Source organism: Acipenser ruthenus, chromosome 40 (genome assembly GCF_902713425.1).
Source record: "Acipenser ruthenus chromosome 40, fAciRut3.2 maternal haplotype, whole genome shotgun sequence".
NCBI classification, from domain to species: Eukaryota; Metazoa; Chordata; class Actinopteri; order Acipenseriformes; family Acipenseridae; genus Acipenser; species Acipenser ruthenus.
This window is the reverse complement of record NC_081228.1, coordinates 5,164,148-5,278,869: the sequence shown is the minus strand read 5'-3', so window position 1 is coordinate 5,278,869 and position 114,722 is coordinate 5,164,148. Positions and strand designations below refer to the sequence as shown.

The 114,722-nt window shown below is 41.6% G+C and overlaps 5 protein-coding genes across 9 annotated transcripts; 1 reads left to right on the top strand and 4 right to left on the bottom strand.

Moving 5' to 3' along the window:
• Positions 1-6,939: 6,939 nt before the first annotated feature.
• LOC117397241 (dolichyl-diphosphooligosaccharide--protein glycosyltransferase subunit STT3A) lies at positions 6,940-16,737 on the bottom strand. Of its 2 annotated transcripts, none has more exons than XM_034913228.2 (18): positions 16,633-16,737; positions 15,142-15,263; positions 14,698-14,758; positions 14,219-14,340; positions 13,694-13,839; positions 13,462-13,552; positions 13,238-13,344; positions 12,461-12,625; positions 11,687-11,867; positions 11,455-11,610; positions 10,999-11,090; positions 10,630-10,785; positions 10,218-10,406; positions 9,433-9,549; positions 8,860-8,962; positions 8,279-8,467; positions 7,677-7,792; positions 6,940-7,308 (listed from the first exon to the last, which is right to left on the bottom strand). In XM_034913228.2, the coding sequence occupies exons 2-18, from the start codon at positions 15,227-15,229 to the stop codon at positions 7,270-7,272; spliced, it is 2,118 nt and encodes a 705-aa protein (XP_034769119.1). In that variant the 5' UTR covers positions 15,230-15,263; positions 16,633-16,737; the 3' UTR covers positions 6,940-7,269. The 2 variants fall into 2 exon arrangements, with proteins under 2 accessions (XP_034769119.1, XP_058866123.1); XM_059010140.1 differs by having other exon boundaries at positions 16,653-16,674.
• Positions 16,738-17,460: 723 nt separating this feature from the next.
• Positions 17,461-26,002, bottom strand: LOC131708082 (etoposide-induced protein 2.4 homolog). 2 transcript variants are annotated; one of them, XM_059010163.1, is made up of 11 exons: positions 25,849-26,002; positions 23,925-24,058; positions 23,138-23,283; positions 22,500-22,560; positions 22,138-22,204; positions 21,759-21,883; positions 21,546-21,665; positions 20,982-21,093; positions 20,605-20,716; positions 20,328-20,402; positions 17,461-19,499 (listed from the first exon to the last, which is right to left on the bottom strand). In XM_059010163.1, exons 2-11 carry the CDS (start codon positions 23,964-23,966, stop codon positions 19,346-19,348), a joined length of 1,014 nt encoding a protein of 337 aa, XP_058866146.1. In that variant the 5' UTR covers positions 23,967-24,058; positions 25,849-26,002; the 3' UTR covers positions 17,461-19,345. The 2 variants fall into 2 exon arrangements, with proteins under 2 accessions (XP_058866146.1, XP_058866147.1); XM_059010164.1 differs by lacking the exon at positions 25,849-26,002 and adding an exon at positions 25,387-25,522.
• A 594-nt stretch (positions 26,003-26,596) lies between these two features.
• On the bottom strand, positions 26,597-35,237 carry LOC131708084 (2-hydroxyacyl-CoA lyase 2-like). The gene is made up of 15 exons (XM_059010174.1): positions 34,619-35,237; positions 33,125-33,326; positions 32,876-33,003; positions 32,613-32,751; positions 32,338-32,449; positions 32,043-32,142; positions 31,690-31,787; positions 30,995-31,131; positions 30,639-30,773; positions 30,357-30,471; positions 29,965-30,134; positions 29,743-29,813; positions 29,149-29,220; positions 28,884-28,989; positions 26,597-28,742 (listed from the first exon to the last, which is right to left on the bottom strand). Exons 1-15 carry the CDS (start codon positions 34,721-34,723, stop codon positions 28,564-28,566), a joined length of 1,869 nt encoding a protein of 622 aa, XP_058866157.1. The 5' UTR covers positions 34,724-35,237; the 3' UTR covers positions 26,597-28,563.
• A 403-nt stretch (positions 35,238-35,640) lies between these two features.
• LOC117966551 (beta-galactosidase-1-like protein 2) lies at positions 35,641-52,880 on the top strand. The gene is made up of 20 exons (XM_059010104.1): positions 35,641-35,909; positions 36,507-36,618; positions 37,917-38,114; positions 38,330-38,398; positions 39,660-39,755; positions 40,704-40,812; positions 41,417-41,509; positions 42,757-42,838; positions 43,482-43,546; positions 44,826-44,910; positions 45,081-45,218; positions 45,653-45,733; positions 47,036-47,142; positions 47,640-47,786; positions 47,920-47,991; positions 48,396-48,474; positions 48,699-48,786; positions 48,885-48,996; positions 50,567-50,683; positions 51,025-52,880. Exons 2-20 carry the CDS (start codon positions 36,533-36,535, stop codon positions 51,109-51,111), a joined length of 1,911 nt encoding a protein of 636 aa, XP_058866087.1. The 5' UTR covers positions 35,641-35,909; positions 36,507-36,532; the 3' UTR covers positions 51,112-52,880.
• Positions 52,881-56,156: 3,276 nt separating this feature from the next.
• On the bottom strand, positions 56,157-110,572 carry LOC117397461 (galactosylgalactosylxylosylprotein 3-beta-glucuronosyltransferase 1). Of its 3 annotated transcripts, XM_059010225.1 has the most exons (9): positions 110,144-110,572; positions 88,000-88,179; positions 74,136-74,216; positions 71,505-71,688; positions 70,637-70,779; positions 68,934-69,442; positions 59,882-60,178; positions 56,927-57,030; positions 56,157-56,286 (listed from the first exon to the last, which is right to left on the bottom strand). In XM_059010225.1, the coding sequence occupies exons 5-8, from the start codon at positions 70,746-70,748 to the stop codon at positions 56,944-56,946; spliced, it is 1,005 nt and encodes a 334-aa protein (XP_058866208.1). In that variant the 5' UTR covers positions 70,749-70,779; positions 71,505-71,688; positions 74,136-74,216; positions 88,000-88,179; positions 110,144-110,572; the 3' UTR covers positions 56,157-56,286; positions 56,927-56,943. The 3 variants fall into 3 exon arrangements, with proteins under 3 accessions (XP_058866208.1, XP_058866207.1, XP_058866209.1); XM_059010224.1 differs by lacking the exon at positions 74,136-74,216; XM_059010226.1 differs by lacking the exons at positions 74,136-74,216; positions 88,000-88,179; positions 110,144-110,572 and adding an exon at positions 82,118-82,249.
• Between the last annotated feature and the right edge of the window lie 4,150 nt (positions 110,573-114,722).

The window sequence follows — 114,722 nt, the reverse complement described above, 5'->3', positions numbered from 1 at the left end:
ATACATTTGTTAAATTAAGCTGAAACTTTTTTTTGCAGGCACAGCAGTGGAAAAATAAGCGCTCCCTAGCATCCGAACTGTGTCACATTATACAAGCAGCAAGAAAGTCTCTTTACAACAGAGCATACCTCCGTGACGCAGGGCAACTCGATTAATACTCTCAGAATTCAACAGAATCCTTTCACAATGTTACAAATGCGGACGGGGTTACAACTCAAAAGGCTGTTTTTATTTCATATATTTTATATGTAATGTATTTTAATATTTCATCATCTTAATGTTAAATATAACAATGATAATTTATTTCAGAAAGTTTCGGACAAAAAGCCCTTCTTTAGCTGTGTGGAGTAAATTTGTGTGTGTGTGATAATAAGCACATTTAGGTAGTAAACAGAATATTGGGAGACAGGTGTCGCGCTTTCAGTTGCTATGGTTTCCACTCTTTTGTTTCGGCTGTATAGGACAGGTGTCCTTGTAACTGAAAACAAAGGTCAGGTCCAGCAGTAGCAGGACATCCTACTTCTTGAAATCAGCGCCAGTGCATTTAATGCTACTTTAGATACGGGAGGTGAGTGCTGATCGGGGAACCAGCCGACTGTGTTCCAAGAAGGTGCGTATTTGTAGGGAAAAGGAAACAGCGCGGTTTCACCCTTTCCTACTCCGCGTGCATTTATTTTGCCAAGAAGACTGCTATAAAACAAACAGGCTTTGAAATGCATATCATGAATCACGTTCCTTTAATAAAAAAAAAAAAAAAAAAAAAAAAAAAAAAAAAACATCCCATACTCTGATCATTTAGAGACACCACACACGTCGCATTTTAATGCTGAAATATGATTCAAGTTATCTTGCAACTGCGTAATCTAATTGTGAACAAACTCAATTATTTTCTTAAATGTTCTGCATGCCCGGTTAATGAAAATAAAATTACACAAAACTCTTGATAGGGTTTTTATTATTATTTATTTGTTATTATTACAACAATCTGTATACATTATAGAAATGGTTTGTAAATCATTATTGAAACACACATACACGCTCCTCGTTAATTCGGTCCTGGCAAGCCCAGCTACAGATATCCACTCCTAGAGCAAAAAATAAAAATAACACGAGTAATTCTGTAATACTAAAGGGCTTGATTCCCGGCCAACTCAAGTGTTTCCCATCCTTCGGATGAGACGTAAAACCGAGGTCCTGTTGTAAATGACTCTGCAACAGCAGTCGTGATGCATACATAGCTCCCTAGTCTCTGTACATCGCTTTGAGCGTCTGCTAAATGACCAGATCATAATGATAATGCCTTGGCTCAACTGCAAGAAGCCGCGTAGCCTAATAAAAGAGCCCTCAGTGTTGGGGTTTCATTTACCTGACTTATTCACGAGTGTGCCGGCTTGAACTTCGCTTTTTAAACACAAGGTAAATCTGTCTGCGTAGCAAGTCTCTTTCAGCTTGTAGTTTCTAAAGGAATATTATATAAATATATATAAATAACACTGCGTTTACTTTTCTTTCTATACAGCTGAAGAAGAGCTTTTGTTCGAAACCTCATTTTGTGTACAACATTCAAAACAACCTTTTCATTTGATTATTTTTTTCATACTTCAGTTATACCTCCTTTCAAACTGTCACACATTGGTCTGTTTTTGTAACTCGTTTAGAAAAGGGCCCCACATTTTAAGGAAGTCATTTCATTTTGCTCTATCTGTCTGCTAGAGCCTCTCCAGCTCTCATACATTTAGCATTAGATGCTTCCACTCTGTGAACGTTAGGATTCCTCACCTTGCTTCTCATCAGCACACCTTCTAGATGTTTCATCAGCTCCTCTTTGTATTTCTGTTTCTGTGGCACAATTCAAAAGACAAACCAGCCGTAAAGAGCTGGAAACAGCATCTCTCATAACTGGTTCTGTAAATGTGTTGCAGTGCCAGAGACAGCTAGTATACCTCTGCAATGATCTTCTCCTTTTCCAATACAGCTTTGGATGTCTGCATCATCTTCCGCTGCAAACAGAAAGGAACAAAACCAGTTACTGCCTGACAAACTTTCGATGGGCACAATTCAAATGGTTCAGAAAGCTATGGTTTAATTTCCATGTGATTCTGGGTTATGTATCACTGTCAGCCAGCACTGAACACAGCAACCATCCCCACTCCATTAAAACCATGTGTCTATATCGATGTAGAGTAGGTGGGGCTGGTCACATGATCGGCACGGAATGAGGGACACTTAGAATCCACTTCGAATTCTCTTCACACGCTCAGCTCTTCAGAAGTAAAGCTGCCGCAGCCACTGTCGAATGCTTACCTGGGTGTACCTCATTGTGTTAATAATCTGGCTCCTGATTTTATCCACATACTTCTTCCTGGCTTTCAGCTGCTTTAGCTAACCAGCGAAACAGAAAAGCAACAAAGGCGAACATCAAAGTCTTTATCTGGCACGACCAGCAAAGCTTTCAATGAATCCCAAGGCAAACGACGTTCAGCTCCACAATGATCTGGAGAGCCTTTTAAATGGGATTGCCTTCAAGGACCCAGCTTCACCAAAAATCCCCACTAACACCACCGCCCCAAATCAGAATGAGTTCAAATAGCAACTTCACAGCAGCTCAATTCAAATGCACATATGCTTGTTGTTTGTCCTTAAGGGGTCTAACCCAGTTGCAATACTGAAGCTAACGCTAAATACACACACACACACACCTTTTCTTCTTTCTCAACAATATCTCTGTTTAATTCATCTCCCCTGTTCATCTGTAAAAAGAAAACAAACAAGGTCATACTACAAGTAGAGTACAGCCACTAAGTAAATATCTCACACACTCACTGTAACAAAAGTGATAATTATGTCTTCACATTTTATTGAAATAATTAAATAATGGTTTCCACATTTTAACAAAGCCGTTCATCTCTCTTCAGTCCTCTTTTAGTTGTTTTTAGTATGTTAATCATCTCCTTTTCCATTTTAAAATGGAGAGTACCTCAATATATGTATTATCCTGGTCCATTTCAATAGCTTCTTGTGTAATCTACTGACCAGCTTCTGATGGTAGTTGAGCAGAATTTCATAGGTATCCTCCCAGCTCCTCCCGGATGACTCAACAGACTTACAGAACTCCTTTTCAGTGAGACGCACAGAGACCTGAAACCTGAACAGAAATAAAGAAAAGGGAGAGGCGAGGAGAAAGTACATTTAGTTATGAAGACCCCAGATTGCAGAATGCGTTGCCCATTTCTATTAGAGACACTGCTTCGGTGGATATTTTAAAGTCACGATATAAAAATTGTTACTTACTCGCTATCTGAGTCCTCATCGCTGTCCTCGCTGCCACTGTGAATGCTGAAGACCACTAAAAGAAGGGAGTGAACAGCATGAGATATATTGCAACCATGGAGAGCAGCTGCACCAATACAACACAGACATGCTTTCAAGGAGGTTCAAAGTTTCCAAACAGCAAACAAACAAACAAGTACTGCAAGGCCTTTCTAATGTGTAACCACTGAGCTCCCCCCTTCCCAAAGGTACTGAATATGAACTCTCTCTCACCTGGCTCAAAGCTGACTGTTCCTTCAACACTGAGCATTCTGGTAACTGCAGAGAAATCGGGAGACACATCGATGTACTTATTTGCCTGTTTTATGTTTTCATGTTGTTTCTTGGGATTTTTATTTTTACATAGCAAACAGTGACGCCTGGTGGCTATACATGATAATACTGCATTTGATACAGATTCTGTACACCAAGTTACAAGGCTAATCAAAGGATGCAATCTGAATTTCCTGCAACATTATAAATCTAGTTAGTTTTAATAGTGTATTTACACAACTGCTAACAACCGTATTATTATTATTATTATTATTATTATTATTATTATTATTATTATTATTATTATTATTATTATTATTATTATACTACACAACATAACGTGCTATTTTTAAACACAATGGTATCAGGAAACCCTTATGTTTTCCGAGTAATTTTTACCAATTTAATACCACATCCTATTTCATACTAGCAGAGACAATGTGTGCGTTAAGTAAGTGAGCCGCTCAGAAAGCACACTCAGCAGATTTAAATGACTTAACGCTCTGCTCCACGAGAGCGCTGAGCGACTTTTAAAAATGGTGAATAATAATGATTTGCTTGTTTGTGTTTCTGAGGTGATGGTAGATGAAATGGACCCCTGTGAAGTTACTGTCCCCTGCTGTACCTCGCTGAGTTCGGCGATCTGTTTGGACTGAACCTCATATCTGGCTGTGTTTAATACCGGCAATACCGACGTTAATAATGAAAATTATGAATAATATTAATACTACAAGCCTAATAATAATACATTAATAACTATAAAACAGCTCTACATTAAAAAAAATGAAATTAAATGATACAAATTCGAAAACAACAATTTTTAGACTCTTATTTAGCCAATTAATACATAACTTCATAAGTCGAAACCAGTTCATCGTTCTTGACAAACGTATTTGTCAATCCTGCCTGTGATCTCCACTTGTTTCCTGCAGGTGTCCGTTCCGTCCTCTCACTCTGATCACTGATGTGAAATGCTCAGGAGCGCTCTGAGCGGCTCAGCGGGAGCGGACCTCAGCAAGGTGTGAAGTTGATTCTTTTACTGAGCCGCTCACTTACTTAACGCACCCAATGACAATTTTGTTAACAAGAAGATGACGTTGCAGGACGCACCTGGCACTTCAGCGCTGTCTGTGACATCATACCTGATGATCTCATAATAGGTAACCAAGCCACTTTAAAAAATGCACTTATCGTTTGGGAAATTCTAATACAGAAAACGATCGATTAAAAACGATTTCTTAAATATTTATACATGAAATTGATTACTTTGAAAGCTCTCTCTCTCTCTCAAAATATTTCATATTATAATTATAAAATAGCTGATAGCAGACTATCAAATCGAAACATGTTAACTTACCAGTCTTCGATATTTCTCACATATATTTGTTTAAGTTGTATTATTTTCAATAACAATGAATTATGTTTGATCAATAAAATGGTGACATGAATCACGAATCCAACAAACGTCTGTTCAAACCGTTCAGTCTCCAGTTCAACTCCAAGGTTTAATGAGAAAATATCGGGACCGATGTCATAATGCCTCGGATCTGACGTGCAGAATATGTAGCATTGATGTCACTCTTTATATTTTTACATAAATAAATAAATAAATAAATAAATAAATAAATAAATAAAAGCACAATATTCACATCCCAGTAAATACTGAATATCTTAAAAAATACATATATGTTTTAATAACAATATTTTTTTACTACATTAAAATAAGAATCGAAGCCTATAAGGTTAATTCAGCAATTACTTCACCGTAACTATAGGATCCCGACGATCATCAGGTTGTTTTCTTGAAAAAGGAGATTTCTCTATTGTGTTTCAAACAATACAAAGCACAGAGCGCGTACAGTTTATTTACCATCTAGCCTGTGCACTGACTTGACTCAGGAAACTCCAGCCGACCTCTTTCGCACTGCACTGCTCCAGCCTGAACGACAGAGCGAACTGATGCACTCCGCAACCGGGGTCACCCAAGTTCGTGTCCTCACTTCACCGCCGCTGCGCCGAGGCTTCTCCCTGAACCTCGCTGAGCACAAAGGGTGAGCCGGGTTCATCTCGGTGCACGACAGTGCGGAGAGAGGGCGACAGAGTTCGTTCAGTGCAGCGGCAGTTCAGAGGGAACCGAGGAGGAGAGAGAACCGGGAAGTAGCGGGATTGATTCGGTGCACAGCGAAGCCTGTGTGTGTTTGCCAAAACCTAAGCGCCATGTTCATTCAATAAACGCATTAAAGCTAAACGTCGTTTTAACTGTCAATGCTGTTTGTTGCAAAGCTACATACATGCACAGTAGAGGGCGGAAACCGAGACGCAGTAGCGAATTATTACAGCTGTGAATGATCTGTTAATCGATCGTTATTATTTTTTTGTTCTAATGATCGAAGACCAGGTTTTTGTTTCACATTTTTCCCATGCATATAGGCGCGTTTGCAATTTTTATAATCACTCCATATAAATCTATATTCTCCGTGGGTCCTTGTGAAAAAAAAACAACAAAAAAACAACGATTGCATAAAAAGCATTACAATGGTCTTTAAAAACAGTTCAACACTATCTTCCTGTGTGCGTATGGCTTACTGAGCACATACTGGAAAGAGAGTTGCAAATTATATCACTAGAAATTACACGTTTTTTTTTTTTTTTTTTCAAAATGTCATTTTAATAATTTAGGCCAAATTAATCACAGTCCAAAATTCTCTTAAGAGGGAGGGTGATATCCTAACCCCAGCACTTCACTTGGTGAAACTTGATACCATGTGCTCAACCTACCATGCTGTAATACGAATAATTCTTGTATTCACGTGAACCAGTGATGATCTATGGTTTCACATTCCAGTCAGTGTAGAGTTCACAACTTCTGTACAAGGCTCTGTTTGACTACACAATGCAAAAGGCATACCAGCTTCAGCTGCTGTTACTGTGAGGGTAGGAGAGAATGCAATGGCAAGTTTGAAGGGAAAGACAGATTTACCCATAAAACAAAACAATGTCTGGAATCAGAGGACTCTTCAGTCTGTAGTTTTAGAGCAATACCAAAAGCTTGGATTCACGCTGAGACTAAACTACTCCCTCACCCTGGCAACAAAACAGGCTCTTTCCTCGCTGTCGTGTACAACTTGTGGGAAGCAGGGCACTGTCTGCAAGTGCTGTTTCTGTTCTGGGGATAAACACATGCGCTGCATAATTCTCACAAATACAGTATTTACACTCCTACTAACCAACTCAATGCAATTACAAGCTTACCAGTTCCATGTCAGCCCCTATCGAATATGAAACAGTTTGTACCTGGTCTCTCTGTAGTAGCAAAGGGATTCAAATGTTCATTTATACAAACAGAAAAAAAGACAGTTTCCCCCATTTTCTCCTTTTATTTTGATCGATGTAAAAGCTTAAGCCACAAGAACTGTCGATTTGGTCACTCAGGCAGTGATTCACACCAGATTGGACACTTTGCACTTTTCTGTTGCCCCTTTCTCTCTCCCCCCCCCCCCCCCACCTCCCTTCATTCATTTCCGCGATTCCACAGTAAACAAAAAAAAATCAAATCTCTTCCTGCAATTACAAACTTAAGTATATATAAAAAAAGAAACACATTGGTCTGGATTTGTGTGTGTCACAGGTGAAGGGCTTCAGTGCTGTGTGCTGCGGGTGTGAGTAGTAAAGGAGCAGCAGGCAGGTTTATGTCCGGGACAGGCCACGATTGTCTAGGTCCTTCACCTACAGAGAGAGGAGAGAACCGTCAGAAACATACAACACTCACTTCTGAGAAAGGGTTGGCCTGGATTCTGCCTTCCCCCGAATTACGAAACATTGCCCCCCACAACATGAACTCTAATGCTAGTGTACGAAGCAGAGTTGGACGTTTCTACCTGCGTCGCCATACGAGTGTTTGGAAAAGCACGAAGTGCTTTTGCGATACAATTTGTACTTGACATTCGATCCAAATGAAACATCTTAACTCTACTACAGTCAGGCTCGTGGGCAGGTTCATATGGATGGAGTTTCTGCGAGGCAGACGTATCGTCTCCTTGGATCCTGAACAGAACAGACTCGTGAAGGCTGGTGTGTCACGCGCTCTCTCCCACCTTGTATATCCTGACCAGCCAGTGCTCTGTGGTGTACGCCTCTTCCAGCACGTCCAGCTCAAAATCCTTGTTCCCGATCTCGGCATTCCGCACCCTGTCATAGCCGGGGGGGCGCTCTGTGGGAGGGGGGGGGGGGGGGGGGGGGGGGGGGCGTGAGAGGCACAGCAAATCAGCTCCAAGAACGAGAGCTTGTATCTTCATACACAGAAACACTAGGAAATCCACACATAACCTTCCGAGGGTCAATTAGCACATTGCATTCTGTATTGGAACAAGGCACATTATAGGACAGACAACTTCACTACAGCAAGTTTTCTGGACCAGTAGCACAGATACCCCCCCCCCCCCCCAAATTAGTTTAGTTTGCAACAGATGTCAGGCGATTTCATTTCACATAGCTAACTGTGCTGTGTTAACTATCCAGAACGTGTCTTACACAAATTATTGCGCATTCAAACGTAGGATTATTAAGCAAAGCACCAAGCAGGGCTGCACCCAAACACTTCTGGGCTGTGGAACAGACCGAAACTTTATAACCAGCAGTGTTCAGGTAGACGACACTAGAGTCGCAGTATAAAGAGCTGATTAAACTGGACACTCACTGGCCTCTGTGTAGACCTGTCCGAACCGGTAGTAACACATCTTGTACATCAGGCAGTTGAGCAGGACGGGGGAGCCCTCCCTGTCGACTCGGAACTCCCCAGTGGGGGTGTAGTAGTCATGCTCCTTGATGTGCCGCCCCGTGTCCGTGCTGCCCCCAATCCGCACCATCCACAGGAACTTGTTAATGTCTAGCAGAGGAGAGAACACAAACAGACAGGCAGTCATGGGAGAAGCAGCACAGACATGGCAATGGAGCCACCTCGAAATTAATCAAGAAAATCTGTCGGTTTGTCTTCTCTTAAAACCTGGTGTTGCATAGTTTCTGAAGAATTAAAAATCGAAATTAAAAGCAAAGGGAATCCCTCTCCCACTTTGAATCGCTACAAGCTCAGACCTTTTTGTCCATCCCTGTATATCTTAAGGAAATGATTGCGAGCGTTGATGGGTTGAATAAAATATCATTTGATCATCATGAACTGGTTTTGTCTGCGTCATTCTGTCAGGAAAGCCATCGGTCATACATTACAGCATGAATGAAGGAGTACCTAAAATCGGATGAAAATGAAATGAATCAGTTTACCATCGGAAGAGTATCCGGTCAGTCCCCCAAAGATGACCAACACATAGCTCACATCCAGCTCCCTCATGATCTCGTAAGCCTTCTCCTCCGTCGATGCCATAGCCTGCATGAACAAAGATTTCCTTTATGGAGGTTTTGTATTTCACAGAAAGCTACCAAGGTAAGACATTAACAAAAAGTTCAAGTTCAAAAACAGACTACATATCAGCCATATGATTAGGTTTTGTATTCCATAAAGCGTGAATTAGTAAACAGTAGGCCAGCAATGTACCAGGAATGTTTTAAACATAAGTTACAAACTGTTGAATTGGGCCAAATCTCAACATCACCAGATATAATGGTGATGTTCATGCCAGGAATGGAAATAAGACTCCCATTGTATTGGTGTTTGATCCATTCCTGGTTTTACTTGGAGTTTAATAAGACACACCTGGAGTTTGTTACCTATACACTGTGGCTGAACAAGCTTGTATTAAAACCTGGAGTAGGTGAACTGCTACGCAATAGGAGTCTTATTTCCATCCCTGCATTCCCATTCTGATAATAAAACTACTGAATGAGTGAGTGACACACCTGTCCCACTCTAGATATGTGTGTGTTATTCCACGTGTTGTTGTCCACCAGGATCGTTCGATTGGCCATGGCTGTGATCTGATAACCATAATCCCACCACGACATCACCTTTGCATCCTGAAAGAAAACAGCACACACAGAGCCTGCATGAGGGGTGCATCGATACAGTAATGTCACGGTTCAATAAGCATCAGGAGAAGCAGATCACGATACACGTGATGCTTCTGGGGTGCTACTTGTAGGATACAGAAGAACAAAGGGATCATTTAATCCTGTTCAAAGACAAAACACGTAGGGGTTAGGGAGAGTATGTATCAATACCAACTACAGTATAACACACATTTATTCTTCATTCAAGAACCACAACGAGCTATGCTGTGCTTGTGGGCTTGTGTCATGGTACCTCTACTATGACACCATGCACCATGAAAGAAAATGTCACCATTCAATCGATACACAATCAAGGCTGGGGTCAATTCCAATTCCTTTTTAAAATGAATTGCCATTTCCTATTTCCTTTTAATCAATTCCAACACATCACTGATCAGAATTACAAATCAGCAGTATTCTGTTAAAATGAGCTTCTCACAGTGGCAACAATTTACTTAAATTTAAGTCACTGTCAATTAAACTGGCTTCAAACGAAAGCAGTTGAACAATTATCAATGTCTCTAAAATATAAACTCCAAGTCCTTCAAAAGAAACGGATTTGAAAAAGGCATTGGAATTGAAACTCAGGAACAGACCCCACCCCCCGTCCCCTGAAACACACAACGGATCCTGACCTCTGGGGTGTTGTGCCTCAGCCAGTAATAAGCCTCCCTGAAATCATCGAAGATGATGCGGCTGCCGTCGCCCCCGCGGGCCGACAGGACGATGGAGGGGGAGGAGTAGGCCTCACTGGTCACCCATGTGGAGTGGAAGGTGTAGGTGATGAGGAAGAACGTCATGACCAAGATCATGCCACTGGCTACCTGCGCACACACACACACACACAAACACGCTTAGTGCACAGATTCAAAACACCATGCAACACCTGGGGTAGGCACACAGGCTGAGCACAGTAACTGACCCCAGCATTGCTTCCGTTTTAAGCAGGAACACAATATGTTTTAAATCTGCGTTGTTTTTCAGGGTGCATAAAAAAATGTTTTAACAAAATGGTACACTTTTATAAGGGGAGGATTTTCAGCTCACCTCGTTCTTGATTGGGTAGGTGGAGTCTTGCTGCTTCTTCGCCTTCTTGTCAGGCCGGCTGATGTCCAAGTTCTTCATGTAGGTGGTGAGAACCTGCGAGACACCAATCCCGGAGAGGATACACATGACAGGGGCCAGAACCAGCATCAGACGCACCTGTGGGGAGACAGAGGGTTACACTACGCAGTGACAGGAGCTAACCGTGCCTCGACTTCGCTTCTATTCTTGTACTTTGCAACGTGCCACAAAACGCAGATTCTGGATCTGGGACTCACGTGGTTAAATGCCACTAAACTGCACAGCTGACTGCAAGATATCTACAAGCATCTAAAAATAATGTCTAGGATTTAGATCCGAATGATCACTTACCATGACAGCTGAGAAATACATGCTGGTGACTCCATACATGATGATGAATATCCTGGCATCAGAGAGGTTATTGAAGCAGTAATACAGACCCACTGTGACGACGACAAAAAAAGAACAGGATTAAGAATTTCAAGAACGTACATCAGTGACGACCTCATTGTGTTTTTGTGTTACTGGGATTACTACCAAGTACTGTCTATATTTATACTGTGTATCTATACCAGGGATGAAAATAAGACTTCTTTTGCATACTTGCGTCACCTATTCCAGGTTTTAATACGAGCTTGATTAGCCACAGCATATTGGCAACAAGGTGTGTTTTATTAGCGAAACCAGGATCGGATCAAGCTGTTAAATAAACGGGAGCCTAGTTTCCATTACAGTGGCTGGCTAGTCCACACACTTTAAAGGAGGCTCCGGCGAGGTGGCAGGGGGGAGACAGTTCCAGCTGTGTACCTGGGAACATGAAGACAAGCAGCTGCAGGTCGAAGTAGTAGGAGGACCAGGTGGTGGGCTGATGCTCAGAGACAGAGGCGATGATGGGGATGTTGTTCTTGGCATAAGAGGGATCCAGAAGAGAGTAGAAACGGCCAGTCCAGGGAGAGATTTTACCTGCAAAAAAAAAATCAGAAATCAACAATCCGCTCCACAGTGGCTACCCATGCAAGCGAACCAGGGCTCCCCTTACCTGTCAACATGAGAACAGTGCCCACGGACAGCAGGACGAAGCCCACCAGGGAGATGATGCTCTTGAACAGGACCTCGAACTGCTGGGGGTTCAGCTTGCTGCGCAGGTAATCCACAAAGGCATGGATCTGACACAGCCCAAACACGCCGAAAGCAGCCATGTGTTCGGAGGATAACACCGGCTGGGGGAAACAGGAGAGGAAGAGAGAGAGTGACGCTACTGAAGGTCCATCAATCTTACTGGGAAGAAAATAAAACTCCCCTTGCATAGCAGTTTGATCCATTCCTGGGTTTAGTAAGACACAGCTGAGCTTGTTAACTGTACACTGTGGCTAATCTAACTCTTAGCAAAACCTGGAATGGCTGAAACTGCCATGCAATAGGAGTCTTACTTCCATCCCTGGCCTTACCAAGACTGGGTAAAGAACAGGACATTTGAGATCCCAACTCAAATCAATATCAAAGGCTCAAAAAGGTTAACACGCCTGCTACAAAGCCCCATCTTGGACAGCGAGAGGTAGTAGGAAGGCTGTGTGGTCCAGTGGTTAAAGAAAATGGCTTGCAACCAGGAGGTCCCCGGTTCAAATCCCACCTCAGCCACTGACTCATTGTGTGACCCTGAGCAAGTCACTTAACCTCCTTGTGCTCTGTCTTTCGGGTGAGACGTAATTGTAAGTGACTCTGCAGCTGATGCATAGTTCACACACCCTGGTCTCTGTAAGTCGCCTTGGATAAAAGCGTCTGCTAAATAAACAAAATAATAATAGGAAGGTACCTGAAAACCGACGAAGGAGATCTGCATGGACAGGACGGTGCCCAGGCAGTACACAGTGCAGTAGGACACGTAGATTCGGTGGGAGAATCGTCCTGTCAGCATCAGCACCAGCACGTGCAAGGGGATCAGATTGATGAGAAACACGTAGCCTCCCCAGGACGACACCTGTAGAGTACAGCAAGGCACATGGTGAAACCGCTTACTCCAATGAATAAATCAGACGCTGTGGGGGTCAGACTGGGAGAACACTGTACTCAAGCTCAGCTGCAAGGTTTTTTTTCTACAACCCAAGACACAGAGGAACAAGGAATTGATAAAGTGGAGTACATTTGACCTTGTGTAGAAACCTATGTTCGGTGTCTGGAAAAAACATTGTAACTCGCACCATGACATCGATAGTGTTTAGACATTGTTAGGAAAGCAGAGTTCACAAAGTTCAGCTTCACACACACACACAGTTAGGCAAGATATTTAAGACAGGCACTAGGTGCTAGTGAGAAAAGCTACCTGAATCCTCTCCTAACCACCATCGCTGTACCTGAGCTTTCTCCCCGAACATTAGGCAACTGATCAGTATCTGATTTATGTTTATAACTAGGTGCTCCATTGTTGTGTCTAATGATAACGTTTGGGCTATGTGTAACTTTGAATATTGCAATCAATGAATGGAAACTTACGAACATAGCAATTTGTATTGGGCACACTCATTTCCAGACATCAGAATTGGTTTCATTACAACGCGATGACAGGTTAGAAACTTAATAACCGTTGACTTACCATGTAGAAATATGCCAGTGCGCACAGAGAAGACCAGCAGATGGAGCCAGTCTTCACAGCTTTGATCCACATGTAGTAGGTGAGCAGCATACAGAATATCGCAATACCTGTGTGTGTTAAATAATATGAAACATTAGCCACGCCCACTGGCCTTGACAGTTTTAGTCTGTAGGCATTTTTGATGCGTAGGAAAAGTACTGAGACGTTTCATAATAAAAACACACCTTCGTTGTCATAGGATCCGGCGACAGATCGAGATATGTAGCCAGGTACCACGGCGATCATGGCCCCTGCTAGGAGCCCAGCTCCTGCATCCTTAAGGGAAGAGAAAAAAAAAAATGCATACAAGGGCAGCTGTTAAGGTTCTCTTAGGTTTGGATGCAGTGAAGTGGACTACAAGCTGTGCATTGTAGTAGTCTAAGTGTTATACTCTTAATACGCTGCCATTCTCCTTACCTTAAGCTCCTTGGTGAGATGGTAGGTGACGATGACAGTAAAGGAGGAGAAGAGAGGAGCGAGGAACACGCACACGTTGCGGATATCGATGGTGATGTGGAAGTAGTGCAGAACGTGGTACAAAGCTGCGGACGTGACCATCAACCCTGCAGGAAAGAAAGAAAACGATGCGTCTCGCGCCAGGGTTTTAAACTTAACACGCTCAGAATCGGTGTGTGTTTCTGATCACTTTGAACTGACCTCAGTTTACGCAGCATACCAGGGATGGACACAAGACTCCTATTGCATTGCAACTTCACCCAGTCCAGGTTTCACTATGAGCTTGATTAGTCACAGTGTACAGGTAACAAGCTCAGGTGTTTCTTATTAAACTCATAGTAAAACCAGGACTGGATCAAACTGCTAAGCAACAGGAGTCTTACTTCCATCTTTGTATATGCACCTTGTGCCGTTACTGGCTAGCTGTCTAATGTTATATAAGCTCTACAGTGAGCATGTCCGATCACCCTGACAGTCCTTGCACACCTGGGTAGATGGTTCCCCCGATGATCCTCCCCAGTGGGTACCAGGCCCTGTCATCAAACCAGTTGTGGAACTTGTAGAAACCCTCCTCAGTCAGGAAGCGGGTGGTGCGGTAGTTGAAGTACCTGGGAAGACACACCTGTGATTTACCTGTGTATCACACAGCATCTCTTGGGCAACATATTTGCATGAACAAAGGATTAAATCAGGGGTGGCCAACCACGGTCCTGGAGAGACGCAGGGTCTTCTGGTTTTCAGTTACTTGAACCGATTATTTTCTTAATTGATCAACATTAACGTGTTTTCCAGGTCTTTAGCCATTGATGATTTAAAGATACCCAGAAAACCTGCAGGATTGTGGGTCTCCAGGACCAGGGTTGCCCACCCCTGGAATAAATTAACATAAGTTTTGCTGTTGTGAAACACTGAGCTCTCTATTTTCCTTATTAAATTGTTGGTGACAAAAAAAAAGGTGTACTCACGGGTCAAATTCATGGATAACACTCTCAAACCTCAGTACAGAGAACAGACGGGTGGAGAACGCTGTCAAAAGACAGGGAGTTGAGGACATTAATAACTAGCACAGCAATAATACAGATACAACACAAATGTATTTTTATATTGTACACCTTCATGCCATCCCAGAGCGCTATACAAAGTTAAAAACAAAACAAGAGAGCTGATGTGTACAACACACTCCAGCGACAACCAGTTATATAAAAGCACATTCGAAAAAGCATGTTTTCAAATTTAGACTTAAAAGAATCCAATGTTTCAACCTGCCTGATGTCAACCGGAATTCCACAAACGAGGAGCACGACAGCAAGAAGCTGCGGCTCCAGTTGATGGAAACTATTTTTTGGAAGAACTGAGAGTTGTGCATTTTGTGCTGTGCAGGTAGAGGTGTGTTTGTGCAGGATACTCACACAGCACTGCTGCCATGGATAAGATGAGCAGCTTGAGGAGTGTGTCCTGCTTCTCGTAGGACAACCGGAGGAACCCCAACTTCATCATCTTGAGATGGGGAGGGGCAACTAAACCTAAACACCTGGGAGGAAGAAACAGTCAGAGCTGCAGAGGCAGGAATTAACAAAGCAGACCTTTCTTCAACCTGTCCAATTTAACCCATTCAGTACCACATTAATTTTGCTTTGAAAAAAAAAGCACAACACAAGCTGCATTTATGTAATCTGACACATGTAGACTTTTGTGTTTAATAAAATTAGAGCAAGTTATCATAGCATTGTTAAAGAGAAAATGTCAACAGGTAGTTAAAAATGCAAAATTGTTTTACAAAAGTAGCCTGTCCTCATATGAGGACAATGGCACTTAATGGGTTAAGCTCAGCGGTAAAGTAAAACTAGGTTTTTATAAACGGTTTTCAACAAGATCAGAGTGGCGCTCTTATCCATAATGGACCGAGTGAATAACAAAAGCAAAGACCAATGTGAAGGACTTGCTGTATACTTTATTTTTTCAATGTGAAGAAAACACATTTGACATGAAACGTTTAAGTGCACAATGCTAAGAGGTGCAGTGAAAAAGGTTTCTGACAATTGACGTTAATGGTAAAACCTTCACTATACTTTTTAAAAGACAAGAGTAAGCCTCTCATTTGAGTCTGGAAAATGCATGAATAAGCATACGTACATGCATATTGTTATATAGTTTAATAATATCGACTTTAAAAAGTACAGTACTAGAATAAAAATAATCAGTGGCATTTTTAAATGACACGTATAATAATAGTTTATGACCAGTAGGCGCCAAGACTGGACCGTGTTACACTTGTGGGCTTATATATAAAGGTGGGAGACGCACGTTTGTAATTATAGGGTATGAAATCACTGCTGAGATTTAAGGACACGTTTACACCCATTTCAAAGAGAGATACACAACGCACAAAAAAAACTGTTACTGTAACGGCTCTGCCATAAAGCGAAGCTACCTTGCAACTGGGACGGTGACGTCTAGTAAATCTACACATATTTCAGTAATGTGAGTGTCTGTCTAGTTGAAAGCATTTCACAATTGTGTGTCTAGTTGCGGCATTATCAGAATTGTATCCCAATGATTATCCAGAGCAAAAAAGTTTACCGTGTCAGTGTTTAACCAAACACCACACTCAATACTTTCATTATAAAACTGCGCGGCGATTTTAAATCAATTCCCCCGAATACAGCTAACACAGTAAACACTGACAGGAGACTCATTTCAATGGAAAATATTGAAATGTAAATAAACAGCAATTGCAAACTAACAAGAAAACGATAATAAACCGTGCAAAGAAACGTAAACACACAGGACTCCAAATCACTGCGAATATTTAAACTGCAAATAATGTTGCGACATGCTGAATACTGACGTCTCTATCGTTTCCTTCTGTAAATATTAATTAGTTGTATTAATTAGACTACCTTCAATAAAATCCACTCACTCCTCCGCGGCTCCAGCTACACACGCACACTTCCGCGCATCCTAACCTTCGCTACGGCCACGTCCTGCCCACTCAATCCGGAGCTGCAGTCCATTGGCTATCAGTCTCCCACCGGGACGCTAGACATTCCGTGATTTGTCAATGCGTCTGTCCATTATACACAAAGGAGGCGGGCTGGTGAGTGCTATCACGTTTCTCTGCCGCTCCAGCAGTGACGTGTCCCATTCTGAGCAACAGCGGAAGGATCAGCATCCGGGTCCGAGGGTTTTGTGGCGACACCCACAGGCTGGATGACGAATTACACCCCGTGACGACATAAGTACAGCACGGCTCAGAATAGAGATACACTGCATAAGCATTGACAAATATGGTTTTGTTTGTAAATCTTTGTTTTGTTTTCTACACGGCTATAGTTTAGCCTACTTTGTGCTTTGCTTTGTAGAACACTGTTGTGTTGATAGTCCAGTTCATTTTATTCAACACAGGTGTGTTTATGTGATCATAAAATTAAAAGAAATAATTAAACTTTGACCAGTGTCAAACATCACCATCTCACAAGTGATACAAGGGGCTACTGCCATCTTCAATACACTAAAATTGACAAACCCTACTGGTACTACTGGTAACGATACAATCATTTAAAAAAGGGCTACATTCATTTTTATCTAGTCTTTAAAACTGTTTGCATCATTTAAATTGGTAGCAGCCAGATAATTTTGGTCAACTGAATGCTTCTATGGCAAATGATACTGCACTGTTTTAGGTCTGCTTGCAAATTCTGCACACAGATAATTAGTCACTTAAACACTTTTGTGTGTGTGTGCTGATAGTTTATTGAAAGAAATGCATAATACTTTTACAAAACTTCACAATGATCAACTAGCATACCTGTCTCTGTATGCATCTTTCACAATCAGTAAATACATTTATCAAATACACCCCGTTTACAAGGGCCAAACTGTCTGAGGTATCACCCTTCAACACATACAGCCTGTTACTAAACATATATAAGGATATACAACGTACAGAATCAAACTCACTTCTTAGTCCCTCAGTATGGCTTGGGGCAGAAGGACAGGGCTGCTTGGCTTGGTCTCACAGGGGGAATATCTCCCATCTTAATTTCAGGAGCTATGGAGCACAGTGTTCCCACGTTCACAACCCTCTATAGCCATGTAGTTAAGAGGCTGCGCTTCAGTATACAGTGTGTGTGATCCACTGCAAGTCAATCGCTATTGTAGGAACCACTGCCTTATAACTAGCTCTGTACCATAAAGAGTTGCATTGTAATGAAGGCACGTGTATAAAAACCGGTTCTTTTTCCTACCCAAACGGGAATTTAAAAACCACGTTTGCTATCACCAGCCACACAGTCCTCCTTAAATGCAAAACTCACACCAGGTCTAGGAATCGATCACTGATCTTATACTCCCTTCAACCGTGGTGCCATTTGATTTTACACCACCGTCTTAACAGCCAAGCAGCCCAGAACTCGTGCTTACATATTGCACGCAGGCAGCTCACCCATCTGAGAATGTTTATTATCATGAGCCCTTTCTGATTGGGCAGGCAGTGCTTCAAAGCACACTGTCATCTCTAGTCTGCATTTCAGTGCAGTGCAGAAGGCTGATCCAGGCTCTCATGCTTCTAGAGTACCACTGAAGCTATTTTAGCAGGACTGTAAATGATCACCCCAAGTCATAACCACAAATAAATCAGTTTACCCTTTGTTAATTTAATAGGACTGTTTGAGGCTACAGCATCAGACTTCAAAACACAATGGTTGATGCTGTTTGAGAATGTGCCTGTTTACTATCCTGGATACACTGTCTACATGAAACAGCTGTCAGACCCCCGCCCCCAAAATTCAGATCGCCTCTCCAGCTACACAGAAATAGACTCCTTCAGATTCCTTCACAGTAGGTCTCACTCCCCTTTATATTTCAGTTTATAGAAGCAGGTTTGTCCTTTGGAATTACAGTCCACACTGTTTTAAAAACTTTCCATCATGAACAAGAAACTGTCCTGGTAATCTCAAAGGAAAGACCTGCTTCTGTGTTTGCCCTCCGCGTCTCTCCCCTAGGCAGTGACTCATAATGCTTTAGCCCGTGTGTGTACATCTTTGTCTATGTTTTATCACAATCAGGCTTAACAGCAATAGTGGTGTGTCCATCTTCAATAAATGTACGTTCCTCTGATGAACGTAACTGAGGACACGCCAAACTAAACTCTGCTGAACCTGTTTGGAGCATGAAAATGAAAAAAAGCATGCATTGTCTTTTAAATCTGCAAATGGCACAGTATGTGTACAAACAAACAAACAAACAATACAGGTCTCAGGCACAGGGCAGTCACAAATGCTATAAAACATGGTTCACATACAAAGTATGATAGATTTTTTATATATATATATATATATATATATATATATAAATAAAAATCACATAGGACCATATAAAATGTACCCAAAAAACTTGGGTACACCCCAATCCCCCCCAAATCCAAAAAATAAAATACAACTAAATCCATGTATAAACCCTTGACAGGTTTGAACCCGTTTGCTGCCAGGTTCTGTATAATGTCTTTGGGCGACACACAGCCGCCAGGACCCCCCCCCACCCCCTGTCAGGGTTGTCGGGGCGAGGGCAGGGGGGGTCACGTCAGTCTGGAAGAGCAGCTCAGTCTGGGCAGGCTCACTGGGGGCGCTGTCTAGCAGGAGAGGCGTGGGGGGAGGGTAGTCTCTCGCTGGACACAGAGGCAGTGAGGGAGGACTGCAGGTGCATAGTCTTGTGGAACAGCTTGTTACTGATCAGCACAACCACAGAGAAGAGACGCAGCTGAAAGTGGCTGAGGAGGAAACAGAGAGACGTTCACACTGAATAAGTCTTTTTAAATGTTATTTTTAAACATACAGGCAATCTTATAATACAAACATATTCTCAAATATGTAATGACAATTCACACATGTAAAATCTAAACCCACAACCCAACCTACACCTTCAGTGATAACTATTACATAAAATAGCATAATAGTATGATAACAAAGCATTGTTTAAAAGTCACTGTAGTAAGCCGACAGTAATGTATATCATAGGTCTAGTTTTGTAATTCATTTAGAAACTTTTTAAGGCAGTAATTTAATTGTGCTTTACATATAGCATTAGATGTTGTTTGCAGAAATTGCAATTACAATGCTATAGTGTTCAAATAAAATTAGTTACACTAATTCCAATTATAAATTCCAATTACATTAAACTCCACACTAACATGTTTACTCTGTGTATTCTAAATAAGCGAGCAATAATCACAGGTACAAATACAGAAATGTGACCAATGGGGTCACCAAACGTGGTTGAAAATGCAAGAATGATGATCGAATGAGAAATAAATGCGGAATTGAACTGTAACGAATCAGTGATATGGTAGAATCACAATTGCACAGGTGTGTCACGATTCAATTACAATTACACTGTAATTGCAATGAATTACGAACTGCACGATTACAATTGTGACTGACCCCAGGTCCGCATCCACATGAGATGATGTTCTGTGAATTAGTTGCAGAACTTTTCATCTATTACTTTGCTCCATGGAACTAGGCAGCCTTGAGCAGAACTAAAACAGAAAAGTGGGGCTGACAGGCACAGAAGAAAGAACAGGCACTGCGATACTCACTAGAGTTTAACAGGAGTCTTAGCCTCGTTCGCACTGATGATGAAGAGTGGGAATAGGATTGAGAACAGGCAGCCACTGGGGAGAGAAAGCACAGCGGGGTTTATTATTAAAACTAGAAAAAAAAAGGAAAGGTTTGTCCTTGCTGCGCGGTTATCTGAAGCAGAATAAAAAGGCATTTCAGAAAACCATACATCTTTCAGAACTGTAACGAGGGATGCAACCTTGCTGTATTGAAGGACTACAGGACCCCCCCCCCCCCGATTCCTCGCAGACATACCTGATGATGTAGGAGGAGGGCAGAGCAGTCAGCAGAGCCATGGGCAGCCCGAAGCCAAAGTAATAGGGCCAGTTTCGCTCAATATTAGAGAGTCGCTGGTGCATCTCAACACCTGCGCAGCAGCAGGGGGAAGGCAAGATTGCACTGAGTATGCATTCCATTCACATTACAATACAGAACACCACCCTGACACTCTCTCCACCCAGGAACCGTGTCACTGTAGTATGCATTCTTTTTCATCCACACAAAGACAAGCCTACTGTACAGAGGTCTCCTTATACAAAAGGGCCCCCAAAAATCAATTATCGTATCCCCAGCTTCCACTGTGTGATATCTGGACAGTGTATAATTCGACCGGATTAACAGGAAGCACATACCATGGTTGAACCAGCGGTACTCAAAGCAGTAGAGGGAATAGAGAAGCGACATGTGGAGCAGGCTGATCATCTGACCAATGACATCGATGGGGAAAAGGCTGACGATCATACCCTGTAAGGAAAAAAAAACAACCAAAGGCAAGGGTTTGGAGCACTGAGCTGCGAGTAGTGTTACAGTCTCCTGGAGATCAATACAAAACCAGACATTTGCTACAATTCAAAGGGTGGAAATAAGACTCCCATTACACAGATGTTCGATCCATTCCTGGTTTTACTGTGTTTAATCAGACACACGTGAGCTTGTTACCTATACACTGTGGCTAATCAAGCTAGTAGTAAAACCTGGAATGGGTGAAACTGCAACACAAAAGGAGTCTTATTTCCATCCCTGGTATTAGTCATTCAAGAGCTTCCAGAAATGTGACTACAGTATCTCATGCGTTTGTGTCACACATGCTTTTGGTGTTCACTCGTTGCTAGACGATGTTGCATCCTGTGACACACGACGCAGTCTCAGCAGGCACAGGTAAGCACAGCCTGCGAAACAACGGCCCGAGCAGTTACCTGAATGAGGAAGAGAGCTTGCAGCAGCAGGTTAAACAGCATGTCAGCGATGATCTTACTGACACTGGGGAAGGGCTGAGCCTTTCTCCCTGAAACTTCAAACACAAGGTCTGCAATGTCCTGGAACAGAAAGAGAGAGGACAGGGTGCTCAGGGACCCCCCAGTTCAGCTTCCTCAGCAACATGCCGAAGCTCTCCCAGCCTCTTACCTTACCTGGAACCAAATGGCATTGACGATTTTACTGAGAACAAAGAGGGGCAAGACCCAGAGAGCGCTGAACACAGAGGTCAAGATGAACTCCAGCCAGGACCACACATCGCCATGCAGAGAGGGGTCACCTGCAGAGGCATTGGACAAACACGGCATTAACGCGAGACACATTACAGTCAAGCATGCAATACATCTCTACTGCTGGGGTACATGGCTTTAAAGAGGAAGTAATGGGGTACAGCGTTACACATCCCCACGTGTTGCTACAACTGTGCAAATCACGTGCTTGTCACTTCTCTTATCATTGTTAACATCCCGACAACTTTTTACACTTAGAACTTTACAGTCAGTTTCAAAATGCCAGTGTTTGACTTCCACTTACCAATAATTCTAGCTGTGAGAGTCTGAAGCAGTGGGATAAACACGCGATAGAAGAGGAACAGACTGAGCTGCAAGAGAAAAAAAATGGGCTGATCTAAAGCAGAACACTTTCATTTGTAGAGCCCCATACAGTTTTTAAATATGATACTTTTACAAAGCCAGTTGCCTTTTAAGCCCATGAAAATATCTGTATTGCAAAAACACTTGGCTGGCATTTATAAGGAAAGGCATGTTTGTACTTGCTGCTAGAACCCTAGAACAATAGCTCAGAATGCCCTCATCTTTTAGGTATTCCTCTCTGACCCCAGGGACAATACTTTTCCACTCAGCTCAAGTCTGTGCTGTATATAAATATGACATTACCCAGAACACGCCTCCGTTCCATGCACAGCATTGTACGATTCGGCTTGCCAGCTTTGGTTCACTGCAACAGATACCAAAAACATTATATCCTTAACTGAAGCAACCACAGGTATTACATCTCCACTCATACAAAACAAGGAATTTATAATTGCATATGCTTACACTTTACTTGAAAACGGTAGACAAATCAGTGACAAAGTGACACATGCAAAGCAGGGATGGAAATAAGACTCGTATTGCATATCAGTTTCACCCATTCCAGGTTTTAATACAGCCTTGATTAGCTGCAATGTGTATAGGTAACAAACTCAGGTGTGTCTTACTAAACAGTAAAACCAGGAATGGATCAAACTGCTATACAATGGGAGTCTTATTGCCAACCACAAGTATTACATTTCCATTGGTACTTGAAAGAAAAAACAAACAAGGAATTCATAATGGCATGTGCTTCTGCCTTACTATAAATGTAAATCAGTGACACAGCTGAAGTGACACATGCAAAGCGTTATGTCCTATTGCCCTACAATCCAAGGAGCAGATACTGTATGACTCGTATTAGAGAAGACATTTCATGTTGTAGGCCCTCCAGGCTGAGATGGCACAGTGCTGATGCCAGGCCTGGGTACAATCTCACCCACCTCTCCTGCTTGCGGTCCTCGCTCTGTGCCCGCCGCTGTGCCAGAGCCCCGCTCGCCCGCCTTCGCTTCTGTTCTTCCCTTTTCTGCTGAATCCGAGCATCTAGCTTGGAGATCGTTCTAATCCCTAAAATAGAGTCCTTTATACCCTGGAGAGTGAGACAGAGAGGGAGAGATAGATCCTGTTAGTGCTGAGAGACACAACAAAGTTACAGTCGCCTATCCAAAATAATATAATTCAATGTTACTCAGTAGCTATTGATATATAAAATGTTAGACTGAACTGCAGGGGCAGATGGTTCCTCTGTTTAAAGGGATACTTTATACTACCTGTTTAATTTCAAACCTGTTTAATAAGCAATCAGGTGGGTTCTGCATGAGTCCCTAGTGTTGCTTCTGCTCCATGCTTACTAACAATTCCAGCAAAAACTGTTTCTGAAAAGAATCTTCAAGGACGACTGTGGGGAAGTATGTTTGTGTTGCGTGGGCTTCTGCACTTAGGGGCTTCAGTGCACAGCACAACAACACTAGAAGTGTCTCTAAGGACAGTGCATTGACTAGTGGAGCTCTGACCCTCACATTTGAACCCATCACTGGGATGGAAATAAGACTCCTATTGCACAGCATTTCACCCATTCCAGGTTTTGCTACGAACTTGATAATCATATAGGTAAGAAGCTCAGGTGTGTCTATAAACTGAGAATGGATCCAACTGCTATGCAACAGGAGTCTTATTGCCATCCCTGCATTACTTTAAAAGCTTCCAGAACAACACTCTACCGGTACTGACCGTCGCCACATCGTGGAGGAAGGTTCTGACACTGTCTGCCATTTCCAGCACAGCCCTGAAGTCATCAGCAACAGAAGGAAGGGGAGCCGAGGGTCCAGGAATCTCTCATGTTGGCTGGAAGCAAGCCACAGAACCTGGGGGAGATGGAGAGGGCACAAACAGTTTAGGATACCTGCCAGTCCATTCGCAATACAGAGCAAATCTGCTAGGTGCAACAACTGTTCATCCCTATATTCCCTTGAACCTGACTATTTTCCTTACTTTTGAAGCCAGTCTAGTCTGCTTGCCACCACACTGTAGATTCACTCCCTGTGCAGCTTTTACGGGTAGCTCTGTAGGTCAGCGAATGAGGTTTGTAGCTCACCGAACAAGCATGTAAATGAGTGGAGTGGAAGTTCATGGGGTGAAAAAAGTGCAAGCAAAGTGGCAGATATCACTGCGAAGCAGAGAAGTGAAAAATATCCAAAAGGGGAACTGCATGAAAGTGGTGGCATGATGTTTTGTACAAATTAAAAGCGCTTCACATAGTAGAATTATGATCCCGCTTGAGGCTCCCTACAGTGCAGGGCATCAAGGGGAGTGCAAAGTGTGTTATTTTATTTGTGTACATACAGTATGTTATGTGTTGGGTGTAAGGTTATAGGACAAAAAATAAAATAAACAGTGCAGTACTGTAAAAATAAATAAATAAATACAAACTCGTGAAACCAAAATAGAAAACCACAATCGAGGGCTCAGAAACAGAGGGGCTTAAGTGACATTTTTGTCAAAATGGCACATTATATATCAAATGAAAGATCCTGGAGACATCTTTCTAGTGCCAAAATGCATTAAATAAAGTGAGAAAGTAATAAAGACACAACTGCAAAATCTAGGTAAACTTAGTGCCAGGAGGGCAGAACTAGCACACTGAGTGTTGCATTGTGGGATGGCTGAGTGACAGCAGGAGTCAAAATGGCTGAAAAAAGCTGTAAAATAAAGCTGTGTAAAACATTATCTAACTTTTGTAGATATTTTACACAATTAAATTGAGGATTCATGCAATTAATCCACTACAGAATAAGAACCAGACCATGCCAACTGTAGAAAATCTTGCAAATTATATTTCACAGTAGTATTTAAATAATTTAATAAACATGACTGTATATGAACATTTATATTTTAAAGACACATATTGATTTATTAATTGTTATTAAATTGAAGAAAAACAAGTCTGGGATAGAACTAGTGAAGCAAACCACACTTAACTGCAATGGGTATTCATTTCAGTGTGTTAGGGAAAATCCAACTTTTAAGCAAAATTTCTGGCGCTATTCTTAGTTTCAAATTCAAAAATATTTTACACTCTTTAATGTTCTTAAAATTAAATTGATACTGTGCATGCACTGATAAATGAAAACTGAACACAAACAATCGAAATCTTATTTTTGCTCTCGTGTAAAATTATGAAAATGTCACTTACGCCAATCTGGTTCTAAGCCCTCGAAGTATTGTTACAGTCAGGTGTGACACGGTACAGACTCAGCATACAAAATTACAATACAGAACCACTAGTCCTATACAGTGGTGTTATGTGCAGTACTAGCGAATCGTTCACCTGGTCGGATTCAATAACACGTACTGCACGTCATCGTCATCATCATCATCAAAGCTTCCCAGTCCATTTACCCCCGGTGCAAAAGCCCCAGTCAATCCCATTACCGCTATAACTACCCTAGTTCTCCCAAGTCAATGTACCCCTCATCTGCTTTCTGTCTCAGTCTAGTTGCATCTCAACGCGGGGCACAGTAATCAGCTGTATATCGTTGTGGTAAACAGCAAGCCCCGCCACTCCTTAGCCCTTAGCTTTCTGATTCTGTGAAAAACACAAGACCAGAAAGCACAAACGAAACACTAAAGTATGTGATTGTCGCCCCTTCCTTACCTCGTGTAACCCCGTCTCTGTGCCCCTGACTTTGTCTCGTTTATTCTTATTTTTCGCTCCTTTATTCTCGCACTTAAACTTGCCCAGCCCTCACCGGTTCCCAGGCCCGCTACAATACTGTAATGCGCATGCCCCGCTCCTGACAGTGAGGGTTTTTGGGATGTGTAGTTCTATGCAGCGTTACGACAGTGAAACGCAGTGAAGCTCGGGACTACAAGTCCCGTCAAACACAGATCCGCGCTGGTCACAGACACTCGTTGCAGGAAGGTGTCTGGGAAATGTATTAAAAAAAATACGAGTTTCTTTTTTTGTGTTTTAAATAATATATAGTATTATATTTTTATTGTTATAATTACAATGTGGAAATAATTACCAGCTTGTCAATGGAACCCGTCATTGGTTCCTAATTTCAGAAGTGTTTTGAAGCGTTTCTTTTAGGTTAATATGTGTTCACCTCAGTCAGTCACGTAGCCTGTTTGTAAACTAACTGAGAAAACTAAATATTAGAGGGACAGCTAAATATGAGAGAAGCCTAATTAGAAATATTAAGGAGGGGGACAAATAGTGAGAGAAAACGTATAAATAGACAAACGGGTGGCCAGCTTTACAACACAGAAACAAAATGCTTTTGTGTTCTTGCAACCTTGAATGCCCCCCAGCCTCAAAACCCTTGCGATAACACTGAACCACATGCAGATTCAGTACTCACACTCTTCTCAATACAAATGAAAAAGTTTCAGACACTACCTTCAATCACTCATCTTTATTGCAACAACAACATTTTTGAAGTTCCATTATCACTCAGTAATGAACGTTGCTTTTGTAATTCAGCGCTGGGCATCAGACCATGAACTCATTCTCAGGGAATGCTTTTTTCCGGAAACAGCTGTGCTATTGAGTCCCAAAACATGCCCTGTGGCCAACTCACTCTCTTGTAGTAACACAGATGGAAATAAGACTCATATTGCACAACAGTTTCACCCAGTCCAGGTTTTACTAAGAGCAGGGTTACCATATGACTCCATGTAATGTACACTAGGACAGTCTGGGACAGTTCAGGATTCTCAACTCACACCCCAATGCATTCTGGTAAGTGTAGTCCTGTTCACACCTCAATGCATTCTGATTAGTGTAGTCCTGCTGTGAATGGTACCTTATTAAACTCCTAGTAAAACCAGGAATGGATCAAACTGCTATGCAATGGGAGCCTTATTTCTATCCCTGCTGTAATGGGAGTTAAGTCTCCACCAGCGTATGAAACACCTAATAGATGTAAATCAGTTTTGTACCCTACTGATGAATTTATATATAAAAAAGGTGTACTTGAAAGCATAAAATCCAAAACGTCCTGGAGCGAGCACAGAAGAAAAAGCACAAAAGAGTTTTTCACTAGCTGTTTGAGCACTAAAAAAAAAAGACTTTCCCATTTAAACTCCACAATGAACTCTTTCAATTCTACAGTGAACAGGGGACTAGAGAAAACAAATGCATGGCAGACACGTTGGATTTTAAAATACAAGCAAGCACACCTTTACCTGCAGCAGTGCAGTGAAAGGCCACATACAGTATATCTTGTTAAAGGCTGTTTAGTAATTTAAGAATTCTTCACTAGCTACTGCAGACTTTTTTAAAGCTGTCATTTAGAAGGGCACCTTGGTAAACAGAAGAACTAAAATGAAACTTAGTAATGCAATGATGTCTTTTGAGTTGACAAAGACGTGTATACTTGCATTACTAAAGTTCCATTCTGTAATGCTGTATATGTTAAAGCTTGCACTTTCATGATTACAAATGATTGAAAATTATATATATATATAGACTTAACTTTTACATTCAACAATTAAAAGCAGACAAACTTAAAAATAAAACAATACATTTAAAAAAAGGTCCATTATTATGCTTGAAAATAATTGTAATTTGTAACTGTTTTTTCATCATTCGATCAGCACATTATTTTTTCATTTGCGTTCAAATAACCCTCCATAATCAGTTTACAATACATTCTTATCTTTGAAACAGGATCGTACAACTGTATCGCTTTGAGTCCTGTAGTGTCAGCCACCTGGCCTTCACTTCCAGCAAAGCAGGGTGATCTCAATGGTGGCTAATTTAAGTGCTGCTATTGGTTCAATTATTATAATAGGACACCCCGGAGCTTTACATATGTCGTTTTGCATATTATTACAGACACAAATGCTTTTTTTTTTTTTTTATAACCGAAGCCTTGAATGATCTATCCAGTGGCAGTGTTTAGATCAATTAAAGAGATTAGTGAAGTTAATTATAAAAGGCGCGCTCATAGGTGTGGGACCGATCTGGAGGAGAGTGGCATTCTATGGTGCTGCACAGTTCAACTGCACAACGATGAGGGGAGCAGTGAAAACGGTACAGCAGCTAACGCATGGCAGGGTAAATGCGTTTTAAAACCTTGGAGACGGCAGCTTTAGCGTGCAGGGGGGGTACATATTACAGAAAATAAAGCTGGAGTCTGATCTACAGCAGATGCCAACCTTACTCTGTCTGGAAAAGGAATACTAGGAGTGACCCACGGCGTGTCGATCTGCGCTTGTGAAGAAGGCGGCATTCCAAACCACACGGGGGCCAGACACACCTGCGCACCCCGCGCACTACCGCAGCAGAACGGCCATTTCGAAAGCCTGAACACACCGAAACCAAACCCAAGCAGAACGAGAGCAGCCGTGCTGCGGAGCGCTGTCAGACGGAGATGGAGCCCTCTCTGAAGTTCGTTTTTCCAATCAGGACATTGAGCAGAGTGGCCCGGCCCTGACGGCTCTGCTCCTGAGCGCTCTGAAGGATCTCGTCCAGCTTCTCTCCGTCCTCACGGCCGATCAGGTAGCCCTTCCCTCCGTACCCGTCTGCTACGACGTGGTAATCTAAAAGCACAAGCAGAAGGATTATTATACCCTGTCAGCAACCTCTGCATACAATACAGACCGCAGCACAGCAGGGAGAGGAGACTTTCTATTAAGAGAATGAGAATTAGAATTGGAAATGTTGTAGCCAATCATTCTGACCTGTGAATGCCAGCCCACAGGCCACGTTGCTGCCCAGCATGGGGACCTGCTCTCTTGAGATCTGGCTCCAGCAGGCATCGTTACCCACCAGGGCAATCACTGGCGTCTGTGAAGGGCAATGAAGAAAATCAATGAAGACGCCCTTCAAAACAGCACGGTGAACAAAAAAAAAAAAGCAAAGAAAAAACAGAAGACGTGTACACTTAGAACTCATGCTGTGGATCTGAGAGACACTTCATTCCTCTGAAAGCAGGCAGACCTGTACCTTGTGGCGTGTAAAGGTGTCAAATTCAGCCACGCTGTATCCAAGAGACCCATCCCCGTAGATAATCCACACCTGAAAGAGACAAACTAGTTGACGCGCTTGTAAAGTACACTTGTGTGAAGATCGGCTTTCTAACTGACTGGCCACTCACAATCTGTTCAGAAGGACTGTCCAAGTCAGTTACACTGGGCCTGAAAAGTTCTATATTGAGGAATGAAAGGACGGCTTCTATTTTACACACCCCGTGGAACTGCACTGCTTCAGGTAAAGCATAGGTTCCTTTCAGAAAACTCTGAATAAGGCTTCAGTGACAAGTGATGGTGGTCTAGCCTAGGAGAGGCCAACCCTGGTCCTGGAGAGCCTGCGGGTTTGCTGGGTATCTTTAAATCATCAATGACTAAAGACCCGGAAAAAAATGGTAGTGTTGACCAATTCAGAAAATAAAGTAAATTGAGAACTCAGGTGGAACAAAAACCAGAAGACCCTGTGGCTCTCCAGGTCCAGGGTTGGACAGCAGGCCATATCAAAACCAGAACTGAAAACCGCTCCCAATCACAATCTAAATCAAATTTCACTCGGAACGAGACACTGTACCTCGGACTCAGGTCGGCAGAGTTTTGCTCCCAATGCAAATCCCCCTCCGACTCCAAGGGTCCCGAACGCACCTGCCACAAAGAGGTATGCAGTGTAAGCAGACAAGAAGGATTCATACATTAGAAACTGAAGAGAACTGCAGAACACTGCAGCTGAAGCAGAGGTAAGGGTTCACCGCTGGGAATGCTACAGAGGGGCTGGTGCGAGGTGCAGCGCTGTTACCTGGGTCCAGCCAGCGCAGCGGACCCCGTGGTTTCAAGATGTAGGCAGCACTGCCCACAAAGTCACCGCCATCCGCCACAATGATGCTGTCCTCGGACATGATCTCCTCCACGCAGTGAAGAACGCGAAGGGGGTTCAGGTGTCTCTCTGTCTTCTCAGCAGCCTTCTCTCTGCAGGGGCATTCGGGAAAACAACAGGCTGTGATAAACATGGCTTGTACTGCACAAGAATGTGCATAATCAGTCTGAGCAGGGAGCCTGTCTGTTTCAAAGAGGAGGGTCAGGGGGGAGTTCAATGTTAAGGGATAAAAGAAAAACTATTTAAAAACAGATTGAAAATGCGGTCCTGGGAACCCCTCAGATCAGCATGGTTTCTCGTGAACAGAACCGTACGTGTTTGCCTTCTCCTTGGCTTTGTCCCCTTCTTTGAGGCTCTCGGGCCAGTCCTGGGGACAGCGATACCCCTTCAGTCCCTCAGAGAGGCGCAAGAGGAAGGAGCCGGCATCACCTGGCAGGAGAACAAGGAAGGTGAGAAATGATGGAGAAATGCAATGCTGTTTGTCTTAATCATAGATATCTTTAAAAGGGAAACGTTAATGCACAATGCGAGGCTAGTAAAGCTAATGCAGAAAATGCATCTGCGGCAGATTTTGCGTTTCATTTTCATGCCCGTACCCTGAACGGCGACGGTGGGTTTCCAGAACATGTCGGAGTTCTTCATGAGCTGGGAGCGATCCCGGTTCACAGCGATCACCTTGCTGCGACGGCTCAGGACCTGGCCGTATCCCAGTCGGAAATCACACACCGTACCTGCGCCAAGGCAAAACACCCCGATCAATACACACAGACAGCATGAACTAATAATCAACGCTGTCGATATCCCAAAACGAAACTAACAAGCAATTAGCATCCAGCATTACAGCCTGCTATCTGTGCCCACGTGCGTAGTTGCAGATCCAGTTCTACTAAATTGTCAGGGCAATGGATTTTAAAGGTGCTGCCCTACAGTGCAGAACGGACCAGAACCCCACCTGCCAGGATTACCAGATCCGCCTCCTTCAGCGCCTCTCTCCGGTTCTGTCGGATGTGCAGTGCGCTCTCCCTACCCAGCATTCCACGGGCCATCCCGCCCAGGAAACAGGGGATCCCCAGAGACTCCAGCGCCGCCCTGAGACAGAAGAGAGACACCAGGGACGGAAATAAGACTCTGATTGTCATGCTGCTGTATTGTTTGTAGTGTGTCATAGGTTGCGAAATCATCTAACAACGAGTGAAGAATAAAAACAGGTGTGACAGAAACACATGCCATGCTGTGGTCACATTTCTGGAAACTCTTGAATGACTAGTACCAAAGCAAGCAAGCAAACTCAGGGGTGGAAATAAGACTCCTTTTGCATGGAAGTTTCACCCATACCAGGTTATACTACAAGATTGATTGTATAGGTAACAAGCTCATGTGTGTCATTCAACTCCTCGTAAAACAAGGAAGTGACGTGTTTTGAGGCGTGTCTTTGATGTGTGTCAAGGGTGTTAGCCTTGCTTCTTATTGGTCAGTTTCATTCTCGCTGCTGGTGTGGATACTCCCATTTGATTTCTAATTTATTCGCTCGCGTCCAGTGTGGGTACGGCTTTCGAAACCTACCTTCCATATAAGGTTTACATAACATCCGTCACAGAGAGAAGTTTGTTGCAGTTTGTGGGAATGCAGTGGTCCCTGCGTGCTCACCTGGTTTTATCCACTGGCGTCGGGGGCAGGGTGGCCTGGCTGCCCAGCAGAATGACCGGCTTCTTCGCTCTGCTGACCAGCTCCACACACTGCTGGACCTGAAGAAGAGAAAACAGGGGATCCATCGGCTGCCTAATAAACAGCAAAAACGAGTCGCATTTTAGAGTAAAGCACCCAATAGCAGCCTGAATTTGCTTCAGTTGAGGATGAATTGAAACGGTCATTCTTAATAGTAGCCTGTGATACAATAAATACACACATGCTACATACACCACGACCATGCTTGTAACCAGGACTGCCTGGTGGGGGCTGTCCCGTTTGGAGTGAGCATACCTCAAGGTGTTCATGCATACCTGCTGCTGGGTGGCTAGAGGAATCTGCACAGGGAGTGGTGACAGCTCCCTCGGCTCCCAGGCTCCGGCAAAAATGTTGCGTAAATGATTCTGAAGGTACCTGCGGAGGAAAGCGCAGGGCACCCACGATCAGCTGTTTACTCTTCCCCCGAGCTCTAACCAGCAGGGCGTACCGCCTGTCTCCTAGTCTGCAGCATCGACCATTTAGCCACACTACCTCTCCGTCCCTCTACCTTTCGGTTCCTCACAAGAAAAGGGATCTTTGACAGGAGGGCAGCAAGTAAACTAAGCTCACCAGTTTATAACTTTCGCCATCAGTCCCTTGGGAGCAGTTTTGGGGGCCACCTCTTTCTCCACTATGTGGTATGGATAGAGCGTGTCGATAGGGAACTCCACGAACACAGGACCTTCAAGAGACAAGGGGATAGAAGTAGTAATGATTAACTATAGTGCGTGGAAATTCATGACCAAATACAAACGGCTCAGTAAAACGTATTGTAAGAGCACAGGAGCCATCGCTGGGCTATAAAGTGTTAATGACGATATACGGAGTGACACCGAAGTGGGTACCTGGGGTCCCGGACTGAGCAGCCGCTAGGGCTTTCCGCAGCACGGGGACGATCTCTCGTACCGTTCGCACTGAGGCACAGAACTTGCACAGTGGTTTGAACAGGGACATCTGGTCAATGTCCTGCAGTGCACCCCGACCCTAAACACACAAACACATGGGCTTGAAAACCTCACTGGACACTTCGGTTCTAAAAACCTGCTGTGGAAAATGTCTGCTTTAAAAAAGGTATCCGGCAGACGTTAAAGACTGAAAAACTCCGCACCTGAAGCAAGGTAGCTGCAGCGCCCCCTATCAGCAGCAAAGGGGACTCCGCCATCTGAGCGTTCTTGACAGCCGTGACGGTGTTGGTTAGACCGGGCCCTGCTGTCACCGCAGCAACGCCAACTGTACCTGGAGCGGACAAGAGAAACTCGTTATCCACAGCACAATCCACAGCCATTTACAAAATGATTACGGCGCTATGCCGTTTGAACTACTTCCCAGTATCTGCTGCCCTGCCACTCATTACTACCTGACAGCCTGGCGACAGCATCAGCAGCAAAGACGGCCGTGGCCTCGTGGCGCGTGTCCACGATGCGGATCCCCAGCTTCTCGCAGGCCACCAGGATGGGCGAGATGTGACCCCCGACCAGTGTGAAGACATACTTGACCCCGTGAGCGAGCAGCACTTCCGCCACATTCTCCCCGCCATGCCGGGGGCTCTTTGACTCTGCCTAAGACACACGCAGATGACCGGTAATGTCTCACCGATGTTTAACACCATTCTGCCATAAAGAACTGACCATACTGCAGGTCAGTAATCATTCGATTTCTGGCTCCTGTACAGGGTGTCAAATCCCGTTTTTAAAATTCCAGTTCCATTTCCAATTCCTTTTTAGAATCAATTTCCAATTCCTGTTCCCTTTTAATCAGTTCCAACACACCGCTGATCTAAGTCGCAATTAGCAGCATTCTGTTACACGGAGCTTCTCACAAATTAAAGTCACTGCTAGTCAATTAAACTGGCCTCAAATGAAAGCAGCTGAACAATCACAACAATGATGTCTCTAAAATATCAATGTCAATTCCTTCTAAGGAACTGGAATTGCGAACTGATTTTAAAATGGAATTGGAATTGAAAATCAGGAATAGACCCCAACCCTGCTCTCCTGAATACAGTAAACACAGTTTTTCACACATTTCTCAAACAGCAACACACCAAAAAGATTCACGGTTTGACTCTGAGTAGGACTTGGACTATCGGATGGATACGCATCTAAGGTAGCATTTCATAGTCCAAGATCAGTGGTGTGAAACCAGCATGGAGATCGCAGTTTACGTTCGGGTTTCTGCAATCTAAACTAGGAACCTGATTACAAAGGGCTAATGGGCTGATGCTGCTCAGCACTGTGGACTCAATCCAATGGGTCACTGTGTTATCTGTGGAATCTAACTTCCAAGCATGACGTGGCAGGCTTCCAAACAATGGAAAAGGAAAGGACTCATGCTTGCATTCTGTGCGGTCATCCATATACTGTACTGTAATCAAGACCTTCCCAGTGTCAAACGGGGGCCGATAATGAAGGGCTGTGAATCAAGTAAGTCAAACTGATTTGTAAAAACACTGGTTTCTTAAAAGATGGCAAGCTCCTTATTGAGATTAAATTTGCTCAGGCCATTTTCGTTATCACAAACCACTGTTGGTTGATAAGGACATTCTTTAGGCGGAAGTTATTATATCTTAACTTGGCTGACTGTCCCTCTGCTTATATGCCCCATTTACGTTTTTACATAGACGAGAACCGCTTGACCAATTGCTATGAAACTTGCGAAGTACCATTGGGGAATGTAAACAAACTGGACAGTCATCACAGTCTCTCTCACGAAAGGCTAAAATTAAAACATTTAGAAGTAAAGTGACATCAATCCATTCCACTTAGCGTCAAACCAAATAAGACTGTGAGATGCTGTAGCTTTTTAAAAACAATGTCCAGGCATAGTGTCGTAACTGTAAGCGGAGTCTTACCTTGTGAAATGTCTGGTAGATCAAGCCAAGTCTGTAGGCGGCGAAGAGAACGACTGCGCTGAGAACCGCAGAAACAGTCATAAAACTAGTGCAACAGCACTCCATGACTACACAACAATACGACGAGTCCGGAAATGACAGTTATATAGCAACAATAACAACAAACTAAATTAAACTAAAAAAAACTTATTTGGATGCATGCAAGAATTGCGTTAGTGTGTGTATGTTAACCGACGCAATAAAAATCCTAATGTGAAGTGGTTCTGTTGCAAGACCTATTCTCTGCAGCCAGGTCCATAGTCCAAGTTCAACTAATTATTTCCATGCTATTTCGCTTTGACAGCTAAGGCAGTCATTTCGTATTGTATAAACATTACTCCTACCCAACCCGCCGCAACTATGGGAAAAAAGTCTAAACTTCTTATTTTTCTTTAAAAAAATAAAAATTAAAAAATTAACAAGTGTCAATTATACCCTTGACCGACTTGTAATGACTTGTGCTGTTTTTTTGGTCGGACTGGCTTATGAGAGTTGCGTTATTTTCGTAAATGTCTCTATCGCAGATACGTCTAGGGCAAGTGAAGTTCGTACGTAGGTGTTGTGAATCAAACCCGCAGCGGAATCGGGTTTGATTGAAGTGGGATTGGACGAATGGGATGTAGTTTGTCTGCTCATCATCCAACCAGCACGTCAGGAAGGCGGGTCCTCTGATTTCACCCTTTTCCTGATTCCTCCTTCGGTTTGAAGCCGAAATACACCGTCACGTGTGAGGGTAGTAGCTGTGGTCATGTGATCGGTACTACTCAGTAGCACTTACGGTTCAAATCTCTCTGCTATAAGATGAAAAAATACAAGTGTGTTCATTGAAAACTTTAATTATTCTTGCCTGATGGTAAAAACGAATCCCTGGGAAATATATTAGGGGTAAAAACAGAAGTAAAGGTATCATAAAGCAGTTATATTAAACATAAAAGTAGGATGAAATCACAGTAAAGTCGGCGCCGCCTAATCGGGGATTGCATGGGATGCAACTCTGGGAGACGGTTCTTCCCAATGCTATTATGTCGTGTAATTGTGGAGTAATTGCGTTCAATTTGGGATACAGTATTTTCAAATGATCAGCAGAGATCGCTTTTAAGAGCAAGGAGGTGGCGGTCAGTACGTGAGCACGTGATTATGTTGTGGCATTCGTAAATTGCGTCATTGTCGTTGAACGCCTGAAGGAGCTGGAGTCTCTTGTGATTCTCAGGCTGCTGTTGCAAATATTAAAGCTGTCGTGCCAGCATCGCAGGTGCCTCGCCTTGAGATAAGATGGGATTTAATTATTTTTCATTCCACGTAGAAATAAAAAAGCAATTAATTTTGTTTAGGAATAATAATAATAATAATAATAATAATAATAATAATAATAATAATAAATCTAGTATTATACAAATTTAATAATAATGCGTTGTGATTTAATTATTATTATTTTTTATTTACAAACCAAATAGTGTGACTATAAGTTCGCCTCCAATGCCTCTCGTTTAATTGGGACGACCTCTTATTCGAGATATTTTTACTTCTCCCGAGGCGTCCCGATAAGCAGCGAGTCCCGACTTGCACTACCATGCATTGCACAGTATACGGGTTTATTATACGTATACGAGATTGCATTTGTTAGCATTGTCTCAAAAAAGGTGCGTGAACCTAAAACACACTCCTATTTACGTCACCACAGAAATGCATATCCTCGCTCTTCCTCAGTATAATCTCTTCCAAGTACTCAAGGTTTTGGGGCGGGGCAATTCTCTTGCAACTAAATACTGTCCAACAACAGTACAGCGCCTATGTTGTGTGTTACAGCAGTGTGTGGCTTTTTAAACGGCATCATTTTTTTTGTCACCAGATTTAGGGGAAAAAAGCTGTTTATCGATGTTAATTCTCAGTCTAAGGAGCGCACACCGAAGGAGACTTGCCGTTGGTGGTCTGATCTTGTTGGCAGTAATATTATACAGAAGGTAAGGAGAACAACCCAAACATTACCGCTGCTGATGTTATAACAGAGACTACAGTCCTAGCTTCTCGAATTGCATGAGGTCTTATTGCTTATAGAAGTTCTGTATAGTTCAACGCGAGTGTGTGACTTCAACGGAGACGCAAATACGTCTAAGATATTTATAATCTTTTTCCTGATAATTTAAACGCCCATAACTGACACCTTTTTTAAGCCTTAGTTGTAATAGTGTTGTTGTGGCATAATTTCCCCCCTAAAGTTTACTACGTATGCGCGATACATTGTGCTGTTTTTTTTTTAAATATTGGAGTGAAATGCAATGGCAAATTAAACTATGTGATTTACTGACACTAACGTTTTGCAACTATTGCCAGAGCAGCTTTGTGAGCTAATGCGAGTGCAGCATTCCATCCTAGGCTTTGTATGAGTTGGTGTTTCACTCACAGTAACAGCCGGCTTAGGACAGTAAACACCCGCTGTACAGTAACACTCGCTGCCTGCGATCCTACAGCCCCACCTGTACCGCAGCGTCGCTCACCTTACATTAGTTAACATTTGCGGTGAAACCGACCTGTGGTATTGGTAAGTGACACCAGCCCTGTGCAAACTGAAGGACCTCCCTTATGTACGGCAAGCTGTTTTGGACTGATATAGTCGCCAGTGGTGTGCTACTCTCGCACTGTACAGTAGCAGAGAGATCCACTCCATATTGTATGGTGAGCCACACTGCAATGATAAAGAGAAGAATTTTGGAGTGCAATGAACCTCATAAAGGTGCCCAAATGCTCTGTACTGCACTGTGTGTAGGCTGGATGGGTACAGTTGGTGACCCGTGTATATGTGTGCTGTGTATTGCAATAGAACAGGTGCAAGTCAGCATTTTTTTTTGTCTTGTGATGTAACAGTAAACAATAAATGCTAAGGCACTCTTTGTGCCATTAAATGCCTGCTCAGTACATAAAAGCATGCTGTTGCAACTGAAAGATCACACAGAGCAAGCACAGTTATTCAGCACTGGGGCTTGTACTAAATGCTTGAAGACAGGCTGTACTAAGTGTGCTTACAAGACTAGCTTTAGTGATTCTTAAACAATCCCAGTCTAGAGGTTTCTGATTCGCAGTGTATTTGTTTAACCACTGAGCGTGCCCAGGCTGCATTCGTAAGACATCCTTCCACCAGGAACCTGGTAAGGAGTAAGAAGAGAGACCGAAGTAATATTTAATAAGCCATGTGCTGACTACGCCGCTGTCTAGCCAAGCTTCGATACGCCCGTGCTTTAAAACGCCTGTCTGTGGGACCCAGGTTTAACTGGCATGACATGGAGCCCAGCACCCTGAGGAGCAGGATGGTGGGGCTGCAGGCTGACTCCCCCGAGTTTCAGCTGGGAGGAGAAGTGTTCAGAATCCTGGGGGGATCCATTCACTACTTCCGGGTGCCGCGGGAATACTGGAGGGACCGCCTGCTGAAGATGAAGGCTTGTGGACTCAACACACTGACCACGTAAGTGTAACTGTTTTTTAAAACGGAAATATCCATTTAAGGTCGTTCCTCTTTACAGTTTCTTCTGTTGTCGTTATTGTTATAACTACTAGCTAGTCTCCTGTCTGCTCAATGTGTCTGGAATGCGTTTTAGACCTGGAGGGTGTAGCACGCTATAGATTCTCCTCCGTGAAGCTACAGACACACTTCAGAATAACCTGTTATTTGATTTGTAGGTATGTGCCGTGGAATCTGCATGAACCAGAAAGGGGAACCTTCAATTTCAAAGGCAACCTGGATTTAGAGTGAGTATGACCCCCAACACAGGATTGTACACAATATACAATGAGCAACACCTCGTTACTGCACTTCATGGAAACCAATTGCTCCTTTTAGTTGATGCACTCAGTAAACGTTTCAGTTAAGTTAGCTGCTAGAAAAATGAAAGAATTCCAGAAAAAAAGGGTCTTATGAGGTTATCCTTTTTAAGATCCAAGTTTGATCAGGAGCACCGTACACATTGGATTTAATGTTGTTGAAAGTCAGATCATACACCGTGCACAACCAGCACATTTTCTGTTTATCCTATTGAAAGATCTGTACCCGTATTTTTAAAAGGGAGCTGTACATGAGCCAGCATGCTTCACAGAGTGCCAACGCTGCTGGATCTAAACAGTTGCTGTTAGGGTTTCAAAAGCAAAACACAGGAAAGGGTTCTACTATTTTCCAGGACGTGTTCTCTTGTTTTTCCAATGTGATTTGCATAACCTCCTGGGACCCTGCAGCTAGCCATTCTGCACCTCTTAGGAGCTGTATCTAGGTGACAGAATCCCTCGCTAGACAACACAAGCAAGACTACCCAGTCTTAATGGACCAGGGGGACTATCCAGTCGTCAGCATGCCTCTGTATCTCAGTCATTGCAGTAAAAGTGATAATCTGGTCAATCTTAAATTTCATTGGTAAATACCAACCAAATCTGGTGGTAAATATCTGACATTATGAAGAAAAATGATTGCTTTTCAGACATTTACTCCTGCATGTAAATGGTCAATTAACAAAATAATCATTAATGTCGAACAATATATGTATTTCTGCAGACACATTTTCCATTGGCAAAATAATCATTAATGAGCTTGCAGTGATGCACAATTGAGAGGTTTTGTTGCACATACATCGTTTGAACCCTTGCCCACCAGAAAGCAGCTGGTAGAAACAATTCCTGTGTCTTGTTGACTACAGAAATGCGCGACAGCGATGAGAAAAACATTTGGTCATTAGCCAAAGCCACTTAGTTATTCTTGAGATTTACCGGTAAATGTCAAAAGTTGTTTTTTTTTTTTGGACATTTACCGGTTGACTTGGTAAATGTCGACATTTACCAGTAAATCTTAATATTGGCCAATATTTTGACTTTTACAGTAATATATATATTGAAAAAATGAAAAGTTTTTTTGGGATGCAATGATTCAAAAATCATTTATTTCAAGACATTTCAGACAAACGCCCTTCTTTAGCTGTGTAGAAAGTGAACGTCTTGTGTATGTGTCTGTGTTTTCGTACCGCAGGGCCTATATTAAGCTGGCTGGTGAGCTGGGTCTGTGGGTGATTCTTCGGCCAGGACCCTACATTTGTGCAGAATGGGACCTGGGTGGGCTGCCCAGGTAGGGTTGCACTTTTTGAAATTGCTGGTCACTTTGCCCTGAATTGTTCCTTCCCTTCAGTTGATACTTTCTTCAGTGGTATTATAGTATCTCTACTGTATCAGTAAGCAAACCCAGCTGAGTTCCTTAACTGTTAACTAAGAGATATAAGGAGCAGGAGATTTCAAATGTTACCTTTGACTATGAAACACTCAACAGTGCTGAAAGAAACGTAATAAACTCAATGGCCAGCGTTTCGACTAGATGTCTTACTCAGTATCTTCAAACACATCTAGATTTAACGTAACAATACAACAGAAGTTAGTACAAATGTAAGTTGCAAACTTCTTTATGACAGGGAATATAATATTAATGTTGCCAAAATAGAAAACATAAATAAATAAAAAAAGTTTGTCAAACCTGTTTTTAGTTGTGTTTCATTTAGATCCCCAAAGACCTTGATTAATCTGGCCTGCAGTTCTGAATTGCTTTTGTAATACCAATGTTAATTGTTGAGTTTCGCACCTTGTTAGTTCACAAGCTTCCATGCGTTTCATATTATTTTTTCAGGCTAGGATTCCAGTAGGAGAAAGAGCACAGTGTTGTTGGAAGCAATGCTGTCCCCGTCTTCCGCATGTGCTCCTGCATTCCAAGCAAAATCAAATCTTCAACAAGAGAGACTTAAGTGTGCTATCGGAATGCAGAGCACCCATACAAACTGGGACACAAACGCCTCTTTCTGTTTAGAAAAAAACCAAAAAACTAAAAAGGCTTCCAAGTAGATCACCCAGTAAAGCGAGTGATTTTAAAAAGAATGTAGTGATTGATCTTGTCTACCTGAGTGTGGTGTCTAGAAATGGTGCGAGAAACAGTTATCACTTATAATCTTGTCTTTCAGTAGTAGTTAGTAGTTTCTTTGAGTATTTCTGCACCTCCTAACCCTGGGACTCTTCCTGCTCTGTGCTGTAGCTGGCTGTACCGAGATCCGGCCATGCAGCTGAGGTCTACCTACAAGGGGTTTACCCAGGCTGTGGATGCTTTCTTCAGCCAGCTTCTCCCAAGAGTCGTCCCTCTACAGGTAAGCACTGAGGAGCACAGCGTGCAGTACCGCTGCTCTCTCATTATTTGATACCTGTCACTTTGTGCCAGCTTCCTATACTGTGCTCACCACAGATTGATTATAATGACTATAAAGGACTTGCAGTAATTTACTACCTGCTTTATCCCATAGCATAAACAAGGGTGGCAGTTTCTATAATTGTGAGAGATCGCTACGGAGAGGCATATTGTGAGGGTACACCAGCATGATGTAAACCCATGTAAACAAAGGTAGCACCTGATGCAGGTACAGGTGTTGTGTTTTCATGCAAAAAAGCCATTAGAAGTCATGTTTTTTTTTGTTGTTCTGGTCAAGTGCAGTCAGTCAGTGGTAGGCACCTGGTATGAATACATTGGTTGTAGATTTTAATTAGTTTTTCCAGTTATTCCATGTGGTTAAGCTTCCACACCTGAGATGAATATTTGTACTGTCTCCTTCTGGGTTAGGCAAATTCTGTTTTGTGTCAGTGCAAATACTGAGGTTAGTTAGTGCATCTTAGACACTGGATTAAAATAACTCATAGCTGTACACTGACACACAAATGAACTGTTGTGCAATCTAACAAGTTCTTCTTTTCTCCCAGTATAAGAAAGGCGGTCCAATCATAGCAGTGCAAGTGGAGAATGAATACGGTTCCTTTGCTGTGGACACAGAGTACATGCCCTACATGAAAGAGGTATTTACTGGATTACTTCTTTCTGTTCCCAGTTACATGGGAGGATCACCTAGAGCCCAATTCAAGGGACTTTGAACAGCGAAGACTGCTTGCTGGATTTCAGCGTGCAACATGACTCTTCTGTTTGACTAGCAGGTTGAAGCAGTCCTTTGTCGTAATTACATTGTACAGAGTGCGGTACAGCAGGGGGGCATGTTTCCAAACCATTTCCTTCAGCCTTTAATCACCTTTGTTATTTGATAGGAGACAATTCAGTCTTTGTCTTGCTCAGTCGCAGTCACACAGTCTCATTATATAATGACTCACCCAGATGAGACCTGTCCAAGTGAAACACTGCAAAGGAGTCTCTACAGACAGGGCTGCAACCACTCTGGGGGAAGAGCCATGGTTGAGAGAGAGAGAGAGAGAGAGATGAGAGAGAGAGAGAGAGAGAGAGAGAGAGAGAGAGAGAGAGAGAGAGAGAGAGAGAGAGAGAGAGAGAGGAGAGAGAGAGAGAGAGAGAGGAGAGAGAGAGAGAGAGAGAGAGAGAGAGAGAGAGAGAGAGAGAGAGAGAGAGAGAGAGAGAGAGAGAGAGAGAGAGAGAGAGAGAGAGAATTATTTCAATAACATAAATTAGGATGAGACTCTCTCTCTGCTGTCCTGCAGAGAGAGAGTTCATTATAAAAAGAGAGAGCCCCCCCAAGTATTTATTTTACATTGAAAGTATTTATGTCAATAAACCCTATTCCTTGTATGATCTGGCCTGCAACCCACACAACAGGTTCCCCCTATTTATCTCAGATTGCCTAATGCTAATATTATACATTCATCCAACATTACTGAAGATAAGGTTCCCTGGGCCCAGTTTACCCTTGCTCTGTAATTAAAAGGCAGGACTCGTTTAATTTAGTAAGGTCACATTATGCTATTAACAGCTACACCTGTTTTTGACAATCTTAACTAACTTTGTTCCGCACTGCGTGTCCCTTATACTGAGATATATAACTATAGCATTTTCCAAACAACTTAGCCAGGGTGGTGGAAGATCCAGGCCAGTAACACTGTGTTCTATTGCATGTCCACGTGAGTCTGAAGGGAAGGCACTACAAAGGGTTGTCAAGGTATTGCATCATCATGATAAAGCAGCGGGCAGGCCAGGGTTACGAAGCTGTGTTCAGCAATGCTTCCTTCAGAGCCTCGACTCTGCTCTAGTAGAATCAGGTGTGTGAATAGATGACTCTGTGACTGTGTGTGATCCTTCCACACAGGCCCTGCTGTCCAGAGGGATAGAGGAGCTACTGATGACCTCGGACAACGTGGACGGCTTGAAGAAAGGGAACGTCGAAGGAGGTACTGGACACACCCCAAATCATTTTCAACTACAGTTATCTGGTGACCCTTCCCTTGTAAAAGTTTCCCACAGTAAAAGCATAGCACAGTGTAACAAAGCACAGTGAAAGCAAGGTAAGGCATAGCGAGGTATGGTAAAGCAGATTAATAAATATGGCAAACCAGGCTAAATGGATTGCATGAGTTAGATCTGTTTAGTGCCAGAGGACAGTAGTTTATGGTGTTCTGGTTGATGTGATACTGTTTCAGGCAGAACAAAACATAGCCCCCAGGAAGTAATGAAGAGCTAAAGACCTGACACAGAGGTCAGTACTGGAATCCTCCGTGCTCTCCTACCAGCTGTGAAAAAACAATCATAGGACAGAGGAGCAGAGATCAGGCCAACATTAGATACCCACCACAATATGTACAATTTCATTACACAGCATATATGAATCTATGCTCAATACTAGAAGTGCAGTACACGGTATTAGCTGTAGCAGTCAAGGCAGTCTCTGTACAGGTTTTTGTTTTTCGGTGTCGCCACACCTGTTTTTCAAGTCAGATAATGGATTGTATACAAATAATGAATGTGGAAACAAACCCAGTGGGCGAGATGCTGCTTCTTGCTCCACTGCTAACAATCCTGTGGCTTCTTTCCTAGCCCTGGCAACCATCAACCTGCAGAAACTGAGGGATCTCCATCTCAGCCACCTGGACTCCTCACAGGTAAAGCACAACCACGCAGGAGAGCAAACCGCACTCGCAGGACGTGCACAGCAGTGTCTGGTGTGCGATTGCTGTGGTCATTGGGAACTGGCCTCTGTTATTTAACTCTGTAATGCCCAACCCTTTTTCAAATGAGAAAAGCTACTTTTATTTATATATCTAGATTCCGTTTCTTGTACAATATAATTTTTTTTTTTTTTTTTTTTTTTCCCTATCTGGCAACATATAATGTACTGCATATGAAAAATGTTGGCTTTGAGCAGTGGCGTGCCGTCAGGACCTTCAAGGTATTCTCTGCTGACCAGACAGTGCCAAGTAAACCGTCAGTCAAATGACATTACGGTGCCTCACTCGCTTACAGGGTTTACTAGAGGTTTTTTTAAGAGTCTAGGGGTTTCCTGAAGGGGATGTGATCAGCCACTAAGAGATCTGCATTTCCGCCGCATAAGTCTAAAACAATGACCACAAGCTAGAAAAACAACAGTTGAGGTTATTCTCCGTTTCACTTGAAGGTCTTGAGTGAGTTTAACCAATAGGCGAAGAATGTCCTTTTTTTTTTTTTTTTTTTTTTTAAGACAGGCGACCAATCAGGAGTGAGCAGAGGTGGGCCATAAATCTCCCAGGGTATTCTCTGCCTCACTTGAAGGCCCTGCTTTAGCAACCAATGGGAAAGTCAAAGCACTGACAGCTGACCAATCATTAGTGAGCAACCCAAAAACATGAATATTCCTTGGTTAGCACTGCAGTTAGGAGGATCGCTGGATTTGCACAACATTGCTTTTAAATATAACTCTGGCTTTGAGTGATAATATAGAGGGTTGACTAAGCATTGTGTCATACGCAATACAGAAATGGGCATTACAGGGTTAAGATATACACAAATGAAACAGCTTAATGAAGGAATGAATGTATGAGTGACAATGGTTCTTTCATCTGCATTGGGTAAGCACTTGATACACTACGAGCAAACATGTTTTCCTACTGAACACTGATTACAATTTTACATGTGTATAACTAATAAGAAACAACTTGAGCTGTACAGGGTTGTGAACTGTACGTCTGGCTAGTTTATTTCTAGAGAAAACTGTGCTGCGGTTTTGTGTAAAAACCTTTTTACTCTTGAGTTTAGGGTGCCATCCAGTGGTATAAATGTATATAGCAAGCAAGTTTTATATTTGATCACACTGGGCTCAATTCCAGTGTGTGAGAGCCTGGCTGTTCTATCATGATGTCCAGCTACGTCGGTAATGATGTGACCTTTACTGTGGCTGTTTTTTAGCCCCAGAAACCCAAGATGGTTATGGAGTTTTGGAGCGGATGGTTTGATACTTGGGGTGACCTTCATCACGTCTTCACCGCGGAAGGTTAATGTTTAAAAGCAGTCAGGAATGTATGTAATCTCATTCCTTTCAGAAGAAGATAAGAGCTCTCCAATCAGCTCTGTGTCTGAGTTCCGATCTCGGTGTTCAGTAAAACCCCTTGCCGATCTCACACACACACACACACACACAGAGCTCTCCCTTCTACCCCACAGACATGGCGAGCGTTGTCATGGAGATTCTCCAGAAGGGGCTGTCTATCAACCTCTATATGTTCCACGGGGGCACCAACTTCGGTTTCATGAACGGGGCGTTGGAAATGCATTCCTACAAAGCTGACGTCACCAGCTATGGCAAGTAGCCTCTTTTTTTTGCTGCACTTGTGAACAACATGCTGAAGCACATAGAACAGCCCTTTATGATAAATGTACATAATATAGAGTAGGCTTTGATACTGATGTGATATGGCCGTTTTACATTTCTCTGGGTTGGATACTTTGTTTTAGATGGCTTGCATTAAAATGACCTATAATGTATAATTATTCTTATTTAACTACATGTTGTAAAAACTACGGCACACTGTGCTGTGAAAGGCACAAGCTGACCAGACTTGGCCATTTCCCGTCTGCTGAACCTGCTGTTTGAACCTGTCCCCTGAATCTGCACTCAGCGTCGGATTATGAAGACTGGGTTTGGGCCCCACCTCCTGGACCCAGACTGAGCAGCATGTCTGCTTCGTGTGGGATGTGCGGCTCTCTCTTACTGTCAGGGTGTTTTTATCCTGCAGATTACGACGCCCCCTTATCAGAATCCGGGGATTATACTGCAAAGTACCTCCTTCTCAGGGAGGTTTTCAGCAAGTACCACGGTAAGCGTCGGCTTTCTCCACGTGATCCGACACCGTGAATACATTATTCAGAGGGTTTTATTTTCAGAGAAGCGAAGTTCTGCAGCAACGCAAACGCGTCGGGTGGTTAGCGAGCCAGACTGTGTAGTTGATGAACGGTTTTGTGTAAATCTAAGCAGATGATCGTACACGTTGTCTCTGTACTCTGTGCTGGTGGACAGATAAGCCAGCTGAGGCTGTGTTGTTGGGAGAATATAAGCCAGTACAGTATGGCACTTTTACAACCTTCTAGGCAATAGCTGTCACTGTGATATAATACTCCAGTCAATATTAAACCTGTGATGTCAGAGGGCATTAGTTATTTGACTATTACTGAGTGATGTCAGAGGGCAGTAGCTATTTGACTATTACTGAGTGATGTCAGAGGGCAGTAGCTATTTGACTATTACTGAGTGATGTCAGAGGGCAGTAGCTATTTGACTATTACTGAGTGATGTCAGAGGGCAATAGTTCTTTCATTATTGACCGAGTGACTGTTGGCTGGTTTTGTGGTCATGGGAGGCACTGCCTTAGCCAATAGGTTTGCTGATACAGTCTGAGGTTTTTAAAATATTTATGCAATCAATTAAACCTTTTTAAAGGTGTCTTGAGGCCCAGAGATAAATGAAACCCATATTTCACTGGCAGCGTTTTTAATTCACTCCCTGTATCATTAGGCTGTGGTTAAGTATACATCAAACCTGGTGTTTCTTTTGTTTTAAATCCCTCAGACAAAATAATTATCTAATTTCTTCACTTAATGCGCTTAGTGTGCCCTGAAGCAGAGAGGAGGGATTGCAAACACTAGAGGGTGAAGTTTTACATACAAACTGTTAAGATATGAAACACTCTGAGGCATATCCACTAAATAGAAGCCCTTCATTGTTCAGTCTTTAATTGCACGTATTTTAATTTCAATCTTTAAACCAAAAAAAAAGAGATGATCTTGTTACAAAATAGAAAACAGTAGATTTGAAGCAAGCAATTATGCACAAAACGCATACAAAAACTGCATTTGTCTTGGGGGTGGAATTGTATGAAATTTGATTAGATCTGTAGTAAATGACATCACAAGCAAATGAATAGACTTAAATAGAAATAAGCGAGTGTGGTTACCATGGCTTCAAAAGCCTAGAAGTACCTCCACTGTTTGTCAAAGGTATGTTAAACATACCGAAACGTGGGGAAGTTGGCTCTTTTGATATATATATTCTGAATTGTGCAGTATAGCTAGTTACTAGCATAACATGTTCTATTCGCTCTAAATAAATACATTTCTTTCAGGTGAAAGTCTTCCTGATGTGCCTGCCTTATTTCCAAAGATGTCCTATGATGCCTCCACTGTGTATCAGTACATGCCCCTGTGGGAGGCTCTGCAGTTGGCTGGCGAGGTAGGGAAAGACATTCTGTGCGGGAATCCGAGATCACGTCTCATAATTGGATGCTGACGTGTCTTCTTATATTATGCGAATATTCAACGACTTACCTGTTTAATATTCTGTGACGTGTGGTGTGTGATTCTCTGCTGTCGTTTCTGCCAAGATCAGTATTTACCATGCTTGCAGTAAATTACATAAGAAATGAAATATCAGTACAGTGTTGATTTAGTTCAAATGATCCCTTTTTAAGTGCATAACATTTCTCAGATGCCTGTTCCCTAACTCAGCTTCAGCACCTGTGCGTGTGGACACCTCCGGGACCAGGCAAATAAACCCAGTCTTGAGTTTCTGTATGGATTCTATGCCCTGTCCCACAGGGAGAAATCAGTGTGGTTCAGAATTCCTTTTTCATATACCGCAGAGGCGTTTACTGTTAGGTGTTTGGTTTGCATAACCCTGCTACACAAAGACCATGGCGTTTAGATGAGAGTCTTCTCTGTCTGCCCTAGCCATTCAAGTCGGAGAGCCCCGTTAACATGGAGAACCTGCCTGTCAATAACGGTAACGGGCAGTCGTATGGGTACACTCTGTATGAGACCACCATCCCCAGCGGAGGCACGCTTCACTCCAATGACAAGGTTCGCGACAGAGCCCTGGTAAGCTACCCAAGCCATTGCTTGCTTCCCTCATGTAATTCACCATGCAGATGTGGTCATTTTTCTTCAACAAGCAGGGACGTGCTTTCTTAAATAAGTCCACTGGCTTTACCCGGCTGTTCATTTGTTCCAGGTGTTTGTCGATTCAAGCTTTATTGGGGTTTTGAAGTATAAGCATCTGGAGCTGGCTGTGCCGGAGGGAAAGGTGAGGTCCTGCTCACTGCTCTCTTGGAAAGCCCAGAATGTCACCCTGGGCGCCCCATCTTTGGATTGAGATCCAGTGTGGTTTTTAAAATCGCCTCAAACCTCTCAAGCCTTTTCAATCCAGTCATTTACTCTGCTTCTTCTATCTTTTCAAAATATCGAAGCAAACAACTCACTACTAAACCAACTATTAAACACTCCATAATATACCATGGGTATATTTATAAACAGTAGTTTGTTACATTGGGCCCTATTTATAACTGTTTATTGAATGGTTTGTTTTTAAGTCTGTTTACATGAATAATGCAGTAATGTCAACAACAGTTGGCAATAGTTTCATGAATGTATAATAACTGGAATAAAAACGACATAGTCTTTATAAAGGTATTAATTATTTTCTTGCAGGGTAACCGAAAGCTGAGTTTGCTTGTAGAAAACTGTGGGAGAGTGAACTATGGAAAGACACTGAACAACCAGCGGAAAGGTTAGGCAGGGCCGGACAAAACAACTCCTTTCCACAAGCATTTCATACGCTGTTTCTAAAGTGTCCTGCTCAGAATGCTTGCTTGTCTATTGGGGAGAATTAATGACAATTGAGATGCAATTTTACTGATACTTGTAAAGGGATTTGTGTTGTTTCCTTTAGGGGGTTGGAATTATGCAACAATCTGACATAAAAAATTCTTTCTGGTTTTCTGTTTGTTTTAGGTCTAGTTGGTGACATTCTCCTCAACGGAACTCCTTTAAAAAACTTTATTATATACAGCTTGGATATGAAACCACGCTTTATGGAGCGGTGAGACTTCTCAAACTTCCCTTTCAGTTTGGATCTCTGTTTTTGTGTGGAGACAGCCGTTGTGGCGATCGCTAATCAAGTCTGCTTCCGTGTTTTAGACTGAAATACTCCCGCTGGAAGGAGGTCCCGGACAAGCCCGCTGTCCCAGGGTTCTTTCGAGGAATGCTGTTCGTGGATGGTTATCCTGGAGACACGTTTGTAAAACTGCCGGTGAGGAAGCTCTTTGATTTAAATCTCTAAATCATTTTGTGTCGTCTTGAATGTCGGAAGTGTTTCAAAAAGTGTCTCGTCTCAGTAGTGGTTTGCCTTTGTTATTTCTGTACAGTATATGTGCAGTTTGACCACGCTTTTCCCATGGCTTTACTATGCATTTCCCATAGTTTACCCTGGTTTGCCATGCTTATTAATATGTTTTACCATACCTTGCTTGCCTATGCTTTCACTGTGCTTTATTACACTTTGCTATGCTGTTACTATGGGAAACTTTTACCTCGGCTTTAAGACAAAGGAGCAAAGAAATGGAATAATAATGATATCGCTTTGTCTTGCTGTTCTAGGTGACTGTTGGTGCGTGTGATGGGGTGCAGCCTATTTTGTGGTGGTTTTGTGTTTTTTGTATTGTTTAGAGTGAGTTTGGGGTGTGGTTCAGTGAGTTTGTGTGAGGAATGTGTGGAATGTGCGGAATGTGCCTGGGCAATGAGGTGCGAATTGCCCAATTAGCCCAGGCACCTGATAAAAGGGAGTGGTTGGGTATGTTAGTTGGTGAGTGAGTGAGTGAGTGAGTGAGTGAGTGAGTGAGTGAGTGAGTGAGTGAGTGAGTGAGTGAGTGAGTGAGTGAGTGAGTGAGTGAGTGAGTGAGTGAGTGAGTGAGTGAGTGAGTGAGTGAGTGAGTGAGTGAGTGAGTGAGTGAGTGGTTATTTTTGGTATAGTTTGTTTAGAGCCTGTTTTTGTGTTTGTCTTTTTGGTTGGCCATCGTGCCATTTGTTTTGTGTATTTTGTTTATTTAAAAGTCTTTTATTTTCCCTGCACATCCTGACTCTGAGTCTCCTTACCCCGATCAGCCTGTCACAGTGCAGTATTCCAGTTTTTATTCCTCGTTCGAGTTCAGAACCTTTGTCAGTTACAGTAACACCTGTCTAATCCGACATTGACTGGCATACCCAGTAATTCAAGGATTGTATTCATTTCAGTGCACTTTTTCCACACAACATACTTAAGAGAAAAACCATGTGACTTCACAGTCGGATTTCCATTTATTTTAAGCAGACAAGACTTGCGAATCACACGAGTTCCAGAATAGAGAGGCTGCGGATTGTAGGGGAGCACACCATTCATTTCAATAGGGATTGTCGAGGGGAGCACACCATTCATTTCAATAGGGATTGTCGAGGGGAGCACACCATTCATTTCAATAGGGATTGTAGAGGGGAGCACACCATTCATTTCAATAGGGATTGTCGAGGGGAGCACACCATTCATTTCAATAGGGATTGTCGAGGGGAGCACACCATTCATTTCAATAGGGATTGTAGAGGGGAGCACACCATTCATTTCAATAGGGATTGTAGAGGGGAGCACACCATTCATTTCAATAGGGATTGTCGAGGGGAGCACACCATTCATTTCAATAGGGATTGTAGAGGGGAGCACACCATTCATTTCAATAGGGATTGTAGAGGGGAGCAAATGCTGCTGAATTCTACAGAATGCCAGTTTCTTGAAGGGCTGGATCTGACAGATTGTATTGTACACTAACGTCCCTTGTTGCTACTGCTTGCAGGGTTGGTCAAAAGGCGTGGTGTTCATAAATGGGCAGAATCTTGGAAGATACTGGTCCATCGGTCCACAGCAAACCCTCTATCTGCCAGCGCCCTGGCTTCACACTGGCATCAATGAGGTACGGCAGACACACTGCTTTCATATCTATCCATCCATGGAAACGCCTGCCCAAATGTACATCCTTAACCAGCACAGTGTTCATTAAAACACAGTGTTCCACGTTGGTGTTTAATTTACAGTTCCCTGGTCTGCGTTTACTTCTGTTCTTGCATAACTTTTCAAATGGTGTTTTTGTTTTGCTGATACAAATGATTACATGAAGTCCCTACACCTGATACAGTATAGAAAAGCTACAAATATGTAATAACATGTATTTAAAAAAACAATACAGAGTTTAAAATAAGCCTGTATGTATGCACATTGTAACACAGTATGAAGGTGAATATTCTTTTTGTTTAGGTTATTGTCTTTGAAGAACAAGAAGCAGAGAAAACGATTCATTTTGTAAACGCTCCTGATCTGGGCATGGCCGTCGATGTGGAGTGAAGAGGAGTCGTTTCAATTCCACGTCGGGTCTTTGTTGTACTTTACTGATTGGAAACACCAGCCTACGCTCACGCGAAGCGATTTTAGAAATGCCTAAAATGAGAGAGAACATTAATGAGGTATCTGACCCTGTGAAGACAGACCCTTAAACTGCTATTCATTTATAAAAATCACCCTGACTTTGTATGTCACTGTAAAGTGGCAGGAACCATAAATGGGGAGCATGAAGGCCTTTTATAAGAAATGCACTAACTCCTCCTGCACCGTAACATTACAGAAGGACGGCACTAGGAGAACTAATTGAACAGTTCGTGTACTCTAATGAAAAGGACAAAAGAATGGACTGAGATCGACCGCGATGGCCATTTTGCATCACCCCATATTATTAACATAAAGTCGAAATGAAACCCGCTGAATAATGTTACCTTAACATATTGAAATACATGCTGCTTTGTAGTTTTCCATATACTTAACGAAAAACTGACAGCAGTTGAAAAATGACATTTCGAAATCCAGCATGAAATACTGTACTACTATTATGGCTTCCGGTAGACTCTTGCGATATCATTTTGTAGTTTCTTTGATTACACAATGCTAAATCAAAGATCTAAATTATGTTCATGCAGTTTATTTTAATTTTTTTATTATGTCCCAATCCTAAAATTTTCGGCAAAGCAAAACTTTTGGCCAGAGCTGTAGAGCCTGCAGTGTTGAAAAAGTTAAAAACTAGAGTTAACCCTGCAAGCATTTTAATAAATGGAGCTTTTGAGTTAGCTGTACAAGTACAGAGTACTAAACCACTTGTATAGTAGTGATGACCAAACGAGCCCCAGGTTAGAAGCTGTCACTTTGTTGGAGTCCAATTAAAGAATGAATTGAGATTCAAATCTGTTTAAAATAATTTCAACATGTTATTTATTTGAAGAAAAAAAAATGTTATAGGAGTTAAAATGGAGGGAAAAAAACATGAAAATGTGTTCTTTATTTATCTTTGTGCTACCATTAAAAATCTTTTTTTTTTTTTTAAATCTAAAGGCTTTCTTTATTTTTTTACTTCTAATCGTAAAACCTACAAGAAACTAAGTGAAGCAGACAAATGCCCGCGGTTTTGCCCATCTGTTATTTGATATTAATTCATGAAATGATTACATTCTGACCTGTGTGTTACTGCCAAGCTGCTCCGGGCCTTTGACGTTAACAAAAGTTCTTGTTTCTATGAATTTCCATACACAATTACCCTTAGTACAGAAACGTTTTGCTGTGCCATTGAGAATCGCGTGTCCAGTTGTTATAGAAAGTGCTGAGTGTGTTTATCACGTTTTTGTGGCTGTCAGAATTTGGTTCTGCAGTTTTAAGCTTGCTTTAAAATGAGTTCAGAAGACAACTCGGTTTGTAACAACAAAGAGATTTTTTTTTTAATTCCAGTATTTCAATTCTTTACTAAAATGGAGCCATGAAGGAGAATCTTTTGTGTAATAGCATGCAGAAAGTGCTGTTTCCAGTGAGACAGAGGTGACAATTCAACTGCAGAGGAGCAAACATGTGCAGGACTCCGGGATACACAAAAATATATATAGAATCGGATGCAATGTAATGAAATTGAACCACTGCTTTCAGTTCTTTTGATTGTAAAATAAACTCATCATCGGAATGCTGGTACAATAGCACCCTCTGTTGTTTCAGTTCCAGAACTGCATGTAAAGTATACAGGAAAAGAGGGGAGATCAACTTAAGTCACTTACGTATTAAGTGGGGGGGGGGGGGGGGGGGGGGGGGAATAAAAAAAACTCCCCTTTTAAATAACGCACCCAAATCCAAATGTAACCTTGTACTTGTGTAATGAGACACAGAACGCTAGGTCGCTATTTTGTGCAAGTTTACATTTCCCTCTATCTCTTATACAAGCTCACCGCTGTATTTTTGCCCAGTATTTTTGCATGCGTTTACCATGCTTTTCCTTCCTTTGCTTAACTACACGTTTCACAAAGTTGACCCTGGTTTGCCATGTTTAATAATGTGCTCTACCGTACCACACTATTCGCTACAATGCTTACTTATGCGTCACCATGTTTTCACTGTGCTTTATTACACTTTGCTATGCCTTCACTGTGGGAAACAGTGTTGGGAATATGCCCTGGACCACCGTGGAGCAGATCAGATTGTATTAAGGGGTGATGTGCGGCGTCTGGACACGGTGTTAATTTACAGGTAAAGTAAGCAGCTGACTGATTAGTGAGCAGTCAGTCGGGTTACACTGTACTTTGAAAAGGGAGATGCTGGCTTTTCAGCAGGCCTCTGCAGCCTAATAGAGCTTGAACTCAATCAATTCCCCAGTCTGCTGCTAGGGGGCAGCACTGATACATGTAGCCGCGGAGATGGAAACTCACGGCTAAGGCAAAACAATTCCCATTCAGTCATTTGGTTTTAACACCCAGAGAGGCATTAAAATATGTCCTTGCTGTACAGTAGAATCATTGTCTAGTTCTAAGTGCAATCTAGTTACTAAATGCACTGATGTAAGTTAATGGTGTGCGTCCTATATTAGGGACGCACCATCTGCTGTTAATACTGTGGAAAAGGTAATAATACTGAGTGTTTAACAATGGGTACTTGGCCACAGCGGCAATTTCGATCACCTCCCTTTGAAGTTAAGCCAGTGTAAGACAAACGACTGCCTCTTCCTGTTCATATTCAGGTGAGTCCTCACTGTAACACAACGTTCTGTTCCATTGACCTCCATACACAGACACTGCACTGCTAAAGTAAGTACAGTTAAGTAATACAATCAAATCAATGCAACAAGATTAAAATGAAAGGTGGCCTTGGGGAAAGGGGGGGGGGGGGGGGGGAGATTTCAAGCCAAAACATATTTTAATGTGCTGCTCAGGTTAATACAATCAGTTATTTTCTTAAAATTGTGCTTCTTTTTTTTTCAAGTTTAGTTGGAATCTCTCTTAAAGTCATGAAGTGTGTAACAGAGTCCAGTAACGGACAGGAATACAACACAATGTTAATCTACCCAGGTGTTCAGCAGTGTCTCCACATTGAAGACCCCTTAGCTGGCATCTCTTTCATACTTCACAGCGTTAAACACTTGATTATTAGTGCCTGCCTTGGGGATCAAACCAGTGGAGAAAGATCAGCAGTCTCAAATGAACAAAAGACACGGAGACAACAGTCTGTGAATGAAGAAATGTTCCATTCAATTGAAACCATACGTCCATGATCACACCTTTCTGAAACCTTGTAAACACATTTGAAGCTGCTGTTGTTTTGGGACTGTAATGGGAGATACCTATTTCAGATGGTGAAATGTGTATTTCACGATTTTAACATAACAACTCTAGGTTCAACAGGTAAAATGAGATCACGAGCGACTTCAGGGTCTGGATGGCGGTTTAATTGGTTCAGTGAAACAATTTAGAACAGGGTTGGAACAAAGACCAGGACTGGAGGAAACAACGTTGGCCACCTGTGGTTTATGAAAAAGGTTGACTCTTTAGAGCTGGGGTGGGCAATTCCAGTCCTGGAGGTCTGGGGTCCCTCCTGGCTTTTGTTCCAACTTGGTCCCAAATTACTTAATTGGACCAATTATTGGACTAATTAAGTCATTTAGAGCACAGTTGGAACAAAAGTCAGGAGGGACACCGGCCCTGCTTTAGAGTTTAAACTTTAGACCTTGGTCAAGGGTGGCCAAAGTTGTGTCTTCCACTCCTGGTCTTTGTTCCAACCTTATTCTGAATTGTTTAATCGAACCAATTAAGCCTCCATCCAGACCTGAAGCAGTTCATGATCTCCTTTTATCTGTTAAACCTGGAGTGGAATGGCAGTCACAAGGTTTCAGCATGTGTTAGCCATGCATTATTGAGCTGCTGCAGTGTGGCTAGGATTATTGGGGCTGGTCCATTGTATAACGTGAATTCCCACTCTATGATCTTAGCTGGAATGAATGGATTTAATGTCAGACAGTTACATAAAAATGAAACACCTCTGTAGTTAAACCCACAGTGTGGAAATTGTGTTGGTCAAAGTGATAAGCGAAACATTTTGCATCCTGAAAAAAAGAAAATGCTACTCCGAACATCTTGAAATAATACATACTCTTTGTCTATATACAATTTAAATAGTTATCGGATTAAAATATTAGCTTGAATGCCACAAAATAGGATATTGTTTCCCACTTTCTAATTATTTACAGACTAACCTATTAGAGGTAAATGCTGGCAGGTTTAATAACACTGCTTTGATGTATAAGTAGCTTGTAAGTGCTTTCACAGGATTTCAGGATTACAAAATGCCTGCGATTGGGCTACTCTTTGAGAAAGGAGAGGTAACCAGCGCTACACACTTCATGACATTTCCTAAAGTGATTGTGAATCTCCAGTGAACACAGGGGGCACAGTCAGTAGCAGTAGTAGTAGTAGTAGTCGTAGTAATATGCATGTAAACATTAAACAAATCAAAAGCAGGCATAATGCAAAAAGAGGTATGTAAAACTCAGATAATCCTTCCCTTTTATATCCATTTGTAGAAACGAGAGGCTTTTGGTTGCCCTTCCCGTTCAGTTTGTTTTCCTCTGGGGGGGGGATGGGGTGGGGTGTCTTTGCTGCTTTGCTTTGTTTCTGTCTGGGTGTTACTTTTGAGCCCTTTTAAATGCTCCTATCCTCTTTTGGACGGTAGAATCACACAGGATCATCCTTTCGCTCCCAGGTGGTTTGCACCTGTTTCCTATTGGCCCTCTGCAGCCTCGTCTCCTGATTGGAATGCCAGCCTCCCATTCCTTCGCAGTTTCTGCATCATCTCCTTGCATTAGGCTGCATGGTGGCCTCTGCTTCCTGTCGCATGCCATGCAGGTGCAGAAAGGACAGTCCTCTCCTTCTCTCTTTCTCTCGCTCTTTGATTTACTGTACTTGATTTCATCTTGAGGTTATTATTATTATTATATGATTATTATTTATTATCCAATACCAGAAGCAATCAAATATTGCCATACCGTACTATCTGTGCTTTTTTTATATTATATGTATTTAGTCCGTGGTTTTTTAAAGTTTATTTTAATGTATTGTTTTTTGCAATGCAGGGCCCATTTCCAGGTAGATTAATACAGTGCCAAAAGATTCCAGCGAATTGAGTGGGTCAGGTTCAGAAATCTTCGATCTTCTGGAAGGCAATTGTCTGCAAAAAAAGTACAAACAGAAGGTGTTAATACAGCGCTGTGCTGGACGTTCACTGCATTCTACCTTAATATCTTGAAGTCTGTTTTAATCTAAACACTGGCATATCTTAATACAGCCACTCTAAAATATATAAACCAGATTTTTAATATCAAATCGCCTTCATGTCCCAGCACCACTCCAGACTGATAAAATGATTTAATTAGCAAACACATACACGAATATGTGTTGTGGGTTATTTAAATCATCTCAGTTTGGGCTAACTACGCTCTCTCTCTCTCTCTCTCTCTCTCTCTCTCTCTCTCTCTCTCTCTCTCTCTCTCTCTCTCTCTCTCTCTCTCTCTCTCTCTCTCTCTCTCTCTCTCTCTCTCTCTCTCTCTCTCTCTCTCTCTCTCTCTCTCTCTCTCTCTCTCTCTCTCTCTCTCTCTCTCAATATGAAGAAGCCCCGGGACTGACAGAACAGATAGCCTCTGGAGAACACACGCCTGCAGTGGCCACAAGGGGGCACTGTTGCTCCTTGCAACTGCGGGTATGCTTCTGTTTTCTTTCACAGCGGGTTAAAGGGTTGCATTCGTCATTCTGTTTGTGAGTTTGCTTTTCGCGGCTTCACTTCCCAGCATGCAGTTCGGTTGATGTCATACCTGTGACATCCGCAGCTTCAGATTTCAATATTTGGGTCTGTGAATCCTTTCTTTCCCTCGTTTACTAAAACTGGCTTCTCTGTTCTGGTGTGCCAGACAAGTATCTGAAAAATAAAAAATAAAAACAAGACTCCATAGGGTGTACAAATACATTACTACAATACAATTATATCCCCTCTGCGTCTTTGGGACCACTAATAGCAGCCCCTACAAACGGTCCCCAGGTATATTACGGACAGTAAGGACAGTTCAGTGTGAGATGGAAATTGTTTGAGCAGCCGCTTTTGTTGAGTCAGCCCTTCAGCCATTCTCAGCGTTTACTGTAAAACCATGGCAAGGTTCAATGCTCTAGTCTAGACTTTTTACAAAACTATAACCTAGCAACCAATCAATAATCAATGCAAGGTCTTTCGTACTCTCAAGTGTTTCTCCGAATAAACAATATTTCTCCAGTATTGAATTCTTTTGGAAGGTTTCTAGTGTTCTTACCGTTAAACTTCACCCGGTAAACTAGTTAATGAATGTATACTCTCAGTGTAAAAATGGGCTCCTGATAATCTGTATAGGAATGTTTGTAATAAGGGTGTGGGAGAGAGAGAGGTACCTGGGTTTATTTACAGTATTTGTCAGGTGTTATTGCAAGTAGGAGACACTAGGGTACTTAGTGGTGTTACCTGGGACGGTAGAGCATACATATTTTAGACTTTTAGTCTTGTTCCCCTTTCTTAACAGAGGTATTCTTACTGCAACACATCCTTTAAGTCCTGATTTCAAGAGTGACCTTCATACTGTTGATTTGATGGACAACGACATCTGTGCCTTCTGCCAGTTCTTTTGTCAATTCAATGTTTGTCTTCTTTCTATTCCTTAAGGATATTATCTTCAAGTATTGCTCATCCTTGTTAGACAGCTTCCAGTCCTGGGTTTGTCAATTACAGATGATGTTTCTCTGTAATTGTTGATTATGCTTCGGATACCACACCTTGAAAATCGAGTGATGCGAGTTATTTCACTCAATGTTTTTCCATCTTAATGCAAGTCAAGGTTGTTATAATAATAGAAAACACTAGTGAAGGCTTTGAGTAAATTGCTGATGCTCATAATGCATCAGAGTAAAAAAATGCAACATGTCTAAGACTTTTGCACAGCAGTGTATATGTATATATAAATATATATTTTAATAATAATAATGCTAACCGAGTAGTGTAAAGCATTTTTATAACTATGAACAAAGTATGGATTAATTCACAAGAGGACTTTATCAGAACTCCTGCACAAGTAAAAACTCTGCATGGCTGAAGGCTGGTTCATACTTCAATGGCATGGCAGGTGCTGAGGGTGATTTTGAATCTGTCTCAAGTCATGCTCTGTTTCTCAACCCTAGCTGTCTGCGTCGCACGACCATTCCCCAGTGGTCACAAGACTGAAGCATGAGCAAGCCTTCAGAATACAAATGAAGATGGATCAGCAGGTGTACTCATGTCCTAACCTTTTACCTCTTGAGAACTGAGACCAAAAACCGCTATTTTAATTGTGATTGTTTTTAAGAGACTTGCTGAGCTCTATACTTGTTGATTGAACACACAATCTAAACTTGTATTTAGTGTTTAAAATCCAGTTTTGCAGCCCTTGTGAGATCAACACCTATTGGGAGAAGGCTCCCCAAACAAGACCAAAATGAAGCTGCTTGCATAGGCAGACAAGGACAGGAGTCAGTTTCTGATTCTATATTCCTTTGTGATAGCAATGCTTTTTGATTGTTGATGCTTTGCTTTTTGCTTTTTGCTCAATGTTTTTTGCTTACTGATTGTGAGCAGGGTCTTGTTACTGCTTCAAAGAGCAAAACAAGAATACATTTGACTAAAATTCCCTTTTGAAAGGTCCCACGTTGCAATTGAGAAGAACTGTACCACTCAGACTGATGCCCTCTGTTACTAGGAGAGCCAATTCTTAATATATTTCCCTTGAAAAAAAAAAAAGCTCTGTAATTTATTTTCTCCTGTTCATCCTTCTAAAGCAGCGTTGTGATCACCTCTTTCATCTCACCCACCGCCATGAATTATGCATCGCCACGTTTGAAATCCGCGGAGCAGTCTCTTGTAGATAGACGGGTGTAGAGGAGGTTAATAGTCACACTTTCAGCTGAAGAGGGAGATTACGAAGATGAGAACTGTCACAGCATGCCCTTAGCTCCTCAACTCCGGGTGCTAGACCATTGTGGCACTCCAATTTATATCTTATACAATGTCAGGCTTTTGACAAGCAAGCATTGGTAAGCATTTCAAATGTGAAGTTTTAAAGAGAGATTCATCTTAAAGAAATCCCTTGATTCAAGGCGACGTCCCCTTTCATACAGCTCAAGTGTGCAGAAATCATTTTTGGGGGTTATATAACGTACACAAAATATCCACGGGTATTTACCGGTATCTAACATTTATGTATATTTAATATTCTATTATGTCATCTTTTTTAAAGCAAATGTATTTCTTTTCCTTCTGCTCTCAGATCATTGAAATATTGAAATACAACATGGCTCATTCAAACAGACCGTCTACCTTTTCCTTGATGTCCTTCTGATTTGAATCCGGCACTAACTTTCTACCGAAGGTGGAGTGGGAATCAATATAGCGCTTGTTGTTGTTTGGGGTCTGCCCTACTATGCCTGGAAGATGGATATAACCACGCCCTAGAAGGTGGCAACAATGTGGGTCTATTATTATCATGACAAAATAAACGCTGATAGACATAACCTGTCCAGCTTACCTTGTGAGTAAATAAAACATCACATATTTCCACTGGACCCACAAGTCCACAGTACAACTCTTAACACATTTTCACATTCAAAACTGTTACAAAAGGATGGATTCCTTGTCCATAGAAACAGCAACTGAGTCCCACTGTAGTGCACTGTTCCTTCAAATGAACGATGCCTAACTTCCAACCCTCTTACAGTACCTTAGTGCAATTGGCAGCTTTGGGCTCGAGGTCGTTGAGTGTCACCAGCTCTCTCAGAAGGCTGCTCTCTTGGTAGCCCCCCTTGACGCCACGCAGCTTGAAGTAGGCCTGTGGCTTGAACAGGATGAGTCTGAGGTTGACAGCGAAGCCCGCCATGTCGATGGCGAACGGGCGGTGGGGGTCGAAGACCGTCTTCCAGCCGTAGACCTTCCCAGCAGCGTTCACCTTGGGGGACTCGTAGCGCAAGCCCCCCACGAATGCCACGGGCCACACTGACACCTTCCGCGTCGACCGCATCTGTAGAGTCAGGGGCGGGGAGATAAACAGGTTACAGGCTTGACTCGAAGAAGTATTAAACTAGTCATACTTCTCATTCTTAAAATCTCAAATGCTCCAATTCGTCCTGCTGAAACCTGTTCCTTGATTTCTTTCTTTCTTTTTCTAAGGCATGATGAATTATTACAGGGATTTTGTATATATGATCAAACTATGATGGGAGCGTTTAAAATCAGTTTTAGTGAAGTTTAAATGAAACAGGAGTGGTGTGTTAGAGTTATGTGAGAGTCACAATTCTGCCTGTCTAATTGCATGCTACGCTAAAACAAGCATACATGCCCTCACACTCATAGAAGTCTAAGTTATCTTACAAGCAACATGCCTCCATGCTGCATGTGCTCAGTGGTGCTTCGCAGTGCTGTTCGTGGGCTAAAGATCGCGCATGTGTCGTTGGTTTGTGTGAGCGAGTGAGAGAGATGTATAATGACAGCCATGGCACTCTCTTCCCCTACATCCATGAGATGAAGCAGCTGTGTAGATAATCATGTGGCTTCCAGTGGAAGACTGCTGACAATGACATTGTCATGGCCTCTTAACAGCGATCTTCTGCTTTGCTTGTAATATTTTGTGTTCTTTTTCGGTATCATGTGTAGTCGATTTGCAGAGGATTTGTGGATGATGATATGCCTGTCTTCTATCTAAACCAGCTGCTGTAATATCGACTAAGGGGTTCATTTACTGAATACTTTACAGCTGGATTTAAAAAAAAAGCACATTACAGTACTGGGGAATCCCCATGGATAACATCAATTACTTATTTTTAGTCCAGGGTTAAATGATGTAAAAAAAAAATAAAATCCAACTGTGGCTTATTAACACCTTGGCTCCTTGATAAGACTAAATGAGCTGTTTCCACGTCAGCCAGGCTCAAGTGGCCTCATGTTACCAGTCATACAGAGAGCAGTTGGGTTATAAGCTACTGTACGTTTGTATGACTGAGCAAACGGAGGAGGAGGAGGAGGAGGGATCAGACCCAGAAGACAATCTTGAAATGATACCTGTTCACACAATCTATTTTACTGATCCAAACAGTGGTGGTGCTTGAAACCTTATTTCATTCTACATGATCATTCTAATAGGTGGGTCAATAAATGGGTGAAAAAAACCCAGCTGGATTCAAATTTATTTAAAGAGTGGAGATATTAAGATACAGCACTGTTTAGATCATTAATAAAAATACCCAAAGAAGGAATGTGTAACTGACACCGTTATTTGGTGGCAACTTCCTTCAATTGTTTTGTAGATGAAGTCACAGAGCTAGCAGCTGAAGATCAAGATTTGTATTCTAGAAACTCTGTGGGCGCCACAGGGAGGATTCAAGGAAACCTGAAAGAACAAACTACCCTCATTTAAATACCAGCAACCTAACAAACAGGCATCTCAGGAAAACAAGTGTTGGAACCGGGCAGCCCTCAAGGAAGTGCAGATGTAAAATGTACAGCAGCTCGTTAGTTTGCCCCGTGATTTCCATTACACGAGAGTAGATGTTAAAACTTCATGCTGATTTGAACTCGGCTCTCGCCAAGATAAGCACCAACTAAGACGTAGCTTTACAGTAAACTAATGTGATCCATATGTGTCTCCATCCATTTACGTTTCCTTCCATATGATGATGTAGATATCCTTCTGTCTGGTGTTAATGGCTGAAGTGTAATGCTGGCTCCAGGGATCAGCTTATTTTGCCTCCCTGGCGCATCAGCACACACAACGGCTGCGATGCTGGCTCCGGGGATCAACCAAAGTGCGGCCTCCCCAGCGCATCAGCATGACAACCGTCTGGATTGAGCTAAGTAGGGTACATCTCTGGGGTTTTCAAGTGGGCACCTTCCATCCTCAGTGTTTCGTCGACTAGCCCACGACACCTCAAGAGGGCTCGACGGTGATTCTGGCGTCCCAGCATCACCCCCCTCCGTCCCCCACTCAACTCAGCCCAGCTTACTTACCTGTCCCCAGCCAGAATCTTTCCGTCTCAACCACAGCCAGTTGCTGCTCCTCTCTGCTGCTTCAGATAAGTTCTTCACTGTGCGACGCAACTCTTGGCCACTGAATCCGACGTCTCTGAGAAACCGGGTTGTAGAGTGTGCCACAAATCCTCGACAACCCACTTCCACTGGGTAAACCCGAACTCTCCATCCTCGCTGTTCCGCTTCAGTGGCTAGTTGAGCATACCGCAGTTTCTTCCTCTCATACGCCTCATCTACAGCATCCTCCCATGGCACTGTTAACTCTACCAGGTGAACAAGGCGTGCTGATCCAGACCACAAGACAATATCTGGTCGAAGGTTAGTGGTGGCAATCTCAGGTGGAAAAATAAGCCGTTGACCAACATCTGCCAGCATATTCCAGTCTCTAGCAGCTTCCAGTTGTCCTGGGCGAGGATTGGTTTTAACACCTTTTCTTGGTGGTTGCTCTCCTGGGCGGAGGAATGTTGTCTTTTGTGTGTAATGTTTTGATGGAACAGGTGGCAACTTATTGGTCATGTTACGCTTGTCTTCCAATGCTAAGGCCAAACATCGCAGCACCTGGTCATGGCGCCAAGTAAACCGTCCTTGGCTAAGAGCCACCTTACATCCTGTCAAAATGTGCCTTAATGTTGCAGGTGTTGAACACAAAGGACATGAGGGATCCTCTCCTACCCAGAGGTTTAGGTTCTGTGGTGATGGGAGAACATCATATGTTGACCTGATGAGGAAACTGATCCTGCTCTGTTCCATTGACCATAGGTCTTGCCAGCCAATCTTGCGTTGTTCCACACTCTCCCATCTCATCCATTCTCCCTGTTTGGCCTGGGAAATGGCCTTTATACACCTCATCCTCTCCTCCTGCTTTTGCACCTCATTGACTACCAGCTTCCTCCTTTGAGCTGGGGCCGCCTTGTGCCATGTAGGAGGAGTTGAACTGAAACCAAGACCCCCTCTTCCATGCTGAACTTGCCCCATGATATCACCAATTCGAAGGGCAGCCTTTGCATCTTCCACAGCTTTCTTTGCCGCCCACTTTCTTCCAGTTTTCAACACAGGTGCTGCCTCCCTTACGCATTTATCGCGTGACTCTACTAATGTCATTTCCAGTCTGACCTTGGCGCACTTAAACTCCTCGGTTAGAGCAGAGACTGGTAGCTGCAGTATTCCTTTACCATAAAGTCCCACTCTGCTGAGGCAGCGTGGAACTCCCAACCATTTCCTGATGTATGAACTGATTAAAGCTTCCAGCTTCTCTACTGTTGTCAAAGAAACCTCGTACACAGTCAGTGGCCACAGCAACCTCGGCAGTAGACCAAACTGAAAGCACCAGAGTTTTAGTTTACCTGGTAGAGCGCAGCTGTCTATGCTCTTCAACCCTTCCACTGCTTGTTGTCTAACTTCTCCCACACGAACTGTGTCCTTTAGATCCCCGTCGTACCATCTCCCAAGACTCTTCACTGGCTTCTCAGACACTGTTGGTATTGCCTCACCATTAATGAAGAATGTTTTATCTACTACTTTGCCTTTAATTATAGAGATGCTCCTTGATTTAGTGGGCTTGAATTGCATTCGTGCCCATTCAATGTTATTGGTTAATTTGCCCAATAATCGATTAGTGCAGGCTACTGTTGTAGTCATGGTTGTCATGTCATCCATGTATGCTCGAATTGGTGGTAGTCGCATTCCAGAAGCCAAGCGCTCTCCTCCTACTACCCATTTTGATGCCCTAATGATTACTTCCATTGCCATGGTAAAAGCCAGTGGAGAAATGGTGCATCCTGCCATTATTCCAACCTCTAGGCATTGCCATGTAGTGCTGAATTCTGAAGTTGAAAAACTGAATTGTAAATCTCCAAAATAGGCTTTCACTAAATTTGTTATTGTCATCGGTACACTGAAAAAATCAAATGCTGCCCAAAGTAGTTCATGTGGCACTGAACCATATGCATTAGCCAAATCCAGGAATGTCACATGGAGCTCCTTCCTCTCCTTTTTAGCTGATTGAATTTGTTGCCAGATCACATTGATGTGTTCTAAGCAACCTGGGAAACCTGGAATGCCCGCTTTTTGTATTGAAGTGTCAATGAAGCAGTTCTTTAATAGGTAAGCTGACAATCTCTGAGCAATAATGCTGAAGAAAATCTTGCCTTCTACGTTTAATAGGGAAATGGGACGAAACTGACTGATGCTTGTAGAATCTTTTTCTTTAGGTATAAAGACTCCACCTGCTCGGCGCCATGCTCTTGGTACAACCTGTTTTTCCCATGCCACTTTCATCAATTTCCACAGAATTCGTAGAACTCCTGAAGCACTCTTGTACACTCTGTACGGAACTCCATTAGGCCCTGGAGATGATGAAGCCCTTGCTTTTTTCACAGCTTGCTCTATTTCTTTCCACTTAGGTGCACAGTCCTCCATTTGGTATTCTGGTGGATTGATAGGTGGGATGTCTGACGGAATTGACATAGGCTCCTGCCTTTTTGAATCTGTATGTGTTTCCTCCAAATATCTCTCCAGCTCAACCTTAGATGCTTTTAGTGTGCCATTCTTCTCACTGGTGAATAACTTCTTTACAAATTTGAATGGGTCTTTATAAAAGTTAGCTCTCGCACGCTCCTTCTTTTTGTAGCGTTTCCGTAGGCGCTCAGCTCTGCGCAATGTTGCAAGCTTATCTTTTATGACCCTTTGTAAGAGATTGAGTCCCTCCTTCTGACTTTGTTCTGCTCTTCTCCATTGGTTCCTCAGCTGTCTCCTTTCTCTAACTAAGCGTTCAATCTCCTGCTGCCGTCTAGACTTTCCAGGAATAGTTTGTACTTTTTCCTTCCTTTTTTCAACTCCAAACCTCTCACTTCCATATGCGTAGATGATGTCCCCAAATTTATCCAGCTTCTTTTCAACTGTTCCACTTAATCTTTCCAATGCAACGCAGAGATCTGTGTTTACTGTGTCCCATGCAGTTTTCTCACAAGCTCTTGGCCATTTAACTCCAGGCTTGTGCCCGTTGAGGTTCTTTTCTCTCTTATGCTGGTTTGTCTGACCGGGTTCACAAGGATCATTAGGTTCATCACTAACTGTGTCCATGCAAGTCCTCCTCACATCTATGACAGGGGTGCTGATATCCTGCGAACTGTGGTTTGCTTCCTGTCGCTGGATTTCATTCGACTGACTTGACTGACTTCGTAAGAAGTATTGATCAATGCGAGGCCCTTGTCCCTTCTCCCTCAAGCATTTCATTCTCCCTTGATGAATCTTCAAACCCCTGACCGTTGTCGCCTTGCTCCAGCCGCAGACACAAACCTGGAGTTCCATGTCTTTGTTAACTGCAGATCTTGAACTAGTCTTTTGTGAAGTACTCTCCATACTCATATCCGTTTCCGTTCCTAAGTCGTTAACCGTGTTGTCCAACGTTGAGTCATCTTCCGCCCCCGCTCTCGCAGACTCTAGGGGTATTTTTCTCTTTAATTTCTTAGAAGCCTTGGGCGGGTGTCTCCAGCATCCTGTAAACACAGAGCTGGATACTGCCGACAAGGGTAGCTAACCCTTACCAGCCCCAATGGGGTCTCTTTTCTCCTGTCAGCTGTCTCTCCAGGCTGTCACAAGGTCTTTCCCTTGTTGCCAGCTGCACTATTCACAGCAGTCACTGGACGTATCCAGATCTTCATGATTTCCATTACACGAGAGTAGATGTTAAAACTTCATGCTGATTTGAACTCGGCTCTCGCCAAGATAAGCACCAACTAAGACGTAGCTTTACAGTAAACTAATGTGATCCATATGTGTCTCCATCCATTTACGTTTCCTTCCATATGATGATGTAGATATCCTTCTGTCTGGTGTTAATGGCTGAAGTGTAATGCTGGCTCCAGGGATCAGCTTATTTTGCCTCCCTGGCGCATCAGCACACACAACGGCTGCGATGCTGGCTCCGGGGATCAACCAAAGTGCGGCCTCCCCAGCGCATCAGCATGACAACCGTCTGGATTGAGCTAAGTAGCGTTAAAAGGGTTGACACATTTTCCACTTCCCCGTCGTACTATAAAATAAAACGAAGCACACTAAACAAATTGCATTGAAGCCCACGATTTAATAAGGACGGAGCAACAAGCTGACAGGAAGTCAATAATCTCACTGTTTTCATTGGCAACATAAGCATTTTTTAAAAACACAATTTGAATAATTGATCAGTTCAGCTCTGTGGTGTACAGTTCTAAACAGAAAAATATGCATATTTGATGTGCCATTTTGATTTGTTCCTTTCAGAATGGAGGGGGTCTTATTAAAAATGATAGGACCAAACATCGTTTAGGATATAATTTGGACATAAGGGCCTTTTTATTCTGTGTCTGTGGTCTGAGCGACGCATGTGCTCTGAATAACACCGAGCTCACGCTGTTCCAGGCTACGAGGGCACAGATCCAAAGACAATTCTTGTTATATGGCTCTTAATAAAACATGGTGTAAGGCTGGCATACAGAGCATGCATTTTGTATTTGAACTGTTCCCTGATATACTTGACAGGCTGCTCATTAAACCCTTAACAATAGAAAGTGCTGAGTGTACACCATGGGGATCTGCAATAGCTTACTTCTCAGTTTGTGTTATCACTGAGAGGTGTCCAGAGTAGACACATAAGGCAAACGATTGTTCACTTTATCTGTGGCTAATTCAGGTTCCACTGGTAATAAAGCAGAGCTCCCTGATCACACAGTTGCAATCTAAGCTATGGCCAAAAGTTTTGCATCACCTAGAATTTTAGGATTGAGACATAATTTAAAAAAATCAAATAAATAAATAACTATATGAACATAATTTAGATCTCATATTTAACATTCTGTAATCAAATAAACTACAAAATGATATCACAAAAGTCTACCGGAAGCCATAATAGTAGTACAGCATTTCATGTCACATTTTTCAATTTTTGTCAGTTTTTCCTTAAGTATATGGAAAACTACAAAACGATGTGTAATTCAATATGTTAACATAACATTGTTCAGCAGGTTTCACTCGACTTTATGAAGCAAAATGAATTCATTCTATAGGGTGATGCTAAACTTTTGTGCCTTCGCTGTAGGCTTGTAGGTTTGCCGAACCTGCTGTTTTTCTTATGATAGGCTGCATCAATACATAGTAATTAAAATCCTGATTGATTCTGTTCACGTGAGCAGTTGTGTGGTTGCTTTACCCATGGGGTGAGATGGGGAGCGAGAGGGGTGACGTTTTCCAATACAGCCCCGTGGCTGCAGACACGGCTATCGATGGACTGATGTTATTAACACTGAATGGCTCCAGTTTGCTCCTGAGAGATCAGCTAACATGAGCCGCATTTTCAGATTGCAAAGTGGCTGTCATTAGTCTGTACCATTAAGATAAGTTGCATGCATGCGAATGTGCTAGTTACGTCAATGCGAGTTCAAAGCTGGCTAATGCTAGTTAAGAGTATCACGTTTAGCGTTCAGAAATCTGATGGACACGTCTTTCCTCATCTACTGATAGAATCCACTTTACCGGCCAATAAAACCTGGTGGAAGGTTAGGTAAAGAAAACGCAAGAGTGACCTTTTCTTAATGATTGCAGTGGAAGGGTAACGACAGCACCATAAACATGAAGAATGACATTATTATTTATTGGTTCTTTTACTTTAATGAGCACCATGTCTCAAAAGCACTAAAACCCACCCCTGTCCATATGGTGATAAAGGTGAAATTATAGATGGTTTTTAAATGGTGATTATAGGCCACGCGACCTTGTAAGTGTGCTTTTTCATGACTCCCTGGCTACTGTCTGTAATTGAGGTAAAGTAATAATTATGGATTCCAGGGCTTTCTGAAATTGGCAGCTCAGCTCTATTTGGCTTCTTTGACACATCATGCTGACTACCCGCCCACGGGGAAATGCAGATTCAAATAATCTGTTCCCTGCATCAGCTGAGACGCATCGGACCCTGTTACCCTCCTAATCTGAGATACTTAATAAGGGGGGAGCAGAAAATTCAGTCCGCTGGATTTATAGATTTGTATTCATGTCATTTAAATGCCTTACTTGCTCAATTTTTAACTGCAGTATACGCCTTTTAAGATGACTTTTTAACATTTTACACCATGTACGAGAAATCAATTAGGAATCACTGTTAAGGGTTTGACAAGATTTGGTTCAGTAACACTTTATATTAAGTGTCTCTAATTACCGTGTATTTACATAGTAGTTACTTAGTAAATACATGTGTGTTACACATAATTGCAATGTTATTATGCACAATCACAATGTAGTTAATGTGTAAATCTTTTTGCATGATATATGTAAGTACACAGTTGTATCAGAAAGGGGTTAAATTGTGCAAAAAACAATTACACATTAAGTCCATTGTAACTATGCATAATAACATTGTAATTATTGTAACATGTATCTACTAAGTAACTACTATGTATTAGAGACACAATGCGAAGTGTTTCCCAAGATTCCAGTTTCACCTTGTGTATAGATGTCATCTGGTGCATTGAATATAGAACATAATTCCTATAAAGGTAAAACAACAGCACTTACTTGTTTTTAAATAGTAATCCCTGAGTACAACCTTTGTTGTAGGGGGGGGTTTATAAAACATTATTATGGCATGTGTAATGTACTAGGGTATCTTATTATAGCAGACATCATTCCACGGTCCCCTTTCTCAAATGACACGTCATTACATCTCTTGTTGTATTTAAGTACCATACAGCTATAGAGCTTTGTGTCTGAAACTGGAGACCCACCTCCTCAAACACCTCCAGGCTGTACGTATTGTCATCATCTGCAAAGTAGACGATCGCGGGTAGGGACTGGTTGGCGTTGCAGGTCTCTCGTAGCCAACGCAAGGCCAGGTTCCTCTGCATGGTGCCGCGGGGAATGCGAGGGTCCCTCATGTCGCCCCTCAGCTTGTAGTTCCTGGGCGTCTCCACGTTCAAGTGCGTGTAGTTGAGGCCCGTCTCGTGGAGCAGCCGGGTCACAAGCGCTGTCCTCCTCTGGGAATCCTCCACCAGGATCCAGTGCAGGTTGGTCACATGGAGGAATGTGTTGGCCAGCCGTGTCAGCTCCGCCTTCTGCACCGGGCGGCTGTACGTGGGCGTGATGACGTGGATGGTGGGCAGCACGTCCGACCAGGGCGGGGGCCTGGTGTACACATACTCAGTCCGCACCACCTCCACTATATCCTTGTCCGAGGAGCAATACTCCTTCGAGTCAGAGCCCTGGCCCGCGTCCCGACGGGCGTCACTTCCATCATCTGCAAAAACCGAAGGCAATTAACGCGTTAACACACAGACCGCTGCCCTGTATTCCACACTGTGACCAACAAAGTCTTGTACCTGCTAGTTGGTGCCGTCGTACCCCAAGCCTCTCTGGCATGATAAACAATTCTTTTACTAGGTGATGACATGCTGTGGGGGGGAAAGCATGATCTATAAATGTATACTCAGCATACTCTAAACACATCTTAAACTATAAATGTACTGGCATGGCTAGCGACAGCATACTCTAAACACATCTTAAACTATAAATGTACTGGCACGGCTAGCGACAGCATACTACACACATCTTAAACGTTTTCGAAACAGGTGCAGTAAATAGATGCATCATGATTGGGCTATGAAACCAAAGGAGAGCTTCTTGAATTTACTGTAATTGCTGAGCGTTTACTGGGGTTTTAACTATCTAAACAGTGGTGGGTCTATATACTGGCACATTGAAACTCCTAAACTTGTTATATCATTGTACAACTCTTTCCACCGTTGCTGCATTGTAACTACACAGCCTTCTGTATAATTACTGTGTTATTACAGTGTATTGTGGGATACTTAGTGTAATGTATTCTCCAAAACTGTATCCTTTCAACACATTACATACCACAACCATTATCCTTTTTTTACCAGTTTTTTTAAAACTGATTACTGGTGTGGTTCTGAATCAGGACCACTTTGCAATATTTGTTCCAACTCATTTGTCATTTCTGATGATTATGTTGTTGCCTGTTAATGGTTATTTAGTGGTATTATAATGGTACTTTTCTGTAAGGGTATTTTCATTGTAATCTGTGTATGGCTGTAATTAAAAGATCTCAAACAATAAGGCTTATGTTGAGATTCTCTGGCTGCATTGGTTTGAACAGATCTGTGAATTGATCTGTGAATGAGCTTCTTCAGAATTATATCAGCTCAACATTTTTTTAACATTGCTGGGGTCCATTCAGTTGATCTAAACAATGGCAATACTGAACACACCTGCAGTAAACAGAAAGGTCTTGAAAAATATCTTTCTGAGATTTAAAACTATGGACTTTGTCCTTCAAACGTATCTTAAACAAAAACAAACAAAAAAAAATCAATACAGCTGTCTTTTTAATTAATTGGATAGACCCAGAAAAAAAAGAATGTGACATGCCAATGAAAATCAAGAGGTGTTGAATCAGTTCAGCTCTTACCCTTTCGGATTGCTAGCAGCGGGGCAATGGCGTTTTGGTGCCAGACTGTGATCAGTAAAGTCCAGGGTAACACTATCAACACGATGGCCAGGATATCTCTTCTCTTCGGCATCTCCAGGGCTGGACCTAAACCTCTTCATTACCTGGAACAGCAAAGCAAAGCAATCACACTCAAACGGAAGTAGGGCTGTATTGGTATCATGGTAAAAGTGGCTTATCTCACTGCATTTCATGGTCTAAAAATAAGTATTTCAAGATATTTCAAGATTAAATATAATATTTATTAACGCAGGAAAAAAAATAGCGCTGTCACATTCAAAATGAATTTTCTCTAGAGGTATTATACAACAAATGTTCCTGACTGTTGAAATGCTTACCTGAATGCTAAGTTGTAGATGATTTCGTTTTTATGTACAACTTTTAAAGACATTCTAATTTCACCATCAGCGAATTATCAAGCCAGATATAAATGCATTTATAAATAACAACAGACACGTGGAATGTGCCCTTCCTGTACTGGACAGAGCGATCATTAGCAGAAATATATCCCATCTTTGATGCAGCTGGTGTCTTTTTCGTTGAAGACATTCTAAAGAAATTGCGCAGTGTGTTCAATCATTTACCGGAAGCAAACTAAACCGACTGCCAGGTTCATAAATGCAGTGTAACAGGTAGTGTGTCACGAAGGGAAATGTTTGCTGTATTTATTTTTAAGTGAAAAAACAAATGTTTATGTACATTTACCCTATTATTTCAGAATTGGGAATTTTTACGAGGAACTACATATTACACGGCAATCGTGAAATCTGTGATAACTGTGAAAGAGATACAGTATTTCCCCTAAGTGTCCACTCTGATATTTCCTTACCTATGGTTATAACCTGTTCATGGCAGCACCAAGGATAGACAGTGCAGGGGCTGCACATAGAGGTCTAGAGATAAGAAGAGGAGCTGCAAGAGGACTCAACAGGCCATCATCCATCAAGGGAAATCATGAGTGAGCACTAATGCTACTGCACTATGATACAGTTCCTGGCCTCCCCAATGAGATCCTGAAAAAAAGAAAAGGGGCAACTCCTTAAACAATGGGTTTCCAAGCAGTCCTTCTGACCAGCAAGGTGCTGTAAACAGTACTGTACCTACAACATATATCAAAGCAATTAGAAAATGGATCAAAGATTTCCTTTAACCTGACTGATCAATACAGTACGAGTTCATTAATCTCTGGTAAAGGACCTCGAATGTTATCGCTCAAACTGTGTTTAATCACTGATCCAAATCAATCACCGGAACATACTTTCATACAGTATTCATGTATTTCCAAAAATTCTGTTCTTTTTTCTTTTTTCAATAAACAGAGCACTATTTTCTGCCTTAATTTCTATAACAATCGGAATGGTGGTTTGAATTGAAGCAGCATTTACAGTTACGGTCACCTGAACTATACAGTCTAATGCCTTTTCCATTCCTTATTTGATTATTTTAGCAATAGCTTATGGGAAGATGGTAAAAACTGTACTGTATCTCTGTCTATAGTTGTAAATCATATAGTATTCAATAGATGTTGTATTGTTATTATTTATTGATATTATCATTAGTATATTTCTTTTCTGTTATTTTGTAATTGTTACTACTTCTTGACATTGAATACTTCTTTCTGTTTTAACTGACCTGTAAAGCGCTTCGAGATACTGTAGTATGAAAGCTGCTACATAAATAAAATACATTTACATTTAAATATAAAATTAAACCAGATGAATTACAAATAATTCAAGAAACTTGAAAAACAGTACATTTATAAAAAAAAAATTATGCAGAAAGACTACGTCTGGAAATGAGAACTCGTCAGATTCAATGAAATGAATTCTTGATTAAAAAAAGATAAACCCTGAGAGTGGTCTCTTTGAGATTAAAGGACTTTGTCATTCCTTATCTTCCTGGGATTCTTTGCATCTCAGTAAAGCTGTGAAAATGAAGATAAGCTCAACAAGAAGCCCTTTTGGGTAACACTTTATATTCAGTGCCTCGAAATACTTTGTATCTGCATAGTAGTTACGGTAGCTCTTTAGTTTAGGGATCTGATATAAGTGATTATAAACAATCCATAAACATGTTATTAATTATGCTATTAGCAATTATAGAATATGATTAGAAATAATAAGACTATTAGTATGCAATTTGGTAACACTGTATATTAAGGTGCTGCTTATTAGCATTTTATAAATATTTTATATATGCTTAATAACTATGCTATAGAGCATTAATAAAGCAGTATTGATGGTTTATAACCATTTATAAAACATTAATAAGCAACACCTTAATATAAAGTGTTACCATACACTTGCAATTTTTGGCTATTGTTTATAATTGCTTATAACGGATTTAGTCTGTCTGTCTGTCTGTCTTTTCAGGTCTGTTTGTCTTTCTATGCCTCTGTGTCTGTCTTTATATGTTTGTCTCACCAATTGTTTGAGGTTACTTTGTTTTTGCAATACAGTTATTATACACTTTTGCCATTCTATCTATCTATCTATCTATCTATCTATCTATCTATCTATCTATCTATCTATCTATCTATCTATATTTGCTATTGTTTATAACCATTTATAACGGATCCCTAAACTTAAGTGTTACCGTAGTTACAATGTACTTAATGTGTACGTTTTTTTTTGCATGATATAACCCTAAGCCTAATTCTAACCTTAACCCTTAACCCAACTCTAAACCTAACCCTTTTCTGATACATTTGTGTACTTCCATATATCGTGCAAAACGATTTACATGTTAAGTACATTGTAACTATCCATAATAACATTGTAATATGTACAAGTACACATGCATTCACTAAGTAACTACTATGTAAATACACCGTAGTTAGAGACACTTAATATAAAGTGCTGTCCACTTTTCTACAGGCAACATCAATGTGTGAATCCATAACCTGCTGAATGCATTGCGGAGGTTAACGTCACCCCACGACTACCCTGTTGCATGTTTAGTTCAATCTAAATAGTTTGACTGACTAGTGGTGTAGTATAGAATACACAAGTTCAATAAGAAGCCCCAAACAGGGCTGGAGTAGGAGTGGAAGGAGCAATAAGATCCTCCAACTCTGAAGACGTGTTTAACACCTGATCCTGTGGGCAGCAGAGCCTTTGTGCTTCCATTCTTTGACCTCTGCATGGAAATCAGCAACAAGCGAATTCAATCTGACTCTAATTGCCAGCTGCTTGAAAACAGAGCCACTTGTTTCGGCACAGAGGAAAGGGGCTGCTTAAATTGCGCTCAGCCTTTATTCATGAGCACCTGGTTAGGTTTTGAGTGTCTATAATGTGATTATAACAGAAGAATCAAATAAGAGACAACAAAGGTAGCCTCTGCTATCCAGCCCTGCCTCTCAAGGTCCCTCTAGCTAATTATTCTTTTCTCCTGTGTCGACGAGTGGCCCGAACAGGAAACTCAATCTTTTACACTATTCTGCTGGAAACATTTGTCTTACAAAAGAGAAGTTTCCAGTCCAGACTGTTCTGGCCAATTTCTCCAGACTCCATTGGAAGGGCGCATCCATTGGAAGGTCTACCTGTTGCCAAAGATGGAGGTGGTTATTAAATTATTAGGTTCAATTTTCCAGCCCTAATTCATTTTCTAAAAATAAACTTTTCAAACCAACACTGGGCCTTCTTATGCGCTGCCTTTATTAATCTTTTGATGCAACAGTATAAAATAAAAATGACCTTTTTCCAGTCACGCTATTAGGAAGCGGCTCGGTACCTAAAATTATTAAAAAGAATATGCAAGCCATTACATTAGGGAGAGACACATTGCTTGAAGCTCAAGTGCACTAGAAGGTTATTTTGCTGTAAAAAAAAAACAACAACAGGTTTTCACTTGATCTGTTGTACATGTCAATTTCCAAACTGAACTTTAACCTTAAGGGAGGGCAAAGGTCTTATTAGAAAATAGGCTTGTAACCTTCAGTGGCTCATTGCTGAAACAAAAGGGGTAGGTTCCTGCTAAGACAAACATTTCACACATATGGTTTTTCATGAAAAAAACGTTTTACAAAGAATTGTCACATGGAATGCCTTTTCTTCATAAGCCAACTCAAATACTCATAGACATGCAGCCATCAATGCACCTTCTCCCGTAAATAAATAAATAAAAACAGTGATGTGTCATTCCTCAGCTGTCCTTCCTTGACGGTTCCCACTGGCTGATGTGTTGACATTCCGACTGTGGGATGCGGCTGAGGAGTTTGTGAATCTTCCAAAGGGACAGCCTAAGCCCTTCTTATACAGATAAGAGGACAAGTGGGTGCAATGCGTTGCCAAGCATGAAGTGTTCTGCAAGGCGGTTAACGCTGGATTAGAGAGGCACTGGAAGGTCAAGCCACAGGCTGGGTTCATTTAGCCGAGACGCCAGCCTAACAAGGAATTCTCCAAGGCGGTGCTGTTTCAATCCTTTTTGGGTCATTTTGAATTTGTTTTAATTTTGCATGTGTGTTTTATGTAAAATCTCTGGTTTGAATCTAAAATCAGTGGTAATGTGAATAAGGTAAGGTGGGTACAAGGTGGAGAAAAAACAGACAGCCCTTTGTAATTAGTTTCTTGCGTTGAAGCAGAGTAAGAGATTGTTTAATTATCAGCATTTTAGCGCTGCATTTTAGGAGATGTAGCAGTGACAGCATGGATATTTGGCCCACAGAGTACTTTCAAAGGAGGGGAAGTTGGAAGTGTGTGTTTCTACTGCCTTTGGGGAATGTACAGTAAACATATTGATCTGCACACAGAAGACTTAACTATAGAAAACACCAAGACATTACACGGCACACTGTGGGACACTGCCGTGTTAAAATAAGATTATTATTATTTTTTTTAACAGAGGATTTCTTTTTACATTTAGAGGATGGGTCCGGTGTGCCTCCTAGTGATTGAGTATTCAACACACACACACACACACACACACACACACACACACACACACACACACACACACACACACACACACACACACACACAGACTCACACACAGACACACACACAGACATACAGACACACTGACCTGAGTAACGAGGTAGACAGATCGGAAGAGATAAACACAGTCCGATATAGACCTGTGCCATGGATCTGAAATCGAATCCCACACTCTATAGCTCCTCCATCTATCATCCTGCTGCCCTGTGCATGCTGTAGAACACTAATCTTGTCTTAATGTTATTAACATCAGCAAAGGCACAGGGGATTAAAGCAACTCTTTCGATACTCAGGGTTATATAAAAATGTATTGGGCACCATGTTGGTAAAGATAAGTGATAAGTGATGTTCTTTTTTTGTTTTATGCAGTGCTGGCACTGAATAATTTATCTATGTTATTTGGTACTTTTTAAAACCATAACTGAAATGTACTTAAGTCAAGAATACATCTGCCAAAATGATTGTCTACTTGACTTAGAATTAAGAAGCGTATTAAGGTATTGATCAACAATGGACCTGCTGGTCAGCAGTTAGTTAGAGCAAGACTGAATATAACACAGTGAAAGCTTGTATCTCTAGAAACGTTTTTAATAGATGAACAACTCAACAAAAGTGATACAATGAAACTTAAACCTGCAGTTGGTGAGTACTGGGGTAAAATAAGCAAACCAGTGGCCCATTCACTTGAACCGACCTGCACACCAGTACAGAACTTTCCATTCGTCCTGCACACCAGTACAGAACTTTCCATTCGTCCTGCACACCAGTACAGAACTTTCCATTCGTCCTGCACACCAGTACAGAACTTTCCATTCGTCCTGCACACCAGTACAGAACTTTCCATTCGTCAGCTATTGGCTTTGTCGGCTGGAGTATAGGCCTACATTGGATTCCTAACTTTTATGCTGGGATCCATGACATTGGACAATTTATTCCTGTTTAATAAGTTAATAAAAACCTGCAAGTGCCTTTACAAGAGCCATGATTTAGAAGGGGATTGCTTTTGGAAAGTTAAGGAAGCCATTTGTGCTAAGCAGTTTTCTTGATTGATCAGCGCTGCACTGTCTTGTGAGAAGCAGCCTCTGCACTGATGGGAGATTAAAAGCCCTTTTTCAGAGGTGTCTCATTCTGAACCGATAGCTGGAAAGGCCTCCTGTCAACTACTTTGAATTGGATTTATTTCTAGATCCCCTGAAAGGCTTTCGTCAAGCGGCAGGTAGCTAAGGAATGAAAAGAAAAAAAAAAATCCCTGAGTGATCAGAAGTGGCTGTTCTTCAATTTTACATTTGCGTGGCATTGAATGAGATGCATTGGGACTGGAACGGCATAGCTGTCAAATGTAGCTCTTTGTACTACATTATGATGCTCTTTCTCTCTCTCTCTCTCCAATGGGGTCCCAACACCCAACGCTAAAAATCTGAATTCTACAGGTAATTATTGTTTACTGTTTGTGATGAAATAATGTGTTGCTGCGTTCTACAGTAGAATAGACTCTATCATGATAGACAGACTGATAGATATACTGTGCTGTTATTCTCAGAATACTGTGAATAATGTCTTAATAGGAATACTTGAAAGAAATGCAAACTCAACTACAAACTAAAACATCCTAGGGGACTCACAAACTAATCTATCAGCAGAAATAAGTGTGTGTGTGTGTGCGTGCGTGTGTGTGTGTGTGTGTGTGTGTGTGTGCATGCGTGCGTGCACACAAGTCAACAGTGTAAATCCATACACGAAGAAAATATAAATTGCAAACAAGACATATTCACAATATGTAGAAACCTACTTTTTTGTCTGAGGTTCCATCAACATGAAAAAAAAATTGCATTTCAATATTTTTAATGAGGAAACCTGAATGAAATGTGCAATCTATGCAAAAGGACTCCCAGAAGTCTGTAACGGTAATTATAGGGCTGTACAAAACATAATAGTGAATTCAATCATAAATAATTAAACCGAGGGGAATGCACATTGTGAGCTGGGACTTTCTTTCAGTTACAGCTCTGGAGAAGGAGGTACAATAAAGGGACACTGATATTTTCTCTGGCCAACAGACCTGGCCCTTTCTGAGGAGAGGATTTGTACTTTTATTTATTTGTTTGTGGTTTTTGTTTGAAATTCCAGTAATAACAAGCACTGGTCTGTCCTACTCAGAGCTGGCTGTGTGCTGGTTTTTAACTGGTCAGGTCGGTTGAAGCTGGTATATGAAAACATGAGTCAATTTGAAAGGTGAATTGGGTTAGAACATGCTGCTAACTAAATTTAGATTCTTCTGTAACACTTTACATGAAGTGCCTCTAATTACTGTGTATTTACATAGCAGTTAGTGAGTAAATACATGTGTAACCCAAGACACTACTTCAAATTTAGCACAGAGAAGAACAAGAGGGCATACAGGTAGTGGACAAAAAAATGGAAACACCAATGTAAAGTCACTTAATAGGGTGTTGGGCCACTATGGTATCCCGCTCTGTGGAGTTCTCGACGGACTGTTTTTGATGAAACTGGCTGCTCCCGCCCCAGGTTGAAATTTGCAGTCAATTGATCTGCAGTTGCTCACCTGTTTTGCCTTGCTGTTCGAATTAATGCACAGATATCATGATCCTGGAGTATGCGCTTTCGCTGTTGCCCTTTGCTGATGATGTCTTTCCCTTGGAGTTCCATGCCGACATCACCTTAGACACCGTTGCTCGTGAAACATCAGCAAGTTGAGCTGTCTTGGTCACTGAAGCTCCTGCCAAACGTGCCCCAAAAATCACCCCTCTTTCAAAGTCACTGAGGTCTCCTCTTGCAGCCATGCTAGCCATAATTATAGGCAACCAGGCCTGTCCAGCATTTTTATACATGACCCTAAGCATGCTGGGATGTTATTTGCTTAATTAACGCATGAGCCACACCTGTGTGGAAGCCCTTGCTTTCAATATACTTGGTGTCTCTCATTTATCCAGGTGTTTCCATTTATTTGTCCACTACCTGTACATGCAAGCTGAATAGAACACAGAGGTATAAATGCATGGACTAGCCTACCAGGTGAAGTAGTAGGATCTAAAACACTGGGAACATTTTAAAAAGGACTAGATTCAGTGCTTTTAAATTAGTCCCCCCCCCCCCCCCCAGTAGGGGAGAATGGTGTGCTAACCAGGGATGAGACTTGATGGGCCGAATTGGCCTTTTCTCATTCTCAAACTTTTCTTATGTTCTTACAGTATGTTCTAAATGTTTTTGTTTTTAAGTCTTGGCAACTTCTCATACCCCGAAGAGTTCACGATAACAAATAAATAAAAAAACATTGGGACTGAAATGGATATGTATGAACTTTTATTAAAGACAACCTGTTTATATAAGGATCACCTGTCCAATGTTACAACTCTGATGAGCGGAACTGAACCCCTATGGAATTTATACCAGGCAAATAGAAGCAATAATGAACCCTGGAACGCTTCCTAACGAAGAACTGTAGTGCAAATTCGATGAGTTTTGTTCGGTTTTGTTGGAGAGTTCAGTCACAGCACGTTTCACTCCTGTGGGAGCAAGAGAATCACAGAACATATGGATTTCCATGTTGAAAGGCATCACACTGCAGGAAAGCAAGCAGCTCACAAAGCTTTTTGTTCAGGCACTTCTTTAGAGGGAAGTTAAGCTGGCACATCTGAATCAGTCAGCTTGTGATTGCCACACAGCGAGTGTCCGGCACAGAGAGCTTTGTGGAAAAAGATGTATTAGAAATGAATGTGAAAAAAAAGAGAATTGAAAAAATCACTCCAAAGCACTACTTTTAACTCAATAGCAACCTTCTTAAAAATGCCTCCTTTTAGCCCAAACACTAACTAGTATTATATTGCAGGGTTAATGTATATCACGTGAGAGTAAAATGTATTGGTTGAAATGACTGAAGAGATAAAGCAGGTGCAGAAATGTATGGAATGAAATATGGTATACAATTAACCACTGTCCTTGTTAAAAAAGATTGGTTTGCTGTGGGTTGCACTTGAATGGAGTAACAGCTAATGGGATAAATTCTATTGATAATTAGTAAGATAACAGAAACAGACTGTAGTCACGTATGTTCTAAACCCATATGGTATAAATATCGGGCATGGAGGCGACACAGACAAAGAAATCTCTAACACCTCCATCAGTGACCATCAGTGAATCAGTCTGAGGGCTCTCTTCGGGGATTCAGATCATCTGATCCTTTCTCTGTTAATACTAGTGGCATGTATTGTATCTAAACAATAACGTTTAATGTGGAATGTAATGTGGGTACAATTCTGAAACACGGTCCGGTCTCATCCTTATAGTGTAACAAAGCAGTTCATTCCATGTTTACCTTAACTCTGTGGCATCTTACAATAGTTTATATTCATGAAAAATCCAGACTTTGAAAATAAAACAAGTGCCATATCTCATGTGTAATTCTAGTTCAGCCAAAAGAAAAAGAAAAAATCCATTCTGTTTTTCTTATTTTAATTCCAAGGCAATGTTTGACATTGCTTTTCCCAATTATAGATGTGGAGATTATATTTTCTCACCTACTACACAAAGTAAATGTGTTTTTAATAATACACAGTGATTCAGGATTTACCCCCCACAAACGGCACAGCTCCTGACAATTATTTAACTTTGAAGGTTTTCATTTGTTTCTTGGAGCTTAGTCAGCGAAATAAAACTGCGGTATTCGTTTTCAGGGTTTCTAATAATACCTCATTCATTGACCCCTATAACACAACTGTATGTATCTGTGTTAAAGTGGTGTGCGGTCAAGGCCAGCCAGTGGCAGAAATAGCAAAGACCGAAGCAGATGACTGCAATTCCGCGCTTTTGCGCACTTTTATTAATTAATGAAAAAAAAGGTTTAAATAACCAAACCAAGCAGTTACCCATCAAAAGAGACCAACTCTATCTCCCTCTGTGAGAATGAAACTAAACTCATAAGGAGGTACGTTCTCCTTAACTCTGTCTTATTCTAACTGTGGGGGGAAGCTTTTTTACCCCCAATAAATATTTAGACCTTGTAAATGACCTCTTGTTCTCACGACATGATCCAAACCAGCACCCAGGCTGCAGATATCTCGGTGCTGCTGCTCTCAGCCCTTCTCCTGAACTGAACTCTCCTGCTTGGGTCTTTTTAAAGAGTGTGGTGATCATGGCAAATTAAGTGACATTTATCCCAAGGTTGGGACAAAAATCATCTACACAACTTTTTGTATTAGTTTTTATTTAATGCAGCAGCACTTTGGAGTCTGCAGCTTCAATAAGTACTGTAATGAATTGCATTAGCTGTACTGTATCTGTCACATCAATTTTCTCTTAACTGCTACGTAAGTGCATCTGTAATGAAACATGAAACATTAAAAAAAGATAACTAAAGCAATGTTTAGGAGTTCCAAATGTACCTTCCACTCTCAACAGTTTTCTAAAAATATGCCTGGGCTGTGTTAGTGTTTAACAATAAAAAAAAAAAAATTATTGCCAGCTTTGGATTATCACTGTTTGTGTTTTAATTGAACCCAGAATACAGAGGACAAGGTTGTTCAGTAGATAGCAATGGTTCTATAAAGAATTTAAACAAGTTCCAGAACAACCACAAGGATCCACAATGTTCTAGATTGGACACACCGGAACCCTCGTTTGTAGGAATATGCTAAAGGTAACAAAGCCCAGAGAATTAGCAGGAAGTGAAGTGTGTTTGGCTAGGCAAAGGCGTGATATTTATTGATTCCATCCGCAGGATACAGCAGACATAAAAACATATTTAAACTGCAGTGGCAAGCAGGTAATAAAGAGCCAGCTCAAACCTTTGGGCACTGAAAGAGAGCCCTTTAATGTAGCTTTGCCTGTTATCGATGCATCATCTTAATACAAGGGCCTGTTTACTCAACAAGCCATTACGCGTGACAAAGTGGGTTCATCAATGAAACATTCCCGTGCAAAAAGGTGAAACCGCAAACTATAATTGCATATTGCACAGGAGAGAATAGGTTGCATACTGAGATGAGAGGACGGCATAACGATACTGAAGTTGCAGTGTAATTGATCACTCTGGTTAGATGTAGCGGTACAGAGTTGTTCCTGAGGTTTTCATAACATTTGTGATAGGCAATGTGATCTAACTGAGCCGACTGTATAATGCTCTATATATTGAATTCAGGGTTTACATTTTAGGCTAACACTTGACATTAAGTGTCTTTAACTCCTGTGTATTTACATAGCATTACTTAGTAAATGCATGTGTACTTACACATAATTACAATGTTATTATGTATAGTTGTACTTAATGTGTAAATCTTTTGGCATAATATATGTAAGTAGACAATTGAATCAGAAAAGGGTTAGGGTTAGGTTTAGAGTTAGGGTTATACACATTAAGTACATTGTAACTATGCATAATAACATTGTAATTAACTTCATGTTCTACATACAGAAATTGCCTATTCAGAACCAAGAAACAACCATGCAATACCATAAATAAAGTGAAAGTACTAAAACTGAAACCACAAATTACCTTTGGGCTTCACCTTTGGGAGGCAGTGAGGTCCAGTGGTTAAAGTCCAGGGATTGTAACCAGAAGGTCACCGGTTCAAATCCCACCTCTGCCACTGACTGACTCACTGTGTGACACTGAGCAAGTCACTTCACCTCCTTGTGCTCCATCCTGCGGATGGGATGTTAAATCAATGTCCTATTGTAAGTGACTCTGCATATAATGCACAGTTCACAGCCTACCTCTGTAAAGCGCTTTGTGATGGTGGTCCACTATGAAAGGCGCTATATAAAAATAAAGAGTCAGCACACTGCAAGAAACAGCACACTGAGATATAGAATAGCATTGTCATAAATTCTTAATGCAGGATTTTCAATTGCCATTCCCTAAGCAGTACTGTATTTAGAATCCCTGCAACCTTCATTTTTCCCAGCAATTCTCTCGATCTTGGCGGCAATCCCAGCTCCTGTCCTGGGATGCTGTAAGCTGCAGAAAAAGCGTAAAAAGACCGAAATAACTCCAGGGGTGGCACTGCGCGGGCTCCCAATGTGAGCCCATCACTCCTGGCTTAGGACTAAGCCATTAAATACTCCAGGGACTGAACAACACTAATAAGCTCCTCTGGGATAACAACAAATAATAAGCCACAATTGCTACAATTGTACCCATGAGCTATATTTTGCTATTAGAGATGGCATTTTTCCTTTGAATTTGAAAGCAGGTTAGGGTAGGGGCGATCACACTGAATCCTGACTGCTTAACTATGCATTTATTATGCAAATGCTGACATATAAATAACAAGCTGCTACCCTATATAAATGAGTGATATAATGTAGTTATGAGCATGTTCTTAATTAGAGTGCCATTGCTGCTGTTTATTAAATCATTTGAAAATACTGCCCCAGACCCCAGAAGAAATTCCTCCCCTGACATAAATGCTCATAATACTCATTACTACTATGATTATAAGGAGCGCTTCACTTACAGTAGGTATAATAATTACACATACTGAACAATAATTAAAAGAATTATCAAATGAAGAATATTTCTAATTGAAAGTGCAATTGATCTATATTATTACAGTTGTAAGATTCCCGCTGTTTTCTACAGGCCCACTTCCGTTTAAATCTCCATTTACTGTCTGATGAAGATAGCAATGATTATTAACAAAGACCAGCACTTTATGATAATATGAACAACTATAAAAGTCTTTATATTTACAGGAAATGTTGGTACCTTATGCTCCTAGTCTCGCCTTCAGATCAGTGAATGCTGAACTTTTGGCAGTTCCTGGAAGTTGTTGCTATACTCCTGCCTTTAAAACCCCATCCCAAGTCATACCAGGAATGCTGGCACAGTCGAATCTTTTACATCCGATTTAAAAACAGATTTGTTTGCGTTGGCTCATCTGTGAGCTGGATTGATAGGACAATGGCTTTTTTTTCTTGTAAAACGCCCTAGGACGAAGAGCAAATTGTATTTTATTGTATGGTAACCAATGCTGTTGTTTTCTTTTTCTTTTATTGATTCAAAATGTAATGTGGCTCATCCACAGCATTCCAGTTGATGAAACTTGGGACCTATGCAGTCCCTACTATCAAATACCCAGCCAACGCCACTATGAATGTTTAAGGCTCTTAACCATTGTTGAAGGAAGGCCATTGCCCCTTGTGTTGCGCTACAGAAGAACGATCCCTCATGCACTCTATGCTTCCTGTCTCCAGCACTGCATACGCAGATTGCTTTCCCAGATTGATGTGATAATGCTGTCCAGTACAGCAGTGATCTGCTGAATCCATGCTGCGCTGATCATTGCTGATACCCCTGCCTTAGGATCAAAGTCCCTGAATAGAAACGCTGTGTTCAGCCTGCCCCCTGTCTCAGCTCATCTTGTTAGCTGTGTCTCTGTATTGATCTGACACCGCCATGTGGCAGTAGCTGCTCACACAAATGGCCAGTTTTTGCCTTTGACGGTAATGTAAATGAGACAAGGGAACCATGACTTGTTGTGTGGTCCAGTGCTTAAAGGAAAGGGCCTGTAACCAGGAGGTCCCTGGTTCAAATCCCAGCTCAGCCACTCTCACTGTGTGATCCTGAGCAAGTCACTTAACCTCCTTGTGTTCTGTCTTTCGGTTGATCCGTTATTGAAAGTGACTCTGCAGCTGATGTGTAGTTCACACCCCCTAGTCTCTGTAAGTCGCCGTTGCTCAATATACTAATAAAAATGACTGATGTAAGGTTAGTTTAACAGCTGTATTAGTGGGTAAACTCACTCAGTTTGTCTCCATTTCCAAGCATGAAGTCAAGGCAGGATGTCTAACACTGGAATGAATCCCCTTAAATGAATATTATAAACCTTACATATCAGATCATATTCTATGTTTAGATATCAGTTTAGGTAGCTGTCTACTATTATCCTTATTAAACTGTGTTGTGAATGCCCCTTCGTTCAAGTTAAACTTTGCAATATATTTAATTCAAGGAAATATGAAACAAACGTAATAACAGCATAACATAGGACCTTACTAAATTCATTACATCACAGAGGTAAATACAGCCCATATTGTAGTTTAGAGGCAAATATATTTGAACTTTGTAGGTTTAGAGTTAGGGTTAGGGTTAGGGTTAGGGATAGGGATAGGGTTAGGGTTAGGGTTAGGGTTAGGGTTAGGGTTAGGGTTAGGGTTAGGGTTAGGGGTAGGGTTAGGGTTAGGGTTAGGGGTAGGGTTAGGGTTAGGGTTAGGGGTAGGGATAGGGATAGGGATAGGGTTAGGGTTAGGGTTAGGGTTAGGGTTAGGGTTAGGGTTATATCACGCAAAAAGAGTTACGCTTCAAGTACATTGTATGCATAATAACATTGTAATATGTGTAAGTACACATATATTTACTAAGCATCTACTATGTAGCACACAGTAATTAGAGATCCTTAATGTAACGTGTTACTTCAAAGATTGCAGAGCTATCGATGTTTGAATCGCAAATGCTGTATCGTAATGCATGGTTTTTACTTGTAAAGTGCATTGAATTGTTAAAAAAACAACTATGAATTTAAAAGTATATATTAACTGCAGCTGTTTTTCAGCATTGATATTTATGGTGCTTACATTTATCAAATACTTGCACTGATGACTCACCCTGAGAGCTCTAGGATCTCGTAGTAATAGATCCTTTGAATGTAACAGTGTGGGGATGTGTGCTGAATTATTGCCTCAGTCCCACACACCTGGGTTCGACCTCGGCCCTAGGAACAATCTATCTCAGCTGGGCTATTCTGCGTGAATAAAAAACATGCTTAATGCATGCCCTGAACACAAACCCATCCTTATGTGTCAGGAAGCTATTAGAAAGTGGATACCGCTGATTATTTTGTTATGACGGGAGATGGATCGTGAACATGGAAAAGTGAAACTCGTCATTTATAAGACGCTTTGCAAGCAGCTGTGATGCTTCTGCATCGCGGAGCACATTAGTGACTGAAAGGCATTGAAGACAGCCTCGGGTCTCCAGGTTACCGTGGGAGCTGGGTATTAATAAGGAGATGTAATGATCAGCCCGGTCTCCAGATTGATTAGGGAGCTGGATATTAATAAGGAGATGTAATGATCAGCCTGGTCTCCAGATTGATTCGGGAGCTGGGTATTAATAAGGAGATGTAATGATCAGCCCTGTCTCCAGATTGATTAGGGAGCTGGGTATTAATAAGGAGATGTAATGATCAGCCTGGTCTCCAGATTGATTCGGGAGCTGGGTATTAATAAGGAGATGTAACGATCAGCCTGGTCTCCAGATTGATTCGGGAGCTGGGTATTAATAAGGAGATGTAATGATCAGCCTGGTCTCCAGATTGATTAGGGAGCTGGGTATTAATAAGGAGATGTAATGATCAGCCTGGTCTCCAGATTGATTAGGGAGCTGGGTATTAATAAGGAGATGTAATGATCAGCCTGGTCTCCAGATTGATTAGGGAGCTGGGTATTAATAAGGAGATGTAACAATCAGCCTGGTCTCCAGATTGATTAGGGAGCTGCGTATTAATAAGGAGATGTAATGATCAGCCTGGTCTCCAGATTGATTAGGGAGCTGCGTATTAATAAGGAGATGTAATGATCAGCCCGGGTCTCCTGCAATGTGCAAAATCACTAGCAGCTTCTCACGGTAGGAACCAGCAGCAGAACTCAGTTTGATTACTTTTTTTTTCCAGTTTTATGACAATAATTGGTCTTATTGACTCTGTTCTTTGATCTTGGTGTGCTGCTGATTAAGTTTGAACCACACATGTTTTTTATTGCAATTGTCTTTGTATGCATTGTTGTTTTCCAGGACCCGCTTGTAAATGAGGTGAAATAAATCAATAAATAAAATAAATACAAAAATAAATTGGAATCCGCCAGACCCAAGCCCTGTGATTATCAATTCGTCCTGTACGTATTACGATTTTATGCATCTGTTGACCAGAGAACGTTATTTTGCAATGCTGGGGGAAAACTACGATTTAACGTTAAGATTAGGCTTTGTGTGCAGTATGTGCTCCTGGACTTCGTGTATGAATGTTCTGTCATGTAACAGAACAATTACTTCAACAGCTCAGCAAACTGGAGCTCAAATAGATTGATGGAGGTCACCACCCCTTAAGTAAATAACAAACGTTACCACAAGGGAGGGGGTGCCACTATTGCTTTACATGACCATGACAATTAGGGAAGCGCTATTAAGATCTGTACTTGCTTTCTCTGGCCCCAGCCTCATCAGCTTTGATGCTACAGCTGGCTGAATTGCCATAATTACTTGCTAATCACCCAGTATACTGGTGGAGAATATGCTTTCCCAGGATTGCTTTCAGCACAGAAATCAGAGATTGTGATTGCAATATACTGTACGTAATTCAAGAGTAAAAGGAAAATATGAAACAGATGCAATAACAGCATAATATAGGAAATTATAAATGAAATAAGCCGGGCCTCATTACAGGACAGTGGAAAATAGGGCCCATATTTAATGTAGGTAAATATGTTTTAACTTAAATTCTTCATTGATTATGCAGCTAATGAGGTCATTAAAATACAGGTGGATGCTGTGATAACACCTGGTATTTACTTTCCATTGTGGCCCTGGCAGAAATGCTACAGCTCTGCTATGATTACTTTTGATGCTGCAGATTGCTGAATTGCCATACTTACAGCACTTCCAAATCCCCCTGTATCTTTTTAAACAATAAGCTTCGCCCTCCAGATAAGCAGCTACCCATCAGCAGTTAACCCAGAGTGCATTGCAGCTCTCCTCCTCCTGCGGTGTCTCTGAAGTGTTATGAAACCGTTTTCCCATCAGCAGCATCTGCTTCTCAAGGGCCCCCCGCTGGTCCCCCAAGGTGGCCGGGACTAATGATACCAGTCTCCATGGGACAGCAATGCTGGAGATCAATGGATGTGTCACATTTCTTCTATACTGTGCACTTAACCCTTTTAACCATCACTAGCTTTTAGAGATGACTGCTGACACTCCAGAGTGACACCTTTCTAAACAGACACAAGGGTGCAATGCAAACTCCAGCAAACCAAAGTCTGGCCAAGTGGGCTCCACGAGGAATCCTGTGCGTCAATATTAATATATTCAATTAGGGATTTATTAAATGCAAACACATGGATTCACCGGAGCTTCATTTCAAATAGAGGGCTTTGTTGGGGCATGTCCAACTGTGTCTAAAAGCTTAAATCATAGAGCCACAGAAGAGGGAAACAACACAGTTGGTAAAGTTTGCATTGAATCAGCCCCAGCGTATATTGGAGAACATGCAATGCTCTTGCCTGAAGTTACTTTTCTAGCATCAAACCATTTTTATCATCTCAGTACAGGTGGCACTGTTCGGGATCTGGGTAAAACATTTGTACGATATGTTAATTACTTACAGTTGTTGCGGTATTGTTTAACAATGAAACAGAGGTCCTTTGAAGGCACGCTGCTGAGCTCCTCCACTGACAATAATCTCATCCGAGAGGATTCCAAGGTGGCTCTGCTTCCGAGCGGCCTGGGAGATACACTGGTGACATCCACTCCTCTGGGTGTGTTTGACTGAAGAGAAGCCCCCCCTACAACAACAGCAACAATATTATATTTACAGAGGGCTTTTCATACAGATACACCTTACAGCAAAGGTAAAACATACAGCAGATTAAGCATTATTTAACACGTATTTAAGAAACCAAAAAAGGAAACAAAACTATTAAAACAATAACTACAGCCAAAGACCAAAACCATCCATTCAAATACAGCAACCCGAACGTGGCTGAAAAGAAAAAGCAGACGTACAATGAAGATATCTAAACAGCACTTGTGAGCGTGGCGAGACGATCAATGGGGGTCAGGTGAGCCCTAGAGACACTGCGAGAGGGATCGGAGGATTAGTATTGATTGCCTGCGCAAGCACACCGATGGAAAACTGAATCAGCTGCCCCTCCCCCCTCACACAACTATCAATCCTCACTCCATTAACACCCTCATAAACGCATGGCATTATGAGCTGTAAAACACATTCTGCAGATATTATCCCATCGTCATTTATTTGGAGCGACCTTTTCGCCGTTGGTCTCTCAATCATTTGGAAGGGGAAGATGGTATGGTATCTATGGCACATATTTGTTCAACAATTGCTTTCACAGAAATTAAGCAAAGTGGTGGTTCAGGCAGGGAACTCACTTTTAACCTCAGATCAAATCACTAATAAACATCAAGCACATTTTAGGCGCTTCCAATATCTGATCAAATTGTCAGTCCCTGCTGTGCGCCAGAGTTCGCCTCCTCCTCCCCAGCCTCCATCTGCTTTTTGGCTTCGTCTAGCGGGGAGGGTAATTATCCTGCACCTCCTGCCCATGGTTTCCCTACAGTCAACCTCTCCACTTATCTGCATGGTAATTTGTGGGCAGGTGTACCTTGAAAGCTGAGTCCAAGGGTCAAAGAATGAAGTGCAAACTACAGTGCTCTCCCTTTATAACGCTGTAGTTAGCCAGTTAAGGAGCCAGTTAAGAGACCATGCTGTTTGTGTTCCGCCTTATAACGAGAATACTAGTGTTAGTGTAATGGCATTATGGGGCAAATGGGAGCCATGACCGTACCGCCTTATAACCTGTTCTGCAGTATAATGGGCTGCCTTATAAAGGGGGAGCACTGTATGTATAATGTAGTAGTGTTGTCTAGTCCAAAGTGCAGTTAAATTTATTTGGGACAGAGCAATAGCAATCCACATCCACGACCAATCAGCGATGCTTTCTACTAGACAAATAACAAAGCCTCAGATCACACACTCCAAGCACACAGAAAAACACAGATTCTGCTTGGGGGAACTTGATGGGGGCAGTGCAGGTGTAGTTATCTGCTTTTGATATAGACACTTGGCACTGCAAAATTAGATCTGACAGCATTCATTTTCATGCTGCAGTGCAACAGGAGGTACCCGCAACACCCACCTGTGGTAACACCTTGCATTTGCTTTCCATGGTGCACCCAGCGTCATCAGCCTGCCATGCCTGCTTTGATACTACAGATTGCAGAACTGCAGAACTTGCTAATAATCACCCAGTACACTGGTGGAGAATATGCTTTCCCAGGATTGCTTTCAGCACATTGTGAGTGAGGGTGCAGGCAAAGAGATAAATATGGTAATATAAATAACCTAATATTTTAAAAATGTTTTTTTCTTGTTAATAGTCAAAATCTTTTTTAATGGATATTTAAACTACTAAAAAATATCATAATATAAAAAACAAAGAAGGAAATGGAACTAGTAATAGAAACCCCTTTTCTCGCTCTCTGTATGAATTGTACAACATTCACATGCACAGTGCACATTTCAATTTAAAAAAGGCTCCCCATCGCAAAGTCCTAACCCCTTTCGCTATTGTATCTTTCCCTTACAGATGGCTTAGACATTGCTGTTAATGGAAAGCAGCTTCTGGGATTGATTTAATGATACCGGTCTGCAATAGCGCACACTGCACTGAATTCTGTGCGTGCTGAATTCTGTACAGCAGAATATAACCCTCAGTGCACTGAGGACTCCAGTGACCCATGTATGGACGATGTGTACAAATACCGTCTGATAAACCAGGAACTACCTGCGGAGCATTTAGCATCCTGCTTATTCTTTGAAGAACGATCCATAATGTGGTCCTATATTGTCCTGTGCTTTGATTTGGGATTATGTCAAATTTTGGTCTTTAACTATTAAACCGAACCAGTCATACTATTTTCTTGTACTTCTTCTCCGGTTTGAGTATTTATCACTTGCTCTGTAGATCAATCTACGGATACATTAACATAAGATTATCTTTAGAATTCACCAGATCTAAACCCTTTAGAGCGTATCTCAGAAAATGACCTTCTGGTAACAGGCTACAATTAAGGGAAGACAAACGGTAAGTCTTGGAGAGCCTGATAGGTCATTTCAGAGGAATTTAGTGCTTGTTGTTCCAAAAGAAACCCCGGTGACAGATTAAACAAATTGCTGTGATTGTTAGAACACTACAGATCAATGGTGTGTAGCCTTAATGACGGCCCCAGCTCCTTCCTGGATGCCCCTCCCTTTTGGAGACCAGACGAGCTCTAATGACTTGAAAAGTATTGGCCAGTTATCTAATGGTTATTATCGGTTATAGGACAGCGAACGTCTGTGTATGGTGGAATATCAGAACAAGTAAAAGTGAACGGACTGATTCTGAAGGCCAAGGTCTGTTTAAGTGCGTGCTGATATAACTCACACACAGACACTCACAGTCCTATAAATCGATTATATAGTGCTTAATTATTAATACACAAGTTAAAAATCCAGCTGTATTAGTTTTATTATCATTACTAACTTTTATTTCATCCGTTGTCAATTTCTTTGAAAAGAGGGAAAAGGTTGATGAGGAGAAGTGGCTGAGGTACACGGCTGATTATGACGTCATCATTTTGAATGGTCTTTGCATTCTGAGAAGTGCCTCAGGTATGACTTTTTAAAGCAGGTGACGTCAACCGTTTTGATACGGAGAATTCATCCCGGTAGAAACTGAAAGTGGCACCTCTGAGATGTGTCGTGGAGTGCAGAAGGCGAAACGTGCGCTCTGATTGGTTGAAAGATCCTGAGTAGTCTATACTATCTGACATGGGCTGATATCACAGGACTGACCTTATAGACTTTTCTACACACAAGAATAATCTTCATGTAAAAATGTACTTTTGCCCTCAATTTCCTTTTTAAATTGATTTTTCCTATACAAAGGTCACACTGCACACCTTTCCATAATGAGATATCATGCTAAGAAAAGTCAATATGCAGACCCCTGCATCTTCTAATAGATATTCGAGCTGTTGCTAATTTTAATTAGATATTAACCTTGATGGTGTCCCAGGATGGATTAATTGCCCTTTTGCGATGATGAGCTAATGTAATTGGACAGTTTTCTTACTGGCCTCTAGACAGCTATGTTATAACCCACTGGGAATTCAATGCAGCTTTGATTGGCTGCCATAATGGCGTAACCTTGGATACCTTGGAATCGAAGCACTCTGTGTTGACACTAAGTGCTCTTCGGCAACCCTCTGTATCAAAGTCAGTTTGTGGTTGTACAAGCTGTTTGCCAGGTTTAGCTTCACTAGTCTTTAGGCAAACATGCTAGCAGGACCTGCTGCTTCAAAACAATGCTGTCTTCACCAAGACGAGTCTCAGATATTTGGGACACGGTTCTTCTCGTCTGCTCCCGGCCCCCTCCTCACCCCTGGCACCTGCCTGTGGCTTGGATAATCACTCCACTGGTAGTGTCAAGCTAGCGACTGGGAAGGTTAAAGCAATACTATCCCCCAGCTCCTTGTTCCCTAAACCTCAGACCTCAGAGTTGATTACCACGCATGGACTGAATTATAAACACAGGCCTCCGTTTCTACTGAATCTCAAGGGTTGTTGACAGGGCTTCGGAGATCTGTGTAATTCCAAGGCTAGATCAGCTTTTCATAATATAGCTGCCTTGAATCTCATCAGATTTCAAAATCTAAGCAGGATTGAGCCCTGTTTGCCCCAGAGCCCCAGCTGGCAGTGCTGTGTATGCAGTAGTGTTCATGACTAAGCCCCAGCATATTGTCAGAGGCCACTCTGTTGCATTAAAGATTCCCCAAAGAGCAATTCAATAAACTAATAAGGGAAAAGGGTAATACGAAACCTTTAATGTTGGCAAATTTAAAAGTTCTGATTAGAGTACATAAAAAGGTGCTAAACATGCTGCTAATGTAATTAAACATCCTGCAGCCTGCAATCAGGTTTAATCACTGATGCACAATACTGCATATACAGTACATTAGGCTGTAACGTTTGCCTTTGTGGCATGCCCATTTGCAGGAGAGGTTCCAGATGTCGCCTGCTAGTTCTAAACAATGGATTTTACCAAGCTACTGAACCCTGGAGACGAGGGCTCTGCTCAGGGATGTGTCTGGCCGGACTCATCGCACACCTGACCAATAGGGGTTGCTGGAGCACAATGAGACAGACTACGACATCCCCTTTACCCTCCTAACAGCGTGGGAGTGTGAATGGAAATGTAAGTTTGGTGCTAGCTGGATTCACACCATCCTTGCATGACATCATGCACTTCAAGCAACAGTACACTAAAGAAGGCACAAGCCAAAAAACTGATGAAGGCACTAGACAAAGCACTGATGAAGGCATTAGACACAGCGCTGATGAAGGCATTAGACACAGCACTGATGAAGGCATTAGCCAAAACACTATTCACCCCAGGTTATCGAGCATAAATATAGAAAACTCTATCATAAGATATTTACAATACAAGTACTAAAAACAAACTCAACAAACTACTCTGATAGACATCTGTCAAACAGCACCGACCCTGAAACCGCTAACTTGTGTTGAGATCTTCCCATTAATAGGGGACAAAGAAAAAAGGATGCACATCTCTTGAGGTATTTAAAACCAACGCTTAAGTCACTGACTCACTGCAGATTTAATACAGGCCACTTCCTCTGGGGTCGGGAAAGAAAGGGTTAAACCTGTGTAATCCTGCGGCGTGCTGCCCAATACTGATGACCCTTTCAGAGAAGAAAGAGATCACACACACACACAGAGTCCCTCACAACCGGTCTTACACCAAGCACTGGAGAACCCCAGTGTGTCATAAATATTCATATGACAGCTGAGCAGACAGAGGACTATTGATACAGTACAATGACACATATCTGCCCGCTTATCCCAAAAGGCAAGCTTTTGGAAAGAAGCCCTGTTTTTTTAAACACGTAGTGCTAAGGAGAATGCAATCAGGGTTGTGTTGCAGTTTCTTCCTAATCAACGTGCTGTCCTACGGTGCCATTATCATCACTGACATTGTCATGTCACAGGAGGACGTGCTTACAACAGATCAAGAGCCGGAGCTCAGGGTTTTTGGAAAAAAAAAAAGAAATCAGAATGATGACTTTTTACCAGTTCCTACAAGTTCAAAGTGTTCTCTGACCAATGCATTTTCAAAATACACAAAAAAACACTCAATCTATTAAAAATAGTCCTCTGATGTTTGAGCCCTTCTTTTTTCTCAAATAGTATAGTATAGTATAGTATATATATATATATATATATATATATATATATATATATATATATATATATATATATATATATATATATATATATTTCTTTTTGATTCCTTAGGAGTGCTTCCCAATTAACTGCAATGCATTTTGCATTAAAAGGTCAGTTTGCTTAGTTTCCTACAGTACACCCAGGCATCTATTATGATGAAACTGTTACTGGATTTTAGGATAATTGTTCATATTTTATTGCAATTCAATACAGTGTATTTACGAACTACAGTATGTTTCACTGTTGAAAGATGTTCAATAATTTTTTGTTTTTTAATTCTCCCTACTGCCTTGCATTGTCTGTCAATTAAAGGGCACATAAGGACCTTTTTATTTTATTGTGTTACATGTTCCCATGTGTTGCTACAACTGTATGTGTGTGTTGTTTTAGTTTTTTTTTTTTTTTTTTTTACATTTTGACCACTTTTTTAAACTTTTAAACTGCATTCCCTGCCTCAACATGGCTTCCCATGTACCCGCATGGACCTCTCAGAACTACATTTCCCATCATCTTCCTGCTCACTGGTAAATCCATCTCAGTTACATATGTGAGCAGGAGAATGATGGGTAATGTAGTATATATATATATATATATATATATATATATATATATATATATATATATATATATATATAAAATTAAAACAATACACACACCTTACGTAAACAGTTGTAGCAACACATGAGAACATGTAACACAATAAAATAAAAAGGTCCTTATGTACCCTTTAAGTAGTGCAAGCCCAACAGTTTTTAGTATGCTGCATTTACATGATAAAACTTGAATATTATGTTGAAAAACATGAATGTTAAGAACTGCTGTACTGGAGAAAGGAATGTTTCTAGTTTAGTTTCATATCAAACTATATGCAATAAGAATCTGTAAGGAGGACCGTATTATATATGGAGCAAAAAACATAATTAGAAAATGAACTCATGTGGCCCAGAAAATATCCAAGGAAAAAGCACCTTCATTTCTAAAGCATTTCAGAAGCATCCTTGCCAATTAATCTTGCTGATTCTCGTTTCTCTGTGCTGAAGATATAAATATTGACCACATTCCTGCTGGGGAGAAATCTACAGATAAGCATTCTGCTGAGCTTGCACCAGAAATAAGCTAGAGGCAGGGAACACTTCCTTTACTATGTGCATGTGCGTGGGGTGACTATCTACAGTATGCATGCCAGTTGAGCTGTAGAAATTATTACCATCTGATTGTTGATCAAACACATCACGAGGAAAGTGGCAGAAGTGGTATACAAATCTCCCCATGCTGACTGTCCGGGCTGTGTCTGCCTAGCAGGTAGGGTGTTGGGGGTTAGGTAATGCAATATGGCACATAGGAATGAAACCTGGGCTCCTATACCCTTGTGAATTCCTGCAGCCGCTTTCCCACAGACTCTCACTGACCCAGAGGATATCATTGTGTATACATCTAAGGGTTGTACAGTACATAGGCAATGAAGGTATCTATCAAAACTGAAGGTAAATTGCTTCATTACTGTAACTACCGTATGCTACCTTATTACCATAGTTAATATTCTTTCCAGAGTTCCTTTGCAATACATTGCACAAAGGAGGCAAAGTTTTTAGCAGTGCAGGAGAGGTTGGCATTTGCTATGGCGAGCAATATTGTTTGCAACAGTGTTTGTTTAATTTATTATAAGGTATACGGTTTATTTAGTTCTGCTGCATTCTCATTACAATCAAAGGCAACCCATTACCCCTTAAAAGGCAAAAGACCATGTTTACTGCACACCACTTATACAGTGTACTACACATTTTGAAAAGGTTAATTCTGCAAGAACTTCACGGCAATCAAATGGTCTCAAAGCTTGTTTATCACTTGATATAGGCTGTGCGGATAGGGCATTACTAAGCACACTTTAAAGTCTGAAGCGTTTTCAGGGGCAGATTGAACTTGATGTGCACTGTAATTTTCCACTACGCCTTTGGCCAGGTAATTCTGTGGCTGTTCTGTGTTTTGGGCTTGTATAACAAAGGTTTTCTCCTCAGCCCTGAGCTGCTGCATTACCTCTGTTCAGTAGCGGATGAAACCGATGGGCTAAAATGAAGTTGCAGAGTGTTTTATAAAGAGCAGTAAAAAGCTAATAAAAGCACATTCAGAGCAAGGTTTTGGCTGGCAGGCCTGTCTTATTCGGCGAGGGAAACAAAAGGCCTGTATGCACTTAAACTATTTATTCCTAATCCAGTGGAAAGGGCCTGGGGTTTTCTACCACGAGGACATTGTCCTGGTTACGCTTTCCATTTGAAATCCCTACTGCAGTTGGTTTAATAGCTCTGGGTTGAATTGCATTATGTTTGTTTCTTTGGGGATGTAGAAGAAAGTGGCTATTGCAGACTGAGGGAATAGCTGCGTTTAGCCTCTCTCTCTCTCTCTCTCTCTCTCTCTCTCTCTCTCTCTCTCTCTCTATTGCTCGCTTTTACTTAAAAATGCAGAACACTGGGCTTTGCATCCTTAATTCACAGAGAAAGACCCAGGTGGCCTTTTTGTGATGCGCTTGAATGGTGCAGGCATGAAACAACTGGAGACTGCAGCGTTCTTCAGTTCATCCGCAGGGCAGGAGAAGCACAGGAAGCTATTTGTTTCATGCCCAAAAGAGTACCCACTGAGACTGCAAGATGGCTTGGCACGTATGCAATTTTGCATACATTTAAGATGCCTAATTGTTTTGGGTGACTGACAAACAGCTGGGCTAGGACTGTGACACAACGATGTCAAATGACTTGCACTGGAGGCTGGACATGAAATATGTTTTTGTTATACTGTGTATGGCATATATATTTAATGCAGAATAACTTACATACATTGTAATATACTGTACTGCATATATGTTACAATACAACTCATGCATTCCTTCTAGCAGAGCCATACACACAATCAGAGAAGCCGTGTTGGTTCACATGCTGTAACTAGCAGACCAATGCTTCTGTATCAATGTATCAGTTTAATTAAGATGCCATCCACCAGGACACATTGGAATCCCAGTTATGTGCAGAAGCAGAGAAATACGTCATTGCACATTAATATTCATCTTTACAGGGCGAGGGATATGGATGCCTTCATTTCTCTAAATCATAAATGAAAGGCTCCATTTGCACAAAGGTCAACATTGGGCAGAAATGTTGGCCTTAAAGAAGATTAACTGCACTAACGCGGAAGCCTTATTTCAATATTCACTCTGATAAATCTTCCTCCACTACGTGGAAACCAAAGTCATTATAGTTGAATCCTTCATTCAGAGCATCTTTACTTGGCTTATAAGGTTTTCTGTGGTACACCTCATAGCTTTTTCCCATGCTCATGCCGCTCGTTATTCTGTAGCATGATTTAATTCATGATTTTAAACGAGTTGAGCTCTCTTGGAGGGGGTTTCTGGAGAATGCTGTCCGAACCAAGATCGTGCACACAGCAAGCGGATGTCTTAACCGCTATGCAAGAGAGGCTCGTCTGCAGGTGCGGTTGCAAAGCTTTTACTAACCTCAACTCCCCGCTAGGGGTCAGAATCTGTAACGTCAGTGTGATCCACAGCCTAACTCCCCGCTAGGGGTCAGAATCTGTAACGTCAGTGTGATACACAGCCTAACTCCCCGCTAGGGGTCAGAATCTGTAACGTCAGTGTGATACACAGCCTAACTCCCCGCTAGGGGTCAGAATCTGTAACGTCAGTGTGATACACAGCCTGTTACATAAGGAACCACTGGAGCGGTCCATCAGTTTCAGTGTAAAGGTAGCAACCGAGTGCTCCAGGTTAAGACACTGACGACCCGTTGAACCAAAAGAGCAGCATCATGCATGCTTCCGTCTCCAACCCCAAAGAAAGACGTTATACTGTACAGCAGAGAGCTTGCAACAATTAAACAATGTGCAACTCATCCTTACCCTTAGTATTCAGGGCCTTCGTACACTGGGTGCCGCAGTAAGGACACGCTGGGTAAATCAGTAGTGATTGGCATACAGCCTTAGGTGGGGTGTTAGTTATGAGAGTGGATATAAATGTCCATTCGCTGATATCACCTTTGGATGTGCACTGACTCTAAATCAGCACGTGCCCCAGGGGAATTGTTAATAGTGTCGTAAATTTAGGCTAATGCTTACTAAATCTGCACTTGGTATGCAAATCCAAGGATAAACAAATTAAAGCAAGCATTTTTCTTTCATTTTCTTGCCGAGTGTGAAATTTAATTTTGGAACGTCAGCTTGTTATTTATGTATGTATTTATTTATTCATTAATACAATGAACCAGCAGAGGAACAGCACCAGCACTGAATGGCGTGTTCTAAATTACTACTACTCTCTTATTTAGGTTTTAATATCTGACTGCAACTGTCATATAAAACTTGACCACGGCACAAGGAGCAGTTATGAACACTGAGCTTCCTAGGTAAAGCACCAGGGAGCCATTAGACTTGCTGTGCACATTTCCAATGTCAATTAGTATCTCCCATTCTTATGCGGCTGAAGTTTTAAAAGGTAAATTAGCCACCTGTGAATTTCCCACTATTTCCTGTTTTGTTTTTTTCTTCGTGGTGCTGCAAGGTCATATCAGTTTGAGAGCATTTTTGTTTCCTTGTTCCCTGGTGGTTGGCTGGTGGGGTAGACTGGATTGAGTTCATTTGGATAAATGCTAATCAAGGTGAGAAATGGCACTGCTGGAGAACACAGCTTTTCAAACCCATCTGCTCCCTAGCTGGAGCCAATCATTTTTAAGGTCATGCATTGGACAGACAGGATGTTTTTTTCTACCTTGATGACTCAAGGTAGACTCTTACTAAAGGTTATCCTGCCATAAAGCAACCACAAACACGTCACGTCTATTCAGGGACATGTGAACACTACAGGGTCCAAAAACTGTGACCACAAAAAACACGTCATGCTTTAGTTTAGGGATTTGTTTTATAAATACTGTATGAAATATGAAAGGTTACCAGACAGGTTACCAGAAATGGAGTAAGGGACAGGTAAGGGTATAAGGGTGGTAAAACTGGACACAATGTTATCCAGTGATATTTATGATAACTGTTGTTCATTTTTGGTGTCCTTCCAGTAATTTAGTCATTGCTCTATTACTGCAGACCCTGTACAAAAACCTGGCAGCGTTTATATGAAACCATCTGAGACTTTCCTTTTTTATCAGATTTCATATCAGCCAGCATGGATTAAACTAAATTCCAGTTTGAGAGGTCTGAACAGGTCCTTCTCCTTACACACAGTTACATTTATTAAATGGAGCTAGTGTTCCCAGATCCCAAGTTTTTATCAAGCTTTAAAGTGCCTACGACTTCAATCATTCAGGGCTAATAGTGTTCCAGAACAAAAGAGAACTTACTTTTGATTCAAATTAAGAATACTTGAAATTCACAATTCATTCATTCAGATTATTCTTAACGGTGCTGCTTATTCACCTCTTTAGAAATATTCAGCCCAGCCGTGGAAAAGATCAGAATTATTGAAAGCAGATACGATTGCAAAGTCAAAACTAGCATGTTTGTAAAACAGATCCTTGTAAACAGGGATCAGGGGATTGCAGCTCTCACATCTGATCAGGAAGCTTTTGGGTATGTAGAGTATTTGGCTACAGCCTTAATTACACAGAGATTGGGTTACATTGCGAATGTTGTTATGGGACACAGGGATTTCACAGAACTTCTATTAGCTTATCCCCTTGAGGTACACATGAAATTGGTCAAACGGTTTCTTCTTAAAAAGTGACTCAGATATCAGGAGGCAACTGACAATATGGATGACCAGTTCTGGTTTGTCAGTTTTTGGACAGCATTTCTGGTGAGCATGCTTAAAGGATGCCTTTTGCTCACTGTTCCTCATTCTCTTGCAGTGCTGGATCACCCGGTATGTTATGATGTTGTGTTTTCTCCCGAGCTCCACAAAGTCTGCAGCTGTACATATGTCATGAGGAGCTTGACAGCACTGCTCTGCTTTGTGCTGGAGCAAAGGCTGCTACAGTATACTCATTAAACAACATCCCGATCTGCTATGCTCATTGAGCCAAGGTGAAGAAAACACTTGACCCCAATCAGAGGCATATCAAGCAATGGTAACTTCAATTACAAAAGTCTTTTTTTGTTTGTTTTTAGGAGTGATATTTACACATTTAAGCTTTACAAAATAGGTTTTGATTCAACATCTGTGCCCTGGGACTTTTCTTTTTTTTTAACAACCTCTGCCTACATCTTGTGTATTCGTTTCAAATCGGATTTCTCTATTTGATCACAGATTTCCAGCTTCCCTGCCTTTTTCCAAGTGCCTTGCTGCATTCTATGTGCCACCACATCTTGCCAAACCTCTACTGATTCCATTCAGTAATCACAGTGAAGTCACACATCATCCCACAGCACCCCTTCAGAAGGTACCCTACCAGACAGGCTGGTGAATGAACGATTGAACCAGGCCTTTGAAACTGCACCACATCACGTGAAATTCAAACTCAGTGTTGCAATCCCTTTACTTCAAGAGCCAGTTGCCACTAAAATTATGCCTGAAGTGTGGCTTCCCCTTGGAGATAATGATGGCAGTTACAATATTTGTCCACCAATGGCACTGTGTGCTGTCCACAGATTGTACTAATATTAATGTAAATGAATCCAGTGTTAAAGGAATAACCAAGACTATAAAGCAGCTGTCCTTGCCAGGCCTTATCATTTTGATGTAGATCTTCCAGTTTCCCAGACTTTATTTTCACACTGGGTCCTGTGAAACCCATTCACCCTGCCACCCCAATTCAGATTCACTCCCTGTGCAACTCGAAACATGAAACTCAAACTCTGAGTGGTGTCAGGTGGGATCCTAATACAAAGGGAACTTGTGAACTCTACAGAACATTTATAAGAGATTAAACTGCATTTGGGGATCAGTTAATATAACGTGTGTCGCATTTCTCAAGCAATATCCAGGACGGATGCTGAATTTCTTCCCAGCAGAGTACAACTACAGTGAATTCATTTTTAAACAGCCTGCACTGAATTCTGAGCTTTGAAAGTGCTGAAGAAATTCATAGAAATCCGTCCACCCAGGTTATTTTAAAAAAACAAAACCGTAACAGACCACACAGACTAGAAACAGTACAGTAAGCAACCCATGTATTATATCAAGTGAAATCACTATATATATACCGGGATGCACCATTATTGGTTGTCCGGTAGATTTGTATAAGTATACAGTAACAGTGTTCTAAAACCAAATGGCCATTTGTTATGCCTGTGGAGAGATGTTCCGGAACATGCTTTATCATCAAACGATTCTAGTTGAGATCTCAGGAGGGACAGAGACGCAGCAGAGGGACAAAGACGGGGCTATTTTCTAATTTATGAAAAATATTTAGTCTGGACCACTGGGGAGGCCTGTCTGCAGTCTCTGCAAGGTCAGAATAAAACAAGCCAGCGTGATAAACAGTGAACACGCTGAGAAAAAATGCCTCGTGTTTCACGAGTAGAGTGTTTGGCATTGGTAATTCCTTCAGCTGAGGCATCGACGGGCTGATGATGGCCTAACCACTAGACGTGAACGAATGAAGCACATCAGGAAGGTTAAGACCCTTTTAAAGAGGAACGCTCTTCATAAATCACATAACAACTGCAAAGCTAATGATCAGTTTGCATAGATATAATAAGGTCAGGTGTCAATGTAAGACTTACAGCTTGAAATGACATCATTTACTGTTCATTATCTGAGATGCCTATTTCTGATCCTGCACTCATCCATTTAAAACTGTAAATAATGCCTTTGTTGTTCTGTAAAAGGCCTTGTTCTAGTAGATGTCAGACGCTTTTCAGATTGTTTGCATTGTATTGTTGTTTGGGTCTGAACCCCCAACAATGCAAAGGGTTTAAGGGGTTGGGGGTGTCTATAGTTTAATATGGAGACCCCTACTGTGTGACAGAGAGAACTGGCTTTATTCTGCATCAATGCTCCCTGCTGCATGGATCATTTCTTTCAGCAGCTGCACACCGGTTAATCCATGAGAAATTGTACATTTAAACAAGAGCCCTTATAGAATTAGTCTAAAAACTCAAAGCGTAACAATGGAATAAGCTGATAAAATGGTACCTGGGTCATTGACATTTGTTTTCTCACATTGGGGGGTTGTGGATGATGATAAATGACACCCTTGGCTGGATTGAATGGGTAATCATAACCATGCCCTTCTGTACAGACACAATTACTTGTCACATCACTTATTCACATAATCATTTTCATTAGTCACGGATTCTGTTTCGAGCAAGCAAATTATTGCAAATCAAATATGAAAGTTTACGTGGTTGAAACTGCGGCAACATGGAACAAAATGTTTGTTTATCGTAAATTACAGGTTCTTATAGAATTACATCTGATTTTATAGCCGAGTGCTTGAAGCTAGTGATGCATTTTCTGCACGCATCTTATATCGGCTGTTGACATAGACTGTGCCATTCTGAAATAACGTTCTACCAAACAGGGATTTTCTTTTAAAAATAAAACCAAATGTAATTGATAATTGAAATGTAATCCCAGTTACAGACAGTATAGTAGCTAATACAATACCATGCATTATTTAAGCAGAAAAGACTTGCTATACCATGTGCTTCTTTTAAAAGTCCCTTGTAGAGTTTCTTGGATAATTTAATAGTTACTAAAGCTAGTTTAGTTTGCGTCCCTAGGGCCACAAAGTGGCTGATTGCCCCTTGGGTATGAATCAAAGAGGCCATGCATGTCATGCTTACATCAGACCATTTCTATTTTTTCTAAGACGTGTGTCAACTGAGGTTTCATACAGTAGCAGCTCAAGCAGATCTCTCATATAGTCCAGTGATTCATCGGAGAAATGTCATTTAGACTGCTGAAAATATACCAGGATGACATGGGAGCATAGAGCAATCAATTAAATGCCATCCGGATCATGTGATGACGACCGGCCTCTGACCTTTTGCAGCTGTTCAAAACATTTTTTTGTTCCTGGCTGGGATGAGCTAAATCTTTCCAGTTTAACTGCCTATACTTTTCAGTCTGGCAGCACATCCTGGCCATTAGAAAATGTAAACACCTTGACAGAACATTGCTTTAGAAACACAATCTTTTAGTTTTGCCAATCATGAGTCAAACCACAGTTTCAAAAATGCATTTATAATGATGTCGAGTTTTGCAAGAATGTGGCTCATAAACACATTCCCCCTAACCACCCCCCCCCCCCCCCCCCCCCCGTTTGCACTTTAATTAAAAAAAAAAAATGTTTTCTTGCTTCTCAAAAACATGTTTGCAATTCCCTGTTCTGCAGCTGATCTTTATTCATAACTGGGTGAAGCCCATTCCTGCCAGTCTGGGTGGCGGAGAGGGGTTTTCATGGACTGTACACCCATGACACAACCTCAATGATGCGCGAACGACACGCTGAAACCACCCGGCTGTGGTTCACGTCGCTGACAATTCCGTTTTCAAAATGTATTGAACCTTTTTATTTAGATAAAGTGAATGGGGTATTGGAAAGCTGTGTGATTTAGCATGAGTACTTCAATCAAGCGCTTGTGTTTATTTGCTACAATGCGATGTACACAGGAAGCAGCATTAGGAGACATGTTGTGCTTGACTGCTCAGACAGGGACTAATGTCTTCAGAGGCTTTGGATTTCTGGTGCTCTGTGTGCATGTCCTCTTAAAGCTGTATCACCATGGCCTCAAGGAACACAGAGTTGAGTAATTGGGAGATAGGGTGTTACTGTCTTTTCAAGGAAAGAGGATTGCAGAGTATGTTTATAATTTCTGAAGCCATCTTTAACCTCCTCACAGCAGTGTACTCCAATGCATCTCATACTACAGCTCGGCACTACAGATTTCATCTGAACTGCTGGAGACAACGCTCCGCTCTGTTTAAGTGAGTTTTCACATGTAAAGGTAGCCGCTAGCGATAACCTGGCAATTTCAAAGAAAAAACAAGTATGCAGTATGTATGAATACATTTTATAATGGAGAAAAATTGATCATTGGCTTTGCATTGTCTCTTTTTTTATAATGTTAATTACCCTAATTTTCCTAATTCAATCAGTGGCAAAAAGCCACCATAACCTATGCCCAAATCAATGCAAACTTGGAAAGTGCAGCATTTTCACAGAGAATATGAACACTTTGCATTGCAGTCTTTGAATAATGTATTTACAGATCCACTTACTGGATTGTTGGTACTAGGGTTGTAGTTCTACAACCCTAGTGCTACCACTGCAGTATAGTGCAGTAGCCATGCATTGCCCCTACAGTGTCTTTGCCATTGAAGACCATTTAGTAAGGCGCACTGATGGTTTGGTCTCTCTGTACAGACTGAGCCTTGAAATGCCTACTTATAACGTCACCATACATGATCTACTGCATTCATTTCTATAGACGTACATTGTATATTGAATGCTGGTAATGCTTCCTTTCATGGAAGATCTGAAAATGAAGATGGGCATCTTTGAAAATCAAAACCATGGCATCCAGCTGGATACAATATCTGAAAGAATGCTTTTCTAATCAGCTACAATGTTTTTTAAAAAAAAATTATAAACAAAAAATAAACATTATGCACACAAAAGTACACATTCAATTAAAATGGAGATTTGTATCTTCAAAGTTACAACCTGAAGACTTGTGTTGAGTCACTGGTTGAATGGTTGTTACCTGCTAATTAATGGGCATATGAAAGAGGTTTACAGTTATTGTTGTTAATCTATGTACAGTATATTAAGTTTAAGATTGCTGCAGTAAATCTTTCTAATAACATGGTGTGTCATCACTGGAACCTCAGCCCCTTTGTCTCAAGTCTAAAGCATCCTCATGTCATTACTCTAATAGCGTGCTTGTTAACGTCAATGACTTTAATAGCTGCAATAACACTTCAGCATGTCTCGCCACTACTTGCCCACATTGTGTCTACGGCGATCTCACTTTAATTATGTTTGCAATTGATAAAGCTGCGGCAGGAACATGTTCTGAATATAATATATTTCTCAACTGCTGTCCGTATTTTATAAAAGACAGAAGCATCCGTTTCACTGTAAAACAATTCACCACATCAGTAAGCAAGTGGCTTAAATAGTCAGGAGAGAACTGATGTTTTATGTGTCTCAGTAACAATGCATTCCAAGCAGTATTTAGAACCTGTAGCTGCTGATACAGTAACAGAATACCAGAACACTTCAGAAGTGTTTTCTGTCCGTATTCCAAGAACAGGGGTTCAGTCAGGAAACTCAAGAGGTAGATTATTTATTAAAGCTTAGACTAGACAACAGGACTACATACTACATATTTTACACTTCATTCATTAACACTTTACTGTGTGTTAGAGAGTAGTCACTTAGTAAATACATGTGTACTTACATATAATTGCAATGTTATTATGCATAGTTACAATGTACTTAAGGTGTAAATGTTTTTTTTTTCACGATATATGTAAATACGCAAATGTATCAGAAAAGGGTTAGGGTTAGGGAGTTAAGGTTGTGGTTATATCGTGCAAAAACATTAGAGACACAAAGTGTTACCAGAGATAACTGGATTTAAAAAAAAAGGTCTATGAAAACAAATCTAATTTTCTTGAGATATGCGTGATACATTGCATCTTGCACAATGTGAAGATGGCACATCTTATCTTTTATCCGTTTATTCATTTTGTCACAGCTGGCAGGGAGAGGAGCACAAGGGATTGAACTGGCTTGTCTTGGCTAAGCTGGGGTTTGGAATAAAGATCCTTGCTCAGTCCTCAGCTCAAACCCATAGGCTAATCTCCTTGTTTCCGTTCTGACGCACGGCTGGGGTTGGCGGAGGGAGGTCTCATTAAATCTGCCCCTTCCTTATAGAAGTGCTGTCTTTGATTTGTAAGCGCTCAGGTTTGGGGAGTCGTTTCACAGGTACAATTGCTCATTTTTGAAACACAATAATAAGTGCGAAGAACGTGTTTGAGCGCAAATCCCAGCCTGGCGGTAGATGTTGCCTTGTCAAGATATTGTGCTGTTACTTCTGCTGTTGTTCTATGTGTATTCACCCCACACTGCAAGCTACCCAAAAGCAATAAATCACACCACAGCATTTGCTGAAATCTGACAATGTCACACTAGAAATCTGCAGTATTGAACAAGAATCTGTGTCAGCCTTGTATAATTATTCAAGAGTTGAGGGAAAGAATTTATCTTCTTCTTCTTCTTCTTCTTCTTCTTCTTCTTCTTCTTCTTCTTCTTCTTCTTCTTCTTCTTCTTGTGTTAAAGCCTCACACACACAATGCTAGTGATGAAGTGTCTTTGAGGGCCAGGGCAGGAAGACGTGCTCTGCAGCTTATTCAAGTATTTTTGAATTGACAGTTCAGCTGCACGACTCTGATTGAGCTGTTATATAATAGACTGAGTAGTGGTAAGCGGCTGGGTTTATTAGGATCGACTCCTCCCTGGAAACATGCTTGTGAATGCTTAGTGGATTTGCTGTTTTGGTGTCTGTATAATTGCACAGGCTGAAGTATCAGGGCAGGTTCAAACCTTAACCCTTTCAGTCTTGAATTATTTTTGCTGAGCTGAAGAATGCAAAATTAATTTATGTAATTCAGAAAGGAACTCCTTAATTAAGTACACTTGAGAACAGGACCAACATTAGTTTTTTTTACACATATTATGGTAAATGGGACTGAAGTCCTGTCAGTACTTTAAGAACTCTGAACAGAACTACGATAAGATGAGCCCTTGAGGTCCAGGAATGAAAGGCTACCACGCTGGACTGTCTCTCAATTGCTAATACCTTCTCAAAGAGATGCAGAATAACTACATTGTGTCTCTATTGACTGTGTATTTGCATAGTGTACTTACACATGATATTATGTGTGCACAGTCACAATGTACTTCTTGCACGATATATGTAAGTACACAATTGTATCAGAAAAGGGTTATGGTTAGGAACATTGCTACTATGCATGATAACATACTGTGTAAGTACACAGTAATTAGAGACACAATGTAAAGTGTTACACTCATATCTTTTCAAAGAGATGCAGTAATAATTCGGTGATGTAATATTTATACCCTGTGACTTTATTGTTTTTAAAGGTCGACAGCTTGCAATCTCATGATATCCGTTTTCATGCACTCAGTCTGGGAACGGTTTCAGCTGTTAAAGCTGTGAAACGGAAGCTCAGGGCTGCTGGCTGATATTTAAAGCATCTCATCTGAAAGTTTCCTGCAGGGGCTTTCACAGCCTTGCACATTTGTATTCATTTATTTATTTTTTGTTCGCAGAGAACTGCTAAAATGTGAACTTTCGAAAGAGTGCTGCAAGGCAGATCCCCTGGAAAACTGCACACCTTTCGAATATTCATACATGCACAGCTAAGGGGTGTAATTCTGTCCCCAGCACTTCCATGCGTACAGTAGGTGCAAAACCGCTATAACTCTAGGGTCAACTTTTAGCTTGGAAGACCACATGGAGGCATGGTGTTGAACCCACAGCTTTTCAGACATGTAGTTCAGCTCTATGGGGAATGGATGGAGCAGCTCCTAATTGCTAACAAGCCCTAATATATTTAAGCAAAAGCAACAACAACGACCTGCCAGCTGTCCTTGCTCTCCTGTAAGCTCGGGGAACATAAATACAATTGGCATAATGAGATTATGCAAAATGGCTGCTGAAGACAGTTATTAATGTTGAAAGACATGCATGTTAGCCTAAACCATGTTCTCTGTCTGTTTCAGGGATTGAGAACTGAGGCTGTGTTACATCAAACCCAAATTCAATTTTATAATCATATATATATATATATATATATATATATATATATATATATATATATATATATATATATATATGTATATATATATACTGTATATGCACAAGGCTGTCAAGGGAACCTCCCTTGGCTATCACTAGATGGCACTATCATTGATTTCCTAGTTTCCTAGTTATTAGCTATTGTTATTATTTCAATCAGAATGCACAAACCCACATTAAAGAAAGAAAAAAAAAATCAAGTTATTATTCTTAAGCAAATGTCAAAAGTAATTAAGCAATAACGGTCAATGTACCAAGGCTATTTCCTGGGAATTAGTGACTATTTACGAGACTGAAACTTCTGGGGAATTAATTAACAACCTGCCACAATGCTTGTTTTAGTTTTCAACTTTCTGTAAGACTTATACTTGTAAATATTTTACAGCAAATAGTAAAAGTAAGAAAAAAAAGGTTAGCAAGCACAACTCGATTTCTTTTATTTTGTACAACTGAAAAACAATTAAACATTCATCACCCACTTTAAAACCTCTGTGGGTTTAACAAGTGACATTCTGCCAAAAAAAAACTGTACTCTAAAGCTCTTAGCAAATGTATTGCTGCATAGTTATTGAAAGACAAAGTATTTTAGTAACCAATCACATCTATAAACATGTATGGCGTTGGATTACTTAATAAATGCTATTCGGCTGGCAAGCATGGGATTCAGCAGGAAAGTTCCTGGCCATGGCGACGGGCAGGGAAGCAGTCTCAAGAAACAATAGTGGAGCAGAAACCAGTAAACGGTACAGTGCTGTTTGTGTGTACGGGGAGTGAGAAACCTCAAGACATCCACCGCTGCCAAAGAGACCTCAATTAGTTTTACGGACATTGGAACAGGCAAACACTCCTGGTTTACTAGGGAGCCTGTCTTATACAGGAGAGGGAGTAGATTTAAATAAGTAACATGAAACATAAGAAGGGAACATGACTGGCAATTGGCCTGTGTTTGCTGAACCATGTAATGATATCTTTAGTGTGGCTTTGTTAGAAGTGACAGATTGTTTAGGAGCTGTCCAAAACAGAAAGAAAGAAATCAGGAAAGAAAGGCTAGTTCTGAACATGCGTTTGCTTAATGAAGTAGTTCGATATCCAGATCTCAGCATCATCAGAAATAGGATTGCAAAAAGATTATCTACAGTGCACAGGATAGGAAGACTTGCACCGTAGACAGGTACTGTGGCACTTGCAAGATGTACAGATTTCAATTTATGACAACACATTTGGGTCACAGGAAAGGTGACCAGTTTGAAAAGATCCTCTAACAATGGTTCATTAACTGCTTTGACAGACAGCCCAGACCGCTGCACTTACTGGTCTGACAGTTACATCTACTGGAGATCTTCTATTGAAAAAGGAGCCGCTTGTCATTCTCACACATGCATACACAACAAAACCCAGGCCCTGTTTAATTAACGGCGAGCACATGTTGTATTGATAGATCGGAGTAGACCTTCTACACCCGCAAAGCAATGCCCAAGGGTTGAATCCAAGCAGGAATTTTGTGATTAATAAGCTGTGTCATAGAAACAGAATGAGATTAATGCACGGCGGCAATCTGAAATATTTTTTGTATTAATACTAAAGGGACCCGCTATGTTAATCTTGTCAGGGGCTCATTAAGAACAGGTTCCTCCAAGTTGTCTTATCTCATTACAACATGCCACACCAGGTCCATTGTTTACCAGGTCTCTCCTCATCAAACAAGTGACAAGTGGAATGCTTAGATATGTTTTTTCTTTCTTTTAATGTCCTTGTTATTGAATAGTCCTTCCTAGTCACTGCCACGTAGTATGCAGTTACCAAGAAATGCGAGGAACCAAGAAAGTACAAAGGCAGCGTCTCAGTCTAGCCTGCCTTCTCTCTGTGTACAATACCAAGTAAAGGTTGTATCAGGGGAAATTAGAGCCGCATTTGTTTGCTGTTTATATATCACTGAGGGAAATGCAAGCAAGAGGCTGCACTGATGTTGGGATAACTGCATTTCCTATCGCAGTAAGACAATGTGTTTCTTGAACAAGATACCTACTAATTCAGGATTTGCTAAATATAATTGAGCTCCCTGATTAAACCGAGGCATCAAACACTTACAAACAATGGGATGTGTACCAGTACTGTAAATGCAAATCCAATTGGGTAAGTACAGTAACTGTCCCCAGCTGTGTGTGTATATATGGGCTATGATGATTATCCTATTAACCAACACAAATACATAACAGACACATTCTGTAATGTGTGGGACCACAGACATACACTTATATAAATAACTTGTACAGCATTCTCTAAATAACTCTGCTCTGTGATAATGCAGCAATCTCCTACTCTAGTCACATCCAGTATCTATAGCATGCCCACTACTATATATATAATGTATATATATATATATATATATATATATATATATATATATATATATATATATATATGCATTTACTAGATATAGATATAGCTGATTTCTAAGATATTAAGATGACAAGGTACCAACAAATGTACTGTACTTGCATATACACTTACACATATACAGAAGACAGACACACACACACACACACATTTAAACACTATATTATTGGATCCGTTGTACTCTGTCTTTCCAGTAGCACCGGAATATAAATCCATCCACGCAGAATACAATAAAAGAAAGGCAATCTTACTTGGAGACTCCAAATAGTCAGCTATTCCCTCCACATGCTGAGCAAGGGCTCCCATTCATTCCTAAATCCCTTTTTCTTCTTTCTCTCTGTCCTCTGTTCTCTGGCAAACACTGGCAGCATTCAAAGCATCCTTTAATTTGATCCCAGTATTAACTGACAGTCGTGTTCAAGTCTCATCAAGCCTGGTCCGGAGCACTAGCAGTAGTCAATCTTTTTTTTTCCTTCTCTGTTCTTCTTTATTTATAAACCCCCACCACACACATAAACCAAATGTGTCTCCTGTTTTTTTTTTGTTGTTGTTGTATTTTTTTAACACTCCAGTCAGTGATCTCTAAGGCTGCACCAGGCTGTGGTAATGGAGGTAGAACACTAAGCGTGTAGACACATCTGTGAATGTGTTTATATGTGAATAAAGTAGCCTCTTAGGCAAGGCAGAGCCCACCCCCCTTATAGGAACGGGCTTTGCTAATGGCCTGTACCACTAATGTACACAAGGGTGGGTGGGATTGTGTGATGTGTGTGCCTGTATGTGAGCCCACTGAATGTGTTTTCGCAGAACTAGAGTGAAGGTCCCCGTGCCTCAGTGGTACATGCCAGTTCTCAGGGAATGATCCAGCTAGTTCCATTCCAGCTAGTGCTGCTTATCCGTTACTGCTGTTTCTTACAAAAGCAATCTGATTGCTAGTATTAATCTCTCATTAACCCCTCATCCATTGTGTGCTGGAGAGATGGAGACAGACATTTCTCTCTCTCTCTCTCTCTCTCTCTTGCTCTCTCTCTCCTCTCTCTCTCTCTCTCTCCTCTCTCTCTCCTCTCTCTCTCTCTCTCTCTCTCTCTCTCTCTCTCTCTCTCTCTTGCTCTCTCTCTCCTCTCTCTCTCTCTCTCTCCTCTCTCTCTCCTCTCTCTCTCTCTCTCTCCTCTCTCTCTCTCTCTCCTCTCTCTCTCCTCTCTCTCTCAATTCAATTCAATTCAAATTGGCTTTATTGGCATGACAATAAAAATAATTGTGTTGCCAAAGCACATACATGGCATAACCAACTCAAATATACAGACAAAGAATTTTTCTTAATACTAACAGTATCCCTCCTCCCTCTATATTAATACAGTAAACAGAATCCCTCCCTTCCCCTCTATATCAAACAGTACCCCCTTCCCCCCTCTATATTAAACAGAATCCCCCTCCCTCCCTCTATTAAACAGAATCCCCCCTCCCTCAATTAAACAATACCCCCTCCCTCCCTCCCTCCCTCTTTCTATATTAAACAGAATCCCTCCCTCCCTCCCTCTCTCTTTTCCCTCTCTAGTGTGACGTGTTCACGGTCTGTCCCTCAGGCTATGACAGGTCTCCACGTATTGACCGGCCAGTCTGGCTGTGTGTTTGTCTTCCCCCAGCAGGATTGACAGCTTCTGGGTATCACACATTTTTGGGAATTCTGGGACTAAATCACAGAATTTGGGGAAGAAAATGTCCCTTATGTTTTTATATTTTTCACAGTGTGTCAGGAAGTGAATCTCTGTCTCGACCTCTCCTGTCTCACAGTGACCACAGTGCCTGTTCTCCCTGGCCAGCCAGGTTTGCCTCTGTCGGCCTTTTTCAATGGCCAGGTTGTGGTCACTGAGCCGGTATTTGGTCAGGATCTGCCTCTGCTTTGTGTTTCTGACAGTTACCAGGTATTCTGCCAGGGTGTAATTTCTATTTAGGGTCCGATAGCACTCTAGTTTGTTTTGTGTTTTAGTGTTTGTATCCCAATGGTCCAGATAGGAGTGTTTCAGGTGTTTTATAATTTGGTTTACACTAATTGGAATTGTTTTTGCAGTGCTGTCCTGAAGCTGACTGATGTCAGTGTTGCTCAGCTCAGTGAGCTTCAGGACCAGCTGGCTGAGGGGACTCTTTTCTGGGCTGAGCTCTTGGTATTGCAGGGCTTTATGATGGAGTGAGTTTGGATCACTAGTTTTTAGATGAATCCAGTATTTTAATGCTCTTTTTTGGATGTTAATAATCAATGGATAAAGGCCTAATTCAGCCCTGCATGCATTGTTTGGTGTTTTTCTTTGTAATCTCATGATGTTTTTACAGAACTCTGCATGCAGGGTTTCTGTGGGGTGTTTGTCCCATTTTGTGTAGTCCTGGTTGGTGATTGGACCCCACACTTCACTGCCATAGAGAGCAATTGGCTGAATTACACTTTCAAAAATTTTGAGCCAAATTTTGACGGGGGGATTTATATTGTAGAGCCTCCTCTTTATGGCATAAAAAGCCCTGCGTGCTTTCTCCTTTAGTGCATTCACTGCCAGGTTAAAGCTCCCTGACGCACTGATGGTCAGACCCAGGTATGTGTAGCTGCTGGTGTGCTCTAGGGTGGTGTTACCTAGAGTGAAGTGGTACTTATTTCCCTGAGATCTGGCTTTCTTCTGGAATATCATGACTCTGGTCTTGTTCATGTTTACTGCCAGGGCCCAGGTCTGACAGTACTGCTCTAGCAGTGCCAGGCTCTGCTGCAGCCCCTGCTCTGTGGGTGACAGCAGGACCAGGTCATCTGCATAGAGCAGAAACTTGACTTCAGTGTCATGTAGAGTGAGGCCAGGGGCTGCAGACTGCTCCAACACTGTGGCCAGCTCATTGATATAGATGTTGAACAGTGTTGGGCTCAGACTGCAGCCCTGTCTCACCCCACGCCCTTGTGTGAAGAATTCTGTTCTTTTGTTGCCAATTTTCACACCACACTTATTTTCTGAGTACATCGATTTTATGATGTCATAGACTTTACCCCCTACACCACTTTGAAGAAGTTTAAGAAATAGTCCTTTATGCCAAATTGAATCAAATGCCTTTTTAAAGTCTATAAAGCAAGCGAATATTTTTCCTTTATTAGTTTGATGGACGTGTTTATTGATTAGGGTGTGTAGGGTGTAAACATGATCAGAAGTGCGGTGTTTTGGTAGAAATCCAATCTGACTCTTACTCAGGACACTGTGTTCGGTAAGGAAGGCCAGTATCCGGGCGTTAATGATACTGCAGAACACCTTCCCCAGATTACTGCTCACACAGATGCCCCGGTAGTTATTGGGGTCGAATTTGTCTCCACTTTTATATATGGGTGTTATAAGCCCTTGGTTCCAGGTCTCAGGGAAATACCCAGCTCTCAGTACAAGATTGAGGAGTTTGAGCAGGGCCTCCTGCAGCTTGGGGCTGCTGTGTTTGAGCATCTCAGCGTTGATGCTGTCAGGTCCACTTGCTTTTTTTGATTTGAGGGCCTTGAGTTTATCACTCAGCTCCTCCACCGTGATTGGGGTGTCGAGGGGGTTCTGATTGTCCTTAATACAGGATTCTAAATTTTTTAGTTTTTCACAAATGGCATTTTGAGTTTTTTGTTCTTTGTTTTGTATTTCTTTGTAAAGGTTTTCAAAATGTTTTTTCCAAATGTTTCCATTTTGGATGGCCAATTCTTCTTTTTTTGTTGAATTTAGGTTGTTCCAGGTTTCCCAAAAATGATTTTGGTTTATTGACTCCTCAATTTCGCTGAGTTGTTTATTAATATGGTCTTGTTTTTTATTTCTTAGAGTGTGTTTGTATTGATTCAGTGCCTCACAGTATCTGAGGCGTAAATCTGGGCTGTCTGGATCTTTATGTTTTTGATTGGATAGCTGTCTTAGTTTTTCCCTTCTAGTTTTACATTCTTCATCAAACCACTTTTCTTTGAATTTATTCTTTTGGTTGTTTTTCCGATTTACTATTTTTAATTTAGATTTTTCTGCTGCTTTTCTAAATATGTTATTCAAATCTTTTACAGCCAGAGTTACTCCTGTTTTTGTGTGTTGATACTGTGTGTTTTGAAATGTGTGTATTAGGGTTTCTATTTCATTGGTGCCAATTGCTTCTTTGTATATTTCTGTGCTGTTTGGAGCCCATCTGTAGGAATGGTTTAGATTGTACAGCTTACAGGGCTGTGTCTGTGTGTTGTTGATCTGCTCTGTTCTTTTTATGAACACAGTGATTTGACTGTGATCTGACAGGGGGGTTTGTGGTCTGACAGTGAATGCATTAATAGAGGAGGGGTCCAGGTCAGTGATGGCATAGTCCACCACACTGTTACCAAGAGCTGAGCTGTATGTAAACCTACCTAAAGAGTCCCCTCTGATCCTGCCATTCATGATATAGAGGCCTAGGCCTTGACAGAGATTCAATAATTGTCTCCCATTTTTATTTACCACACTGTCATGGCTATTCCTGTTTGTAGTCATGTGCGTGTGGTACAGAGGGGATTGTCCGAATATGTGGCTGTTGCCCTGTGAGTTCATGAAGTCAGGCAGAGTGCCTGTTCTGACATTAAAGTCACCGCAGAGCAGCACACTTCCCTGGGCCTGGAAGTGGCAGATCTCTGTCTGGAGATCATGGAAGGTGTCTTCCTTGTAATAAGGGGAGTCCGATGGGGGGATGTAGGCTGCACACAGGTAGATATCTGTTTGGCAGGTGACAATGCTATTACTCATTTTTAGCCACAGGTGGGTCTCTCCTGTTCTTATTGGTCTAATAGAGTCGGTGAGCTCCTCTCTGTACCACACAATGATCCCCCCTGAG

Bases quoted from the DNA above. Each gene is read 5' to 3' on its own strand.
- LOC117966551 (XM_059010104.1), top strand. From the start codon at position 36,533: ATGTTAATTCTCAGTCTAAGGAGCGCACACCGAAGGAGACTTGCCGTT. The intron at 41,510-42,756 runs GTATTTACTGGA...CCTTCCACACAG, and splicing joins ACATGCCCTACATGAAAGAG to GCCCTGCTGTCCAGAGGGAT. The intron at 45,734-47,035 runs GTAAGCGTCGGC...CATTTCTTTCAG, and splicing joins GGTTTTCAGCAAGTACCACG to GTGAAAGTCTTCCTGATGTG.
- LOC131708084 (XM_059010174.1), bottom strand. From the start codon at position 34,723: ATGGAGTGCTGTTGCACTAGTTTTATGACTGTTTCTGCGGTTCTCAGC. The intron at 29,814-29,964 runs GTAACAGCGCTG...TCTTTGTGGCAG, and splicing joins GCTGCGCTGGCTGGACCCAG to GTGCGTTCGGGACCCTTGGA. The intron at 28,743-28,883 runs GTCAGAATGATT...TTGTGCTTTTAG, and splicing joins CTGTGGGCTGGCATTCACAG to ATTACCACGTCGTAGCAGAC.
- LOC131708082 (XM_059010163.1), bottom strand. From the start codon at position 23,966: ATGGCAGACAGTGTCAGAACCTTCCTCCACGATGTGGCGACG. The intron at 23,284-23,924 runs GTCAGTACCGGT...CTCACTCTCCAG, and splicing joins TCCTCCACGATGTGGCGACG to GGTATAAAGGACTCTATTTT. The intron at 19,500-20,327 runs GTGAGTATCGCA...TTTCCTCCTCAG, and splicing joins AAGACTCCTGTTAAACTCTA to CCACTTTCAGCTGCGTCTCT.
- LOC117397461 (XM_059010225.1), bottom strand. From the start codon at position 70,748: ATGCCGAAGAGAAGAGATATCCTGGCCATCGTGTTGATAGTGTTACCC. The intron at 69,443-70,636 runs GTAAGAGCTGAA...CGGTTTTTGCAG, and splicing joins GCTGCTAGCAATCCGAAAGG to ATGATGGAAGTGACGCCCGT. The intron at 57,031-59,881 runs GTACTGTAAGAG...TTTATTTTTCAG, and splicing joins AAGCTGCCAATTGCACTAAG to ATACTTGTCTGGCACACCAG.
- LOC117397241 (XM_034913228.2), bottom strand. From the start codon at position 15,229: ATGATGAAGTTGGGGTTCCTCCGGTTGTCCTACGAGAAGCAGGACACA. The intron at 14,341-14,697 runs GTGAGTACACCT...GTGTCTTCCCAG, and splicing joins GTTATCCATGAATTTGACCC to GTACTTCAACTACCGCACCA. The intron at 10,786-10,998 runs GTAAGTGATCAT...GTCTCCCCACAG, and splicing joins TGTATTTCTCAGCTGTCATG to GTGCGTCTGATGCTGGTTCT.